At 40.1% G+C, this 144,179-nt stretch overlaps 3 protein-coding genes across 3 annotated transcripts; all 3 read right to left on the reverse strand.

The window, feature by feature from the left end:
- Positions 1 to 22,589: 22,589 nt before the first annotated feature.
- Positions 22,590 to 31,549, reverse strand: LOC103533788 (epidermal retinol dehydrogenase 2-like). Its single transcript, XM_008499688.2, has 6 exons — positions 31,229 to 31,549; positions 27,407 to 27,538; positions 25,954 to 26,053; positions 24,190 to 24,334; positions 23,158 to 23,277; positions 22,590 to 22,683 (listed from the first exon to the last, which is right to left on the reverse strand). The coding sequence occupies exons 1-6, from the start codon at positions 31,547 to 31,549 to the stop codon at positions 22,590 to 22,592; spliced, it is 912 nt and encodes a 303-aa protein (XP_008497910.2).
- Positions 31,550 to 50,046: 18,497 nt separating this feature from the next.
- PENK (proenkephalin) lies at positions 50,047 to 54,012 on the reverse strand. The gene is made up of 2 exons (XM_008499689.2): positions 53,871 to 54,012; positions 50,047 to 51,022 (listed from the first exon to the last, which is right to left on the reverse strand). Exons 1-2 carry the CDS (start codon positions 54,006 to 54,008, stop codon positions 50,357 to 50,359), a joined length of 804 nt encoding a protein of 267 aa, XP_008497911.2. The 5' UTR covers positions 54,009 to 54,012; the 3' UTR covers positions 50,047 to 50,356.
- Positions 54,013 to 54,589: 577 nt separating this feature from the next.
- Positions 54,590 to 115,321, reverse strand: LOC103527041 (membrane cofactor protein-like). The gene is given in 7 exon segments (XM_030444692.1): positions 54,590 to 54,907; positions 70,315 to 70,436; positions 74,608 to 74,760; positions 107,659 to 108,109; positions 108,111 to 108,361; positions 108,364 to 108,631; positions 115,313 to 115,321. Coding segments are annotated over 7 exon segments (1,572 nt in total).
- Positions 115,322 to 144,179: the final 28,858 nt, after the last annotated feature.

Consider the following 144,179-nt stretch of genomic DNA (forward strand, 5'->3'; position numbering starts at 1 on the left):
AGAACAAGAGTCAGCAATAGCTCTTTGAAAGATCTGGAGCAGAAGGCTACTGGGATCACACTTGTCAGCCCATGTGAGAATATCTGTCTGGACCTGGATAGTATGTCGTGTTCTCTAAAGAAAATGCTTCTCTGAGGTCTGAGGAATTTAAAATCAGAAATACAGGGAGGATCGAGAAATACGAGTGATATCTCTAACCCAAATCAGGACTGTATGGATTTTGGTTATTCTTGTTCCAAATAATTTGTTGCACTCTAGAAATCAAATGGATTTTTTTTTCACAGAGGAGTAATATTTGAAGGGATTAGTACTTAACAAATAGCTGATGCTAAAATGTTGAAAATAAGTGATCCACAGCAGGAAATTCAAACTAAAATAAATTGGTGCAATAAAGAAATCAAGGCAGAATGAATAATAAAAAAGTAGAGAAATCCATTATACACTGAGGCCACCTACTGGCTATTGTTGAATTAGCAGAGCAAATGATAGAAAAAACTGGCAATGTTTCAAAAGAAATATGGGAACTATCTTGCTCTTAACCCCCCCAAAAAAACCTAAGCAACAAGAACAACAAATACCCCAAGGAATAAAAAGGGTATAAAATTTGTGTTCTGTAACTCAGAATTTTTTTACCCTCTCAGAAGTTTCAGAAAAAGAAACTTGTTATGGGCCTTCATTTTTTGGGTGGCTATCAGTCCTCCAAAGGGATGGTAGAATTTTTTCCAATGCTAACACTGTCCTTGTGCTCTAAGAAAGGAGATGTGGCTGACCTGGTGCTCAGAGTAATGTGACTCCTTGGATCTGGATTCTGCTGTCCTAGCTGGAAAGTCTATCTTCAGCTTTCTCCTTTGTAAAATCAAAGTAAGTTGTCCTAAAGGAATCTCAAAGGCAACTGGAAAACAATTAATTCTGATGTTTTAAGTAGTTCCATTCAAAACAAATCGTGGAGTTCATCCATGATGGTATGATAGGAAAAGTGCAGTTTTATATCTTTAAGTGTGGCTAAGGTGTTAGAAGAACCAGGCAAGTGTGACTGAGTATAACATACTTTCAGCATTATTGTGAGGAGAACTCTGTATAACTGTACCCAGATTGTAAAACTGAGAGACTTGAAGACCTGAATATTCTTGATGACTGATCTTTTCTACCACTTGACTTGCAAAAACCTAAGAAATAGAACGTTTTGGAAAAATGGAATGCCGTCCACTGAAGGTACCTCTCTCCTAGGCACTTTTCCATTCTTTGTCCTCTCCCCAGCCCTTCCCTCTGTTAATATAGAAAAGTGTGAACCACTTAAGAATGTGTAGAAATTTGGTCTCTAATTTCAGTGCAGAATTCACAGTGAAACATAATCTTAACAGAAAAGTATTATTCTAATTAATTATTTTGCCACCTGTATCAATACAATCTGTAGTAGTGAATTATAATACATGTCTTACAGAAACACCTGATCAGGAGCAAAATATCAAGGGTCTGGCAGAGTAAGGTTCTCCTTCATTTCAGTGTGGAAGGCAGCATTTAGACCCTGGTGTATTGTGAGTAGCACTATGGGCTGCAGGTGGATGTGGGCTCCACATGAGACCCTGCTTCTGCCCTGCTCTGTGAACCCAAGGCCAAGCAGCTGGTTGGTAGGGTGAGGAGTTAGCATGCCATGGGAGGTCATGCCATAGGAAGGAGGTTGTAGGGCTCTGCTGTGAATATGGGAGAAATGGGCTTCGGTGTATCGGAAGATAAAGCAGGAACAGACAATGCTGTGTGGGATTTGGGAAATGTTTCTGAGTGGGATGAAAAGAAGATTAGTTCCCAGGTTGTCCTCCCTAGGGGCTGTAGAAAGAACTCTGGTTTTGTCATTGCTGGATGCATTGAAACAAAGTGGGCTATGAAAATTAGAAGAGAAATAGAACTGAACTGAGTGGAAAATAAGTAATTTCTTGACAGGGATGGCTGAGACCTACTGGTGTGATCGCCCCTGGTAATGTTGTTGGAGAGAGCACAAAGTGTCCCCTCTTTTCAGCCTCCATGCACAGCTCTGAAAACTCAATTCAGTGGAAGAGCTTTCCATCCAGCAGGACAGGGCAAGAAACTGTCTGCTTATCTAGCAAAAACCTGGACAGTTTTGAACTCGTTTGTCACTATTTCTGTTTCTGATTGTTTTGTAACTACATAGAAGTGAAGAATACAGAACTCAAGAACTTATTCCCCAATAAAAAAGGACAATGTGGTCATGATATAGACATGGCTACAGTGATGGAGACAAGTCTGAGTGAAATATACAGTGTCTGGAGAGATGATAGGAGAAGGGCTCCATGTTTCACCTGAGCACTGCCCTGTGCTTGCTGATGCTGGAACATCAGAAGGGGGGGAAAAGTACTATGCAGGCTGAAAGTTTTTTTCCAGGCGGTTCATTGCAGATTTAGAGTTGGTAAACTTGGCTTCTGAATTATAAGGGATGTATTCAATTTTTTTGCTGGCTTCAGTATGCTGCTGATCTTCTCTGTACAATTTTTCTTCAGAAAAGTTTCCAGTTCCAAGGGAATAGATTGTAGGTTTTAATTATGTTTTCTGAAACTAATATGCTGGTCTCTGACTGATTTGTAGGAGCACATCTATCTTTCAACATAGGCACAACTTGGTATTTACTGAAACCAACTATCAAAGTGATTACTTAGTCACAGCATTATACCATATAACTAGATATTCTTACAATAACAGTGAGAGGCTGTTGTCATACAGATTGGGTAAAGAACAGATTGTACTGGCAGTGAGCAACTATCCAGTATCTAGTCATGAGACTGGCAATTTGTACAGTGCTTTGGACAGGGCTTGAGCCCTGGAAAATACCCTGCTTCACTCATCTTATGTGATAAAGGAATTCTCTGTTTAAAAACATGGTAGTAGAGTGAGATGAATATATTCAACTTGTTGGAAACCTTCTTGTCAGAAAACCACATTTTTTTTTCCTCAAGACATACAAAGAGGACAGAACTATGCCTCTTATTCTGAGCCATTTTCCATGCAGTCTTCAGTTGAAAGCAGGGACAGATGAGGTCTACAATAAGTCACCACAGTTTAGGTTCTTGATCCATGTCCTATCTAAGTGAAATCACAATTGGTGAGTCACTGGTTAATTCACATTCCTTTCATTTGAACTTTGTCATTAACTGTGTCACAACAGCTGTGAATCCCATTCAGAATATGTGATGGAAAAGACAACCTATCCATATTTATGGACACCAAGACATGTTCCTCTGTCAGCAGAGGGATACTCACAGGCTGAGTAGCAGCACTGCTGGAAAAAGACCTGGGTGTTACAGGGGACAGATACAAGTCACATTTGAGCCAAGAGTGTTCTGGGAGACAGTAATGCAAACTGCATAGTGGGCTATACCAGGAGCAGCATGGCCAGCAGGTTACAGGAAGGTTTTTGTCCTCATCCAATAGTGTCATGCAATAATCACAGACTTTGGCCTGGGATACTTAGGATGGACATTAGAAAAAAGTGCTTCATTAGACTGATAGTGCTGCATTAGAGAGTGAGTCTAGGGAGATAAAGGGATCTCCTTCCAATTTTCAAGGCTTAGCTAGCCAAAGCCCTGGCTCACTGTTTTGTGTTGAGTGGGGAGCTGGGTTAGAAACCTCCAGAGAAACCTTCCAGTCAACATGTCTATGGCTCTGTGATAAGTCCTGTGAAAAAGAAAAAGATAATTCTCCCTGTCAGAAATGAAAGCTGGCAACATTCATCTGCCCTTACTAAAGCACATGAGTATTTTTCATGTGACTTAGGAATTATTCCAGCCATAGTGATATCATTGACACATCTCTGGACTGTACAATGGTTACTAAGAATCACTGCTATCATTTGTCGTCTGTTGGTAGAAGTCTATATGTCACTAATTTAGAACAGAAATATCTATAAAGTCTCTACAGTCCTCATTCCAGACTATTTGCAGACATGTGCTCCATAAAGAAGAATAGAAACCTCCTCTGCACTCTGAGTTTTTTTAAATGATTCTACAATAAATGGCCTATGAATCACAAGAAGAAAGTGATAATCACCACTGCCTTCCATGGCTCCCCTGGGACTGTGCAAAGATGCATCATATCCTTGGTTTTCTTCTTCATCTGTCAGTGTTTGCATCTGTACCAGTAAAGAAGACAGCATCAGAGCCTCAGCACTCTCCCATGGTCATCTATACTCTTGCATTATTAGTGGGTTTTTTCCTTACCACTCAGCACTCTCCTGAGCATTGTGTGGCCATGGTTTTGAGGACAGTAAAGGCCAGGGATGGTTGCCTGAGGCCACCTATTTTTTGAAGGGAAGAGAATTTAAGTGAATAAGTGACTTTACATCCTACATGCTATTTCCATGCTTGTAACATGAAGAAGTCTGAAATTATATATATCCACAAGGAGGCAAATAGGAGAATGTGGTTTCTCAGGTGTCTTGCTGGTCATAAAGAAGATTCAGCCAGTGGCAAACATTGAAGTATTGCTGGTAGATTCAAGTATCATAAAACCTGCTCATCTTGTGTCTAACACTATTTAGGAGCTTGCAGCTCTCCTTCTGATGAAAAAGAGGCTGTAATGACACATGCACTTGTATCCACAATGCATTTTATTGCTGGTATCATTTGATGTCTTCCAGATACTTTAGAACAAATTCCCAATTCAGCTTCATGCCACCCTCAGTTTCTATACCCCTTATCAGATTCCTAGCTGTCACCTCACCAGATTTATTAATCTTCATCTAATCTACCCCTTCTTTTTAGGAAAGCCACTCTGTGGTTCAAAATTATTCTTGCTAGGTTTCTCTCTGCCTTTTAATTTCTGCTATGCCAGTTCAGTCATACCCTTAGTATTCATGAGATACATAACTGGTTTTACCCAGTGGCCTAATGATGTTTTTTGTCTTTTTCGGTATCCTTTTCCTGGTAATTTATAGCATTTCCCTTAACTTTTATAAGAAACATTTGTCAGTACTATTATTTGATGCTTGTATTAATATTTTGTGTAACTACTTTTTATATCTTTCAAACTTTGCTTCCTAGTTGTTATAGCCAATTTGGGGCTATCATTAGGTTTGTATGCAAAGTTAGGATTGTCTTTTCATATATATTTTTACATTTGCTTACATAGGTGCAACATCCTCTGCTATTTTTGTACTTAGTCACACAATCTACTGAGGTTCCTTTGTGGTTCATTTTCAGCCCTCGTGATGTTCTATAACCACATCAGCAGCACACCATGTCTCTTTCTGAGTCACACCTTTTTGTGGTCATTTCAGATATGATGAACACTTTGGATATGAACACAGGTCCTAGAGATGTTCCATGTAGTGTGGCAATTGGCATTTACTTCTACAACTCCTATTTTTTTTTTTTAAAATGTAATGACACAAGGACTTTTTCTGCTAGTCCTTCTCAGTTTGTTTTTTAAAAACCTGTCAAACATCTTTAAAAAATCTGTATGGACTATGCTAACTTTTTTCCCCTCATTTGTAGGTTTCTTGGTTCCTTTGAAGAAGAACAATAGATCTTTGAAGCAATGTAGTAGCTTTTCTAAAGTACATAAAATTCTGTCTTTAATCTGTATTGCTACTGTCAGTCATCTTCAGGAAACAGATACTGCCTCTGCTTCATATAGGTATAGATAGATATACTGAATGATATGAATGGAAATAAACACCTGAAACCATGTGGAAAAATATTTCTGAAATATATAATTTGTTTGCTTTGTTTGCATTGCTTTAATAATAGTTTGACAGAATTGCAACAATATATACCTTGCACACGTACCATGCACAGTTTCCTTAGTCAATAGATATTGCTGATGCAAGTTATATTTTTCCATAAAATCCCTGAGTAGTTATGCAGAGGCAACTACCCACTAGTAAGCTGATGTTATTACTTTTTCCCATTCCATTGCAATGAAGATGTTGAAAACATGAAGCAATGCTATGGAATTTCTATTTTGACCTAACACTTGTACATTCTGTGCTGTGCATAGGAAAGTAAAGACTCTCATGGCTGAAAAAGTATTGAAAAAAAAATCCTGGCAGGCTCACTGTATTTAACTGTTCTAGTCACTAAATCCTCAGTCTTCATTACGATCAATTAACAGCAGAAAATGAAATGGCAGACATTGCAGAGCTCAGGTGTAGGTGACCTGCCAGCCCCCTGAGGGTTCCAACAAGCAGGCACTTACTGTACATAAGAAGTAGGATCACTTCACCTCAGGCCTGGCCACTGACCTACAGAGCCATTTAACTTGAGTGCCTAAATGCTACTAACATTAATAGAAATGACTGCTTATACAGAACCAGCACATTCACAGCTTCCCATATCCTCACAGCACTTGAGATGGCCAGCTGTGAAAATAAGTTGTTTTCTCTGAAAGGGAAGGATGCTGGAGAACCCTGAGTCCTTTCTGCAGGCTTGCAGTGATGAATAATTGCTGGATATTACCAGACTGCTCACATGTGAAGTTCAAGAACAAGATCTTGATTTTATCATCAAGCTAAACTGATCAGGTGGCATGAACTCAAGCATTAGAAAAGGGTAGGTGATACACTACTTTGTCTATTACTTACTCCATACAACCATGCTGCTGTTTCTCTCTTTTTGGCCTTGCACTTGGACAAAAGTTAGGCCAAGGATGAAAAACAGCTGTGTGAAACAGAACCCATACAAGAATCATGATGTGAGGAAAGCCTTTCTGAGGAGTGCAAAACGCAGTCTACTTTAGAGTTAGTTGATCCACATCTGTAATTGATCAAGTGAATCTATAATTTAGAAGTCCTTTTGCATTCCTTGATTGTGCTAAATTCGGACATAGCATTACCCATGAGTAATGCTTTCTATGAGCTTTGATTGGCTAGAAGACCCCATCCCATGCTGGCAGACAATGATATGTTACTCAGTTATTCACGCTTCACTTGCTTCCTGGCAGAACTACAGGAGTCTGATGTATTTGGTCACCAGGCTTTTCAGCACTTAGAACAATTCACCTAGAATAAAAAGCCCTCAGCCACGTTGTTTATTTTGAGTGTATCATCAGGCCTGTCCTCAGCTGTCTACCATCTCTTCCCACAAAGAAGTAAAAAGCCAGATTTGGTCCTTCTCATCACAGCAGGGTTTTCCATGATGGCCAAAAATGTGTCTAGAGCTTAGTGTTGACAGCTGCACTCATCTGTCCCTGCAGACCATTCCCTTTGCTCCCCATCTCCCCCTCGGTGCAGGTGAATGCTGTCAGAAAAGTTACCTGTTCAGGAGGCAGAATGTTCTTGGAGACCACTCTGAGATTGTGAAATGAAAATCCTGGGATAGAAGGACTGTTACAAACCTGACCTGTTCAGATTATGAGACATTCAATTGATCTTCTCTAGGAAAAAACCTGAGGCAACATAAATAGTTATAAACAAACCAACTCCATAAAAAGATGACACTTCAGTGCCCAAGCATCTTCCCTTGGGAAGAAGATGAGACACTAGACAAAAAGAACTCATGCTGCTTAATTTATCTTGGAATGACTCTCCAATGCCATGTTAGTGAGTGAGGTATAAAGAATTCTTGCAAAGCTGAGGTGAGCTCAGTTCCCATGCTGTAAACTGGTTCTGATGAGAACTTGATACCTGCTTCTTTGAACAACATATAAATAGTGTTGAGAAAGTAAACACAACCTTCCCTTCAAGCACATCTGGTTCTGCCATCTGAACATTTGCAATAATGTCACAAAGTATGACATGCAAATTGTGAACACTCAATATTTTCCTTTTGTTGAAGATTTTATGATTGAGACCCAAGCCCTGCAAAAACACCCCTAGTTCTCCTCTGTGCTCAGAATTTGCTCACTGAATTCCAGCCTCCACTCCCTTGACCAGATGCCAAATTTTTGTCAAGCTTAAATCTTCCTTATCCATGACAAGAGCTCTCAGACAGATTGAACAAACACATGAACACACAAATGAAAAAAATTATTATCATACTGATAGGAAAGTGCAAAACCAAACACTAATAAGGCAGTAAAAGTGAATTAAGATAGTGTCTGCATTTTTGTCTTCTGCCTTTGATAAGAATTCATCTTTCCTCATCTCCTACCTCTTGAGAATCATAGAATCATAGAATTGCATCAGAAACAAAAAAATATTGAACACTTTAGTTGTAAGACATTTCAGTGATAAATAGAATTGTGTACACTTAGAAGAAATACAGTGGGAAAAGCATCTTGTAAATCCTGTGACAGAGATTCCTGTCAAAGTTTCACAAAGGACCTGTGAGAGTAAATTAAGTTCCATATCTCCTCCAATCGTATATAAATAAATATGAACTCTTTCTCTGCACAGTGACACTTTTTTTTCACTGGTCACGTCATTTTGACCTACAGTGTCATGCAAACACTTGCAATAATTCTCTCAAAAAATACACCATTGTAGCACTCACCCCTCCTTCACCCCATCTGAAACATTTACAGTTTACCTGATAGCTTCACAGCTTAATTGGCAGGTACTTAATTCATGAAGATTTATTGAACAATAAAAACCAGGCTGAAGATCCCACTTCTGCAAGCTTAGACAATATAAAGGTATTGAATCCAGCCGCTGTTAATTGAGGTTTATTTTCTTTAGACCCTAAGTAACCAGAATCTTTCCTGGCCCTTTCCTTATTTTTTCTGTGTTCTTACCCTTTCCCAGGGGGTCTCAGTATGAAGCTTGCAGGAGTTACTGACCCATCCCATCCTGTTTGCATCCCATCTTGATTTTCCACCTTCCTCAGGTGTGGGACTGAGTTCGCAATGGTGAAACCTAGAGGTATGTTGGCAGAAGGCAGGAACAACTTTTGCAAGAAGCTTTTTCTCCAGGCATCCTCTGCTACAATTTCCAAAGATCAGTAAAAGAATGAGACACAGCAAATTCATTTCAGAATTTGGCCAAGATACTGGTTCCCTATTTTGAGGTGAAATGTGAATTGTATTTGGATTGTCTTTAGTTACTTCTATGTACCTAGGATCCTCTGGAACAGGAGCTGTGTTTAAATGGGAAATTAGTGAGTGTGTTATTTGACCCTGTGCATAACTGTGTGCATATCTGCACAAACTGATGTGGAATTTGCAGCTGAATGCCATAACCCAAGAAATTCTTCTTGTGATTTTTTTCTATCATGCTCTAGGTTGACAACTTACAAGAATCAGAAAAACCTAGAAATTACAAGTAACCAGATAAATGAAGAAATTTTTCGAATGATCATTAAAAACAAGAAATACGATTAAAGAGGAGAAATTTCAAGGCAATACTTTATTTTTGAGGATGTGTTTTTTTTAAATTTGCTTTACACTTAATTCCATTGAGAAAACTAGTTTCTAGAGAGAAAATAAATGATGCCTGTTCCATAACAGTATATTATTTGATCCTTATTATTTGATTCTTTATTTAATTCACATTCAACTATTTTCATTGTCTATTATTTGATTGCAGTTACCTAACACCCTTCAAAGCCCCATACAACACCAAAAAGAAGGCAAGAAATTACATACAGGAGAAATTCTTAAATATTTGCTGAGAAACAGAGTACACAGTTTGCAGAATTTAGAGATTAGTTCAAATTAACCTGATGTGAAACTGCTTCTTTCACTCTTTTACATGCAATATGTAAATATATACTAAAATAACTTACTTTCTTTCACCATTGTATAGGAGGCAAGAGTCCAGTTAGGTTTAGTGTGAGTCTCAATGTGTTATGCTGTTGTTTTTTTTTAATAATGACTATAACTGTATTTGTGAAAGAGTAAACAGCAATTTTCATAGTATAATGTTTTTAGCAGGCATAAAGAATAACATCCTGAAACAGCTTTAGTGTTACACAGAACACATTAGCTGAAAAGGGTCTCAGTCTAAATAACTCATTAATTCTGATAATGACTAAAGAAGAAGTGTAAGTGTTTAGTACCAATATTTTAAAGCTATCTAGTTGCATTCCTTTGTTTCCTGAACAAAAGTGTTATCTTGGTGGTTGAAAATCCCAAAGTAATTCATAATGAGCATTATTGTTTTCCTTGGTGCAAAAGTGGAGGGGCAAATAGAGAATGTCTGTCAGTCCTTCAAATTGGAGAAGTCATCTTCTCCTTCCTCATCTCCAGCAACCTTATCTAAAATCAGAGTGGTTAAGTCACACTACACAGTATTGTAGTATGTGTAGAAATACACAGTATTTCTTTGTCTTTATGTTTTATTTTCATTTTATGTTTGCAACACTGCACAGGAGGTAATAGTAGTAGGTGAATCCATACGATGGAGAACACAGGCTGGATGCAATAATAGAAATTGCCAGTTTCTTATTTCTTATTATGCAATAATAGAAGTTGCCAAATGTCTGGCATGTAAGATCTCCAGGCCATTAATTTATCTTTCATTGAGAGCACCTGATGAAAAGTGAGTAATTTCACTGGAAAGATTGCAAGGTAAATCTTGCCATCACTTTTGAAGGTACCAAATTGAGGATACATTTTTAGTTAGCCCTGAAAATATTGTATCTTCCTCTCACTAATGGTATCTGAAACCCCTATAACTGTGTCTAACCCCTCCTATAAATTCACAAAATCTATATAAGTATGTAGTTATTGCAATATGCTGTTTAGATGTACTTCAATGCTGTCTTCTGTATTGATAAATTTGACGATTCTGCATTTACATTTCCAACTCCATTCTTTATGATCTGTCTGAGCTTCTCAGGAGAAGATGGAGATGGAGATGCTTCTCTGCAGATGGAGAAGGACCCTCACTTCAGCTGAGCTCTGTAGCTGAGAGAATAGTCACTAACTGAGGCTTCAGAGACTTGGAATTGTTGGTTCCTCCCTCAGAGGGCATTTTGCCAGAGAATTCTGCTAGAGACTCATGGAAATTCTTGGGCTAAACGTATGCATGCATGGGAGTGGAAAAATATATATGAAGCATGTGTTTCTATAGGAATCCTATTCACCTAAAGCATAACAAGGTTTGAAAAAACGTCTTATTTGGGACTCAGATTGAAGATGCCCGTGAGCTTGACACTCTCTCTTACTGCACATTTTACCAGGTTTGTAGCGATCAATATTTGCTAATTGGTATTTGGCAAAGAGAAAAAAGGGACTGTAAAGGGGAAAGACACATTCCTAAGTGCTTAAGCAAGACTGTGCTTACATTTTTCCACTTGAATTTCAAATGTGATTTTTTCTGACAGCACACTGTATATCTGAAGCAGAAAATAAAATTGCGCACCTGATAAAATAAGAAATGGGGATTAAAAAAAAAAAGTGTAAAGTTTCACATTCAACTTTCCTTATTTTAATGCAGATTATATCAGTATTGATTCTCCAGTCTCACAGAGTTCCCTCTCAATAAAATCTGTAAGAACAGCTGCAGGCATTGTGAGATTTTAACAATGAATAAATAACACTTCTTCCAGAGCCTGGTGAAATTTATAGGAGTTTTTCCCACAGTAACTGGCTTGTTCAAATGTTTACTAACTCACACTATGTATAAATATTCAGTGTTCTACTTCTGTAAATGCATGCCTAATCGGGGCCAGCTGACAGTGTCTCTCCGTGTTCAGCTTCCTGCAGTAATACAGATACTTTTCTGGGAAGGCAGACTTAATTTGTGCACTCATATGCACAAAGAAGGATCAAAATCTCAGGGGTACTTCAACCTAGCAATCTGCCTTCAGTGTCCTTTTCCTTGACCTTTTCACTTGGCTGTGTGAGGAATACATGCCTGCAATTATGATTGACAGTTCTCAGAGAATTCATTAGATACAACGTGCTAAAAGCTGAAGCTCACAGCTGATGAGCAGTACCACTGGGACAGTCTGGTGACATCTAGACCATGTTAACATAACCTGGGATATCATCTACCTAGGTAACTAAAAAGGATGCCAAGAAAGCACTTTTTCTTTCTTGTGCTGTGTTACACAACAGGAGCTAAAGCATGCTGTGAAATACTTGTACCTTCCAACAGTAATTGAAGAAAAAGCATGAAGAATTGAAGTGTCACTTGATGTGGTGCTCAAGCTGAATCCAAATTTGATTGGGAGACAGCATATAGGGACTATACAAAGATTTTATTACAAATGTATGTAGGCATGCAATGGGTTATCTCTGCCCCAGAGAGTTCCACATTAGTTCCAGGTTATCTGCACAGTCACTCCAGTTTGGATATGCCTGTAAAGTATATCCACATGCTTTGCAGACTTTGCAGAGCCAGTGACAGAGCCTGTGGATGACTGCATCTGTCTCACAGTATCTGACACCCTTAGGGAGGTGCACAAAAGCCCTTATGTTTTCTTCACATGCAGGGCTGCCTAAGAATGTATTTTTACACTTCTTTCTGAGGATGTTTGTTGAGTAGGTGTTCTCCACAGGGAGCTTCAGCTGCTTCATGAGAAGAAAGAATTAAGCCTTCCTAAGCATTGGACCTGGACCACAGGAACACCAATATTTTTTGATGCTGCTGTACATCCTGTGTGTCCTCATGTTTACAGCAGGTGAAAACCTCCATTCATGACTTCTCAGCCAAAGGAAACCTGTGTAGACAAGTGATTTATTCAGTGTTTTATCATGCCCCAGTCATATCTCTATCTTCATTACTCTCAGAACAGCCAATGCCCAAGAAGCTGTAGCTCTCCATTCCCAACTCTTTTGCATTTTCTTGTGTCCAGCTTTCTCTTCCCCCAATGAACAGTGGACATCCTTACTGGCTTCTCTTATTTCATGTTACCAAGGGCTTCCAAATCTGGCTCAGTCTCACATCAAATCTTGGGGATTTAGCAGTCTTGTGGGCATCTCTTTTTAAACATCTTGCTGAGCTTTGAACAGGACTTTTATGACAACTTGCCCTCCAAATTCCACTTTTGTGCACAGTCTTATTCATGGGCTTGCAATTAATAAAGCTATTATCAAGTCTTTCTTAAAAGGAGTAAAAGGAATCCAAGGCCTATGAGTGACTTCAGGGCTTTAGAAGGTGTATGTTATTTTTCTGATACACTGGATAATTTCCTTAAAAAAAAGCCAAAAAGTATTTTCACCTCAAACCCATGAAAATATCATCCAAACTTAAAAATATTAACGAAAAGGTATTTTTCCTACATATAGACACTGTTATTCAGTAGAGGGCTCTCCCTTGTGTGCAGTGTTTATATATCACAGTACAGCCAGGCAAGATTGTAGGATCTTACAATTTTACAATAGTATTACATGAATTTGTTTCCTTTAATTTGCTCTGCAACTCTATCGTGTGTTAAGTGAACTCCTAATTTTGGGGGCTTGTGAAGGTGGAGGACAGAAGGGAATGAAGAGAGGGTGAACCTCTCAGTCTCTTCCAGTTTGAACGGGAAATGTAAACCACCGGCAATCGGGAAAAAAAACACAAAACAAACCACAAAAACCAAATCACAACAAAACAAAACAAACCAAATACCCCAATGAGGTCCCCTTTTGCCTTTTTAAATTTTGTCCAAGGATCAAGTGAGGAGGCGATGCAATTTCCTCTCACAATCGAAGGGAAAGGGCAACCCCTCCTGGCCGGGGCTTTCCCCTCCGGGGATGGGGACCGCTGCCCGGCCCCGCTCCCTCCCGCCCGGCTGTGATGGGCGCTGAGACCGCTCTCCCGGGAGAATCCCTCTTAACTCCTTCCAGGAATCAGCGATGCGGTCCAGGGCAAGTCAGCCGTGTAGGCAGCTTTCCCGGCAGCGGCGGGGGTGGAGGGAGTGCCCGTAGAGGCACAGGGACCGCCGACAGAGCGGGGAGGGGATCGAGCAGGAAAAGGGACCGAGCAGGGAGAGGGACCGAGCAGGGAGTGGGATTGAGCAGGGAGAGGGATTGAGAGTGGAGAGGGATGGAGAAGGGAGAGGGGCTGCCACCACCCGTGTCTGCCCCTAACCCCATCGCAGGAGGCGGCTGCTGGGCATTGAGGAGCCCCCTGTCCGGTGTGGGCTTGCAGGGCCCTGCTCGGGGGGAGGTCTGGCAGCGCGGAGCTGCGGGTGTATGGCTCCCTCCCCGTTAGGAACCCGGCGAGCGTGGAGCTCTCTGGGTGCCAGGGAGTTGGTTTAGGACAGGCTGAGGTCGAGGCTGACGTTGAGGGTAAGGCTGTGGCATCTGCTGCACTCGATGACTTTGGGAGCAGCGGGTGGGCTGAAGGAAGATGCAGCCAGTGCAGTTCTGTATGACAAATGGGACAGTGTTGTGTGGGAGAGAAACTGGGGTACCCAGGTTGCAGACAGGCGAGGGGACACCATTGGTGTATGAGTTAACTGCTGATGCCATTGTGCCAGAACACAGAACAGGAGTTTAGGATACAGGCACCTGCCTATAGGTGCATAGAGCTGGGGGAGTTATCTATGTCCAAGTGGTAGGGCTGCAGGAGCATGGTATGTTATGTTACCTCCTTGCCCAAATACCTCTCACCACAAGGAAACTGGGGATTACAGAATCATGGAGTGGTTTAGGATGAAAGGGACCTTAAAGGTCATCTAGTTCTGCATCCCCTGCATGGGCAGGAACACCTCCCACTGGACCAGGTTGCTCTGAGACCCATCCTGTCTGGCCTAGAACACTTCCAGGGAGAGGGCAGCCTCAACTTCCTTGGGCAGCCTGTGTTGCAGTCTCACCACCCTCACAATTAGGGAGAATTTCTTCCTAATGTTTAATTTAACTCTGTTCTTTTTCATCTTAAAACTGTCCCTCTTGTCCTCCCTTGTAAAAAGTCCCCCTCCAACTTTCCTGTAGACTCCTTTCATCAGCTGTTGATCCAGCAACCCTGGCTCACTGACAATAATCTGTGTATTTCTAGTTTAAATACCTTCTGCTTTTTCCTCTTCAGTGTGTAGCTGGGTAGATAGGGTGAATACAGACTGGGATCTTTGTGCCTAGGATCAGAAAATCATAGCAGGTACAGCTTGACCCATTCATTGTCCCAGTAATGAATTCTGAGCAACACAGGGATTGCAGTCAACCCACCACAAAATCTGAACCTTCTGTTCTTCAGGGCACTGGTAAATGGAATCACACCACAGCTAGGATTTCCCAAGCTTTCATCACCAGGTTAATCACCTTAAATTCTTTCCAAAGTTATAATGAGTCACTGAGTTGCTCTTTCCTCTTCCATTTTGGCCCTGGTGCTGTCTACTCCATCCCTAGGGAGTCACTCACTCAGTGAACTAACTTGAAAACTTCATCTAATTTTCATCTGGGAAACAAACCCAAGCCACAGAACAACCCATGGGGCTGGCCTTAATGTAGCTGCTAGGTAACCAGAACTTCTGCACTGTGGATGCCTGGGACATGAAGGTGCCAAGCAAAGGAGGGAATGAAATAAATTATCAAATTATCCTAAATATAATCAGATTGTTTTGTCACTGTACATGTTTGCCTTTCTGAAGTAATAAATAAGAAATGGGAAACAATCCGTTTAGCCAAGACAACACTCATTAAACTTGTTTTAGAAAGGGAAGTAGTCACTCCTCACCTCTATAGCATTCCTGAGGATAATATACTGTAAAGCATAAACATCTTTCAGTCAGTATCAGTCTCCACAGAGAATGAGTGATGTGTAGCAGAGTTTACCAGAGGAAGGCTCTTTACCTAAAATACTAATCTGAACACCTGTAGCTAATTCAATAGTCATAGGAAAGACATCTGGTGTCTTTACATTGCCTGCTGCATTCAAATCGGAAGCTGTTGTTTCCAGCTTGCCCAATTAGTACCAATTTATTAGCTATAAATAATTGCTAATCTATGAAGTGAAGAAAGAAGGAATAATTCAACTTATCATCAGAGCTGTGATGTTTTGGCATTAAATACAATAATTGTATATATGTAGTTTTAAATCACAGTTTAAATTTGTATATAAATTACATATATTCTTCCTGTCTTTTTTGTGATGAATATTGAAAATCCAAATATTTTGGCTCGTATTACTAAGAACATAGGGTGAAATTCCTTTACCCCAATTTAGGCAATGAAATGGACATCTCAGGACAGGAAATCCATCCAAACTTTCTCAACTGTTGGTAGAAATAAATTGCTGCTAAGTGATTCATGCTGTCAGAAACAAATCAGGCCATGAAACGAGTAGTTCGGGTCTGCCACCTTGCCCCCATGTAAATGAAGTTCTGTGGGGCCATTCATGTGAGCAAATGCAAGCAATCAGCTGTCATGAAATTGTATATATTGGAGGAACATCATCAGTTTTACAGGTGGTAAACACATGCGTATAAGGAGAGCATGGTCCTTTAATGTGGCTTTAATACTGAAAGGGAACATTTTTCTTCTTACTTCAGCTCCCACATGGGCCCACAATTTGGGGGCACTCACCTCCTGCATTCAAAGGCATGGATAGAGTCATGGTTCTTCTCTTAATTGACAGCTGTTAATTTCTGTGGGGATGCTTGGATTTACCAGTTTAGCAGTTAAGGCAATGCTACTCCTCCAGCTCCCAGAGGAATGTAAGATACAGATAACAAAGGACTTTAGATAACAAAGTAGACATTAGGTCTAGCCTGATTTCCTACTTTTTTTGCTGTCAGGCTCTATGTAAATTTCAAAGACCTTTTCAAGACATCACAAATTCTGGCTTCTTTCAAACTTTGTTCCTATTCTGGAGGAGGCTGTATCCAATTTCTTACTTCCTGTTACCTCCTAGCATATCACCCCAGCCAGACAGGCAACCCTGCTGACTTCTTAAGCCAGCTCTATTTAGCCCACTGTTGCAGAAAAGGAAATATATTTTTTTTTCTGCATGTGTAATAAAAAGAATATGTATGCTTGCACCTGCATGAAATTTGTACTCTTTTGAACTATGGGAACCCAAAAAATGTGAGAAAAGAAGCATTAATTAATTTTTTAAGATGATAATTTCGACATACTTCTTAAAATGTAGTTTGTGTGGCTCAGAAAAAAATGCTAAATCAAAGCTTTTGGGGAAAATCCTTTCTGAAACATGTTGTCTAGCAGCTACAATCATACCATTTATATTCATCCCTCTCTTTCATACTTTGCTTTAATTATATATGTGCTCTCCTTCAGCACTGCTCTAAAATCCCATGTATCATTCTTTATAAGACAATGGAATCTTATGTACATTCTGGAATGTCAAAAGCTCAAGAAACACATCAAAACATGATAGAGCTGAAAAAGGCACACTGAGACAACTTGGCTGACTACATGGTCAAAAATGGAGAGTAAAATAAAAACATACATTGTAGTATAGGGAGATGCCTATACTGACCCATGGGCAACGCTGATAGCATGTGAAGAGCTGCATAACTTTTAGTGTCTTAGAACATGGAAGTATTTCACAAAACCAGGAGTTCCTAATTACCAGGCAAGACAGTTTAGATAATGGAAGACTGGTGAATTTTATTCCTGCATGTTTTGTCTGTGTGTCAGAATCTCTGCTGTGTGTACTGGGCTCATCATTGCTGCTCCTTTACTGCTTTACATTGTTGTTCTTTTTCTTGAAAGAGCTGAGTTACATAAAAAGGAAATAATTTAACCATGTCAGCTATTTATTGAGTAATTTCTTCTATGGAACTGATGATTTGCCTGTACTTTATAAAATATGTCTGTAAGGCCATGAGTATGTAGCAGAAAGTGCTAATGATTTTAAAATGCTAACAGTGAAAATTTAACTTTCTATAATGAATTTTAAAGATTTGTGGGTCTTGCACTAAGGGACTGAGGAACAGAAGAAAGAAGTGAGGAGTAAAGCTACTGTTTCTGTCCTGACATCATCTTTTTGTCTCTCATAAGTGAAAAATAGAAAGGATATATTTGTACGTATGTTACGTCACTTATATTCTTTTCTTGTGCTTCCCAGTTTACAAATGTAGATATCCAAATGGCAAACTTGTTTTCTCTGTGTGTCTGAACTTCTAGTTGTGTAGAACAATTTCGTGAAGAAGTACCTTTAATCATTAGCTCTTGGGTTGGTGGGATGACAAGTAGTGATTGATAATTCACTACAGCAGTGGTGTAGTGAAAAAAAATCCAGTTGAGGTTTCTGAATCTTCTCTCCACTAGATCAGAGGGTTGCCCTGCTATCAGGGGACTTCAGCTGACCCAAGGTAGACATGTAACATCACACACCTTTAGACACAAGCTATATAGACCCTTCAGTGACAGTGACAGGCACATCCAAACCAGACAGCAATGAAATCAGGTGTATGGTGACTTAAACAGCACCCAAAACTCATATTGAAAATATTAATGGGTTCATCTGCTAACCACAGTTCTGAGAAAGAAGCAGTGGGGTAGGTGACAGCTGCTGGGATGCCACTTCAAAGGACACAATATCAGTAAACACAAAGCATTGGGCTTGATCAGAAGCACGGAGTCCATGAGCATTGAGCAGTGCCTCCTGACTACACTGCTGCTGCCTCAGGCAGTGCTGCCAGCTGAGGTTAGTTAATGAAATGGATGGCCCTCTGATCATTTATTTGCCTTCAGGAACAGATCTGTGCAATGGTAAGTGGCAATTAGAGCTGCAGTCATTATTTTAAAAATTTAATCAGTCATTCTTCATTAGCAGTCTGTGGCATCCTGATGTATCTGAAGGATTGAACAGAGGCACTTATGTTGGCTGAGGAAAGAAACTAGAAAAATCCGTAGCAGTTATCAAGGTAAAATTTTGATCTGTTAATAACTGAGCACTTAGGATTGGTTTAGGCCTTTCTACCTCATGAAATTATATGAAGCTCTGAGAATCACAGGAAGTAATAATGTTTTTTCTAGGTATTAAAGTAAAGAGATGAAGATTCTTTTTTTAATTGACTTGGAAATTGCATAAACATGAAGCCTCCTTGTCCACAACTTGTAACAGTAAAAAATAGGGACAGTACTTTTATACACACTTTATGCCACTTTCACTGTTTTTTAATGTTTCCTAGAATACAAATGAGGATATTAGAACATCAAGATTAAACTTTTTGGACAAATACAAAACTAGTGACAGAGGAACAGGGCATTTTATTACATCCCCTTGTCCTACTGCTGGACACTCCTGTGGAAAGTCTCTCTCCAGCCTCCCTGTGGGTTCCCTTCAGGAACTGGAAGGCAGCTCTAAGGTCCTCCTGGATTCTTTTCTTCAAGCTGAACAATCCCAGCTCCCTCAGCCTATCCTCACAGCAGAGGTATGAGATGATCCAATTCCTGGATCATCTTTGTGTCCCTCCTCTGCACTCATTCCAACAGATCTGTGTCCTTCTTATGGTGGGGAAAGCAGAACTGGATGCAGTATTTGAAGTGGGGTTTCACAAGAGCAGAATAGAGGGGATGAATTTCCTCTCTTGATCTGCTGGCCATTCTCCTCTTGATACATCCTATGTGAAGTTGGCCTTCTGGGCTGCCTGAGCACACTGCTGGCTCATGTTGAGCTTCTTGTCAATCAACATCCCCAGGTCCTTATCTCCAGGGTTACTCTCAACCCACCAAACCCAGCTTGTAATTGTGCCAGGGATTGCTCTGATTGAGATGCAGGACCTTGCACTTTGACTCGTTGAACCTCATGCAGTTTGCACTGGCCCATTTCTCAAGCCTGTCAATGTCCCTCTGGATGGCTAAGTAATGGCAATCTTCCCCACAGGGAATCACAGATTCAGATACTTCTGTGTGCTGCTCTGTGGTCTGTGTGCAAATGCCTCTGTCCCTTTGTGCAGGCTGAGAGCATCAGATGAAATCAAATAGTTTGTATCTGGTATCCCTAGAGCTTTTGCTGCATTTCCTGCAAGCACCAGTATCTTGATGGTTCTCAAGGGAGCTTTCACACACACAGACTGGTCTGTGTGTTACGTTGTCTTTTACCATCTGTTTCCTTTGGTCTTCTTGCTAACTGTACTGTTCATTTACTTTTTCAGATTGGTTTCACTCTTAAAAACTGTGATCCAAACAAAATTATTAGGTAGCTCAAAATAATGAGGGTTTTCTGCAGGCCAACATTTATGGAGGGGGGTGGGGTCTTTGGAAAGCCTGAAGTCGTTCTGGGAATGTTTTAGAATTTGATGGGATAATGGCAATTCAGATGATGAAATGAACTAAGCTATCACACTTTTTTGGAAAGTACGGTTGTTGGTATGATATGCTGCAAGTTACACCTTGGCATCTTTTAAGACATTAAATGCAAAAGTACACAAATGAAGACTTTGTAGCAAAGATGAGGTGCTGCAATGATTTTTTATGGGGAATATAAAATGAATTTCATTGAGTGGAAATTTTTCTCATGTAACAGATGAACTAAAAAAAACTAGGTAAAGTATCTCCATCTCCATGCAATGTCTGTCTTCAACAGAGATGTGTAATTGAGATGGTTATCCTGCTTTGTTTAGGACAGTGCATTTAATATGCTGAAAGAGGTGCAGACTTTTTGGGTCTGAGCCTAGAAAGATCCTGATGCCTATGGTAGAGTGTACTGGATAGCATTCTCTGGCTTCTACAGATGCTTTAAAATGTGTTTCCCCAGAAGAAGCTTTGAAGCAGGGCAGGAAGGAGGCCAACCAGGCTATGGACTCGATGGGACAAGGTGCTACAGTGACCCTCTCTCTCTTCTTCATGATTCAGGAATTAGGAATCACAGGGTGCTGTGTTCTTCCCAAACCACCTGAGCCTTTGCTTTAGAGCTCAGGAAGTGTCACAGTGAGGCACTGAAATACCCAAAAGGTTACAGGAACTGCTGAGAAATTGAAGTTACACATTGTTGCCACTAAGATTTTTTTTAAGATTCTTCTTAGATTACAATGTGACCCATCATACTTCAAATATTTCTTTCCTCGAAATGCTTATAATTTTAATATAATGTTACTGATAAGACACCTGATTCTACAACTTCTTCTATACACAAAATATGCTCTGAAATAGTATTTTGCACTGGTCAGTATAAAACAGGAGCAAGAAACTGTATTTTATATGACAACACACGTTATTTTTTTCTTCATGCAATAACACAGCTAGATTCAGCCCATGGCTAATCTGCCTAATCTGCTTCTCTCTCCATCAGTTTCAAAGAGAACGAGGAGTGCTCTCAAAGAAGAAAAATGAAGATAAACTGGCTTCAGTGCTATTTGCATCTTCAGTAGTTGCAGGATGTGGAGGGATTATGAATAAGATGAAAGCCTCCAAAGAAGGAGAGTGCACCTTTCTCAGGACTTGTCAATGGCTCTTAGATACTTATTAAGTGGCACATTGTATTTCAAAACACAGAAGTTAATCTTATATTAAAAAAAAACAAACAGGAACAGCATCCAATTACACCTTCTGAACTTTCTGAACTTGTAACTGAACAGGTCTTGGCTTACAGTTTTAGAGGTGAGTTACAGGATCTGTACAAATAAAAATGAAAATCTTTTCCTGGTATTTTCATAGGAAAGAATGAGTTCCTGATTTCTAAAGCCAATAAGAAGATCTCACAGATCACTGTGAGACTTAGAAAGTTTAAGCTTTATAAATTCCTTCTTAAGACAAGCAGATTAGCCAGAAAAAATGGAGCCTAAGAATGCCCTTGGGTGAGACTTCAGCAACACAGAACAAGGTTCTGGAGGGTGGATGGTGGACACACTGCAGAGTGGGTGAAATATGGTTTAGAAAATAAAGCACCATTTCCTTTATATGATTCTTAATCTTCTCATGTCCTGGGTACATAGATGGTAAGAAGAAATTCTTCACTGTGAGAGTGGTGAGACACTGACACAGGCTGCCCAGGGATGTTGTAGCTGTCCCTCCCTGTAAGTGTTCAAGCCCAGAGTCTTTGAGAAACCTGGTCAAGTGACAGGTGGCACTGACCAGGGTGTTGAAACCAGGTGATCTTTAAGGTCCCTTTCATCCTAAACCATTCTATGATTTTGTGTTCCCCAGTTTCCTTGTGCTGAGAGGTATTTGGGCAAGGAGGTAACATAACATACCATGCTCCTGCAGCCCTACCACTTGGACATAGATAACTCCCCCAGCTCTATGCACCTATAGGCAGGTGCCTGTATCCTAAACTCCTGTTCTGTGTTCTGGTACAATGGCATCAGCAGTTAACTCATACACCAATGGTGTCCCCTCACCTGTCTGCAACCTGGGTACCCTATTTTCTAGTGGGAGGTGACCCTGTCCATGGCAGAGGGTTGGAACTAGATGGTTTTTAAGGTCCCTTCCAACCCAAACCAGTCTGTGATGCTGTGTTGGCTCTTTGTGAGCTGCAGTGCTACTTTGGTCCTGAAAGGAAAATGTGTTAATTGCTTTGTGGGTTTTTTTATTATTTCTGAACAGGAAACTAATATATTTTTCTCATGATTTGTAACTTTGATCAGAAATTGAGAATTCAGAATATGAAATCAAGTCAAACATTCCTGCTTGTTCATAGTTTTATTGAGAGTTCAGAGAAAAGCAGCATGCTATCAAGAAATAAGAGTGGGCTACGGCTAAAAATCAGAGGTTAAAAGACAGTTATGAAGAGTTAAATTGTATGCTGATCAATGTCACATGTTACACAAGAAGCAAATTTTCTGTCAAAGAATAAATATGATTCAAAATTATTTTTGACTGAAAATTTTCAATTAGATGGCACTTGAGGTCTTCAGAATACTTTGTTTTCAATCCTTTTTCTTCGGACCATAGGCTTTTTCCAGGCTGTCGGGTATCTTTAACCAAGATTCGATGAACAGTAAGATTTTTCTAGGAGTGAAACTGATGAGAGAAATACCAGATTAACCTTATGGATTTTTTTAGACAAAGTCACTGTGTGATAAATTCGTTGAAATTGCTCAGTACTTCTAATGTCTATGAGTAAAACTCATCTGGCACTCTCATGGGGGAAAGGAATTGCAGACTGAGCCATTCTTTGAAAGCCCAGCCAGCAGTGGAGCCAGTTACTAGAAGCAGACACTTCCAGTCCAAGCATTGCTCCCTGTGTACCATCCCAAGAAAATTTTTGAAATTTCTATACCCAACTACAGATTAAAATGTATATTAGAGACAGAAGTGGACAGAAGAATGCCAGAAACAATTAAACCCATTGTTTTTTTCATAATTGGGTATCTATAACTAGGTTGACTGCAAGAATACTAACTAAAGCACTGTTTTTACTAAACTTTCCAGCTGATTTTTCAGGCATATGACAAAGGAAAGAAGGTAATGCTAGAAGATGAGTCACATTCTTACATTTTGAAAGCAAGCAAGTATTCAGTCAGAGGCATGATTAGATAAAACTTTTCCTTTCTAATTGCATCCACGATCTTGCTGGCTACATAGTCTGGTTCATAAACAGGAAGCAGGCAGGTTCTGGTGAAACAAGAAACAAAGCATTATGAAATTATAAAACTTTACTTTTGAGATGTACAGTAACACAGAAATAATTTAATTAAATAACTTAAGAATTTTTCCCCATCGTCTCAAATAGTCTTGGAAAGAAGACTCCAGTCCTCTTTGTTCCTTCTGTTATGGAAATAAGTTTAAAACACAGTGGTGATATTAAGCATTTTAATGAGTACCTGTTTGTGCAAGCCCTGTTCAGACTCTTATGAACTTAATGCCCAAAGAGACTGTGGCAATGAAAAACTCCCAGATAATCCACTGTATGTGCTCTTCTGTGCATAAGAGTTTGTCCTCTTCACTCCTCCTCCTTTTCTACAGTAGATCTTGAGGTGACAGCCAAATAAACCAGGACCAGGGCTATTTCCAGATAGGGGAAAGGCTCTATTTAACATATGCTACTATAGGATTATGAAGGATGGAACCAGGAGCAGAGCACTGGAAGCCCAAGGCCACTGGGACTTCACTTACTGCAATGGCTGATCTTGTGCCAGCAGCTTCTACCAGCATTACAACAACATAGGGACTCACCAGATACTAACACCATGGCTGTTGCCACTCAGAGAAGCACAACACCTGCTAACACTGTTAATAATAGGTCACGGGTATCCTGAGAGCTGTAACTGTAATGACGGTGTCCATGGGACAGAGAACCTCCACAGTGCTCATCCTACTGACAAATGAGGTGGTTTTAAATATTGCCATGCATTCCAAACCATTCCTTGATGCCTTGGATTCCCATACGTCAAGAGGCAGAGGGCAAAAACACTGAACTGAAAAGCAATTCAGCCTTATAATGGTTAGAAACTGAATATGGGTTATCTAGTGGGTAGTGATTATTTTTTCACATATGAAATAGTATATGATCTAACTTTTACTTACTGGGATTTAAAGCCTCTAGCTAATTTAGTATTGACAAAATAAGGGCAAATTAATGTGGTTTTAATGCCACGTATTCCCGTATGATACAGCTCTGAATCCAAGGATTCCATCATTTCAATGATTGCAGCCTTACTTGCAGAGTAATCTGAAAAGGGAAGAAAGAAGAAATATCCAAAGTATGTCAAAACCACAACAATAAGTATTATATACAGCATGTAATGTTTTGTTATGCTACTTAAGCCCTGACAGTACTCAGTTATGTAATAAGCAGTCTTGTAATGAATATTTAAGGATGCTGTGCATGTTGATGATGGTAACTCTTACGGTTAATGGCTCTTTCCATGCTGTAAAATTGTGTAAGGGTAAGATTAATCCTTTCCAGAAGACTTTTTTTTAGTGCACTACAGGGATATACAGGAAGAAGAGCTTATTTAGCATTTTATGTACATTTCCAGATACTCATATACAAGCCATGCATTCTTTCAGTTTAAAATGTCTTCACCCTTTAATACATTTCTTACACTTCAGTAAGAACTATTTCTACTGGTGAAATCTAAATATTGAACTTACAAATGCTCTACACCCTATTATTCCTTATTTTGGTTTGCCCTGAAACTACTATACCGTTTTATTTGCCTGAGAATCTTGTCTAATTTTTATTGTTTGATGAATGTACAGAACTTCATCTTTGGAGTTAATAAAAATTTGGCCTCACAAATCCCAGTGCAATCTGATCTAAGGTAGGCCAGCTTTAGGTCCATATCTGGGGGTATGGACCAAATGACCTCCAGGGATTCCTTCCAACCCACAATATTCTACAGTTTTGCAACTGTAATAACCTTATTTTAATACAGGAACTTAAAAGTGGTTTCCCAAGGCTTTTTCAAATCTATGTGGAAATAGTTGTTGAGATATAAAAAAATCCAATTGCTAAAGGAGTAACTTCAAAAACTGGCATCACAGACAGCTTGTTGTTCTTCAGGGATTCACCCATAGTGGATGATGGAACCATACAACCTAAAAACACATAGGTAAGGTGTGAAAAGTTATGATGCATGGATGGGCAGGTCCACTCCCTAAAGCTTTGCAATTAGATGTTGAAAGCTGGATGTGACCTATTATCAGAACTGAGTTTGATCCAACAATAGCAGGTGGCAAATAAGTATTACAGTAACAGCATCAATCAGCAGAATTACACCGAAGTTCACATTCTCAGAGGACCACTAAGAGATGTAATAAAAGTGTCAGAGAGGCTTGAGAAGAGATTGGGCAGCAAATTCAGGCTGATGAAAGTCAGAACCGTAGCAGACAGCTCTCCTGAGAGAAACAGCTGAGATTATAGAGCTTGGAATACAGTTAGTTCAAATTAGTTTTAATGAAAATTCTGCCAAAATGCCTTCTGGATAGGATAATCACCTTCCAACTAAATGTGTAACTCCAGGTATAATCCATGTACGTCTCCTGACTCTGAACATTCATCTGCAGAAAATCTGTACACAGGGCTCCCTCCCACTGCTGAGGTAGCAGCTGTATTGTCCTCCTGTGGTTGTAAGACAGGCTGCAGACACTAAAATTTGCACTAAAATCTCCCTGTGCCACTGAGGCAACCCGGCACCATCATCCATCCCCTTAGATACACCCCCACCAGTTGTACTTATGGGCTCTTCCTGAGTGTTCAGTATGTCAGGATGAGCTGCTTAAGCCAAGAGATCTCCAAGAAAAGTTACTAGCATGTAATTTGTAAGGGTGTTTGAAGACACTAACCTGTCACTCTGTAGGTTCCCCAGAGTCCTGCTGAGCTGGCTGTGTTAACCAGGTGCCCACGGTTAGCAGCAATCATGGCTGGAAGAAAGGCCTTCAAAGTCTAAAGGACACATATATAAAAAAAACCACACCAACCTTCTTTATCTTATAGACATGCCAAAAGTGTTGCATTCCAAATCAGGCTTTACAAACCAGTTTTCTTTCTGTGGCTTTCAATATAGGAGATTCTGACTGGAGTCCCTGTCTCTGTAAGGCTTTATAAATGAGTGACAGCATTTCCTTGACTGGCTGCCCTCCCTCTGAAGGTCTGTCAGCTTTAAAACACAGAAAGCAGCACAGTGTTTATTTTCTCTGCCTCCTGTTACTCGTGGTTTGAGTGCTGTGACTACTGCCAAAGATTCGGTACACAAGAGGGAGCTAGAAGGCAACGCATCAAGGGGAGCTCAGCTGACTGCAGGCCATGTTTTGTTACAAACCTGACTGCTTGACAACTCCAAGCCCCCCACCACCACTATGGGTGGTATTGACTATATAATAAAGATGATAGTGTTTTATGAGGGGGAAGAAAAGAAAAAAGGCAAGAGAAGTAACAAAATGTTTGAGATGTGCTTCAAAGTCTAGTCAGCTCCAGATGTGTGTGCCTGGTATATGTGTTTTTGGTTTAAGGCCCACAGTCACTCTCCTAGGTCTCTTAAGACCTGCTAGAAAAAACACCTCCCTCTGCCTCAAGTATTTGGAAGAATGATGAAGTACCTCTGTGGACTGGGAAATGATCAGAGGACTTCTATCTGCAATGATTTTCTGGTGAGAAATGCCATTTAGAGAGGCATTTGCAATAATGCTACATTTTTCCCTGATGCAGACTGGTCACTCAGGTGTATAATTGACAAACCTTAGGGTAATAGAAACACTTCCTCACACCAGAAACTCCTAAACATCAACTGAGATGCCAAATAATAGAAAATTCCCTCAGAGGTAAGAAACCAAAGCCAAGATAATACAAACTCTCTAGACTATTTTATTATGTATATTAAGCAGGTGGCGACAATGAATGAAAGCACAACCTGAAGACTGACACCAACACCTGCAGCATGGCTGTGCCTCTTCTAATGCTGCAAGTCAATGAGACAACATCCTCTGAAGCTATCAAGCATCAGGAGTGGCAAGATCTTGTGCCATCAGATCAGCACCAATTTCAGCCACAGCTGATGGAGCATGTGTCACGACACAGTTACACAAGCTTTTGATTTACCAAAGTGCCCAGGCAGGTTTGTGTTAACATTACTGGGACATAATGGGGAGACTGTCAATTTGGTGTGCCTCCAATTTAAGAAGATTAAAAATTCAAGGCCCTACACATCCTTATTGGCATTTGGGTTCCCCTGGTAGATGCCACCGTGGGGATTTTCACACTAAAAGTCTCAGTCACTCAGGAGGGAAAGGAATACATTACCCAGACTTGAGAGAAGAAGTTGACACTTAGAGTCTTCTCAAAATCTGCATCTGCAGTGTCCAAGAACTTTTTTCCACGCAGAATGCCAGCATTATTGATCAGAATAGTAACATCCCCAACTTCTTTTTTAACCTGAATTTAAAAGGAAAAAAAAAAAAAAAGGATTAACAGAAAGCCTTAGAAGTTATCCTTGCCTCTTGTGCTTCATTTATGAAAATGATTTGTGATATTTGCAATTATTTTGGAATGTAAGTACACAAGAACACAAGAGTACACAAGTACACAGGAACTGTTGAACTGCATCATATAAAAGGTCTATCTAACCCTGTAGCCTCTGTTTCATGGTGGAAAGCAGTGAAAAAATAACAAGGTCATTGTCTCCTCCAGTGTAATCCTCAGCTTTCCACACTTTGCAGCTTAGGATCTTCCTGGCAGAGATAAGGTACCCATACATTTGCATTTAATATAGTCTCATTATTTTTTTTTCCACCCAAGAATTTGTCTAATTACCTCTCAACTCCAGAATACTTTTGGTTCCCACAGGAACCTAAGGTAATGAGTTACAAAGTTTTAGTGTGCACTGTGAGCATGCTTCAATTGCAACCTGGACATTTCTTGTCACCTGTTACTGGTATTGTGAGAATCTGTATTCCTCAGATGACCTTGTTCAGCCCCTTTTCCAGATCATTTCTACCAAATGGGAAAGAATTCAATGCAGATTCCTAGGGGATGCTAATCTTTTGAGTACAGAAGCATATGCCATGAAATAGATTAAATAAAAAAAATTGCTTGGATAGAAGGCCAAAATCATCATTAACTTTATTTCAGTTTGTTATAAAAAGATTTTATTTCATGATTTGCATTTATATCAAAGCAGATGGCCAAGATTGACTTATAATATTAAGAATCAGGCTCACTGCAGAGATTTCTGTGCTAGAGGATTTACTGATGTCTCAAAAACCATAGAGTAATTACAAAAACATGAAAGCCACAGGTTTGCTGCTGTCTGGTAATTTGGAAATAGAATGCTTGGAGCTGATGCCCCAACACTTGACCTATCTCTGGGTCCCCCAGGGCACCCTAAGTGTTCAGCAAAGACTTTTTTCATACTCCTCGTAGACAAGCAGAGCTCACATTCTAGCACCCCTCCACCTGTACAAGTAAATGCAAATCTAGACACTGGTGACTATGGCAGGATTGTCCATCTCTTCTTCTATGAGATGTATGTACACTTTCTCCCTACTTGTACCTTTCAGTCACTGCATTGATCCATATGACACAATAGCAGCATTTTTCTTAAACTGGCTTAATTTGAACTTACTACCTAAAAAAAACCCATTGGAAACCTGATTTCCATTTACAAGATATCAATCTGATTATTCTCCATTATGTATTTTCCAGATGTCTATTAGTTCTTTTCTTTATTATCATTTCCAACAATTTTCTGTAGGGCAGGTATATAGTTTTTGTTGTCCTCTTAAATGCTCTTTAGGACTGGCATATTTGCTACTCCTCATTCCTCGGACACATGTACTCTACCCTCATATCTCTACCTTTTGAGATCCATATCTGATTTCCTTGGAATTCTCAGGTGAACACTCCCTGATCCTGGAAGTCAGTGGCTAATTACTTAACCAGTTTACTCTATACCTTCTCCTTTAGGAACTTTATTGATCTGATTTGCTTTCTAGAAAAGAAGTTTCCATTATGGCAAAGTACTTAAGTTTTTCTGCAGTTAATATACCAAATAAAAGCAATCAATTTAAATTTTCTGCTATTTCTCTATCTTCTGTGTCCAAGCTCAAAAATTTTCCTTTTACCAATCAAAAAGTTGCAGTTATTTCCAAGAGCAAAAGATACTCCTGGCTGAAAAACTCTAAACAAATCTAAAATCTAAATTTTGATCTAAAAAAAATTTGGGCTCCACCATTCGACTCATGCAAAAACTAACAGAAATATTGTATTGTTAACAGTAATTTAATAACTCACCAGAATTTCTGAATTTGAGTTTCTGCTTGTAGCTCAGTCTGTGCACTTCAGAATACTCTCTGCTAATATGGGCACAGTATATTTTTCAGGCTGGAGCCCTGTGGCTGGTTTGGTTATATGTGTTTTGTGATGGATTACAGTACACAGAACAAACATTTTGGGACTCTACTACACTGAGAACAAATAATTTCAAAATGTCCAGTATCAATAGGAAAGTCTAACAAGTTACAAATCATAAAATAATCATTTTGATGCACATCTTTGTGAGAAACATTCTTTATGGCAACAGGGATTAAAAAAATTTATTTTTTAAAGACAGCTGATGTTTGTAAATTCTACAGTGATTTTTTTCTTGCAAAAAGAGAATTCTGTAAGAATTGCAGCTTGATTTATGGTAGCATTGCAATTAAAGAACAAGTCTTACATCTGAAGTACTGATCACAAGTTGCTCAGACTGATTTTTCATCTTGCTGGGAAGTGGTAAGAGATATTAAGACTGTTGGAATCACTGTCATTCCTACTCCAAAACTGCTGAAGTTGTAAACAATGTCTCACAGTGAGGATCACATCACCTCTACTGCCCAAGTAATTGGCAAAAATCATCCTCCTTAAACACTGTGATGGGTTAATATGGAATACTCAACAATAACTTAATGTCCCAGATGGATTTTTTAACCGTGTGCTGTTAGCTGGCTGTGCCCCAGATGCTGATAATAAGTACAGGAAAATAATAACTTGCCAATTACAAGCATGAGAATTGAACTTCCAGGTAGTTACAGATCCTAAACCCAACTTACCTCCGAAGTGCTTTTCATCAGGAACATTTCTTGAGGAAAAAAAATTATGTCAAACTTTTATAGCTGTGTTAAGAAAGAATTAATCTATTTTGGTTAAAGTTAAGAATAAGAACAACAAAACAAAAAACCCCTCTGACAACTCCTAGAGAATTAATGTTACATTTCCAGGCTATTAAAAAAAAATCTTTCAACATTCGTATGACAGGAAATATTTTGGCTAATTTTTCTGATTTATGCCTGTGGATATAGAAGGTTAAGGGTGTGACTTCAGAGTCATGTACAGAAGTACATAGACTGAGAATTTAACAAAAGAAGAATTTATCCTTTGATAAAGGTAGAGTGGGTACCTGGACTGTTAGTGAGGTTATACTGGGAAATTCTTTCAGACAGTACATAGTTAAAGGACAGCTAAAAATTGATAATGTTAATTTAAAGTACATTTTCTGTATTCTAACAACAGAAAAAAAATTTAGAAAGCATAGGAAAACACAGCAGAAGAATCTCATTTAAAATGGAGTCTTTCTCTTCTTCATTTTCCAGCTGGATTGATCAAAAGAAACTGAAAATGTATCATAAATTGGACTGATGACCACCCATGTCCTGATGATATATCTGAAATCATTACACCCCACATCACCCTTACAGAACTACAGTTTTCTAAAGAAATGGACAATGGAACCTCCCCTTATAATTTCCACTATATGTGGTTTTTTTCCTTAATATCTTAAAGAATTTTTTTAAGCCTAAACAAGCCAATACATTGGCCTAACCTCTACCATGCTCAGTCCAAAAGAAGTTACCATCTCACAATGAAAACTGGAATGGATAAATCTTGACAGAACAAACACAGTAATTTTGTTGTAAACGTAGCCAAAGTTTCACTAAGAAGCTACTTGTCAAGGAAAGAAAATCATTGCCCTTCATGATTACTTCCCGTTAGTGATCAGCACTTTAAAAAACTTTTTCAGCAGGGTACACTATTAAAAAGAAGCAATGAAATTCGAAGCAACAAGCCAGATCAGAAGCTGTATCTTACCTTGTCTGCCTGTTCATAGACCTGCTCCCTGTTGCTGCAGTCACAATGGTAGGTAAAAACTCGTTTAGCTCCATATTTTTTGGCTAATGCACTTGTTTCTTCGTTGTTTTTATCATCAATGTCCCAAAGAACCAAGGTTGCTTCCAAAGGAGCAAACTTTAAGGCGATCTGCCTTCCAATCCCATTTCCGGAGCCAGTAATAAGTACTATTTCTCCAGCAAACTTTTTTTTGCATGGACAGATAAGTGAGAATAAATTCTTAAAAAATAAAGAAATTAATACTTTCAGGAACTTCAGCGTATTCAGGATGAAGTTGAACATATTTTTTCAGGCACAAATATGGCTTGTCTGTTGGACAACCCCCAAAATACAATGTTACTGGCCTAAGATCCCACGGAGATTTTGCCTAAAAAATAAAATAAAAGAATAATAATAACAATAATAAATATATGTATACTTTCAAGCAGCTATTTATTTCACATTGCTCTTTAGTGCAGGAAGAAAACCCGAGAGTCCCATGTCTTGGGTTTCATCTAGTTCCAACCCACTGTAATGAGCAGAGACACCTTCCACTTGACCAGGCTTTTAAAATGCATTACAACAGACCTTGTGAACGCTGCCAGCTTCTTACCAGTAGGATTAAAGTAGTACCTTCAATTAGATCCCACACACCCACTACTTCGCTCCATTTCTCAGCTTCCATCTAGGTTGCTACAAAGATTTAGCAATTAAACATTGATACTGTGGCCATGGCTATGAACTTTGTGTTCATCTCAAGGTGACATTACTTGAACGAAAAAGCACGGAAAACACCGAAGCCTTCCAAAATAAGGTGCCCTCCTTGGCATGGCATGTGTTGTTTCAGAGCAGCAGGCAGTAGGAGCCTACCAATTCTCCAATGTTAAATAGCTGAAGTCACACAACATTATTTTATGTGTGAGCAAAACACCAACTACACATGAAGACACGGCGTGGCGAGTTATGAACCCTGATTTTCATCCTGTATATCATTTCCTTAACAGTAATTCAGATGGCAACCACAAAGCTCAACAGCAGAATCCACCCATCGCCGTCCCGCCGGACCCGTCCCTCTGCGTCCTGCCCCCTCTGCCGGCCTCGGACAGCCGGGATGAGCCCCCGCTGGGATGAGCTCCGTCCCCTGCTGCCTTCGCCCTCCCCCCATCTCCCTCCGGCCCTGCCCCAGCAGGGATGACTGTCCCATCCCGGTGCCATCGCGTTGCGCGGCCACCTCCCAGCCATCCTCCGGAGGGTCCCCCTGTGCTCACCGCTGGCTGCCCCGCACCGCTCTGACTGCCCCGCACCGTCCAGGGGTGGTTTTACCCGGCCCGGTCCGGCCCTGCCCATCGTGGACCAGGGGGCGGTCCTGCCCGGCCCAGCCCTGTCCGTCGGGGCTCAGGATGTGGTCCGGCCCGGGCGTGACGTGCCCACCGCAGCCCCCGGTCCGGCACCGTCCTTCCCCGGCACTGTCTGCCCCCGGGGTTTTGGGTCGGTGCGGGGGCGCAGGCAGCCCGGGGGGGGGATCTGCACGGTGCTGACTTGGTGCTCCTGGGCCCCACCTGCCCCAAGCCAGCTGGGGGGGCATCTTTAGGCAGGTATCTTGCTCAGGACTTGAACGACCTGGAAAACAAATGCTCTTCCCTTCCTCTGCGGCTCCTTTTGTTGTACTTAAGAAATTAAATGCTTCTTACTTCATGTTGTAAATTACAGTTCTCCCAGCTTGCCCACTTGCTGGAATGGGAATAAACCAGGAGAAGGTGATCATAAATTCAAGTTGTGTGTCAGGGGAGATTTAGGTCGGGTATCAGGAGAAGCTTCTTCACAGAAAGGGTTGTCAAGCACTGGAACGGGCTCCCCAGGGAGGTGGTTGAGTCACCATCCTTGAATGTGTTTAAAATCTCCTGGATGATGTGCCTGGGGACATGGTTTAGTGGTGGGTGGTCAGGAACAGGGTAATAGGGTTAGAGTGAGGTTAGACTCGATGATCTCAAAGGTCTTTTCCATCCTGAGCAATTCTATGAAATCTGTAAATGTCTCCCTATAAAACACTAAACCTGATTACCATTGTTTCATCTTTTTAAAATAAGAACCGTGGTTCTTCTGTTCTCCATACATACATTATCCAGCTTTAGTACCACATTCCCTGACCCACTGTTGTGTCAGTATCTTCTGTTCAAGATTGAATAGAACCCTGCTTGGGCCTGTAAGGATGTGTTGGTCCTGCTGTATTCTCTCCTGGTCTTGATCACAGTGATATCTTCTACATACTGTTGATGTAAAAAGGCAAATGAAGCAAGCACTGTTTATTTGCTGTACTTAGAATTTTCACTAAGTGATATTAAAGGTCTTGTCATGCTTATTGGCAAGTTAGAGAAGGAAAGAATTTGAATAAAGTCATGGTGCACTCTGGTCCACACATTGTTAATGCAATTCAGATTACAGTTTATGGGGAATCACAGAGCTACAGAATGCTTTGGGTTGGAAGGGACTTTAAAGACCACCTAGTCCAAAACCCATTGTAATGGGCAGGAGCACCTCCCACTAGACAAGAGGACAACGGGAAATGGTTTAAAAACTTGAAGAGGGGAGATTTAGGTTAGATATTAGTAAGAAATTCTTTCCTGTGAGGGTGGTGAGACACTGGCACAAGTTACTCAGGGAAGTTGTGGCTGCCCCCTCCCTGGAAGTGTTCAAAGCCAGGCTGGATGGGCCTTTGAACAACCTGGTCAAGTGGGAGGTGTGGGCAAGGACACCTAGTTGAAACTAGGTGATCTCTAAGGTCACCCTAGGTTTAACCCTAGCTAGGGTCTAGACCCCTTCTAGTCCCTCCCCAGCTTTTCTGTAGGCCATCTTCAGGTACTAGGAAGCTGCTATCAGGTCTCCCTGGAGACTTCTCATTTCCTGGCTTTCGAAAAACCCCAACTCTCTCAGCCTGCCCTCATAGGAAAGGTGCTCCTACCCTCTCTTCATCTACATGTCCTCCTCTGGACTCACCTAAACAGCTCCATGTCCTTCTTGTGTTGCAGACTCCAGAACTGAACACAGTGCTCCAAGTAGGGTCTCACAAGAGTGGAGCAGACCTGCTGATCACACTTGTTTTCATAGAATCATTCAGACTTGAAAAGACCTGTAAGATCATCCAGTCCAACCTTTAACCTAACTCTACTAACATAGCTCTGCCAGCCCACTGCCAACCCATGTCCCTAAGCACTGTATCTATACAATTTTCAAACACATTCAGGGATGGTGATTCAACCATTTCCTTAGGCAGCCTGTTCCAGTGCTTAATAACCCTTTCAGTGAAGAATTTTTCCTATATCCAATCTAAACCTCCCCTGGTACAACTTGAGACCATTTTCTCTTGTCCTATCACTTTTTACTTGGGAGAAGAGACTAACACCACCTGGCTACAACCTCCTTTAGGTCGATGTAGAGAGTGATAAGCTGTCCTCTCAGCCGTCTATTCTTCGGACTGAACAACCTCATTTCCTTTGGACACTCCTCATAAGACCTGTGCTCTAGAGCCCTCAATAGCTTTGTTGCACTTCTTTGGACCTGCTCCAACACCTCCATGTCTTTCCTGTATTGAGTTGCCCCAAAACTGATCACAATACTCGAGGTGAGGCCTTAGCAGTGCCAAATAAAGGAAGAAAATCACTTCTCTAGTCCTGCTTGTCACACTGTTTCTGATAGAAGCCAGGATGTCTTTGGCCTTCTTGGCCACCTGGGCACACTGATGGCTCATATTCAGCTGACTGTTGATCAACCCCCCCAGGTCCTTTCTGCCTGGCAGCTTTCTGACTGTACCATACTCCTGTATGCTACATGTAGCACATGCCTGTAGCATTGCATGGGGTTGTTGGAGCCCAAATGCAGGACTCAACCCTTATTTTTGTTGAAGCTCATACAATTGGCATCAGCCCATTGATCCAGCCTGTCCAGGACCCTCTGTAGAAGCCTTCTACCCTCAGGCAGACCAATACTTCCACCCAACTTGGTGTTGTTTGCAGCCTTACTGAGAGTCCACTCAATCTGCTCTTCAAGATCACTGATAAAAATATTGGACAGGAGTGGTCCCAGTGCTGAGCCCTGAGGAACACTGCATGTGACTGGCTGCCAGCTGGACTGAACTCAGTTCATCACCATTCTTTGAGCCCAGCCATCCAGCCAGTATTTGACCTAGCAGGAGTGTATGCCCATACAAGACTTGGATGACCAGTTTTTCATGAGGATGTTGTGGGGAACAGTGTCAAAGGCTTTGCTGAAGTCCAGGAAAATCTGTCATCCACTGAATGTGTCACCTTGTTACAGAATAAGATCAGATTCATCAAGCAAGACCTTCCTTTCATGAACCCATGCTGACTGGGCCTGATTTGCTGGTTGTCCAATGGTGCATAATGGAACTCAGGATATTCTGTTCCATAATCTTTTTTGGCACAGTGGTCAGGCTGACAGGTCTGTAATTCCCTGGATCATCCCTCTGGTCCTCGAAGATGGGCATCACATTTGGCAGCCTCCAGTCCACTGATTATCCAGGATTGCTGACAAAGGATGGTCAGTGGTTTGATGAGCACATCCGGCAACTCACTCAGCACCCTGGGGTGTAACCCATCCAGCCCCACAGACACCTGTGTAAGTAGATGATGTAACAGGTCACTAACCATTTCCTCTTGGATTATGGAGGTCTTATGTTGTTTCCTGTCCCTGTCTTCCATGTCAGGGTGCTGGGTACCCAGGGCATTGGTCCCATTGTTAAAGACTGAGGCAAAGAAGTACATCTGCCTTTCCTTATCTTTGGTAACTACATTGTCCCCCTGCATCCAATAAATGATGAAGATTCTCCCTAGTCTTCTTTTTGCTGGGAATATATTTATAGAAATGTTTCTTGTTATCTTTCACTGCAGTGGCCAAAATGAATTCTAGTTGGACTTTGGCCACTCTAATATTCTTTGGGGTGTGTTTAGAGCACACTGGTGTGGCTTGAGCATTTGCTGGTGAAGAGTGAAGCAAAAAAGTCATCTAGTACCTCAGCCTTCTCCATATCCTGCATGAGCAAGTCTCTCATGTCTTTTCAGAGAGGGCCCAAATTTTCTCTAGTCTTCCTTTCATCACTGATATACCTGTAGAAGCTTTTCTTTTAACACTTTAATTCTGTAAGGGCTTTAACTTTCCTAACCTCATCCCTGACTTCTTGGACAACTTCTTTGGACTTCTTCTAGGATACCTGTCTTTGCTGCCACCTTCTGTAGACTTTCTTCATACATCTAAATGTGTCCAGGAGCTCCTTGTTCATCCATACAGGCTTCCTGGTTTTTTTGCCTGACTTCCTCTTCATTGCATCACTCCTGAGCTTAGAGAAGGTGATCCTTCTCATTACCAGCTTTCTTGGTCTCCTTTCCCCTCTGGGGCTTTATTCCATGGTGCTCTACCAAGCAGGTTCACTCTGCTGAAGCCCAGGGTATTGAGCTTGATGTGTGCCCTCCTCACTGCCCTAAGGATCTTGAACTCCACCCTCACATGGGCACTGCAGCCAAAGCTGCCCTCGAGCTTCACATACCCCACCTCCTTTTTAGTGAGAACAAGTTCAAGCATAGCAACTCTCCTTGTTGCCTTGTCTATCACTTGGAGAAGGAAATTGTCATCTATGCATTCCAGGACCCTCCTGGATTGTTTATGCCCTGCTCTGTTGTCCCTCCAACAGATGCTGAGGTAGTTGAAGTCTCATATGAGGACCAGGGTTTGTGAATGTGAGGATGCTCCTATCTATCTATAAAGTGCTTCATCCACTTGGTCTTCCTGGTCAGGTGGGCTGTAACAGACCCCCCCATTATAATGTCCCCTGTCCTTGCTTTCCCTTCAACCCTGACTCTTAAACTCTCAGTCTGGTCCTCATCCATCCCCAGGCAGAGCTCTGTATTCTCCAGTTTGTCACCGATACAGGGGGGGCAGCTCCTCCTCATTTGCACAGCTTGTCCTTCCCAAAGAACCTGTAACCTTCCGTTCCAACAGTCCAGTCATAGGAGTCATCCCACCATGTGTCCATGATGCCAGTAAGATCAGCGCTCTGCAGGCACATTTATGTCTCTAACTCCTCTTGTTTATTCCCCTCCTTGCCATAGAGGCATTTCAGCTGGGACTCTGCTGAAGCTGACTTACTGCCTGGAGTGGCTGGAATTCCTTTGAGGTATTTCACCCATGCTTCCCTGTTTGGTCCTATTACCTCAGGAGGCCCTAACTCATCTATGTAAGACTTCAGGTGTGCTGCTCTGTGTCCAGCACATCTCTGATTAAGAGGCTGAGGGCTCTTGCCCATCCTTCTAGCCTTGATGTATCATACCACAGCTTGTCACAGGGAAGCCTGTTATTATCACCCACTCTTTCAAATCTAGTTTAAAATTGTCAGTGAGCCCTGGAGGCTTCTGAGCAAAGATCCACTTCCCCCGCTGAGAAAGGTGAATTAAAAGCAAGGTGCAATCAATGGAAAATAGGTGGGTAAGATACCTGCAACCATCTTACGCTGTAATGAATAATTACATGGCAGAAGTGGCAGGACCACAAGACAGTTCAGGTGAAATGATTCAGTAGTGCTTTTCTGGTTATGAAACAAACCAGAGGAGACCAACAACATTTCAAGGTAAACCACAACAGTGAGGAATGATGCAAGTTGCAAAATAACAGGAGGAGCCTGTTTCCAAAACACGTGTCTATGCAAATATGTAAATACATAGCTTCCATGTTCCTACAATGAACTGAAGTAATCAGCAACTGGCTATCCTTCCAGAAGTAGTCAAGATGACAATGACAGTTCATGATTTAGATACCTCAAGTCAAGGTTTTGGTGTGGTAGTGGAGGGTTACAGCTCATTACTGGCTTTTGATAGAGGGGGGATGTGGTAAGTGACAGGAGACTTTGGGGATGCACAGGGATTTTAGGAGAGGTTGCATTCTGCTCACAAGATAGATTTGATAGTGCTTTTAAAGATTTGTTTAGCATTTGGAGATCATGTGTAGGTGTGTCTTTTTCCAATTTTATCCCTGTGTTTCAAAATGTTGAATTTTGTTGTCAAAGAGAAACTTACCTGGCTGCTGAATGCATAGTAAGTAGTCTCTAGACCTAAACTTATCTTCCTCTGCACTGAACTTCAGATGGCTTGAACCAAAAACTCCACAAGTGATAGTGAAAGAAGAGAAATAAAATTGTCTACAGTGTTTGACTTGCATTAAAAAATTAATTCTATAGCCAGAGAAGCCATTCACACACATGAGACACATGGGAGGTTACTATTGATCTTACAAACCTTCAGATGGCTGGTCTCAATTTTAATTATAACAAAGCTATTAAATATATGAAAAAGGAAAAATGGACATATCGATCAATTTAAAAGTTAAGGGTACCCCACTAAAGAGCAAAAATTACCTCATAGCTGAGAATACATAAAATTGACAGTACACCAGCATCTTTATGCATTTCTTGTATACTTGGTAGATATTCTACATTACAAGAAGTTATGGCAAGCCTATCAAATTAAGCCTATCCAGCCAGACTATTACATCACTCATCTGCTCTTCTGACTGCATAAGGAGTCATCAAACACACATGCTAAAATCTACCCATGTGGTGAAGGATTCAGCTGATGTTTTTCTCATGGCTTAAATCCTCTGGCACATTCACAGTTGCTAAGGTAATGAAGATGACATCATATTTCAGTAAGTCTGTGTTTGTTGTGATGCACCAAAGTGTCAAAACTGCTTTAGGCTGTGCAAAATGAATGTAATTGTAGCTCATTTTATCAGATTCTTGACTGGCAGCAAAGATGAAAGTTAAAGAAATACCTCTTATTCTCAAGCCAGCTGGACCTTTCAAATATTTCAGATTACTAGTAACTGATATATTCCACACCAATCTGTAAACCATTATTAAGTATGTAATAATACATTAATAAGGCATTAATGTATTATCTGTATGTTAAGCTTAAAACGCTATGGCCAAAAAGAAAAAAATTTGATTTAGTAGGATAAGATTACTTTGGTAAAGTGTTGAATGAATAATTGCATTACTGGGCTGCTGAATGACTTGTATTTGTTTTTTAAAACATAATATCAGCCACTCACATGATGCAAAGAGATCTGCCTAAAAATGTTTTGATGAATACAGAAAACTTAAGCAGTGTTTTAATATTTTCTGACAAAAAAAATTTCTGCAGACTCTAAGGGATTTTCAGACCTCTGCTGACTTTGTGGAAGAATTTCAGGCATTCAAAAGTAGTTTGATGTCATATCAGTGCTAGTAATTAATGTGGTCATGTAGATCATGTGGTTAAAAAAAATTGTATTCCTATATTTGGAGAGACAAAACCAATCCAAATATGCTCAATGCCTACCAAAGGTGAGCTATTGAGCATTGTTAAGGACCAGTGAGGAAAAGGAGCCCTCTGTAGGTCACTTCTATTCAGTGATGATAGTGAACTGATACCTCTAAAAGAAAAAAATAATGTCCAGGTTCATAATGACCTGGACAAGTTTATAGAGTCTGTCTGTGATACTGAATTTACTCACGTGAGAGATTTTTAGGAGTAATTCAATAGGGAACGTGAGATGAAATGTGGAAATCTCTTAGTACAGAGGATATACATCAGACTTAACTCTCCAATCCTTTTAAAATAACTTGAGCTTTTGGAAGGTAAATTTAAAAATAGCTAAATGTCTGTGTCAAAGCATAGTTTTGATCCAGAGCAGCCAAAGGTGTCAGTCTGAAATCTCACCAGATAACTAAGACTTGACCTAAACAAAATCAAAGTAGTGAGTTTTTTATTCCTCAAAAGGAAATTAAAGCCTCAGCAGAAACGTAACCTACCCCTTGGATCTGTGCTTATCGTTTCTATCAGCTTTAGCCAAACCTCAGGACCATGACAGGTATGGTTCCCAGGAGGGAACACACTCTGTGGTGAACTTGTCATTTTAACCTTAGGATGAAGCTGATCAGGGTTACACTTTAGCTGATCAGGCTGCACACTTTAAATTGAAGAGGAAAAGGAGTTCCTCTTAAAACTTGGATCTTATGCCCTGAATCAAAGCACGCGTTGCTTTATTTCCAAGGAACAGTAGGGAACAGACAGGAACTCCTTTCTGACATTCTTTCCTTTCTATTATGTGGTTCAATATACTTAATCACACAGTTAGCCAAATTAATTTACTTTCCAGTTCAATTGTGAAACAGATGCTGTATCAGATGGCTGTTGCAATACTTGTAGGGCATGATCCAGGAGATAGCATAACTATGCTACTGCAGGTATGGCAGGATTTGTTTCTCATAGGCACTCAAAACTTCTGATACTGTAAAGAAAATCCTCAGCTACTGAATTTAAGCCATCCAACAGTGAGCTCAGGCCTCTATAGGCTGTGTAGGATCCCCTTCAGCAGGCCTGTGCATGCCATGGACATTTATCTTCAAAGCTGTTGCTCATCTGCATCTAACCCTGCAGTGCCCAGACAGGACCATGTTTGTACTTTTTGTGATCTGGTGGTATCTGGATGTATCTATGGTGGTATCTACATGGTATCTATGATAGTACAATCTAAGCTGGAACCAGTGCTTGTCTGCTGCTTTGCTCCAAAGAAAATGCCTTTGAGTGTCCTCTGGAAAAAAGCTTCTGTTGACTGTGCTCTTTGCAAGGAAAAAGACAGGCATCAGGTAAACTGGTTTAAGCAAATGAGAAGAGGGCAAAATGATAAAGTTTTCTCTTGTATACAGGCAGGCCAAAAAGAAAACCATGCTTATTTCCCAGGGTGCTATGGCCATATTGTAGAGGAGGAGCTGGGAGGATGATATTTTTGTATGCCAGTCGGACATACAAAATCTTCTCTTATCTAGTCTGACCAGTTCTTCCTATCAAACAGTATCCCCTGACTCACAATTCATTGAAAAGACTGACATTATTTATGAATATAAAATTATATATTCTTTTATTTCTTTAACCCTTTTTAGCTTGAAGCAATTGTGCTATTTCACTAGGATTGGTTGTTCATTTACACGTGGGCATAATGGCACTGGAACATACTCTAAATTAATTTGTCTTTCTTTTTGTGTGCTAAGAATGAGGACAAGAGAGGTGGGTCCTCTAATGCTGAGCCTGACTGAGCAGTACCCAATGTCACTGTGCCACTGTAGAGCCTAATAATGATGGGTAGGGGGAAGGAATGGTGGAATTCCTGCTCAGGAAGGACATTAATCCTGAGATCAGGGGCTCTGACCTCAAACAATAGGGAGACAGTACACAGCAGAAGGCAGAAGGGGGGTGCTGATGGATGTCTGCCCCCTTCGGTAGACAAACTGTTGTTTTAAAGTAGTTGGAACTTTCTAAAGGTGTGATATGATGTATCTAATAAACTTTCACAACAAAATATTTGAGAATAACAAAACAGAATAATGATCCCATGAAGATCAGAAACACTGAAGTGTATGAACAGTGCCAGAAAAGAACCACAGCAGAACTCAAATCTGTGCAGGAGCTGGAGGGGCAGATATTATTCACAAATAATATCTCTAGGAGGGATATTATTCACAAAAAAAAATTCCTATAATAATGTCTCTTATTTTTAGCCTACTGCTATGGTGATTTATTTTGACTCAGGTTAAGTTACTGATTTAATTGCTCTTTTCCTTAAGATATCGAGAAAACTGAATCGTGGAGGTATTCACAGTGACACGAAGAAGGTAGAGAAGTAGATGTGCCAGCAAGCTGTCATCTGTTTTAGGCCAGGCCTCACCAGTGACTTCAGCCTTTTGAGGGCCCAGAGGACCCTCTGCTGAGGCAGTGAAGGTTGGTATGTTTAAAAGGGATTTTCAGTGATGTTGTGAAGAGATTAATTTTATGCAGTGCTGTCAAAACTCCTTGAGCCTGAAGAATCACTGGACAATTTAGAAAGAGAAGCTGTTGTTTCTGAACCTCTTCATCTAGGCTGTTTAGATAATCTTGGTCGCAGTTACTACAGAGAGCTTCAGTATGATGGATACCTGGGACTAAAACACCTCACATATCTGGAATCTGCTGATCCACAGCTCTGTAAGTGAAGTGTTAGCACGCATGGGCTTTCATGGAAATTCTTTGCTTTGATTGGTTTCTACTGCTCCTGTTCAGATGGAAGCTGACAGCTTTTTTCACGGCTGATAGGCAAAGAATGAGTTAATAACTTTCTAGGAATGACTTTGTCACATTCACTGTGTCATCAGCTGCCATCACATATGCTGTCTTAAAAAAATACCAAACAACATATTCTACAGAATATTTTTCTAAATGGAAATATGTGGTGGAGTTGAGATTTCAGCCCCATTTCCCACCTGTGCCAGCTAGTTATTTGCAGAGATGAAGACGGAAATGTAGAGAAATGTGAAAGTAATTGTGAATGTAAAAGTAATTTATACTGGAGGTCATGATTGAAAACTACTGGTATATGTTTTAAGAAAGGCTTGTGTGGCTTATCTGCTCAGCTGCTTTTATGAGATAAATCCACCTGTTATTTATACCACTGCTTCCATTGTCTTCTCATGAGAGAAAGAGGAAGCATTAATTCAGTAAATGAGTTAAGAATATTTTAAGAATATAAAATGAGATTAAGAATATTTTCCAGAGTCATTAAGTCTGCAGGTTTTTACAGGAGTGTAGGAACAGTTTTCATAACTCAGTGTCCTGTAATTTTGTATGGAATGGAATCAAAATGAGCTCTGATCAGAGGTCTGCACACAGATCTCACTGCAGACTTTGAGTGCAAGCCAATGCATACATTTAAATGGAGGAGGAAAATGCAGGGTTGGTAGGATCTTTGCAAACAGTCCCTGTTGGGCTGGAGAAAACCATGTTGAAAAAGGGAGTAATGGCAGAAGAGCAAGAGTAGAAGGTCATGTATGCCCCTGTATACTTGCAGACACGAATAGCTATGAAAAGCTTTAGTACTCACTATCTTTGTACAAGAATATGCCAGCCTTCTCCTTGAGGAAGCAGCACAGTGCTTTGAACAAATCCTTTGTCAGAGTGATGTGCTATTGTGATGACTGTGTAACCTTGGGAGATTTCATTCCATGGTTTCAGAAAGGATTACAGTAAATACTCAGTTTAGGTAAAGTCACAATCTAATTAAACAAATTCAGTCTAAAGCCCTCCTGGGACAGCAGTGATTTGTCTGTCAAATACCTCTAAGCATTTTTTTTTGTTCCTACAGCAACAGTTAATTGGATATGCAACTGTCAGATTAAATGCTTTAAATGAGGCCGATGGGATTAGTAATTGAAGGCTTGGATTAATGATTTACAGCTGGCTTTGCTACCCTGTTCCTTGCTTACAACTATGTTAATAATAGCTTCGTGTGCTTATCTGTTGGGTGGAACAGTGGCCTATAAAGGCAATAAAGGTATCTTTTTATGAAATAGTTATGATACAGATATGATGTGTTTATCAGTGCATACCTGTTGATGCGTATAATGAATTTAATATTGTAGGAAGCAAACTATTAAGATCAAGATATTAAAAGCAGAAAACTTGAAAATAGCCACCTAGCCTCCATAGTTAGGGCTAGAGGTATCAGTCATTCTCCAATTAGATGCATCCATTTATCTTTCACTGTTGGGGGTCAGAAATCAAACCTCAATGTTATGGGTGGAGAAATTACAGCTGAGTCTGTGAGTGGAGGCTGACAAGGGGGTTTCTAAGAGAGGTGGTAGGACTGCAAAGAAAGTGGAAGAGATGAAGTCTTGGCATTGCCACAGCAGCTGCTCTTGGAGTAGGAGACCAGACTGTAAAGCTTAGTCAAGCACCTTTTTGGTGATGCTTGAATCAGCCATCTTAGTAGTAACTAAAGAGAAGTGTGTATCCTGGTTTGAGCCAGGACAGACAAATTTTCTTTCTTGTAATTTTACTTTCAGCTAAGTCTTTCCTAAATAGCTGCCCTTGCTGAAATTAATGGCATATTTCTCAGTCATGAGTGTCTGCTCCTAGGACTGATAACACTCAGTATTTATAGTCATGTCTAGAGAATGGTATGCAGAAGCAAGGCCACTGTTTGGTTCTGAAAAATCTTGTATGCTTGGAAAAAGAAAGGCAGTAAGGGGGTCACACCTGCAACCCTGGTTTAAGGAGGAGCGGAGCACTCAAATGACCAAAATCAACCAAATGGAGTATTCCATCCCATACACATCTGTCACGGTTTAACACTGGCCCGGCAATTAAACCGAATAACAATATACTCAATATAAATCTGAGGGCTCACAAGGTTCAAGCTTGTCTGTGGCATGCATCATGGGAGGATTTGCACTTTGGCCACAACAACCCCATGCAGCGCTACAGGCTGGGGACAGAGTGGCTGGAGAGCAGCCAGGCAGAAAGGGACCTGGGAGTCTGGATTGACAGGAAGCTGAACATGAGCCAGCAGTGTGCCCAGGTGGCCAAGAAGGCCAATGGCATCCTGGCCTGTATCAAAAACAGCGTCACCAGCAGGTCCAGGGAGGTGATTCTTCCCCTGTACTCAGCGCTGGTTAGGCCACACCTCGAGTACTGTGTCCAGTTCTGGGCCCCTCAGTTTAAGAAGGATGTAGAGGTCCTGGAACAGGTCCAAAGGAGGGCAACCAGGCTGGTGAAGGGACTCGAGCACAGGCCCTATGAGGAGAGGCTGAGAGAGCTGGGGCTGTTCAGCCTGAAGAAGAGGAGGCTCAGGGGAGACCTCATTGCTGTCTACAACTACCTGAAAGGAGGGTGTAGCCAGGTGGGAACTGGACTCTTTTCACAGACGACCTTCAACAAGACAAGAGGACACAGTCTTAAGTTGTGCCAGGGGAAGTTTGGGTTGGATATTAGAAGGAATTTCTTCACGGAGAGGGTGATTAGGCTATGGAATGGACTGCCCGGAGAGGTGGTAGATTCTCCGTCCCTGGAGACATTTAAAAAAAGACTGGATGTGGCACTCAGTGCCATGGTCTAGCAACTGCTCCGGTGGGTCAAGGGTTGGACTAGATGATCTCTGAGGTCCCTTCCAACCCGGCTAATTCTATGATTCTATGATTCCATCCGTTTGTCTGGCTTTTATCCCTACCTGTGCCCTCCTGAATCCTTATGTTCCTGCCTCCAGCTCCCATCTGCTGCTGACTCCACCAGCCCAGCCTGGGACTTTTCCAGGGCTGCCCTGCAACCTCAGTGGTGAATATTATTGAAGGAAAGGATGGAGGAACATGATTTTACTTTTGTATATATTTGTGTATATTTAATAATTTTTTTTCTTCCATTGTTACTGTTGCATTAAAGCCATGTAGTTTTGTTTACAACCTGTCTCTCTCCCCTCTCTATCAGGGAGAGGGATTAATAGAAAGCATCTGTCATTCATTTAATTGCTGGCCCAGACTTAAACCGTGACAATACGGAAGTTTTAAGACTCTGGTAGGGAAATGGTTTCACTGTTCTCTGGGTGACTTATTAGATCTCACTTCAGTGTTTTAAAAGTCCAACAGTGTGGTGTGCTCCATGGGGATGTCCCAGAACATGGCTGTAAATACAATGTGTTTCAGGGCCAGCTAAACCATGCCAGGAATTTCTGAAAGCAATGTAGGGTCAGGGAACTTCACCATCTATTTGCTTTTTAAATTGCAAATCCTGGGATGCTCCTGTTGGCATTCTCCGTCCCTGGAGACATTTAAAAAAAGACTGGATGTGGCACTCAGTGCCATGGTCTAGCAACTGCTCCGGTGGGTCAAGGGTTGGACTAGATGATCTCTGAGGTCCCTTCCAACCCGGCTAATTCTATGATTCTATGATTCTAAGAAATCTTGCTGGTTGTATCCCACCTGCCTGAGGAAGAAGGCTCTAAAAATACTTTCTGTGGCACTGAGATGTATACATAAACTGTAGAGTTGTGTTATGAATTTGTCATTTTGCCGTGTATGTAGGTCTCCAAATCAGTCCTTAATGAGAGGTCCTTATGCATGCAAATTTGAAAAATGGTTCTTGTTCATTAGGTTACCTTCAGAATTAAAATGAGCCAATGCATGTTTAGAGTCTATATTGAATGCAATTTAAAAATACTGATTTTGGTATATTAAATTAGAATCTGTTTCTGCTCCTATAAAGATTCTATCTTGGGAAACATCTGAAACAGCTAAGAACATTGATGTTATAATTACTTGTATTTATGATAAAGTTATAAATAATTATAAAGTCGATTATTGTACAATATTGTTGTAGTTATGTTTATTGCATAACATATTACCTATTAATTTACTGGGGAAAGGAAATTCAAAGTTATGTTCTGCATTTTTCAACTCAGAGACCGGGGGAGATATGGGAACTCAGATATGGGAAGAGTTCTATGACCTTTCCTCATTATTCCAAAGTTTAAGTAATCACTGTATTCTCTTTTGCTCATGAGATCTGCTCCTGTATGTAACTCCATTTGGTTCAGGAATTTTTTTTTTCTTCCTTCCTCTAATTACTTCCTATTAAAAAGTTCAACCTTTCTTTCTTTCATAATGCAGAGGAAACTGTCAAGACCCTTCCAGCATTCATTGCTTCCCATGTAAAAATACCAAGATAATGATAAAAGCCAGGGAGAGGAAGTGCAGAATCTGGGTTTTGGTCTCAGGATGACATTTCTTCCTTCAGGATACTCTTGCAATTTTCTTTCCAGAAATCAGGCTTTCCTGCTTTCTGATTTACTTTATATAAAGCAATACAGTTGTTTCAATAATCTTTAGATGAAATGATAGTTCTAGGAATATATTGTAAAAGGAAAAGTATAGGACCCTTTCAGAACCTGGAGAAGAGTGAGATGTTTTTTTTCATCTCTCAGCCCTGCAGACTCTATCTTCAGCCTCAGTTATGAATTGTGATTTAGTAAAGCGGAATTCAGGAAATCTTGCTTGATTCACTTGTACATTTTAAACTGATTTCCTCTGAAAAGTTAATTATTGAGACTGTTAGAACATTTTAGTGTTAAGAGAGCTGCTGAGTGATGACATAACTGACAGTCATAAGATAAGGAATACCAGGTCAACAGAAGAAATTACATCTTAATCTAATTTTACATCTTTAAAATTGTTAATTATTAAAGCAAGAAAGTGTCTGACTGGAAAAAATGTGGAAGGAATGAGGGCTATTTAATTTTGTTGTTCCATTCAGAGAATCAAGGTTGCATTCCTTGTCCATGCACATTGCCACTTGCCTGTACAGCCTTGGAAGAGACTTAACTCCTCTTCTCTTGCCCTCACTCCTGTTTTGGGTTGCATGCATATCCCACTTAGGTGTTTGTATCAAGTACTTTCTTAACTATATAAATTTATATAAATAGGAAGGTCTAGTCGATCAAAACACTTAATTCTGCAAGATACATTGTGCTGGGCTGGGGTGGAGCAGAGACACCAAAGTCAGTGAGGAAAGAGAGGGAGAAAGTGCCTGAGCAGAGACTCCCCTGCATCCTGTGGTGAGACGGCAGGACCCCTGCAGCCCATGGAGGAGCATGGTGGAGCAGCCTGTGGAGGATCAAGGTGGAGCAGATGTGGATCTGCAGCCATGGAGGACCCCGTGCCAGGGAAGATATCTGTTCTCAAAGCATCCGTGACCCTGTGTGCAGCCCAGGCTGGAGCAGTCTGTGCCTGAGGGACTGCACCTGTGGGAGGGACTCATGTCTCAGGGGTTCCTGAAGGACTCTTTCCTGTGGGGGAGACCCCATATTGGAGCAGGGGAAGACTACGGAATCCCAAGGAACTAGGATTGAGGAATCCTTCTCCTTAGGAAGAATGACTGGCAGAGAAAATTGTGTGATGGGCTGACCATAAACCCCACTTCCTGCCCTGCTGTGCCACTAGAGGGGAAGGATGTAGAGATACCAGGAACAAAGTAGTTTGGATCTAGAAAGGAGGAGTGTTGTAAGGTATTTAAGCTGGTGTTTTTATTTCTCTTTGTTCTGTTTTGATTTGATTAATGATAAATTAGACTGACTTCTTTCCCAAGTTGAGTTTATTTTGCCCATGACCAAAATTGGTGAGTGAAACCCTCCTAGCCTTTGTCTCGACCCGAGTTTTTAGTCTTTCTCTTCACTATCCCAAAGAGGGGAGAGCAAGCAGCCATGTGGTTCTTTGTTTCTGTCTGGGCCTAAAACATGACAACATACTAGGTCTCTAGTGCTGTGGGAGTTTTATTTCTCATTAAGTTACCAGATTTTTTTGTTAATTTTGAAGGACGGGTGACACAAAGTAGTAAACCTTCTGCACTGTCAGGTACACCAATGCTTGCTTTAGTTAGAAGGCTGGCAAGGGCCTCTCTGATTAGAGGTAAGTTTTAGGGAAAAGAAGTGAATCAATGATGAAATGAAAGATTAAGGATGCAACTCCATTGTCATTTTAGTTCTTTCTGGAATGTATGTTTGAAGCAAACCTGCTGCTGACAACTGCATCCCATGCTTGGATTTGTGCTGCAGAGGGGACTTAGTGTGCTGAAGATCCTTGTGGATGAAAGCACCTGGGTGATTTGTTCCAGGAGTCCAACTGATGTTCTCCAGCCACAAGTGGGCAGGTGCTATAGAAGGAAAGAGAAGATGACTTTTCCTGGGGCTGCTGGTAGCTGATAGGGAACAAAACTAAATCTTGAAAATGCCATGAAGCTTCCACAGGCATCTGTATTTGCTGTCTTTCAAAATTTGGTATCATCAGTTCTGCAGAACAGAAAAAATAAGTGCCTCACTTTTTACTGAAAGAAAAAGAATTCCTTGCCATTTATCAGCTCTTCATCATAATTTTGGTTGATTCAGAATTATATAATTCTCTAAGGCCTAAGCCAGAAATCATAACAATTAATTATATGCATGCGATGAGGGTTTTAAGTGTGTAGTTTAACACAACTTAATTTTTAAAAGCCCTGAGTACCTAGAATATCCTATTGACTTGAAATTAAAGAAAAATCAGACCCTTAATTTGCCCTTTGTGTCAAGAGGTAGCCCTGCAAAACTGAAACACAGCTACTGAATGCAGACCTACAGATGGTTTTAGCCATTTAGCTCCCACAAAATATTTCAGCAATAATCAGGTATCTAAACAGTTTCCAAGATTTTTGACTGTTGAAACTTTATTGTCAGTGCTGGTGGTCAAAGGGATTTTTATCATGGTAATTTAACTGGAAAGTAAGCAGTAGCAGTAGGTGGTGGAAAAGTGCTCACAGACTAGGAGTCTAGGAGGAGAGTTGGAATTATGGAAGGAAGCAGACACTGGAGTGGGAACTGGGCTTTGATATAAGTGCCACCTAAGTAAATGCCAAAGGATCTACTGTGTTGAGTGTTGGGTTTTCTTGTTTTTTGGTGGGGTTTTTTAATGACTTTTTGGATCACATGTCTTTTGCACAAACTGAGTTACAGCTTTTTGACTTAGTATTTATAACTTTAAGGCCAACCGTACTGTATTGGATTGATATAAAATGGGTGGCATTGTCTTGTGGAGAAATGTTTTTAGTGCTTTAAGTCAAACACACACGATTTTTTTTTCATGTGAATTGGCTGAACACTATGAATTATAAATTTAGGCTTTAAGCATTTATTCTCTTAACCAGCTAAAATGAGAGGAGTTAAAGCAAATATGCGTTATATTTGCTTTAGAACATATTTATTATTATAGAGTTTAAAGAAACTGAGAAAAGACAATGTGTTTTGGCTGTGAAACATGTAATACAAATCTGTAATTATAGAAAAGTGGTTGGCATTACTCTGACTAATTAAAGAAAATTAAAATTATGTTTGATTCAATGACTGAGAAAAAATAAATAACATTGCAGAATTTATGCAGTTCGGATGAAGAATTTATTGTATATACAGTTAAGCAACTTTACTGAAGATGTTTTTCCTCTTTAAAGAAAATGAATACAATAATCAAAATAGTTCTAGCATGGAAACTACAATACAGTCTGAAACTGGACTAAACCAGAAATTAGTTATTTGACTTGAAAGAACACAGAACCTGAAACAACAAATCGCAAGTTGCATCATTAACCAAAGACAGTAAAAAACTGTACAGTACAAGCAACACGTTACAATAAATTATGACCAATAAGGCAGTCTCTCATTTAGGACAAAGGGATAAAGGGAAAGGTATTAAAATCTCATAAATCCACCATATCTCTTCTCCATCTCTGGGACCTCTTTGGAATAAGTTTCCCCATCTTCTTCTGAGGGGAGAATGGAGTCAGCGAAGCGCTTAAGAAACCCACCGTATCGTTTCTGGTAATCCAGCCACCATTCTGGCCTGCCCACTCTTCTCATGAAGCCACCATATCTCTTTTGCAGCTCTTTGGCTTCATTTTCCAACTCAGGGCTGCGCTTTATGCTTCTCATGAAGCCTCCGTACCTTTTGCTGACGTCCCCGTCGTTTTCATTTATGTCGCGGTAATGCCCTGCTTCAGGGTTATCTCCTGTTCCTAGAAGCTCCTTCATCAGATCAGAAGAATTAGCAAGGGCATCATCATCTGAGTCTTTCTTCATAAACCCTCCGTACCTCTTAGCCAGGATTTCTCCTCCGTTAGCTTCATCCTCTGGTTCTACCCGATAGAGCTCATCCATTTTCTTCATGAACCCTCCGTATCTTTTCATGAAGCCTCCATACTTCTTGGCAAGCAAATGGTTCTCATCCAGCTCTTTCTTGTCTCCTGGAGCAATGTTGCCATCCTCAGAAAGATCCAGTTTTGCCAGCTGCAAGAGCTCCTTGCAGGTCTCCCAGGCTTTGGCAGAAGGCAGCTTTCCTTCACATTCTAGTGTACATGCCTGAAAAACGGATGCGGTTTACTGAGAATGATTTGATAGCCAAAGAGCACCTTGTGGTGCACCTGCCACCTTGTCTTAGCTTTACTTGTTTTTAAAAGACCATAAGCAAGCCTCTCTGTGAGCAGCTTGGAAGGACAACTCTTCTTGAACAGCTGATTTAGTGCCTGTCTGTTCTGAAATTCTTCATATCCCTCTTTGAAGGACATGGTAGTCTCCTCTCTAAGAGACAGAATACTGGCCAAGATGGATTATGGGTCTTGTACGTCAAAGATTCTCCTATGTTTCTCTTTCAAAGGAAGCCACATGTACTCTTCCTGTACCTCCCTCACACTTGGGCATGTTGTTATGCTTTTTAAAATTTTACTCATTTTGTACTAGGAAGCTAAAAACCAACTGTGGTTTGCTTCATAAGGTAAGTGTAGAAGTGTGTTCAGCCTTCATAATGGAAAGTAACATTCAGAAACTTGAGCAGATGTTACACAGCAGAGTCACTGCAAAGCCATCCGGTTATACTGCACTGCTCAGCCTCTTCAACACACTGCATAGCTTTAAAAGCTGTGTTTCTGTCATTTCTATCATTAATTTATCTTTGTGGAAGAGATCTTTCAAATGTGTACCAATACAAAGGAAGAAATACAGGATCTCTTAGGCAGGATCAAAGTTCTACTTTTGCTATTTTGACATACAAATCATCAGAAAAAAATTTAAGCTGTGTTTCTTCAGACTGCAATGAAAAATATTCAGGCTAAGACAAAAAAGTTTTCAGTACCTGTATACATATTCCACAACCTGTCATGTAAAGATAATCATATACATATATCATACATATTAGCTACTACTATCTCGGCTGTACCAGATGAAATGACTTGTGAAACCACAGTCTTCAGCTGCAAAAAAAGTTGAATCTGATGTTCTTCCTTCTTGACTGTGGTTTTCAGACCACAATAATTAAGGAAGAAATCATCAGTATTTTAAATGAGAAAAATGCTTATTCTGCCTATGGATGATGTTTTCTAAGAATCTCAATATGCTTTAAAAGTGTGAAATTGAATGCCCAGTTCTCTCTACCAGCCTGACTGATCAGTTTTCTACCTCTGGCCTTACCTGTCTCTTGAGCTCCATTTTAGTCTGAGAAATGTATATATTATTTTTCTTTATATGATCACAAGAGTAAAGGAATTTATGTACTTGGTGACGCAATAATTTAACTGGCACTACATGCTTATTTCTATATATTATAGTATGCTGTAAAGAGAATAAGATCTCAGGTTCAGTCTGACTTTAAGATTACTCTAAATCAAAGCAAGGGTAGGTCTTACTCCTTTTCAACTTTCAAGCCTTACTAACCCCCTCTTGCCAAACGACCATACACTATCTTATAGGTGTGAATGACCAGGCAAAGTGTGATAAAGCTTGTATCTTACAGATATAATGTGATAAATTCAGTTATGATGTTACTAGATGCTAGTATCTAGAAACATTTGATTTTAGAAATTGTTTGTAAAACAAACATAAGGTATGGTACATTGCTTCTATTCCTATTTAGATATTAAGTGTAGTTATGAATAGGACTTTGTTTCTTTCTTGAATAATTACTGAAGGTGTACAGGACAGAATCAGTATAGATGTCTACAACATATACTCCAGAAAGCACATAACTCTCCCTCCAAAAGAACTAACACTTTTTTTTTTTTCCTAGTTGACACTAAAGCTAAAGTTTGATTTGAAAGCTGATGTAAGCAAAAAATATAGGGTACTGTTTTGCCATCCATCCCAAGAATATTGCCCTTATGAATCTGCAGTGGTTAAGAGCGAGTCCCTTATGCTTTTGGAGTAAGAAGTACTCAGTGGTTCCTAATTCTGTGTAACAATAGGCTCCAGTCCTTTCTTTTGTCTGCTCCCAAGTAAGCGATGAGATCATAAGAATAAAACTTTTCAGATCATTTAGGTATGACAAAGGACTCGGTAGCCTGAGGTTCCACCTTCTTTGGGAGGCACCTCAGACTTTCATTGACCCTGGTCATTAAATTTCAAGTTGAGTTGCTATAGTCGGCTATGGTTTAAAATAATTTCAATATAATTAAAATAACAGATAAAAATAATAGGAAAAACCAAACCAAAACAAAACATGCATTTTGGAGCTTATTTAGCACGATTTGTCTTAGGAGACCATGCCAGAGGAATCTCACAGGTGTATTCCAAACGCTGTGCACAAGAGCGGTAGGAGGTATTGCTCCTCAAACCAGGCTTGTACCCCACATTTTTTTGAGATATTTGGCAGATCCGTCGGTTTTCAGTTCGACGGCCATCCTGCCTGGAGAGATCCTGGCTCACCGTGGCCAAGGATTGGGACCCCCGTCCCGCCCGCCTTCCCTCTGCCCTGCCGAGGCTGAAGTGCCCGGCACCAGCACCCTCCCCGCAGAGCTGCCCTGTGCGGCCGCATTCCTCTTTCCTTTTACGTTTTCACTCGGCTTTTTACTTGCCCCTCGGTGCTGCCCGGCACGGAGCGTCCCCCGCCTCCGCGAGCCGCCTCTCGCAGCCTGAGGAACGGGAGGGCACCGAGGGGAGGATTCTCAGGGCACTGAGTTTGTTTATATCTGTGCCTCCCCCTCCCACCCCATTCCCCACCCTTTCCTCGCCCTCTCCCCATCGCCCGGGGGTCCGCTCCTCCGTCCTTCAAAGCCGGGGTTCTTCCAAGTGTCGCCGATCACCTCTCCCTCTATTTATTTTTTGTCATTTCACTCCTTTGCCTCCTTTTCTCCCTCCTGAAGTTAAGGTGGGGCGGGTGCCCGGCCGAGGGCTTTCCTTAGCGGCCAGGTTGACCCCCTCCGTCCCCGCTCCCGCTTACCAAGGGGTGGATGCCGGCGCGGGGTCCCAGGCGATACGCGCAGCCTGCGCAGTCGCGGCCGCAGTCCCCCCGCACCCTGGGGAGCAGGCAGGTGCTGAGGGCCAGCAGCGAGCAGCCGAGTCTCAGGAGCAAAGCCATGGGGCTACAAGAAGGAGAGATCAGCCGGCAGCCTCCCTACCCACCCTCACCTCCCCGCCCCAGTGCTCTCACCTCCTCACCCCCCGCCCCGCCCTCGGACACTGCATCCCCCCAACTTCGGGGCAGGGAAAGGCGGCGGGAAATTGTTGTTTACGAATTTTACCCCTCCCCGGGTTAAAAAAAACACAAGTCCTGGGGTCACTCACACGCTGTTTGGAGTCGGGGTGGTTGGGATGTAAGCAGGCGCTGAAGCGCAGCGAGCGCTTGACAGACACAAAGCAACAAGAACCAGCGTTCGGAGCAGAAGCGGACCCGAGGGATGAAGCGCTCAGAAGCTCCCGTCTGGATAAAGTGTTCGTCACCTAACACTTAATCCCGCCTTTCTCGCAAAGGCAGCGCCTCAGGGAGTGAAACCCAACGGAACCCCTCCCGGGAAGGGTTTCCCACTGGAGCACCCAGAGTAGCCGACCCGACGACGGTCACCAGCCCCAGCAGAGCCGCCCCCGGCCCTTCCCCCGCCTCCCTCCCACCCCCCGGCAGGCAGGCAGAGCACTTCACTCACATACAAACTCCCCTCGGGGCTACCGGGAGTTGCTCGGCGGTGAGCTGCGCCTTGCTGGAGCCTCGGCGTCGGAGCGGCTATTATTTATAGCGAGGCCGAGCAGCCTCTGGAGAGGCCGGAGAGGACGCGGGGGGGCGGAACTCACAGCCTTGAAACTGCTGAGAAGCTTCGACGAGGGCGGCTCTGAGGGGGGCTCCGAGCCGAGGGGCTGCTGGCGGGGCAGGGAGCGCCGCTGCGGAGTGGGAGCGGGTGCGGGCGGCGGCACTTTTATAATTAGTGATGGAGGGGAGAGCCGTGGCCTCCCCCAATCGCCGTCGGGCTCCCGCTGACGCAGCACCTACGACATCCCCCCCCAGCACCACCGTCAGTGACTCTCCGACGGGGTTTGGGATGGGGAGGGGGTGCCCTTGCCGTCGGAGTGGAGAGGGGGACCGGCACCGGGAGAGTTACGGGGGAAAGTTTTCAATGGGGGCGGACGGGGATGAGACATCGGCGTGAGTCACGGCGAGAGGTGTGTGTAGGGGGGTGAAGAGGCACCCCCCGGGGCTGGTGGCAGCCCCTCGGCGGCAGCCCCGCTCCCCCGCTCCCAGCGGCGGCGGGCGCAGTTTCCCTGCAGAGAGCTGCGAAGCGGGGTTGAGTGTTTCTTTTTTTTATTTTTAATATTTTTTATTATTTATTTTTTATTTTTATCGTCTTCTTTCTCTGCTACCCTGCCAAAACCCCAAGCTGAGGATCCCTGATGCCTACTTTCTACCTCCCTCCTCGGGCCTCAGGTGTAAAACACTGTGCTTGAGGGTCGCAGGTTTTACTAGAGCGAGCAATAAAACAAGGTTTTTAATTTGAAAATATTGGAATTTCACAAGTATGGACAGATTTGCTTTATTTTCACAATTTTGGTTACCAGGAAAACACAGTAAGAAGGAACCAGACAGAGACAAAACCCCAAGCATTTCTGCAAGTTTCTCAATGCCAGTATCTGAAGCAGCTCGCTGCTCTGCTTTGTTTGACATCCTAAGGAACCAGCCTAGAGTGGTAACTCTGATCCCTGATGTTTCTTGTTTGTGAATGGCTCTGCCCCAGCCGTGCCAAGCTGTGTTTCTTTGTCTGTTGGAACCACCTTCTTTTTCTAGCTCCAAATAATTTCTCCCTCCTTTATATTTGTTTGGTTTTCTTTCAGTGTCCTTCAGTTTAAATAACATTTTTTCTCCTTCCAGGTGTGTCTCAGGGGTGGGATTATTCTCCCTAGTCCTCATTTTGCTGAAGTGAACAAGCTGTGCTCTTCATCTTTCTGTCTTGAGATGGGTGCTTTTCAAATTAATGTTCAGCTCTGCATTTGCTATACTTAAAGTTGGTAATTTCTGGCCATGAGTGATGGGAACCATATCCAGTATGCTGGTTGAAATGTTATTAGGGCATTAACACGTAATTATCTGTCCTGGAAGAGGAAGATACCTCAATTTATAGCTTCTCAGATATTGTTTGCCTTTCCTAATGCTGCAGTACATCGGCGTCACACACCTATGTAGTAACTGAGATACAGCCAGGTCTTTATTCTTTAGAAGTAACAGAAAAATCTAGTACTATAATTGTATAGAAACTGTGCTTTCTGCTGCCTGTTAGTCTTTACATCAGCTATCACACTCAGGTTAAGAATGTTGAAATAAATATCTGAATTGCCAGAAATATTTCTATTCAAGCCAAAGATATATCTCTTGCGTATTATCAGTTTTGTGAAAAGAGAATCAGGCTCTCTGTTGACATAGTAATATCAGCCAGCTTTGTAAGAGAACCCTCAAGAGAAGAGGTAGAGATTTTAAAAATCACTCCACTGGGTGTATTTACGTTAGGATGTGAGGGATCTGCATTTGGAGAAATGAGCAAATTTCCATACCACTGAATGCAGAAATGCTATGAAGTTCGTTCCTGGTTAGGGCAACACTGACTAACTCCAGAGCTGACACATTCAATGCCTTTTTTGCTGTACAGATGCTCTCTACTAGCAGAGCATTTTCTGATGGGCATCATAGGATTATTCTGCTGGGTCATTTCCTGTCCCTCAGCTCTGCTGTCATTCATTGATTTACACTCTAGGAGTCAGCATGGTGTGATGGGACAGATAGCCCAGGAGCCTCCTAATCATTCCTCCCGCAGTGTACATGTACATCCTACTTCTCTGGCTGACTTACTCCTTTCCTCATTCTGTGTATGAGTGTCCATGCTTAGCCTGCCCACACAGCTGCTCAATCTCCTATGTCCTTTACTACTATGTTTAATATCCACCTACTGTATACAGAGATGTAGGTAATCCCTATAGATAAGATACAGACTATAATAGGAAAAGACAAAGGATGCAGTAAGAGTGAAGCTTATAAAAGCACCAACTAAAAGGGATGTCAATTCTGTGTAAAGTAGGAATAATGGTGGGGCAGGGGTGGTTATTTTACAGTGGATAAGTATTCTGGGGGCTGGTGGAGACCAGGGATGAGGAAAGATGGAAAAAGATTGGATGTGAACTGTTCAGATGTGAGGACCAGAGAAGTATCGTTATGCAGCCAGCTCTGGGCTGAAGAAATACAGCCACAGCTGCTGGAAGTGCTACAGATATCCCTGAATCTTTGGAATATCTGCTTCTCACATAGATAAGACAAGGGGCAATGGGATCAAGTTGCTCCAGGGGAGATTCCAATTGAACACAGGAGGAAAATTTTTCTCTATGAGAACAGTCAGACATTGGAATGGTCTCCCAGGGGAAGTGGTGGATTCCCCTAAGTTTTAAAACTTGGTGGATTCTTGCAGTGAAATGAGGCAACCAGGTGCCACTAATTGCCAGGTAGTGGGCGTGAGCTTGTGTCAAGCCCACTGTGCCTGATTAGGGTGGGCCCTAACTGTACATGAGCAGGACCAGGGGGCCAATAAAAGGTGAGGCCTGAGACACAGGCTCAGCTCAGTCCTGAGCAAGCCAGCAGAGAGGCCAGTCGCTCTTGGAGCAACAGCACTGATCTGGGCTAGTTAGCTCTGAGAGCCATAGGCTTAGAGCATTGCTCGTGAGTCTCTGCTGGAACACCTGGTTGGACCTTGAAGCGCCATTCCCTAAGAGAGGTTCGTCTTGCTACAGATTCCCCAAGTTTCAAGTTTCAGATCGACAAGGTGAATAAACAATAATACTAGAAGGGTTGGACCAGATGATCCTTGAGGTCACCTCCAACCTGAAATTTTATGATTCTCTATATCTTCTGTTGTTTGAGTCTTTGGTTGGTTCCTCTCCATCACTGGGCCATCTTGCATCCTTATGGAGGCTCTATGAGAGTCCCCAGGGCCTGGCAGGGTGGGGAGTGGGCAGAAAGTCCCAGATGGGCTCTTGTTTTACCCTTTTCCCACCAGCTGTAGCAATGCTTATAACACAGAGTCCTTTCCTGGACTTTCTTTCCCTTCCATCTCCTGGAAGATGCTAATATTCACAGAGAATGAGTATTAATACAAAGGAGGAGTAGTTAAGAAAATATTTCTTGAGGAGCTCACTTCTCCCAGCATCAGCAGATGAAAGCTCTGTAATTCCCAGTCTGAGTTCAGTTTTGTATTTGAAAAGGCAGAAAGAGGATGCAAATGAGAGAATGTGGAAAACTTTGATGAAATATTACAAAGCAAAATCTACTCCTACTCACTCTAAGAGTGTAGGGTAATATTTCCCCAGCAACAGAAGAATGAGAAACAAAGAAACAGAGAGGCATAAAAAGAAAGAGAACACTTTTCTCAGTAAAGATGGTAACTTGTTGCTCACTATTAACTTATGATAAAAATGGCTGGGTGTTGGTAAATACTTTGGTGTTTATATAATACAGATTTACCACAAACACCAACCACTTTTTATCTCTTGCCAAAATATACAAGCCAAAAGAAACCTGTTTGTACTGTAGCTGTGCTTGCACCCTCAAGGATCCAGTTGTCCTCTGGCTTACTAAGCTAGAAAAACGTGAAACCAAGATGAAATAATCTTCATTTTACTCATGAAGAACACACTTTTGAATGGCTTTGAAAAGTCTTGCCAAAAGTAGGCAGCCAAGATAGAAGCTAAATCTCTCTTTCTCTCTTGGATTTCATGTCAGTATCTTTACTGCAGGACCAGCTTTCCTTTCCAAATTATACTCATCATTCTAATTGAGCTGCTGCAAAATCATTAAATGAGAGTGGATTTATGAAAATATGAAGTAAACATGCTGTTAGCACCCCAAGCAACCCTTGTTCTTTTTGATAGAACTGAAATGAGGAACAGGGAATGTAAAACAGCATGTTGATTATTTTCTTCAGCTCAGTGCAAAAAGTCACAGCATTTCTTAAGAGAAAGTAATCAGGTTCCATTTAGCTCACTATAAATGGGCCTAATTTTTAATAGAAATGTATATAACTGGTATAAGAGCCAAGAAAGGCATTTCCAGTCTTCCAGTCTTCTATACAAAACTTATAATCAGAGTAATTTAGAGACATGAGATTAATATATAGACACAAGGTAGGCATTGCTATTTAAAAAATATTTTTATTATGTCTAATGTAAGCAGAGATGAACTGTAATGTAGATAAATGCTCAGTGAATGGTCAGTATGACATTGCCCAAAATGTACCTTAACAGGACAGAAATGTTCCAGTGCTTCCCATGTCTCTGTATATCCCTGAGCACACATACATCTAGGTGCATCATGTAAGGTGTGGAGAAATAAGGAAGGTATCAGTGATGCAAATCTTTCTGCTCACAGCTGCTGAAGACAATCTTGTGTCAAGAACTGGAATGCTGAACTTTTCATCTCAGACAAAGCTGGGTCTTCCTCATAGTATTTATGCCCTTGAGCTAAGTACAACTTTTTAGAAGGCAAAACCACATGTTAATCTAGTGGCCTTAGGGAGTTGTATTCACTGAAAGCACCGACAGCTACTGGCCCTGCCTCATGGCTGATGCTGTGCAGCTTTCTGTGGGGGGAGACACTTCCACAGCACTTTCTCCCACTGAAGTGCAGCGTGATATGCATTCAGTATAAGCATATCACAAATATGATTTTTAGTGCATTTGTTTAGCCCTGATTGTATCAGACAAGGTAAGAATAAAAGGGAGAAGTTCACACTGCTCTGCAGAGATACACGGAGGTTCACTTGATTCCTTGCTTCTTCTTTCCTCACAGGTGGAAAAGATTCTCACTCAAAAGATTTCTGAGATTGGGCCTGAACTGCAGCAAATAGAATGTGCTGCAGGGTAAGAAGAACAGGCTGTACAAACTCTGTATTCATTATAAAAGCATTATGTTGCTCATTTCCACAGGGGCTATGGGGGGGAGTATTTCTGACAAAATAAGAAGAAAATAGGGTGCTCAGTAGCAAAATTCATTGTGTTGGAACCCAGGCACAGTGATTATTATTTAAGACAATAGCTACTCCACATGAGTGGAGTGATTTATCTTCATTTTTTTAATTAAGAAAACTCATCCATGAATTGCAAAGGAAGTATTAGTTTCTCCATGAAAGGATTGCAGTGTCTAACGCATACGTGGAAGGATTAGCTGAAAATTGTAAATAAGAGATTTTGATCACTTCAATCATATTAAGGAAAACAAACAAGAAGAGTCCAAATCATGTGTCTGGAGTGCAAGCTTAAACTATTTCCCCTTTATTCCTATTAATACAGCAGAATTTTGGAGCTTTTTCTCCACTTCCAGCCTCATATTTTCATTGTTACTGTTTTGGTTTTGCAGACTGAAGCTGTAAGGAGAGCCTGATGCATTACATACAGACAAGGTAAAGGCTGGTAAAGATCATTTGAAACTTCTGTGTTTTGGACAGTTCAGAAACATAACTTAAAGCTGTGTTGCTGGTTGCTGTGATCTCCAGCAGCCCAACAGTGAGAGTGGCAGGGCCCAGCACTGAGCTCTTTCCACTGCCACCACAGCCTGGGCACAGCTTCTCTCTCACCATGAAGGGAGCAGAGAAGGACCATCTGTGCTCTCCCTCTTCTGCATTTGTGGTGGAGGGATGTCTCAGAGGTGACCCAGATAGCAGTGAGGCTCTTAATTCATTTTTTTATACCTCTGCTGAAAATCCCCTGATCCACACTGTGAACCTGCCAGCCCTTCAGCCAGCTGTGTGCAAGCAGAATGGAGCCTCCTGTGCTATTACAACATAGGTTGAACTAATGGTAGGATGAACTCTTCAGATACCAAAGCAACTTTATGCTCATTTACGGTAGAGATCACTCTAGATTAGCTACAGCCACAGCTGTTATCCTTGTGGAATTGCAGATCCTAAACAGATGTCATTCGTGGAAAAAAATGTGCATCAAGCACAGGGTTCTCACAACCACTGTGTGGAAGATCAAGCCTTTTTCTTTCAATGTAAAAAATTTTCAAGAGTTTAGTGATTCAGTTATGTTCATAGAGTCATAGAATTGTTCAGGTTTGAAGGGTCCTTTTTAAAGCCCACCCCCTTTGCAGTGAGCAAGGACATCTTTAGCTAGATCAGGCTGCTCAATGTCCCTTCCAACCTCACCTTCAATATTTCTAGGGATGGGGATTCTAGCACTTCTCCAGACAACCTGTCCAGTGTTTCACCAATCTCATTGTAAACAATTTATTCCCAGTATCCAGTCTAAATCTACCCTCTTTCAGTTTAAATCTGTATCCCATTGTCCTATCACTACAGGCACTACTAAAACGTTTGTTCCCATTTTGCTCCATCAAATGTCCCCACCATATTCCAGAAAGTGTTTTCAATAGGAGTGAAAGATGGATGTTTGATTAGTCAAGTCATCTAGCTAGGACAGAGAAAAAGATACAGACATGAGAAAACATCCTAGGTATCCTAACACTATCATCATAATGTTCCTTCATTTTATGAATATTTGACCTATTTCATTGGCCATTATTTGTATCTCTTTGCACTTTGTGCTCCTACTCAGAAACACGGAAACTGAACTCTGACTTTCCGCTTTGAGTTTACCACTCTCCATTTCTTTTCTTTCTAAAGAAAGCTGCTTTCTTTAGACTTCAAAGTAATTTCATTTCTCCTTCTGCATAATTGAACACTCCAGAAACCAAGAAGAGACTTCTGTCAGCTGAGCTCTTATTGCTTTTTCTCTAAAGAGCTGGGGAAAATATTAAGGAACGTTGAAGCTGTGAACGTGACTGGGGCCCAGGTTTAACCTGAAGATTGAATTTAGGCAGAAGCTGGGAAGATCCAGATTGATTTTGGAAGCAGAAGAGTTACCACACTGAGTGAAAATCTAGGTGCAGTGACAGTGCATTGAAAAAAGAAAATGACAGGTATGGTAAAATGTTTTGATTTATTTGGGGTGAAATACATGTATTGGAGGAGACTGCCTTGTGGTTGGTCCCCTTCCCACCTTCCAAAGGTATATTTCACATTTTGGTTGTTATCTGGCCCTGCTATCATGATACCTAAGTTTTCCTTTGTCAGCTTGAAAGCTTACAAAATCATGTTGTCGACCACTGCTAAAGTGGAGGCATAGTGTAAGGTTTGTTTTTCATATGAAAGTGGTCAGAATGACTTTCTCACATGGCTAACCAACACTCTCATGTCTTTTTTAGTTCTACCAAAAGCTTTCTGTGTCATCTCAAAGTGGTGCATTCACCACTTCCCTCTAATGTAATGTAAAAGCTACCAGTTATGTCCTGATAATACTTGACTTGGCTGCATTTTGCTAATCAAAGCAACTGATGCTATCTCAAAGCTTTTGACTGCATTCATTCAAAGTGTCAGGTATGGTATATGTACCTCCAAGACAAGACTGAAATATCAGATACCCTAGGATTTATTCAGCTGATGTGATTAGATGCATCTAATGTAACCAGACAGGTGTATGCCAAGATTTCAGAGAAAAAAATATTTAGAATAGAAAATAACATGAATCTCGCAATACTAAAATACTAATCTATTTTAAATAGGAATAAGTTGTACTTTAATTTATTCAAATGCATCAACACTTTGAGTATAGACAATGAGTACTGTAAGCAGATCATTCACAGAGAAGAAACAATGAGTCTAGGGTGAGGTAGAATGGGTAAAGTCACTGTTGTGAAGTTTTTATAAGTTAGGCTAGTTTATGTCATAAAACATTCCTCAAGCTGATTATCTCCTTCTGACTGTCCTGATTTGGCCCAGTATTGAGATAATTTTCTGTCTTGTAATTTTGCTTTCAGTACTCACTGAAATTAGCAAGTTTCTCTGTCAGTCTCTGCTTCTAGGACTGATAACGCTCGATGCTTATAGTCACAGCTAGAGAATGGTCTGCAGAACCAAGGCCACTGAGGAACATCTTATGCTCCAGAAAGAGCATAAGAACAACTTGAGGAACAAGTTCTGAGGAACATCTTATGCTCCAGAAAGAGCATAAGAAAGAGGGAGTAGAGAAGTCATGTGCAACCCTCCTTTAGGGAGGAGCGGACAAGACAAATGGCCAAAATTGACCGGAGTATTCCATCCCATGCATCATCCTCAGTATAAATTTGAGGGATTGCAAGGGTCAAACCTCTTCCTTTTCCTTCGCCTTCACCCTTCACTCTTCCCTTTGTCCCTTCTTCTCCTGCTCCTGTTTCCTTCAGCATCCTGGGAGGATTCCATCCATTCCTCTGCCTGTGGTCCTGATCCGTGCCAGCCCATATCTGTGTGTTCCTGCTTCCAGCTCCTGACTGCTGCTGACCCCAGGAGTCCAGCCTGGACTTTCCCAGGGCTGCCCTGCAGCCTTGGTGGTGACGTGAGAGTTATTGGGGGAAAGGGTAGAGGAACATGATATTGTTTTTTCTGTATATTTGTATATATTTAATAATTTTCTTTTTTTTTTTTTTTCATTACTTTTTCATTAAAGCTGTGTGGTTTAGTTTCCAACCTGTGGGTCTCTCTCTTTTCTTTATCAGGGAGGGGTATTAATAGAGAGAATCTGTCATTCATTCAATTGCTGGCCCAATGTTAAACCCTGACACTGACTTTTCTGCTGTTGCCTGGTGAGTATTCCCTGCTTTCCTGCAGGCAGCAGTGCTGAGCCCTGGCTGAGACACACTCTCCACCTGCTTCTGAGAGCATCCTAATAACTGCCTTCCCACCTCACTCACATCTTCAGGATGAGGTGGAGTTTTATCATGACTAGAGATGACTCGAGGTAACACGTTTACTGAATGATGACTCTCCAAAAATGCAGCAGCAAAGTTTCTGTGCTGCAAAGTTGACTAAAGTGCTCTGCTATTATCTTGTGGCAATAAATAAAATGACTCACATTTTTTTATTAAACTAGGCTGTAATTTCCAGAAATTTCAGACTGGTCTGGTGTATACTTTGTGCTAAAATTGAATGTAACGTGTGTGCCAACAGAGAGATGCCAGAATTTGGAGATTTCTTTATTGGTGTTTCCTGCTGGTTCTTTTAATGCCAGTTTAGATTTGAAAAGCAGTAAGCTTGTTATTCAAAAGACTGAGAAAAAGAAAAAAAAGGAAAAAAGAAACTAATGAATGTCATTAAAATTGCAGCACACTAAATGATGTGGCACAAATAATTGGCATGTCTATTGCCTGGTCAACTGGAAGCCAATAGATGGAAGTGGGAGGCATTCAAGGAGGTCAGGGTGCTCCTAGGCAAGGGTGACCACTAGCAGCAGCCTGGTTGTTCAGCTCTTGGCTTTGGCACTTGAGGATAGAGTTGGGGATAGAGATGTTGGTGAACAGCTGCTTTGCTTTCCTTTGGAGATGGGATGTATAAAGTAATTCCCAAATGTAAGAGCCAAAAGTAATTTTGAGCCTTATTCCATTGTTTTTAACCTTGCTTAGGCAGTGTAGAAATATACAAGATTACCTGGAAATGGTGGAGGGGCCCCAGGGGGATCCCTGTCAGGTTTCAACCCTGACAGAATATGCAGGCTGGCTGCCTTCTAAATATGTCTGAAATGCCAAGTTTTTACTGTGTGATAGTAAGCTATTTTTGTTAGGACAGTGATGAAACCTCTGACACTGCTCAGCAGTCAAAATTCTGGTTCATCTCAGACTATGTCTGGACTCAGGAACAAAGCCATAGATGGGATGCCCAGCATGACTTTTATGCATGTAAAGCAACTGAATGTGTGCAGTAAACTAACTATAAATCTGAAAACTGTAACTATAAGTCAGTAATTTGTTATTACAGATGTAAAGGTCAAAATTAATGCTCAGGAGGAAAAATGTCAAACAAAATACTTAATTAATGCAATTTCCAGGCTTTGAAGTGCTTGTGGAGGTCTGCTGGATAGACAGATTTCCAGTGATTTCTGATTTATCTTTATCTTGATTTATCTTGTCTGCAGATTTGTTTTCTGTTTGATGGCCTCCAGGTTTTCTACATCCAAGCTGGAGCTCCCTATCTTTGTGTGTGGTGGGCCATGGCCAAATAAAAATCTGCTCTCAATAGCTGTCATAAAGAAAGGAGCTGCAGCAACAGAAAACAGAAATGGGGAAAAGTATAAGGCACATAATGTTTTTCAATCTTTCTGGTTGTTTAATATTATGCTGAAAGTCTTCTACACATCATCAGCTTTAGCCTGAGACCAATGTCTCTGTTATCCTGTCATGGGCCATTGAAAAGTGATTTGGAGGAGAAGTGGCCGTCTTTTTTTGCTTAGTATGAATGTACATTTGAGTTCAGGAAAAAAATTAATGATCCAATTTTAATACAAATGTACTCTGCATGAAGATAGCTCAATGTCTGAAATCCAGGGTGGGTGCTTTGGGCCTGGGTTGTCTCCTTAACTGTGACCAACCCTACTTGTTGCTTTTGAATCTCAGTGTTTTGAGTCCAAATCACATCTTCCTTTCTCCCATAAGCTACTTGCCTCTCTGCTAATGCCCTCAGGAGTGTATATTTTCTATTTTACACCTCCAGAGTTTTCCATCAGAAAGTTAGAGAACAGACCACTAATAAAAAACTAATGGCTGGGAGACCCTTTATGAATTATTGTAGTCTGTAAGCTAATAATGGGGGAAAACCCTCAAAAATCAGGTCAGTTCTGTGTTAATTGATTTGACATCTGTGCTGTTAGTTATTATTTCTAAGAATATTTTGCAGGATAATGCAGTAATTGTGTTATTGCACAGCCATTCCAAAGAGGGAACTGTAATGTGAGAAACAGCAAATACTCAGCAAAATAGGTTGAGAATAATGGAGAGAGATGTAATTTTTAAAGGGTGATTACAGCTTTAATTTGGCAGATATGGATTAATTGGTATTATCAAATATGAGAAAAAAAAAGCTAAATTAAATATAAGTAGTGTGGAGCAATATGAGATTCCAAGAAAGCTGATGACTTTACCTCTTAATAATGTCTTCAGTTATAAGTTATAAGTTTAATTAAGTTATGACTAGGAGTCTCTCATGAGGTTACCACTATGAACGTGCAGAATCCAGTCATGTCCAATAATCCATACAGAGAAATGGGTAGTGCAAGGATATTTACAGAGTGAGAACCTTTCTGTAAGCCTTTCACTCCAAAAGAAAACTATCATCAAACTGAATATGATATTTTCCAATGTATTTTTTACTAACACACAATTAATGCAATTCTGTAAAACTCTTCATTTTTTTCATGATGTACTCTGTCCTTGATCTTGTGAAAAGGAACTCTTCACTTTGGCTGAGCTGTGATTGGTATCTATTGTGCAGTTAACTGAGTTATAAATTAGAACACATGAAAGTTACAGGGCAAGAGTATCTGAAGTGCAGTGATCTAAGTGTAAAATAATTGCTTCTTTTGTGGATCATTTCTTCTTGAACATCAACTAAGAAAGCACTTACTATATGCTACTGAAAAGAAACTCATGGCATTAGTACCCAGGCTAATATAAACTCTCCATGTTGCCCTTTCTCTTTGTTCCAGTTTTTCTGGATGGGAAGAAGGGGTTACAGGTAATTTACTGTGGGCTTCTTGAGTGGCTCCCAAATACCTGCATTTAAGTCTCTCTTTAATAAAATAACCCATGAAAGCATGAGAGGTTTTCAGTGTTCCACCTTTCCCTGCATGTTAAGACCATCCCCCTTGCCTAATGTACCTTAACCTCTACTTAAGATTTTCTGTCTTGGTCCCCTGAGGGGTCATTTCGTGCCCAAGAAATATAAAATGTTACCCTTTAGAAGTTTAGTGCCAATATCTTGGCTGCTTCAAATTCATGTAGCTACAGTGATACCATATTTTGTATTCTAGATGAAGTTCAAAACTACTTTTCCTTGTCTGTGTGCCATGTACTCATGTTAATATTTTTTCAGTCTGCCAGTTTTTATGGCACTGATCTTTTTAGTTCCTATGCATCATTTGATTTAATTCCAGTACAGACAATGATTTATAACTTATTTATTTTAAAGAAAAACAGTCTGAAGATAGATGCATGACTGTGAGCACTGGCATTAAACTGAGCTAGTATCTGATCTACTTTTCAGGAAAACCTTTTAACATAATGAAGAGCTTAGACTGTTCCCCAAAATTGAGCTGCATATGAGGTAAGTGGTGGCACCCCTGTTGCTTGATTTAGTTTCAACCTGTTGATTTAATTATGCAGTGGGAATCAGTATATCAGTGCACTAAATATGTTTAGGAAAGGTCATTCCACTTCTTGTTTTGGTGATTTGATGCATAGCGTATTTTAATGAGAATGTACCTATAAGACCATAAATATCTAACCAATATCTTACCAAACTTATCGTAAAAAATTAAAAAAAAACTTGATTTATTTTAAAGTTCAGTACAAATTTGTTCAGGTTTTTTGTAACCATCCACTTCCCATCCAAGCATCTCAGAGTGCTCATATTGAACAAGCTTGTCTGTCTCATTTGTGCAAGGTAAATACTCTCTATATGGTTTAAGAATGGATGCATTTATCTATGCAATTTCCTACCATGTTATCTGAATTTCCCTCCTTCTCAATCAACTTATTTAGATTTTTTCCAAATGCAATTAATTTCTTCTGTGTGTTCCTATACACTTTGAACTTTTCTGATTTTGTCAATCTTCTCTGGTCTCTAAAAATCTGGGGGAGGTGATCCTCACCTGAAGATCTGCTTCAGCTTACTAAACCTTTCAAGGGTGACCTTTGCAAAAACTTGACATTTCTTTGTTATCTCAGGTTCGTACCATAGCCTCATATCATAAGGATTATCCATTGCTCTAAGCCAAGCTTGTGCATGAGTAGTGAGAACCTTGTGATTCCCATTGCTTTGTCTTCTTGAGTGACATTTTCCATTTAACATTTGCATTGCTGCATCTGAGGCAGTGTTATAGAATAGATGACTGCTTCTTTTCCTGTCAAAACTCTTTATTTGACCACATTTTGAAGTGTTGGTGTATATAGATTTCAAGGACTTCTCTTATCTTGTACACAAAATTAATGCACTACAGTTTTTCCTGTAATTTTAATTCAACTGAATTGCAGTTGCATATTTATCATATAAATATATATATATAAACAGGTGAAACAATTCTTGACATTTAAGTTGGTATTTACATTTCTTTTAAAACCAGACACAGCCTTTGGTTTGTTGAGTTTTAGTTTGTCGTGCAGCAGCTTTACTGGTTAAATTACAGATGACTTCTCATGCTTCATCTTCACAGGGAAAAAACTTGGTTCAATTTCTTGAAGTTTCCAAATCAATTCTGTAAACAAGTTTTAAAAATATAGGTAAGGGCACATAATGAGAAAATGTTAACTGCCTGTCACAGGAATTGTTTATGAAAACAAGAGAGCTATGGCTAAGCAGCTCTCTTTCATGGATATGAAATTTTATTTCCATTGATTAGACAATGATGTCTTTTATTATTCAAGGACAGGAGACAGAAAATATCAGCTTTTCATAACACAATTTTTTAACTTTTTCCTTTTAGCAGAAGCAGCAGAGAGGCAGCAGGGTGCAAAACAGACAAAGCAAAGAATAAATCTGTGTGATTATAGATTTCAGTTAGACAATCAGATCCTTGCCTGTCTGCATCTGTCAAATCCAAGACAAACTCTGTAAATCCTGATACATAATTTTGAACTGCAGTTTGCAAGACTCACTCAGGCTAAGGTTATCTTGGCAGTAAATTATTTCTCAACCATCACTCCCTCCATCTTGGTTTATTGCAGGGCAGATTTGATGTGACAGCATTATTTGCACAAAGGATATCTTTCCTCCATTTCAGATTGCACATTGTACTCTGTTATATGCACCTCTGAAACTGAAAAACAATTTTCTTCAATGTAAATCTGTCCATATGGAACCAACCCTCAGAAAGTAAGCTAGATTTTGAATGCCAACCTGGTAGCAGGCGAGGCAGCACGTTATCTTGGTAAGTCTTGCCTAAAAATACAAATCTCAGTGGCAGAAAAATGTTTCTTGTTGTTATTTTCAAGGTGATTTTCAAGGGATAAAAATCTATGTTTATTTATGACACATGTCTTTAAACAAAAGGCAGTCCTGGAAGTCTTCTTCCTAACCCTGTCTGCCTCATCTGAGGCCACAGGGAAGAAAGGCAGCAGCTCTTCATCCCTGCTGGCACACTCACTCAGGCTGCTGAGTGAAACAAAACAACAATGAGTCAACACCAAAGAACCTTCTGGCTAAAGCAGAGTGCTGAAAAGGCAGAGGATACCCTAAAAAACTTAGCTGGAAGCTCAAAATGAAACAGGGGCTAGGTGATGTTGATTTCTGCAGAGCAAATTGCAGGCACAAATGCAGTACCGACTCACAGATAAATGCATTTTGAATTGTCATTGTTATTCTTTTGAGGGGTTCATTGGTTCAGGAAGATCTCTGACACCTCTAATTCATGAAGAGTTTAGGTTTCACTCAACCTGTGTTCAGTTTTCATAGATTTTAATTGTTTATGCCACATATGCCAGAAATTCCAATGTGATTTCATGTTGTCTAATGTCACAGACATTACAATTACTTTCTCCTGCTGAAATACAATACATGGGCAAGGTGGTGTGGCTGTGTGTGGATTTAATCTGTTGCTGCTGTTGTATACTGCTCCCTGAAGAAGTAGTGCATATGTCCCCATGTTCAGCTAATGCTTTTAACCATCATTATCTTTATTCAATATACATAAAGATATTTAACATTACTTTTATAATGAGAGAGGAAATGAAGCAACTAATAAGTTCTTACATTTTTATCTGAATTCCATGTACCCATGAATGAGTTCACACAGGCTGTGCTTTAAAGAGACAGAGCCTTTGTAGATGATAAATAAGAGGGGCTAAATCATTGGAAAACACCAAATGAAATACTATTTTTTCTTTCAAGTCCATCTCTCTGTGGCTCCAAAAGGCAAAGGTATCCTTCATCTGCTGTCAGATGATGAAGAATGAAAAGAAGATTTCTTTACTGAGGAATAATATCAATAAATATATAAGAATAACCCCTACTATTCTTTCACCACTGATATTGGGAAGAATTCATTTCAGTAGTAATAAAAAGGTCACATTTTTGACATTTCAAGCTCTTACCAGCTAAGAAAATTTTATTTTCAGATCATCAAATAAATAATTTTAAGGTCTAATTAGTAACTTATCGAGCCACTTCCCTTTAGTAAATTCCAGGAAAGCAGTGCATACATAATGTGTTGGTAAAATGAAGTTGGACACAACTTCATTAAATTCTGCATAAGGAGAGGAATCTTGTTAAACTTCAGCTGCCTTTCTAGCTCTCTTTCCACTTTACCATAATGAACAACATTAGAACCCTGAAAAAGCATCACGTTACTGTTGAAAAGGCAGCCAGGTTACTCTTCTGCTGAGTTGTGAGTTTCAGACTGGACTCCATTGCTTTCTGAAGCTCTTCTGAGAAACTCCAGTTGCAGCTGGATCCAGCCTTAGCCTCCAACTCTGAAGAGTAGTTCAGATTGTAGGTTTGGACACAAATTCAGTTTATGTACAGCTTGAGCTGGGTACCTCCAAAGAGGGACCCTGCAAATATCTTACCTGTGTCTTTTAAGGCTTCACAGTCTGTCCACACAACATGGATCCAAATCCATTATCCAGTAAGTCTGTTTGAGGTACATCTTTTCCCAAGGTAATTACTTTCTTATCTTTTCTGCATGCTCCTTTGATTTCAACTTTTGTTCCACCTGCTACTGAAGTTCATCAGTCCTCTGCTGTCTCCAAGTGGAATGGGACCAGATGGGATCCACCCAAGGGTAATGAAGGAGCTGGCAGAAGAGCTCGCCAAGCCTCTCGCTATCATCTACCAACAGTCCTGGCTCACTGGGGACATCCCAGATGATTGGAAGTTGGCGAATGTCACGCCAATCCACAAAAAGGGCCGGAAAGAGGACCCAGGAAACTACAGGCCCGTCAGCCTGACCTCAGTGCCTGGCAGGGTCATGGAACAGATCATCCTCAGTGCAATCACACAGCACCTGCAGGATGGGCAAGGGATCAGACCCAGCCAGCACGGTTTTAGGAAGGGCAGGTCATGCCTGACCAACCTGATCTCCTTTTATGATCAGGTGACCCGACTGGTGGATGAGGGGAGGGCTGTGGATGTGGTCTACCTAGACTTCAGCAAAGCCTTTGACACCGTCTCCCACAGCATCCTCCTGAAAAAACTGTCAGCCCGCAGCTTGGACAGGAGCACCCTGTGCTGGGTTAGGAACTGGCTGGAGGGCCGGGCCCAGAGAGTGGTGCTGAACGGGGCTGCATCCAGTTGGCGGCCGGTCACTAGTGGTGTCCCCCAGGGATCAGTGTTGGGCCCAGTTCTGTTCAACATCTTCATTGATGATTTAGATGAGGGGATTGAGTCCATCATCAGCAAATTCGCAGACGACACTAAGCTGGGGGGGAGTGTTGATCAACTAGAAGGCAGGAGGGCTCTGCAGAGGGACCTGGACAGACTGGAGAGTTGGGCTGATTCCAATGGGATGAGGTTTAACACGGCCAAGTGCCGGGTCCTGCACTTTGGTCACAACAACCCCATGCAGAGATACAGGCTGGGGACAGAGTGGCTGGAGAGCAGCCAGGCAGAAAAGGACCTGGGAGTCTGGATCGACAAGAAGCTGAACATGAGCCAGCAGTGTGCCCAGGTGGCCAAGAAAGCCAATGGCATCCTGGCCTGTATCCGGAACAGCATTGCCAGCAGGTCCAAGGAAGTGATTCTGCCCCTGTACTCAGCCCTTGTGAGGCCACACCTTGAGTACTGTGTCCAGTTCTGGGCCCCCCAGTTCAGGAAGGATATCGAGGTTCTGGAGCAGGTCCAAAGGAGGGCAACCAGGCTGGTGAAGGGACTCGAGCATAGACCCTACGAGGAGAGGCTGAGAGAACTGGGGTTGTTCAGCCTAAAGAAGAGGCGGCTCAGGGGAGACCTCATCGCTCTCTACAACTACCTGAAAGGAGGGTGTAGCCAGGTGGGGGTTGGGCTCTTTTACCAAACAACTTTCAACAAGACAAGAGGGCATGGACTTAAGTTGTGCCAGGGGAAGTTTAGGTTAGATATTAGAAAGAATTTCTTTACGGAAAGAGTGATCCGTCATTGGAATGGGCTGCCCAGGGAAGTGGTAGATTCTCCGTCCCTGGAGATATTTAAAAAAAGACTGGATGTGGTACTCAGTGCCATGGTCTAGCAACCGCAACAGTGGTTCAAGGGTTGGACTTGATGATCTCTGAGGTCCCTTCCAACCCAGCCAATTCTATGATTCTATGATTCTATGATTACTTGAATGATAGTTCCTCAAATTCTGTTTTCAGTGTGCCCTCATCTTGTGGTACTGTCTTACTGCCATGAGGGGTTTGCTTCAGTGCTTTTTCATTGCATTTTTCAGCGTTTTTCATTGTATTCTTAATACTTTTCCAGGTATCAGCTTAACTAGAGTTCAACAGTAGCTCAGTGCTGCCCAAGGTTCCAATATCTCAGCAAAAAGCAAACCCTGACCTGGCCAGGCTGAACTCTGAATGTCTAGCTACAAGCAAATCCAATATTAATTTTAATCCTCAACAGCTATTTAAGGTTAAAAATGAAAACATTTAAATTGTAGGACTTTTGTTGCCACATGTATAAAGATGAAAACTGGTCAAGTTTGGTTGAATTGATTACTTTATGGTTGATGCTTCAGCAGCAAAGCTGCTAAGAACTGATCATTGAAATTGAAGGTTTGTTTCTATATTTCAGAATTTAAGATAGTGGAATTTAAATGAGCAAAGCAGAATGCAATTGAGAATATCTGTCATTAATTTTCAAGTGATATCAACACCAACCTACATTTCCAGTATTTCATTTGCCATTTCCCACAACTTTTTATTTCTCATTAAAGACCTCAAATGTTAAATCTAGGGTTTGTGAAATTCCTTTTCATGATGTGTCTTATCACACATGGGCAAAATCATCAAATGAAATTTGCTCTTTCAATCCCTGGGTACTTAGAAATACTCAGATTCCATTTACATTTCTTTATCATTCCTGTGTGCATCATTCCATCAAGATCCATCAGCCCAGCTGCATCAATCTGTTGAAAGAACTTTAAGATTCAAAGTTACTCATTTTTTTCATTTGCTATTCTGAAGGTGAGCACTACAAAATAACTGCAATCTTGTTGACATTTTCTTCAAGCACCAAGATAACCAAAACATTTTTTTCTCACTTTTTTTCTGAGTTGTATTAGTACAGCTATGGTTTTGCTCCTAAATTCTGTGGTATTTCAATTGCAGCACTTGTATTAAATGTGAGTAGATTCCATCAGATCTGCAGAGTAATTCTTTACCACGTAAAGAATTTTCTAAATTTTGATTCATGTATTTGTGCATTCTAATCAGATCTCAACTCAATGTATGTTTTCAAATGAGCTATTAAGGTCTCTCTCATCTGGTCTCTCACAGTAAAGGATTCTCTCTAACTCTCAGATTGTTTTTGCAGTCCCTGAATCTTCCTAATGCCTTTAAGGAACATTGATCCCAGACGTGGACACATCATTCCAGCACAGCTGTCTACAGATGTTGTTATCTTAAAGAAGAAAATCAGACCTTTTTGAAATCACTATTTTTGCAATGCTGATAACACCATTTTCTACTTGTGAATGCTATGATTTCTTATTGAATCAGTACCTACCTCAGCTGAAAAATAGTTTCCATCTCCAGCATAAACAACAGCTCCATCAAACCTTTATGCTAAACCAAATAAATAGGTTTTTTTTTCTCCTCCATCAGTCTTAGGAGTGCTAGATCATTCACGATCTACACTTTTGAAGTTTTTCTTGAAATATTTCCCTCTTATTTTTTTCCTGAGCCTTTATTACTTTACCAGAGACAGTTTCTGAGCAGGATTGGATGTGTCCTGTAGCAGAAGACTTCTCTCACACGAGCAGCACCCCTGGAAACCTTGACAATTTTCAGCATTCACAGGGTCATCTCTTGAAAAGCTCTGCAGATCCACTGCTTCATACTTTTGGGACCACCAGCTTCCCCCTAATCCTTTCCTAAGCTGACTCATAGTAGCTTCATTTGTAGTTCTGGTATGAGAAGAGGCAGTGAACTGCTGAATCCCATCCACCCGTTCCTCATCACTAATAATTTTGCAGCTCTATGTTGAATTCTCCATGTATCTTCCCCAAACTGAAACACAGTTCCTCACATAGAGACTGGTCTATGACTTGATTCCTCTTCCTGTCCTTCCCTGAAAATGTTACAGTTCTATTCTGTATGTTTCATAAAGATGAGGGGTCAGAACTGTATGTTGTTTGATGATGTGTATGAACCGTGGATTTATACATTGAATTTTTCCTCTTATTACATTCATAAAGGCATTTTCAGTAGTTTTGGCTTTTCTGCTTGCCTTTAGAAAACATAGGGGTGAATACTGGTCAGAAATACAGTAACTGGTTTATGAGTTCAGGGGAAAAGGCTGTACATGTACTGTGCTTTCTAAACAAATTCATCCACTTTCTGAAATACTTGCAGTGTATATGCTTAGGAGCTGAAGAGACCATTTCTTTGTTTTGGGCTGAGATATTTTTAAGGACTACTGAATGCATTTTATGTGTTCAAGGAAACACCATTCAGTCTCACAAACCTTCCTTCTGCTCCATGCTATCATCACCATCACCATCACCATCACCATCACCATCACCATCACCATTACCATCATCCCTGTCACTCCCAGCCATGTTGAGATGCCTGAGCAGTGCTTCTGCTCCACACCTCGGCTCTATTCTTTGCAATGTAGCTATCAAGTTATATGATATAATAGATTATATAATAGATTATATATATAATAGATATATAATATCTATATATAATAGATTATATATCTATAATAGAAATATATATATAGATATATATAGATATTATAGATATATAATCTATATTATATAGAAATATATATATATAGATATATATAGATATTATAGATATATAATCTATATATAATAGATTATATAATAGATATATATAATAGATTATTGCCAACTTGCTTTTCATATCAGCTCAGGCATATGCTTGTTTTACAAAGATATTTTAGATAGAAGAAAAAAGCATAGCAAATTCTGCAGATTATTCTTTTTGCCATGTTAATTAGCTATAGAGAGTAGCTGGGTTAGTTTTTGTTGCATTACTATAGCTGTATTTGATAGAAACACCGTAGCACAAATAATAGCATAGTGCACATTATGTAGTTATGTGATCTAGTTTTACACTAGGTATTAGTTCTGCACAGCCTTTATACTGAAGGTTCACTGGCAGCAAGAACAGTGCTTGTTTCTCAAGAGGATAATAAACAGTAGGCTGTTCACATCATCTTTTTAATTATTATTATTATTATTATGATTTGCAGCATTCTTTGCAGCAGAATTTCGTGGTGTTTTTTTTTTTTTTTTTTTTTTTTAATCTTGTTCCTACTGAAGCAGCTGCTGTGCTTTACTTTGATGCCTTATTTCACTTGAAGAGTTCTGAAATACATGGCAGTAGTGCATTCATTTTCCTCACTATGGAAAGTAAAAGGAGGGGCAATGATTTTAAATTAGAGAAGAGTAGATTTAGAATGGATGTTAAAAAAAGTTCTTTACCATGAGGGTACTGGAAAAATGGAACTGGTTGCCTTGGGAAGTAGCTGAGGTCTCATCTTTGGAAATATTCAAGGTGAGGCTTGATGAGGCACTGAGCAACCTGATCCAGTTGAGGATGTCCCTGCTTACTGCAGGGGTGTTGAATTAGATGATCTTTAGAGGTCCTTTCTGATCCATATTATTCTATGATTCTATGAAAGACACAAGCTCAAATCCAGATTCAATTCTATTCTACAACTATCTTTCTCATGCCCTGATTTCCAAAGAATTTCGTGTCAATAAGAAAGGTCCCCCAAAAACCAAAACTACACTTTCTAGAAGGAAAATGGATTTATGTTTGCCCTGCTTTGTATTTTCCATGAACTAACTCTGTGAAGCTGTTCCAGTGAAATAAATGCCAGGGGATATTCTTACACGCGTTACTCCCCAGAGATGTTGGCATGAAGGAATTTATGATTAGAAAGAGTCTGTATTTTCTGCTATCTGCAGAGCTGGGTATTTCTTTCAGTATATTCTTTCAGTATGTAAATTCATGGAGTTAAACACACAAGATACATGTATTTCCCCTGAGTTGCACAGTGTTCCCAAAAGAACCTCTCTCTACTTTTATCCATGTTGTTCAGTATTACAACAGGAGCTATTTGTCTACAGCCATGTAGAATTTATCTGAATTTGAGAACAGTTACACAGCTCAAAAAATCAAGTAAGATTTAGCAAAATATCTCTGCTGAATGCATAAAGCCCAGAAGCAGCCCCCCCCCCCAAAAAAAGAAGATATGGATTTTTTAGGTTAATTTTAATAAACTGCCCTGAAGTTCTTTATAACTTGATTCATTGAGCCTCTTAAGGGATACTGGATTTTCTACAAAGGAAAAGTTGGTTTTTGTGGCACTGGTCAATGGCTTTTACCACTTTCTACCCAACATTTCTTACTAGTTAAAGTCTGATCAGAAAAGTTATAAAATGTTTCTTGTTGGACCTCAACTAAATGTAGTGAAAAATAGTTTGCAGCATTTCTTTGATGTTTTGCCTAAAACCAATGAAGAAATATTAGCTAGAATGCTGATGTCATTCCATACTGAATTATTTAGAGATACTCTACTGCAGGAGCTGTTGGCCTTAATTTAGTGTAACACGAGGATACTTTCATTCTAGTAAGGATTAAAAAAGAAATCAAACAATTCATTGACCCTTCTTGGCTCAAGAATGATATATTCATGCATAAACCAATATCAATCCATAGTTTTGCTGGTTTCTAAGGGTAAACTTATATTACTCTCAGGTATTATTTGAAAGAATGCTGTCCACAGTAGCCTTTGTAGCTGTGAAACTGTCAAGTGAATGAAAATTGTTGATTCAAAGAGGATATAAGGTACTCATCTCTGAATAGCTAAACATTATAGAAAAAGGTGAGGACAGAGCAGAAGGTGAGAGGATGAGAATTTCTTTTTGCTTAAGGTGGTAAGATTTAGAGCAAAGGGTGAAATATCTGTACTTTTGGATGGAAGCTTCCAGATGGGTTTTGGGGCTCCAAACAAAGAGGAAGGGTAACCAAGGGCATTTTGGTGAGAGTTTGATGTCAGCTCTGATGGGTTTGGTGTATAACAGAGCTGTTGATTTGCAGGTCAGCAGTGTAAAAATAGACAATTTCCGTAAGAAATGGAGCATTGCTGCTCCTTCCACAAGATGATCTTGGTGCACAACCAGCCCTTTCCCTCCATCTCCTTGGGTGCCATAGAAACTGGCAAAACACTTCCAAAGAGCATCCAGTGCTTCCTGTGTACTTGAATAAAAGAGGATATCACTCCTCAGGCCCATGAAGCCAAGACTATCTCAACTAATCAAATTTCCTATTTATTCTGAGGGAAATAAGCAACGAAAGGAACTGGCAGGCCTCACAAGTTTCACCTTATTAATAAAAAAAAATCAAAGCAAAACTTTTCACTTTTACATTTTTGTTTTTAAACAGAAGTTTCTGAAGCAATTCCTGCATGACTGGAGTAGCAAGACACATGCCCACACTCTGGTGCAGCAGGGAACAGAAGCAATTCACGTCTCAGCCATAGGCAGACAGGGCAGGGCTTACCAACTGCACTAAACCATCCCTGTATCAGCCAGCGTGGGCTGAGGGGCAAGAGAGCAGAGGCAGAAAGCTACATGAAAACCCTGGCATGTGAACATGTGTAGCAAAATACTAAGTTTTTGGTGAGCTGTTTAATTTTTGCTTTAGATGATGACAATTCTATCTTTTGAATGTACCCCCCTCTTCTTATTTTTATTTAATTTTTTATTTCTACAGAAAGTGAATATGAACAAAAGAGAAAAGAAAAATTATAAGAGCGTAAGTAAAAGAAATGCTAAATTTGAAATTAAATGAAGTTCAGATAATAATCTGCCACTCAGTTTCCCAGTATTATCCCTTAATAACCTTATTGTCTCTCTGCCTATTTGCTTCTTATCTATTTAAAGCAGTTGTTTATCATTCACAGCCTGATTGGTTCACCATCTATGTATTTCCAAAAGAAAAGGAAGAAAAATATCCCTAGGACCCAGACAGTTTTTCCTTCTTTTTGTTCCATTAGTTGAAGAGAAAGTGGGGATTTAGCATTAAAAAAACAAACCCCAACCCCCCAAAATCCCAAACAAATAACAAAACCCACCAAAAAAACCCCCAACCCTTTGCTAGGAGTAGATTAAACATGACCTTGAAATACAGGGCTTGGAGCCAGAACCATCCTTCCCTAAATTTGGATGAGATGAGATTTGGGCTTTAGGGGTTGGCAAAATGCTAATTCCAGGCTAGCAAAGCATTAAGTCCAGGAAAAGACCAGTCTTTTGTTACAGATGAATAACTGAGAAACACTGAGGGCTTTCACTGTCAATCGCTTCACAATTTTAGTGTGTGGAGTATTCTGGGCTTAAGGGAGCCCAGAATTAAGCACTATAAAGTCCTTCAACACATGCTGAACTTGAAGAGACAGAAGAACCCTGAGCCTGGGACAACTGATCCTAGGAAGCTACTGCTGTTGACACCTACAGACATGTTCATCTTCATTCACAGAGATGTTTAAACGTAGCCACAAGGTCTGGTTTTACTCGGTTGTAAGGACGTGCCTGTATACTCCACAAAGTAGGAGTTAAGGATCAAAATAAAATTTCTGGAGATAGTTGAGTAAGTGACAATTTTCTACTTTGTGTTGGAGAATTCCCACATCAGCCTGTTTTTTTTCTCAGGAATGGCAGCAGTGCTGCAGGGCCGTCTCAGGATTAATCCACACATATAGGCCAAAGCTCTGTCCCAGCTGTAGGTAAGGATGCTCCCACCAGACCCAGCAAGAAATTGATGCTGGGCTGTTTGAACTCATGATGGATTTCAACCTTACTGGTCTCTGGGGTGTTGTTGGTCACAGAAATAATTTGCTTTATCATATTGATCCAGGTGGCTAAAGAGATATAGAGTGGTAACCCATGTGTATCAGCTTGTCCTGTGCAGATGAAAATAAACATTATGTCACATCTCCATGAACACCTAAACTTTGCCTTTGCCATGAGACTTCTACCTGTGCTTCTATGTCATGATGTACAGGAACACTTTAAAGGATTTGTCACACATTAAAATGGCAAATGGTACTGAGTTAAATACCAGTAAAACCTGGTAACAGAGCCACAGCCATGCCTACCCTCCCTTCAAATACTCTTATATGAAATAAATATTGATTTGTTATGCTGTTCCTGCATCCCCATTTTTCAGTCTGATCTGTAACAGCAACATTGTGTGCAATGTCTGGAGGGAGCTGGCTGAAGAATGTTTATGGTTGGTTGGTTGGTTTTTATTTTTGTGGTTGGAAAAGACCTTTAAGATCACAGAATCCAGCTTTCAAGCCAAAAATATCTATACATCATCATCCCACCAGAGCATGTCCTGAAGTGTCTCATTTATACAGTTCTTAAATACCTCCAGGGATGATGACTCCACCATTTCCCTGGCCCCGACTACTCTTCCAGTGAAGAAATTCTTTGAACATCCAGTCTAATCCTCCCTGGTGCTACTTCAGGCCATTTCCTCTAGTCCTATCATCATTTACTTAAGAGAAGAGGCCAGCACCCACCTCCTTACAACCGCCTCTCAGGTAGCAGTAGGGTCTCCTATCACCCTCCTCTTCTCCAAACTAAACATTCCCAATTCCCTCAGCCTCTTCTCACAGGACTTGTTCTCCAAACCCTTCACCATCTTGGTCACCCTTCTCTGAACAATCTCCAGCACCTCAATATCTTTCATGTAGTAAGGGGCCCAGAAGTGAACACCTGAGGTGCAGCCTCTTTGATGAGTTCAAATATCTGTGAGACAGTTTGGAACTGAATCAGAGTTTTTAAGATCTCAGTCAGATTCTGACATGATAGTTGAAGCATTTACCCCAGAAGGTCATCTGGCAGGGCTTGGGGAGGCAAAGGCCTGAAATAGTTTAAAATAAATGAGAACTGATGGCACTTTGGTTCACCTGCTGAGCTGTGAGTGAGGTGATTGGGCAGCATGTTCAGCTGTGGCACTGGTGGGGTCAGTAGCTTTGGGCAGGTGGAATGGGAGGATGGAGCGGGATGAAATGGTCTCAATTTGTGCCAGGGGAGGTTTAGGTTGGATATTAGAAAGAATTTCTTTATGGAGAGGGTGATCAGACATTGGAATGGGCTGCCCAGGGAAGTAGTGGATTCTCCGTCCCTGAAGATATTTAAAAAGAGACTGGATGTGGCACTCAGTGCCATGGTCTGGTAACTGCAGCAGTAGTGGATCAAGGGTTGGACTTGATGATCTCTGAGGTCCCTTCCAACCCACCTGATTCTATGATTCTTTGATTCTATGAAATCACTGCTGCTGCAGCCCCACCAAGGGTTGTCAGACGTAACAAGAAGGTACCAGGCAGCATCTCCTTGTGCACAGAGACAGAGTGGGATGACTTAAATGCCCCTCTCATTCCTCAACTCCAGGAGTGGATCGGTAGCAGTTGCTGAACTATGACAGCTTATAAAACTGGAGTAAACAAAAATAGTGTTTCCTACCCCAGGCTGTAAACTGTGGCGATGGGAGAGCTGTCACAAGACTGCTCAGCCATGGTCTGAGCTGGTGCTTCTGGTGCAGGACCAGCTGAACAGCTGCTGGGGAGGGGAGACACAACTGCTCCAGCCAAATCCAGGGAAAACTTTCTTCCCTAAAGAGATAGATGTTTCTGCTGAAACAATCAACACTCAACCAGTTAACAATGATGACATTTGAATGAGGGCCCAGGTTTTCTGGAGGAGCACCCCATAGCCCATCCCACTCGGAGCCCTTTCCGAAGCTGCTGGCAGGAACCCAGTGTTTGCCAAGCTGCTGCTGAGAAAGGCACAGGGCTCTGAGGTTCTTCCTTGTGCATTCACAGTTGTGTAACACCCCTCTTGCAGCTAAATCAATTGTTTACGTGGCAAATTAATGTCATTCACTTTTTTTCTTTTTTTTGTTTTTTTTTGTTACCCATCTTTTAATGTGATTTAACAGCTGGAGATGAGGCGAGGGGACAGCACCAGGAGAGCAGCCAACTCTCCGCAGACAAGCAGAGTCCTCCAGGGGCTACCGCTGGTCCATGAATGACAGATGGGAACTTATGGTCTATAACTTAACAGATGGATCACATCTCTGTTTTTTTCCTTTGTGGAGAGAATCAAATGATTATGGGGTGCCTAAATAAAAACAGATAATCAGAAAGATCTGTTATTCCATACAGTGATTTGGGAGGTTGTAGTTTAAAGGGATGAAAGCATTGTGGCAGTAAATACTGTAAAAGCAATGGAAGATAGATGAGTTATCACCCTCATTCCCATGCTGTAAAACTGTCTTCCCCTAGAACTTTCATCAGATAAGCATTTTTTTTGTCTGTCATATACAAACTGTTTTTTAATGCAAAAGACATGATTTTGCTTCAGAAAGTGAAAACTTAATTTACTGTGGAGGCTAAAATAGAATTGTAATGTTACATTTTGATGTGACACGCAACACAGACATTTATATATATGTATATATATTATATTATAAATATATTATATATATTGAGTCCACAATTAGCAAATTTCACAGACGACACTAAGTTGGGGGTGGGGGTGGATCAGATGGAGAGCAGGAGGGCTCTGCAGAGGGACCTGGACAGACTGGAAAGTTGGGCTGATTCCAATGGGATGAGGTTTAACACGGCCAAGTGCCGGGTCCTGCACTTTGGCCACAACAACCCCATGGGGAGCTACAGGCTGGGCACAGAGTGGTTGGAGAGCAGCCAGACAGAGAGGGACCTGAGAGTCTGGCTTGACAGGAAGCTGAACATGAGCCAGCAGTGTGCCCAGGTGGCCAAGAAGGCCAATGGCATCCTGGCCTGTATCAGGAACAGCGTGGCCAGCAGGTCCAAGGAGGTGATTCTTCCCCTGTACCCAGCGCTGGTGAGGCCACACCTCGAGTTCTGTGTCCAGTTCTGGGCCCCTCAGTTCAGGAAGGATATTGAGGTGCAGAGGTCCAGAACAGGTCCAGAGAAGAGCAAGGAGGCTGTGAAGGGATCCAGCACAAGTCCTGTGAGGAAGGGCTGAGGGAGCTGGGGGTGTTAAGTCTGGAGAAGAGGAGGCTCAGGGGAGACCTCATCACTCTCTCCAACTCCCTGAAAGGAGCCTGGAGCCAGGGGGGGATTGGGATCTTCTCCCATGCAGCTCCCAGTAAGGTGAGAGGGCATGGACTTAAGCTCTGCCAGGGGAGGTTTAGGTTGGATATTAGGAAGAAATTCTTTACAGAGAGGGTGATCAGGCATTGAAATGGGCTGCCCAGGGAGGTGGTGGATTCTCCATCCCTGGACATTTTTATAAAGAGACTGAACGTGGCACTCAGTGCCATGATCTGGTAGTGGATTAAGGAGTGGACTTGGTGATCTCAGAAGTCCTTTCCAACTCAGTTGATTCTGTGATATTCATGACCCCATCCAAAATAATTTTCTGCCTTTCCTTGACTAGATACAACTAAACAATACCAACAAGAATTTCTGTGACCCCTGTCAGTCCCTGACCCTTTTGCACCATAGTGGGACATGGCACATCTGTATATCTGTCATTGTGTGCTGGCTTTTTTTTTTGCATTCCACAAATGCCTGTAACTGTAAGGGATAACTTTTGCTGTCATTATCTTTATTACTATGAAACATAAAGCAACAGCAAATGTGAAAGGCATGAAATACATCTGGCTAATTCCTTATTCACTGAATGGGCCATCCACCAAGTCCATATTTCTCCAATTTAAAGCCAAGATTTCATGCAGAACACTGTCAAATATTTTGCAGAAGTCTGGGCAGAAGGCATGAGCTGCTCTTCTCTTATCCACCAATGCTGTAGCCTCACCATAGAATGCCTCTGAATTTTTCAGGCACAATTAACCTTTAGTGAAAGCCATGCTGTGTCACCAGTCATCTCCTTATGTGCCTCAGCATAGTTTTCAGAAGGATCTGCTCCATGATAATCTTCTGCTGATTTGTGTGAATTGAACAATGCATATTTTTATTCAGTGTAGAAAAGCTACTTGTTTAGTTAAAAGATGGTAACACTTGCAAGAAGAAGGAATAATACCTGACATTATGTTGTCATGGCAGTAGACTTAACACTGTCCTCTAGGCATAAAAAAAGGAAAACCATAAATATGAAATAGCTGCCTCTCCCTTGAACTTAAGAGACCATTAATACCTTCTGTATTGAAAATTTTGGTCCCTTCTTAACAGTTCAGAAAACAAGTTGGGCATTGCTGGTTCTGTGATGCGAGAGAAGTTAGAAATATTCCATTTCAAAGCACCTCTCTTAGATTTTTAGCAAATTGCAAAAGTTCTTATATTCAGACACTTGAAAGTTTTCTTCTTCCCCAAACCATGGTAACCTATATTGTATTTGGGACTGGAATCAGGAATCTCTTTGGAATCCAAGTATCTTCTCAGAATAATCTCTACTTGTATATGCCTCAGACAGTGAAGTTCTTTAATGACTGGCACTACACTTTACCATGGCATATTTACTCCCAGAGAAGTGGTCTTCATTCAAGACACAAGGATGCACATCAGGATGAAGAATCACAGCAAAAAGTAGGCTGGAAGGGATCTCTAGAGGTCATCTAGTTCAGACTTTTGCTCAAAGTTGTTTAAGGTTCCCCAGCACCTTGTTCAGTCAAGACTTGGAGCTCTGTGGCCATGCCACAACCTTTCTGGGCCACATGCTCCAGTTGTACTCACTCTTGGAATGAAGGCTTTTTGCTCATATTGATTCTGTGATCTGTTCTTCCTTTCTGGTCTGTGACCAATTTTGCACTGGGAGATTGTGCAGGAGTTTGAGCAAAAGCCCTCTAAAAGAATGCAAACAGTTGCTTGGGCTACAGTTGCTGCTTAGAAGTTGCAGCTTGGCTAAATAGCATCATTTGGGGACTGGGCACAGTCAGACAAATAATCATTCTTGTAGTATTTCTGTGACTCAAGGTCCTGAAGAAGCTTTCTTTTATCACAATTTCCAGACACTCTAGCTGTATTAGCTAGAAGTACAGGAGCTTACACTGAAGCATTTTGTACAGGAATGCACAGATGGGACTTTGGAGCAGTTTTGACTGAGCCTCAAAAATTTGTCAGTCTTTTGACCTGCATAGCCAAGAGAGGATGGAACTGAGCAATTCATGGTGGTGAACCATCATGGAGCACTCTGTTTAGGAGGGAAGGGGAATGATCTTCCAGCCATGAATCCTGGTTAACTGTAGGGAAAAAGGATATTGGGCTGTAGTTGTGCTTCATTAAATTTAACCTGAAAAGATTAGGAGTGAAAAGATGGGGATGGTAAAGCTTACAGCAGGGGTTTTATGAAGAAGATGTGCCCTTGTGGCCAAGAAGGCCAATGGCATCCTGGGGTGCATTAGAAAGGGTGTGGTTAGTAGGTCAAGAGAGGTTCTCCTCCCCCTCTATTCTGCATTGGTGAGGCCGCACCTGGAGTATTGTGTCCAGTTCTGGGCCCCTCAGTTCAAGAAGGACAGGGAAGTGCTTGAAAGAGTCCAGCGCAGAGATACTAAGATGATTAAGGGAGTGGAATCTCCCTTATGAGGAAAGGCTGAGGGAGCTGGTTCTCTTTAGTTTGGAGAAAAGGAGACTGAGGGGTGACCTCATCAATGTTTTCAAATATGTAAGGGGTGAGTGTCAGGGAGATAGAGTTAGGCTTTTCTCAGTGGTGACCAGTGATAGGACAAGGGGTAATGGATGTAAATTGGAGCATAGGAGGTTCAAGTTGAATATTCGAAAAAATTTTTTTACTGTAAGGGTGACAGAGCCCTGGAACAGGCTGCCCAGGGGGGTCGTGGAGTCTCCTTCACTGGAGACATTCAAAACCCGCCTGGACACGTTCCTATGCGAAGTGCTCTAGGTGGCCCTGCTCTGGCAGGGGGGGTTGGACTAGATGATCTTTCGAGGTCCCTTCCAACCCCAAGGATTCTATGATTCTATGATTCTATGAGATTCTATGATTCTATGATTTTACGAAAGACAGGGACCAGCTTCACAAAGGGGAGGAAGTACAGTGAGTATGCCCTGAGGAAGCAGAAATAAATAGGGAAAAACTGCATGAAAAACAAGTCTGTGGTTAGGCATAAAATGTCCATAGGAAGAAGCAGCTGATCCATGAGAGCAGAAGTCCTGTGTGCATGTTAGTATTGATAGGAAGATTCCTGTATTTGAGCTGCTATGGAGGAGGTTTGGCTGTGGCAGTGTGGGCAGAGAGGAAATCTGGCAGTTAGTCTGGAGTGGGAACAAAAGGAAGGGATGGATGGAAAGTGTGGATGACCAAGGTTAGTTTTCCACCTAGTTCTGCCCTTTTGGGGCACTTAGGTATATTGGCCTCCTATTAATATGGAAATTATATCATGGTTCTCACTCTGGGTTGCATAACATCTCTGTGGAATGAGTGCTGTTTTTTCCTGACAACTATTATTCAGAATGTCTCTTGTGTATGTTTTTTAATTCGTTAATGCTGTTTGGCAGCTGGAGACAAAGAAGGTCAGCCAGCTCCCCACAGACTGTGTGCAAATGCTTCTTAGGCTGTAGTGGGAAGACAATTGCTTGTTTAATACAAATCTGTGTAATTGAAAAGTCAACTGTGTTTGGGGATGTAGGCACTGGCAGTCATAATCAGTGGTTTCCTGAGGCTTTGTGGTTAAATAGCATTGTCTAAAACTTGATTGTACTCTTTAATGCGATGTGGGAAAATCTTCTGAATGGCCTGTAAAACTCAAAAGCCAGGCCCACAGTACGACTGTTTCCATTTTCATGTTGGGTTCATCAATTTCTCTTTCTAATCACTTTTTGGAAAGGTCACATGCAAATTGTATTCATACTTAAATTAAACTGTTCCATTTTTACATCATGAATTTTTGCTTTGATCTGTATTAAATCTTCTGTAAAATAGATTACTAATAATTCATTTTTCAAGACTTATGTTGCCATCTTTTCCCAAGATGCATTCAGATTTTACAGTATCTCAGCACTTTAAGGGCTAGCAAAGCTCAATATAAATCTCCTTTTCTCCAGCTGCCCAAATGCCTTAGTACATGCTTTTTATGCTGAAGAATGGAAGAAGTAAACTACCCATTAATTGAAGCAATTTTACTCTATAGATTATCTTCCATAGGTAGAGTAAATAGGTTACAGCCAGAAAGACAGTTCTGAGTCATAGTTTGCCTATTTTAAAATGACTTAGAGGTGGTTTCAGGTCATACATGTGCCCCCAAATCTGCTGGGCATATTTTGATTTTGAGAATGCCAAATAATTGTTTTCTCCTGATGACTGTTGCCTAGAACTTGTATTTCTATTCAGGTAGAGAGCAAGGGAAGAAGGAACATGGGATAAATTTACCTGTATATTTGTATATATTTAGTAATTTTTCCTATTTATCATTACTGTTTCATTAAAGCTGTGTAGTTTAGTTTCCAACCCATAAGACTCCCTTATTCTCTCTCCTTTCTTTATGAGGGAGGAGAGAGGGATTAATGAGAGAAGTACTTTTAGCATGAGAGCTATAGGGCTGCAGCACAGCAGCATTGCCAGCCTGCGCCATTGTAACACCAGCCTCACCAGGTTCCTTGCAAAAGCTCTGGCTTGTGACAGACATGCAAATTTGAGTCTTTATATAAAAAAAAAAAGTGTATGGTTTTAGTTGTCTTAGTGACAAACAGAAGAACCTGAAAAGTAAATGCTAGAATGTCCTCAGTGAGAAGATGCTAAACAATTTCACTTCTCCTGGTCTTAACATGGTTTCTTAAGTAGAGGAAGTGATCATTTATTCCTTTTCTGAGTTTTCAAACCATGTGTTCACCATACGATCCTTCACCAGTTCTGTGCAGGCTGCTGAATGTTTAAAGAACAGAGTAACAGAGACTGAGACTGAAGAGAAGAAAAAAAAGGGAAAAAAAATAGGGGCAGCTGCTAAATCTCTGGTTATTATCAGTCAGCTGGCATTCACCCCTGGCCTCTCAGCATGAGCCTGCGTGTGGAGGTGAAGTCCTGGAGCATATGTGGCTTGTGAGAGGAGTTTTGTGGTGGTGTTTAGGGGACCAAGAGCAGCCAGCCAGAGGAAGCAAAGATCATTAGTTAGTGAATATGCTGCCTTTGGAATAATGTTTTATGATGTCTGGGCTGACAAAGCCTGAGTTATTATTCTGAAGACCTTCATGTTGGCAGTAGAGGGGCTGGTGGACCCACGTGTACAATCTCTAGTTAACAACCTGTGGGTTTAAAATCTTCTGTAGCCTTTTTATCTCTTTCTTATCTGTTCGTGGGGAGGAAGCATCAGCTACAGCCTGAAGCCCCTGAAGCATGCTGTGACCGTATGTCACCATGTCCATGTCAGTTTTGACACTATGTAAAACCCCCTGAAAACAGCTTTCTTACCAATTTTCATTCCTTTGTCAGCCCATAAAAATAGATTAAGGCAGAGACAGTAGACAGACTGAACAGATACAAGGATATCACAGTAATTTCAATCCCTGGATTTCGGGAGCAGTGATTTTAATGATGGATGTTGATATTAGAAATGAGAGGAGGTGTTTCAAAGCTGCCAGGAGGCTAGTAATTTGCTCTTTTTCACCTTGAAGTTCTCTTTGATAAACCATAAAAATTGCCTTACATTTGCTATCTCATTAAGATTGATTTTACTCTGTATTTTTCAAGCTATCCTTTATTGCACGATTAAGATTAAAATAGGAGAATAAAATTTAATGCCCCAATGATTCTTTTTCATCTTTCTCTGGCATACTTTCTCTGTCTCTCTTGAAATCCCTTGCTCTTAATTTCACCTACATATTATACCTTTTATATGTAAATTTACTTGCTCTTTTACACTTGCCTGAGAGCAAATATGAACTGGGCCCACAGATTTGCATTTTTGTTGTTACCAGCCTCTAAATGTCTTAGTTAAGGAAAGCCCACCCAGTCTCCTGTTTACCTTGAGATTTTTTAGAAAGTATTGTTTATTGTTATGATAACTATTAGTTGGTAGATTCCAGTAAGCTTCTCTAAACAACTGAAGACAGTCCCTATATCCAGTGATAACTGCTGTCTTACAGATATTTGGTTACTCTTTCATTTCTGGATAATATCAGTGGACATAATATTAATGTAAATTCTCTAGTGTAATGTCTGAATTTCATAACCCATTGCAATTTAATGTATAATTTCACAAGGTAAGAGTGCCACAGAGTCAGGTCTCCTGAGTTTTACAAAAAACTAACTTGCTGTGTCCTAATCTAAACATATTGCAGCCTTCTTTTCTCCAGGCAAACCAATCCCATTTTCCTCAGCTGGTCCTCAGGACTTGTGCTCTAGACTCTTCACCAGCTTTGTTGCCCTTCTCTCAACCTGCTCCAGCACCTCAATGTCCCTCTTGTAATGAGGGCCCCAAAACTCAACACAGTACTCAAGATGCAGCCTCACCAGTGCCCAGCACAGGAGGACAAGCAAATATTTAATTTTGCTGAGGCTGTATTATTGCCTCCCCTGCAGTAAAATCTCCCATTTTATAATGCTCTTTTGCATTTGTTTATAGACATCAAGTGTGATACCAGCCGAGGTGGATGGCAGGGGAGAGAGTTGCAGTCACAAGGCCATGACCTTACCATACCTCTGAGACAGATGCCAGCTGGAGCCCTCCTAGCTCCCATCTCTGAGGGGATCTACCTATAGTTTGATGCTAATTATGAGACATTTCTGGTGGCTCAGAGTTTGGTTTTACAGTGCCCATGTAATTGCATGGAAATGAGTCCCCAGCCCATGGAGACCGTGGTGCACAGGAGGATGGGAGGTGTCCCTCTCCCTCCACATTCTGTGGCTCCATGTGCCACCTATCACACGAATCCCTTACCTCTCTGCATTGAAGAAGAGATGAGTAATGAAGACGAGGATTCTTTAGAATAGAGCTTGAGAATTTCTAATGTTTTTTCTTCCCATAAATGCCCAGTTAGGCAGCAAATCTTGCAGCCTGTTTGCCAAGAGGGAGCAACCAGTGCTTGGCACTGCGGGGGCTGCAGCAGCCTGTTGCTAGGGTGACTTTCCCATTTCTTTGTTTTTAGAAAGTATCTTCTTCTGTTTTCGTGATTTCCCAAACACTTGCTTCATGTTTGGTTAGCAGTTTTAGGAAAATGCCTTATAAAGGCTCGCTTTGGTTTTCACTGCAGATTTCTAAAAATTGAGACCATCTAATATTATTTTTTCCCCCAAGGAATTTAAAAGCAAATATTAGGTAATTGTCCATTTTGCTTCTGGATTTCTCTATAATAATAGCAGGCATCATGTAGTAAGGGAAAAGAGACAGGCAGAATACTATTTAGTGAAACCACATTATTTTCATCTTCAAGTGCCCAATGCAGCCAGCAGCTGATGAGAAAGACTGAATACAGTCATGCCATGCCTGGTAACAAAATGATGGCAATATATGGCTGTTTTGAAACACAAGGGCTAAAGTTCTGAACTCAGACAATAAATGCCACTGTTGCTCTACTTGTGACTTGTGACAAGTAGACTTTTTGCGTCTACTTGTGACGTATCCCACACAGGATGGAAAAAGCAGAGAAGAAGCTGAAAACCAGGCCACCCCAGGGGCAAAACTAAGTTTTGTTACAGGCCTGGCTGAGGGTTTTGGCTTCAAACAGGGCATGCTTTACACCTAGGGAAAGGCAAGGAGTAACAGTAATCAAAACAGAGAATTACTGAACCTATATTCAAGAAGATGTGATTGTAGAGGATACTGACTATGGCTCCACTATCTGTTTTGGTACACAACAGGACCTAAGTGTAACCTCATGTTGCTGCTGCTCTGCAGGTATTATAATTTCTAAGCAAGAAGGGAATGAGGAAAATATTTTATGTTTCTACCAAATTGACCTTTAGGGTGAAGGGTAGATAATGGTGGATATGTGCATGCTGAAAAACATTATTTTATTACAATAATAGTTATTTAGATAGCTGCAAAATGTTATGGCTTATAAAAAAGGCCTTCTACAGGATATTTTAAATTAGAGATGGCTGCAGATGAAAAGGTTTTCTACATAAGAGATTATAGTTAGAAATTAAAAACATCTCAGAAGCCTCTTTTCTAACAATGAATGGAGCTCTTGAAAAGATTCTTTTTCATTTTTGTTGAAGCTTTATTTCCAAGAAAAACTTGTGGAAAATTTCTGAGAATGTTACCATTTCGAAGTAATAATTTTTGAAACAAAGCATTTCGATTTTTCTCATTTTAAATGATTGTTTGAATTAATTTAAATATATTGCAGACAAAATTAAGGAGTAAGAATAAAAAGAAAATGAGATAAAATGCTTCCATTGATCAGAATTTAACCTTTGTCTCTAAAATTTTCCTTTGAGAAGGTTTAAGCCTTTGCATTTAGCTGCTGCTCAGAAATCCCAAAATTCTCAGTGAAGGGGAGTTCCTACAAAGCATTGCAGATTTTTTTTCTGTAGTATAAACCTAAGAGGTTACAAAATATTTATCAGATGGTATAGAACAAAGAAGTTCAGCTTTATGCACACTTACAAAACCAAAATGGACTTAGTGTGGTTATTCAAGTATCAGTCAATCATAAAATTAATTTTAATATAATACTGTATGTGATACTATTCTTAAAAATTGTGGTTGACCAGCAAAGTTCTCGCTTTGCAATATTATTGAATTTAAATTGACTTTAAAAATAGAGCCTGGGTATATACTTAATGTGGAATTAGAAGTTTTGTATTAATAAAGACATTCACCTATGATTTCCATTTACAATTTTTTTTTTAATTTGACTGTTTTAAATTATATATTGGACATGGTTTCTAGGAGAAATTATCTATTTGTAGGAAATAAAAATAGAGTACACATCTGAGCACTATGGAACGTAGGATCATCACATACTACACTGAGTGGCAGGAAGAATTATGTATTTGTACCATACACTCAAAATTGAATGCTTTTCTACTGTAATGATTTTTTATTGGGGGTGGGTAAAACATCCACACATTTTAAATGTCTTCTTAGTCAATTTATACAGTGTCAAGCAAGCAATTATGCCATTAATGAATGAGTCAGGACTAGAGTACACATTTTTATAATTTTTGTGTTTGACGTAATCAATCCATTATCTTTAAGCATACCACAAATATAGCAAATATCTATATTGATTTGTGTGAATGCAATCAGTATTTCTGTGTTATTTTAGTCACATCATGATTTAAAAAATGTATTAATGATACTGACTTCATCTCTGTGCTTTATAATGTATTCATGTTTAAAATTTTTATTGGATTGTATTTACAGCACATTTTACACATTTCTTTTTCTTTTGATTGAGTGTAACTTACAAGAAAGTTCTAATAAGGATCTTGAGCATTGTGAGCTTGCGCTATCTTCAAGTATCAGGCAGGTATTTGCTGTCTCAGAAAATGAATTTCATGAATGGGCTTACTAGTCTTTTTTTAGAATACTCAATATTACTATAACATGCAGTTATTAATGATCATAATAGGCTATATTTTTAAAGTGTAAATGGTATGCTTATTGGTGCCTGATGAAGAATTTCACACATTGTTATGAAATGCTTGCAGTCTAGATTGATTTTGAAAACATATTTTTGTCTGCAAATAAATACATCTGAAAATCCAAAGCAATGCTCCACAATGGGATCTACAGTATAATTTCCAAGAGATTTTCTGTTGTGGTTGAGAGGTGTAGTGAAATGAGGCAACCAGGTGCCACTAATTGCCAGGGAGTAAGCATGAGCTTGTGTCAAGCCCACCTGTGCCTACTTAGGGCAGGCCCCCACTGCGCATGAGCAGGACCAGGGTGCCAATAAAGGGTGAGGCCTAAGACACAGGTGGGGCTCACTCCTGGGCTAGACAGCAGAGTTGTCAGTTGCTCTTGGAGCAACAGCACTGATCCAGGCAAGTCAACTCTGAGATCATAGAATCGGCTGGGTTGGAAGGGACCTCAGAGATCGAGTCCAACCCTTGAACCACCGCTGCAGTTACCAGACCATGGCACTGAGTGCCACATCCAGTCTCTTTTTAAATATCCCCAGGGATGGAGAATCCACTACTTCCCTGGGCAGCCCATTCCAATGTCTGATCACCCTCTCCATAAAGAAATTCTTTCTAATATCCAACCTAAACTTCCCCTGGCACAACTTAAGACCCTGCCCTCTTGTCTTGTTGAAAGTTGTTTGGCAAAAGAGCCCAACCCCCACCTGGCTACACCCTCCTTTCAGGGAGTTGTAGGCTTAGAGCATTGCTCGCGAGTCTCTGCTGGAACACCTGGTTGGACCTTGAAGCGCCGTTCCCTAAGAGAGGTTCATCTTGCTACAGAGAGGAGACAGATTTTTTCCCCATTTTCAAATTTACCATTAACTTAGTATTAGAAGACACATTAACATGTAGAAACTTCCTTAGGTGTTTGCTTCACTTGCTGGATAGTGAGGACATGTTAAAGACTTCAACAACCCTTTTTCTTCCAGAACACACTGATACAATTTTATTTTTTAGTAAAGCTCTGAGATCACGTACAGATGGATGACTTTAATACCCATCTAGCACTGACATTTACAAAAGTGCCATATTTGAGACAAATAATTGGACAACAGGATTTGCACTGTTAGCCTTAACTCCCCAAAAGACAAAACACTGAAGCAATATGTACACTCTTCTTTTGAGGACAAAGAGGTCTGAAATTCTGTTAATGAGTTGCATAAGAAAAGGGATTTTGAAGTCTTTTGCCTGTAATAGTGTCCTCCCTGCTGAGAAGTTAATAATATGTTGGCTCTCTTTTCCTCTTTTAAACATTAGTTTGAAGAGCTTCCATTATTGTTTTTGTTCCTAGCTGGAGAGAAAGCAATTTTTTGACCCTCGTATTATGGGGTTAAAAAAAAAAGTTTTTCCTTTGCAGTCATGAAAAAAATAGACAAACATTTTTAAAGCCAGCCTTCTACCCTACGTCCAGCTGAGTGACCAAAGGGAATGTTATGTCCATGCTCTGTATGGGAGCCACTGGGCTGTACTCCAGGGCCTTTTTTCTTCACCTGAAAAAGTAGGATCTTAAATAAGAACAAGTGCTGCAATCTTGTACTAAAGCATGGGCCATTGTTTCTTCACTACCAGTTTATTTATAAAAGCTATATTGAAGTTACTCTGAGTGTACTTGCCTCAGTTTTTATTGTAATTTAATATATACAATTTAGTTTATATATAACACTTTTCTTTTTATTTTTGCAATAACATTGGTGTGTGCAGATCTTGGAAGCCTATAATGCAGATAATAAGGAAAGCACCAGTCAACCAATAGTGCTTTTTTTATCCATATAAAAACAATGAAAACCCTAGGATATAGTGTATGGAAATGTAATTTTTGTCTTTCAGTTTATGCCTACTATTTTAATTGGGTACTAACAAATTTTATTGCACATTTTCTTTCTAAACTAAATCATGGTAATATGATTATAGCTCTTGCCTAAGGATCACAGACAGAGGTTTGGAGCAACCTGGTCTAGTGGAAGGTGTCCCTGCTCATGCAGGGGGATTGGAACTAGATGATCTTTGAGGTCCTTTCCAACCCAAAACATCCTATGAGTCTGGGAGACTATCCATATGATTGTCATCTGGCACAGATAAAAAAAATACTGGCCTGCTTAATGAGATCTCAAGATACAACAGTTGCATCATTACTGATAGCTGACCTGATTCACGAAACCTGACCCTACTTGGGGGTCCTATGTTTATATAGATGATGTCTTTTTGGGGTTTTTTAATATTGTATTTATTGCAGGATTTTTAGATTTTTCAGGTTTCATTTAAAACACTAATGATTCTATTAAAAAAAGGCCATACTTTACCTTTTCACATCATCAAAGTATCTGGAATGGGAAAAAGGTAACAAAGGTTTTGCAGACTAATTTAGGACAATCTTAATTAATCCATGAGAAACCTGAAGACTACTAACTCTGGGAACTGAATACTATGCTGTCCTCTTTCTTGGGGCAATTTTTGAGTTGCCTTCTTATGGGAGCTAAGGAAATGACACAATCAGCATTTTTTAATCGAGGATATTCAGCCAAAAGATAAAACATTCTAACTTAGGGAATTTTTATAATTTGTTTCCAAATGTTGATTTGCTAAGTCTGGAAATACCTACAGTTTTTCCATATATCTTTTGTTTTGAGTTGTAAGAAAATGGAAATACCTGCTTAGATTTTGTTGCCCTAATAAAGGTTCTCTGAGCTAAATAGCAAAGATAGTTTTCAAAATAAGAACTAGAACAATTGGTACATTCCTAGCCTGTGGGCTCAAGTAACTATTTTATGAAAAATCATCACTATGTTTTAAGTCCTACACAAAACTCAGGGCAAAACTCAGTTCCTCCATATCTGGGCATGCAAAATGGTGAAATATCATCAATTCTGAATGATTTTTTTCTGTAGATGTTCAGCACTGATTATACATAGGAGTAAGTCATGTAAGGAGTAAGATCTTGTAAGCCATGAAGACTAAAACCAGTTAAATCTGAGCCTAATTAATATGAGAGAGGGGGTGCAGCAATCACTGCTGCAGCCTGGGCACTGTGATAGAGCATCCTGCCTTGTAACTCCGTCTTGTACTTATGGATGGCTTTTCCTCAGCAAAATAAATTCTCCCCTTTATTTTGGTTAAATAAGATTTTAAATCATATGCCATAAACAGAGTTTGAGTAACACCACTTCTCATGCATCCTTTTTTTTTGAGTCAGACTCTGAGCAGATGTCTATGAGAAGATATTATGCATTTTCTGTGGACTCAGTGACGACAAAGGAGTATAACAGTGCATTGAAGATTTGGAAACTAGTAAGCTAGATGTATGCCTTGTCACACAGTGAAAGACACTTGTCACAGCAAAGCTTTTTGCATCCAGCAGAGAGTTTATGGATAGTCTAATATCTTATTAATCAGGAAAGTGCCTGTTACATTATTGAGTGAAGTGGGGATCCAGAAATTAGCACTGTTTAATTGCCCAGCTGGAATGGTAAACACTTATCAAATCTGGCTGCTAATGTCACAGATCCATCTCAAACATAGATTATCATTCTTCATCTCAGGCAGGGTAAAAATAAAAGCTGTGTTTTTCTGCAGAAGATAAACAATCTGTCGAATGGCTCTGATCTCACTGTTGTTCAGCTGATCTTGAAATAAATAGGGAAAATATTAAATTAAGAGGCAGTGAAAAGCTGAAGGAACTTGTTCTACAATTTTCTTGTTAGACCAGTGGCAAACCTACTGGTCTTGTTCTCCTGATGCATTTGGAAATGATATTTTCCTTCCTGTGGTTCATAAACAGAAAATTTGGCATTTATGTTTGCTTGTGAGGGCCATTCCCACACACACAGGCATGACCCTGGGTTTGGATCTGTTTCTGAGCTGGGCAGTGAGAGATGTGAGTGGGTCTGCCCTTGTGTCTGGGGTCAGCCCAGAGGGTGCCCTCTGCCAGCTGTAAGCAGGGGAGCAAATTTTGGCAACCACCTTAATGGGCATCTTGTTTTGGATCTGGCACCCAGTCTGTGGGCAGAGCTCTCCCAGCAGCCACTCTTGTGACTGCCCTTGTGGCAAATCTTCCTCACCAAGGATGGCAGAGAGTGTGGCACAGAGCAGGGAGGGCAGAGAGGTAGGAAAGCTCCCTCTGAGCTCCCTGGGGTCAGTGGATACTCCATGGGTGGTGCAGAGGACAGGGGAGATTGTTCTGAGGGTTCTGCACGTGCCCTCAGTGAGGTGAGGCTCACCCTGGCAGTGACAGAGTAAGGAGTTTTGGGCTCTTGAGCTTTCTGCCTCTTGCCTTCCAGACACTTGGGTCACCCAGTGCCATTGCCTGAGTTGCAACCTTGCTGCTCTGATTTCTGCATCCTCCCCTTCAGTCGGTGGGAGCAAGCTCAGAAGGTGCTTACAGTCCAACCAGACATTTGTCAATAGGGTCTCAAAACCACTTACTTGCAGATACCTTTGACTGGGGAAGCCTGAGCACCAGACATTGCCTTACATATAAAAGGAGACCTGTGACTCAGAAGCATATTAAAACAAGGGTCAATTTCTTATCTGATTAGAAGGCAATGTAGAATATAGATGGTGGTTCTATCATGGACATGGATCAAAAGTATAATTATGGTCACTGCTGAATAGCTCTAAGGGAACTTTAATACAGATCCAGAATAAAGCTTTCTGTCAAAGTGAATTTTTTTGCCCCCTGACTTCCTCTCCTAGCCTTATATCACTTCACTTCCATCTGCCCTCTATAGTTCTCTGAAGCAATGTTTCATTTATTTTAAAACTTCATTTTCTTTAATTCATAATGCTTCATAAGGAAACACTAAGGGTTTTTTTATTTCCCACTTGTGAACTTTTTTTCAAAATAACTGGATTATTCTCCTCAGATATTTTCAAAATGAGAAGTTTCATGTTTTGTTCAAACTATATTTTTGACTTCACAATTTAGTTATTGGTAAGAAAAATCTTTAAAGGTTCATCATACTCAAACTATTTTCAAATTATTTAAACCAGATAATTTTATCAGATCTCATATGAAACTTGGGAAAATCATATTTATAAGCTTTTTTTTTTAATTCAAGATGGAATTTGACATTTAATTTCTTTACCCGTAATGCAAAACCCCTTTGTATTTTAATACTTCTAAGACCAGGAACTTCAAATTAGGTTTTACTTACTGTTCTTGATGAAGCCATACACTCTTGTGAAGCTCATAATATTCTCATATTTACAAAACAATAAAACATTCTCAGATGGCTAGCAACAGTGTGAAGCTGAAACTAATATTTTCTACTATGAACAAAACTGATGCTTTTCAGCGGTAAACAAATAATTGGTGATGATTTGATTCAAGCTTTCTGGTAACGCACTTTAATTTTCTCCTTTCTGTCTGTGTTAGATAACTTGTACATTACATAGCATTTCTGATATTTATTCTTTATTTAGTGGGCACACAAACATGGCCTGAATATTAATAAAGGGCACAGCTGTCTCTGTGGTGAATTATTCTATTAACACAGACTCTCTTAACCTCCTGTTACTAAAAATTAGCACAGACACAAGAAAATAAACTCCCTTCAGTCTTACAGCTACTGCTACAACTCTGGTATTTTCTCTTGACAAAAAACAACACTGGGCATGTGGACCACAGCTTATTTGAGGCTGTTTCACAGAGCACCTCTCCTGATATCCCTTCTTTTGCAATCCTAGTATATGTTTTCTATAAACCTTCACATTAGCAAGTCTGTATGTCCCTTTGCTTCCTGGATCACATACATGTTCTGATTTTTCCAGAAAGAGCCATGGTCATCTGATGTTGCCCCTCATCAACAGATTTAAATTGCAAGGTAATTTATTTCTGTCCTGTTTTAAATAGAAAGAAGCTACAGAAATAAGTTCCCAGAGTGAAGAAAATGAACGTGATGCATTTTCTTAGTAGTTCCCATATTTCAGTGTCAGTTGAAAATTATAATTTTCCCCTCTACAAAAATATATTTTGAAGATCTACAGGGACACCTTATGTTATCTTTTGAGCCATCAGTCAGTGATTATAATTTCAAATCAGTACTAAGAGTCTATTGGTACCCCTTTCATAAGTTTGACCACAGGGTTTTGGCTTGGGATGTATAATGCTTAATCACGGAGTATCACTGCAGTTGGTAATTTTATGTTAAACTTCATCTTAGCAAGAAGAGATTTGATGCTGTGACTGTGCCTTGGCAATGAAAAGGGAACCTTTGATGAGTATTTTATTTTTCTCTACCTTCAGAAGGAATATCAGTGAAAGGAACATTTGAAGTATGATATTATTGAGACAAAAGTAGTCGTGTCAGTGGGCTGCTGCAGAGAACCTTAATGATTCCTGTTGGTTATGAATAGCAATTCAGTTATGCAATATGAGAATGTCTTAACAGTTTGCCAGTGATACCATCCTGTTGAGGTTGTTTATTGTTGTTTAAAGGAACACTGGATATCTTAAAATTTGGGCTGTATTTTTCTCCTATTTTTATTGTGATTTTACATGTGGATGAACTCTGGAACACAGTTACCATTTGTGGTACTCCTGAGCTCCGCTCTTTCTCCATTTCCCAGTACACACCCTGCACTGGCCTTGCTACTCATGGTCATCATTAATCCCTGTTTCGTGTTAGGATATTAGAAAAGCAAAGAATCTCAGAGATGGCAGTGCAGGCTGCCAGGCTCCATTTGCGTCCCTGTGAGAGAGCTCCAGGGTAAGTCTTTCCCCCATACCCTGTGATTGCCTCAGCCCTGGACTCTACTGTAATGTTCTATATGAAGAGAACTTGTTGGGTTTTGCAAACTTCTGCCAACAGATGAGTGGAAGACAGTGGGGACAAGTGAGGGAAGATCCTCTAGGTTATCACTTGTGCCTGGCACACCAGTGGTACCTATCTGAGACTATACTGGGCTGCTTGTATAGCACTGCATTGTCCCACCAGCTCCCAGTACCTTGGAGATGGTGCAGGGTATACTTCCCATGAAGGCTGCAGAGCTGAAGTGTGTAATGATGGCCTACAGTGTCCTTTTGGCATGTGACCAAGGGATGGTGGCCCCATAAATGAAAGCGTTGAGATTGTGGCCTTGGCACTGACAGAGAGCATCAGCAGAGACACAGTTTTTGCCTAAGGACAGGCAAAAATGGACAGTGTCCTGGGTTTCTGTGTGCTCATGGAGACATGAGTAACATTATCCCCTAACACATACTTTGCTCCTGAACAAGAACTGAAAAGCTTGCTATTGTTCAGTGGGTGACACTTTTGCCCTGCTCAGTGACCCCAGCCTTTACATCCAGCACCTCACACATCATGCCAGGATGGCACTGATCCACAGGGTCTTTTAGAAGTGACTCCAAGAGCCAGGAAAAGGAGCCTGTATCCCTGCACCTCCTCTGTGTGGCTCTGAGCACGAACATCCCCTAGGGCAGGGAATCAGACTTGGGCTCCCCAAGCCAGTTGGCTAAGGTAGTGTCAAGAAATGCTTTGCAAGCCATGGCCACCAGATATGTCCCTTCTACCCTGAATTAATTATGCTTTTTGGGAGCATCATTCAGATTTAAACTGAGTAGAGGTCCACTAAATTAAAAAAGGTGTCACTGATGATTGGAAGCTGCCTTCAAAAATGTTTAGACAGCAGGCTTAGACATAACAGCAATAAACCTTTTCCAAAGGGAAAGTTTTTAATGAAAACCCATCTAAAGACAGGCATGGGTGAGGGTATGTCCTTGTTCTTCCTTCTTGGGCCACTAGAAAATGCAGACTTTCAAATTTCTGGATGTTTGGGCATCTTAAATTTTGCTACAGCTCATAGAGATACTCTTGCAGGATAGCAAAGCCTTATCTTCATCAAAGAGATCAGCTCCCATTATGCTCACCTGCTGCACTGACAGGAGCTAGGTTAGGCCATTTGATAAAATTGTTATATATAACAGGACTGTATAATATCAGTATTGATTTGCATAAATAACTGGAAATTAAGAAACTTGTGCACTGGTGTTTTTGAAAGTTTTCCTCATAATGAGCAGAACCTGGATGCAATGGCATAATTTAAATGGTAAAAATAGAAACTGTCCAGAAAGCAAACAGTTTATTCTAATTTAATGTTTTCACTTGTATTGCAGGATCTCTGTAGTCTTTACAGCCTGATTTGTCAAACAGTTTTCAGATCTTCATCATCTGCCTTCAAGAGTATGTTCTTTGTCATCACAAAGCAAAAAAGTTTCTGTTTTCTTAACTGGTTTTCTTAAATCTCCATGTGTAATTGCCAAACATTGAGGAAGAATTATAATATCTCTAAGGTATTTTAATCTCCTCATAATTTAATTAAAAATATTTGCTGTGGATGTGCTCAGTGATAATGAAATATAGGGCTCTGCATTCATTTCATGACTTAATTGAAATCGAGTTCTGTCAAAACAAGAAATGATGTTGCCTAATAGATTCTGGGCACAGATTAGCTGATCTGAGTGGGCCTGTTTCCCCAGTGATTTCTCTGTTTTATCAAGAACTTTCAAATCCCACTAGAAATTCTTGGGGTTTTCCCTCAAAAATATTCCTGCTTTTCATATGAGCAGATTGTGTGCCACTTCACAGTTTTATTTCTTGAAGCAAAGACGTTTGATCTACATCCAGACAGCAACTGTCTCCATGTTCTTTTAGTAAGCAGCTGAGAATCCAGAGTAATTTGTAATGTAGTCACAGCCTGACCATTACAGGTCTTTTAAACTCTTAATGTTCTTCAAGTCTAGCTCAGTCAGTACACAGCACTTCTTCAAAAAGATGAGGTGAAGGTAGCATCTTCCCTTGTTAAAATATATCATGAGTGGGCTGGGTTATATTTAAGGTCACTGAAGTTATCTCTACAGTCTGTGGAATAAGGGAAACACTTATGTTAGATGGCTGAACTCCCATTTGCAGGTCCTAAGTTACCTATCCCTTCCTCCACTAGCAGGAAAAAAAAATTAAGCAGCTCCAACTCTCTCCCCTTAAGTCTCTCTGATGCTTTCAGGGAGAGATTTAACTCAGTGTGATTAGCAACCAGGGAAACTAAGGAAAAAAACTATGCAGTGGACAAGAGAACACATCTGAGGTTTTAAATGTATCTCTAATTGAATTTCAAAATTTTCTTCGACTATCAGCTGAGGATGCATCCTTATTTTCCCCCCAAGCAAGATTCCTCTTATCTGCTTGAAGGCCCTAGTGGTGTCATCCAGTATGGTAGAAAAACTCAAATCATCAAACCCAAGGTAGTAATTGAAAATCCTTGATAAAGCTCTTAATCTGGCAAACCTTTCTTCCGTGGAGTCCCCTGGCTCTGTTGAATGAAATTGCTTTTCTACATGTGACACCAGGTAGTTGTGTGGCACAATTAGCTCAGTCACGTGGAAAGCCTTCATATAGGAGGGAAAGCACACAGTTTATGAGAAGGTCTGTTAGATGAACTGACTTCTGCTGAAATAGCCATTGAACTACAAATGCCTATTACATACTCTCCCACATGTGAAGATGAATCTTTTATTCTGTGTCACAAATGGTAGGAAGGAGTGTGAAGCCATTCACTGTGTAGCCAGTGGTACTTTATTAAGCTTTCCCAGGGAAAAAAAGTGCAAAACAACCTACAGAAATAACCCTGAGCTGATCTAGGAACTCCAGATGCTAAATCAGAAAACTGTTTATGGCTGTGTGAAAAACCTGATCCCCTGACGAGTTTTATCTCCTACAGCTTAGGTGTAAGAATCAATAGGAACATTTTCCCAATGTTGCCTGGTGTGTTGGTACAAATCAGTCTGAGCAGGTCTTTGGCTTTGGTAAATGCAGGCAGCTGTCAGCCTTCAGTGGGGGAGTTGTGCTTCACAACAATACCTGAATGTGGGAAGTAGATCTGTCACCTGTCAGTCTGTCTGAAATGTGCATGAGGTTCCTCACTTAGCCAAAAATTGTTAATTGTACCCAGTGACAACGTGTGGTATTTAAAAGAAATGTTAAGCAGGTATTTGTGGGAAAGTTAAGCAGCGAGTGTGTTCTGCCCCTTGAAGAAGGAGAGATGGTGATGGAACTGGTCTATGGAATAAAACACACTTGATTGTTTTCTTGACAAGCAAAATTACCCAGATCTTGGTGGAAAGCATTTCAACATTGCAGGGCAGCAAGAATTTTCTTTGGCAGCTCAGTGTGATATGCATCACAAAAGAATATTAGCAATAATTATCAGTTTTATGTTATGTTAAGCAAAACTCCACTTTTTTTTTATTCTTCTCATTTCCTTTCCACATTCACACATACTCATTTTACATAATGATAGATTTTTCATGAAAAATATTGGATGTGAGGATGAAAGTCAAAAGAATTATCTAACATTTCTGTGAAAAAAATAAAATTTTTAAAATATTCAATATCCAGTGATGAGATGAACAGATAGATGGTCAGAATCACCCTATTGCTGAATTTCCTCCAAATCACCTGGATTCTGACCTTGTTTGACTTTTAGCTGGGTTCCAGGCAGAAAGAGTGCATGGTACATATCGTGATCCTGGTAGAGTTTATTCTACTTTGTCCCCTTTCTGTCTGATTTTTGAGCAGCTAAAATCCCTGGAGGGAACCACATTTTTTTGCTCTGGAGGATTCTGCCCTGCCTGGTGTTCTGGTTTGCAACTGACACCTCTGCAGGCAGCCTGGGTCCTCTTTTTTTTATTATTTTTCCAGCATTTCCACTCTATTGCCTTGCCTGTTCTTCTTCCAGAACTGACCATTTGCATTAATTTGTACCCAATTATACTGATTTATTAGTCATGTGCATTATCCTGCCGTATCCTGTTACATCAATTAAATCTTTTTTCCAGATAAATCCTCACTTCCCACCCCACTTTTTTTTGTGGACTGACACACTTCTTTCTTTGTCATCCTTCAACCCTCTTCCAAGCAACTCTGTGTCCTAGTCTCATGTTCCTTGTCCAGTTTAAGCTGTGCCTGCACATACCCATTGGCTTTTTGTCCTTTCCCCATGACTCTTGTTTGAAGCTCTCTTTGCTCTCTGAGCAAGGCAATGTTCATCCTTAACTGGTTTCTATTTTTCTATCAAAGGTCAGAGGCTAAATCTTCCTTGAGGAATAACCAGCACACCTTTTTTTTTTTTTTTTTTTTTTTGTACTACTCCATGACCTGGTAGAAGGGAAACTTATTTGGTTTTCTTTGATATAGAAAAAGATAGTAGATCTGTTTCTGGGTGAGCACTTCCAATATGATATATTTTACTGTAGACAGTTTCTTAAAGCCTGTAGGATATTGCAGTCATTCAAAAGATAAATATATGGGAATAAGAAGATTGATACCAAAATTACAAAACCAATCATGTACCTTCTTCCAGAGAGTACACTGATTTGTTGCTGAGGAAAAATGCAAGAAATGGCTTAAAAGATAATTTTAGAATTTTTCAATCAATTTAAGCTTGGGTATTGTTTAACTTCATTTACAGATAGAATATCTATAATGATCTGAACACATATTTTTCACCTCCTTGCCAAAATTTATTGATTAGTGTATCTGATTCTCTGCTTCTGGCTAAATCGACTGTATCCAACCCCCAAAAATGGTTCTGTCATTTTGTCATTCAGACTGTTCAGAGAGGTGAAACTATTGGGAGAACTCATGATATAGTTTTTTTCCTAGAGACTGAAACTGGAGAGCTTAAATCATTGCATCCAAATAGTTATTTGCTTTCATGAACATCAGACTTTTCTCCACTAACTGCTGCATGAAATACATTACAATGAAGTCAGTATGTCTCTTCATTAAGGATTATCTCTGTATCATTTCCATACAGTTCAAAGAATTGCAATATGAACACAGGCTTCATAGGAAAGTTTTAATTCAGGTAGAAATTCAGTCTTCAGTTATACTTTTTGGCTCATTTAGAGCTTGGCCTAGCACTCGGGGAGGCAAAACTTGGCTGTGCAGTCCCAGGAATGGCTCAGGACACCCAGGGATGGAGAGGAGCTATTTTCCTGCTCCTCTCCCAGCTGCAAGAGTTTATGGGGGAGGGATATGTTGCTGTTTTCCACACATCTTCCATAATCCTGGAGTGTCTAAGAGGCTTCTACAGCTCACATTGTCATTTGCATGTTCCCTAGGGGGATGAAAACACTCAAATTATTATATTTGCGGCCGTTTTTGTTGGGTTTTTTTCTCTTTTCCTACTATAACTTTAGAACTTAGATACCTTATGATGAAAAAAGGGTCCTCAGCAGGACTTGGGCATGTGATTAAAATGTTACAGAATAAGAGAATGGAGCTGGAGTAAAGGTGTTGAAATGGCAGCTGTCAGCTTTAATAATTGTCAATAGAAGAAATGTTTTCCATGCATTTGCGTTTCTCTCGTTTCAATGCTTTATTCAGTTTATTAAGTATTAATATATTTTTTTCAGTATGAAAGCTAATCTGATTCATGAAGAGTTTGCCTTAGCAACTGTGCTGATTGATTGCAAACCGGTGTGGGTCTCTCCTGCATTTTCAGCTGCACAGGTATCTAATGCTGATGGAAATTTGGTCCAGTCAAGCATTGCCACAGGAATTTGGTCTTAATTCTTCAAGTAGATGGTCTGCCAAGCATTTCCAATATCTGCAGTTAAAATTTGCTGTTTACATGAAGAGTGCAAAAGCCTTATGGCACTTTTATTATCACCTGCCATAGATGATACAGGCTTATGTGCATCAAATGTGGAGCCAGTGGCTTTCAATTGATTTTCCTGGAAAGATGCTGGATACATCCCTTTATCTCCTGCTTCTCAGGCTCATGACCAGAGATGACAGTGATTGTGTTTCCATCCTTTATAAACTGTTCTGAGGCCAAATAGTGAAAACTCAAATAATGAATTACATGTCAGTACATAGCAAGCACTTTGTAACTGTCAAAGTTTAAGGATTTATACATTATTCTCCGAAACAGAATGGACAAGTGTGTTTGTTTCCCTGTATTATTTATATTATATTTATATGCAATGTGATTTTACAACTTGACATGCAAAAGCAGGAACAGAGAACACTGTGTTGTTTGCAAATGACATTTAATGACTGACACAAAAACACTGTTTGGCTGCAGTTCATTGCTTGTATTCAAGTACTTGAAACCCCTGAATGCTGCTGACTGGGGTTCAAGGCATTTGTCAAGCTAGAAAGGGAACTTCAAAGAATTTGTAGGACGCAAGACTATTTGTTCTCTAGTTTTGATGGGTTTTGGATGATGTCAGTATGCAAGCATATGGGAACAGCTCCTCCCACACCACAGCATCTCTGGTAGATCCTATAAAACTCTCTCACTAGGGTGGGAACCATTACTGACAACACCACAAGAAATTCCATCTTGCTAAGTCTCACTGAGGGCATTGATATGCTGGATTTTCAACTTGCCACCTGATGTCCTGAGGCACTTCAGGTCAGTACATTGCACAACACACAGGAGGCAAAAATAGGCTTCTGTTTCTGTATGGATTTTGTTTTCAGAAGTCAGCAAAATACCAGATGATGGGATATGTGCTGAGTATAGGCTCTCTTTGTATACACAAACTAATCGGAGTCTGGGGTTCTGGTCTGTGTTATATTGTTAACACTGAAGTTTTTTTACTCATGTACCCTAATGTTTTTCCAAGCAATGAGCAGGCAATGCATGGAGCCAGCTTGCAGCAGCAGCCATTTAAAATAATCCTTAGGCAGCAGCGGGAGGTGTAGCTGTAAGTACTTGACCTGTGCTGTAATACTTGAATTTTGGGCTAAAAAACAATCCCCAGACTATGCTAGAAAGCTGTGGCTAGAGAGCCATTACCATTATGACTTTACTAAAAAAGTGTTTGCATCTTGAAAATGCTCCTTAGTGGGACCTACCAACACTTAGAAAACAATTTAAAACCTATTGCATAATACCTATGCTATTAAATACAATTTGTGTTCCTATGACATTGCCTGTAGGCCTCAGAATGAGACCAGTGCTGGCAACCTACTCTTCCACTGCTGAGTGCCTTAACAGCTCACAGACTGAGTAGAGGAATTTTTTCTCCCATCTGAGATGACAACAAAAGAGATCATGTAACAATTGCACAGCTTGACAAAATCATGTTCTTCCAAGTATGTTTTTAAAACGAAAGCTCTTTAAACAAGAATGAATGATGTAATCTAGTTTTATTTTGTCTTTCATATTTCAAGGAGCAAAATAGTTCTATAAAATTCCAGCAGAGTCCTCTTTATTAACTTAAAGCACATTAGTATTTTACTTGTGCATATTTAGGACAGTTTAATTACTAATTTTTTTTTTAATTAAGCTATTCTATAGTTTTAAAGAACACTTCATTCTTTGATATAAAATTAACTGAATTTTCAAGAAAATCTGGGATTCGGTAGAAAGCTCAAAACAGTGTTGCTAGAAGGTTTCATTTCATATGACTTCCTTCATTGAACACATTGTTCTTCCCTCATTTTGCAACATAAATATTGTTATGAATTCTGGGTCTATTCGGTCTTTAATCAGCTTTGCAGGTAATTTGCCAGATTTATTAGATATTATAAGTAACCTTAAATCAGGAAAGGAAGAATAAAAGGTAATTAAATTTTAGTATCTATAACTAACTGATGAAGGCTCAGATTAAAATTTCCAGTTCTACAATGAGAGAAGGACTACAGCCTTCATAAAGAAATAATATGAGCAATCTTTCATTTTATTATTCCCTGTCCTCTTTTCACACAGAGCTAAAACATCAGTTCCCTTCCAAATTTTTGCATGGCTAGGATTCCTCCTTTCTAGATATTCATGTTGTGCCTGTAAGTGTAAACCAAAAATTCCATCTGTGGGTAATACTAAGTTTAAATATGTCTGAGGACTTGGTTATGAAAAGAGGTTATTAAAACCATCATGGAGCGTAGAGTGGCTACAGTGGAAGTTACTTTGATCCCTTGTCACGGTTTAACACTGGCCCGGCAATTAAACCGAATAACAGACGCTCTCTTTTAATCTCTTTCTCCTTGATAGAGAAAGGAGAGAGAATAAGGGAGAGAGACTTATGGGTTGGAAACTAAACTACACAACTTTAATGAAACAGTAATGATAAATAGGTAAAATTACTAAATATATACAAATATACAGGAAAATGGAAACCACATTCCTCCCCCCTCTCCCCCAATAACTCTCACGTCACCTCCGAGGCTGTAGGGCAGCCCTGGGAAAGTCCAGGCTGGACTCCTGGAGTCGGCAGCAGTCGGGAACCGGAGGCAGGAACACACAGATATGGGCTGGCACGGATCAGGACCACAGGCAGACGAACGGACAGGATCCTTCCAGGATGCCGGGTGAAGGAAGGGAGGAAGGGAAAAGATCTGGAAAAGATCTGGAAAAGATCTGGCTCGGCCCTCGTGATGCCTCAAATTTATACTGAGTGTGACGTATATGGGATGGAATACTCTGTTTGGTCAATTCTGGTATCTATCTTGTCTGTTCCTCCCCAAAGGAGGGTTCAGATGGGACCTCTTTACTCCTTCTGGACGGTAAAATGTTTTCCTCAGAGCTAAGCAGTGTCCTTGGCTCTGCATACCAGTCTCTAGCAGTAACTATAAACATCAAGTGTTATCAATCCTAGAAGTACACACTATCTGAGAAACTTAGCTAAAAGCACAAGTACAAGACAGAAAATCACCTTTATCCTGGCCCAAACCAGGACATCCCTCTAAATAGTTTCTTGCTTTTGACAATGATTATTTAGACTGTATCTCTGCAACATATTTGCAAAGGATAAGGCTTACATATAGTTTTCCTACTGGCATTCAATTTCTTTTTGTTCCTTTTAAATGTTCAAAGTTCCCCGTTGGGTTTGGTATTCTAGCAGGAACAGCAGGAAATGGGCGTCCTCTCTCCCTGTTACAGAAGTGTGATTTAAAGAGAATTAACAAACTCTGGAATACTATTATATATACCATTATATATAACAGTATAGGTATAGCCTAGGTATAGCCTAAGGTATAGCCAGCACTGCAGCTGAACAGATTCTCCTTCTCCATACACAGACTTCTCTGGAATCACCACTCCATGGGTGATCTCTGGGGCACTACACTGACCACCAGGAATTTTTTCACAAGTTGGTTTAGGAGGATACCAGGTGTTATTTTCTCTACAGGTAATTACATCTGCTCCAGTCATGGAATAGCCTGGATCACACTCAAACATGACTGCATCCTTATAGCTATAGGAAGGTCTAAATCCAGATATTTTTCTTCCATTTTCAACCCTTGGGTTATCACATCTGACCACTTTACATTCTGGAGGTGGTTCACTCCAAACTCCATTTGAGTTTTCATCAAATGTGCAGAAAATTGTAGCTGAGCCAATTAGGGAGAAGGGATCCGTGCCTCTTGGGACCTCATCACACCTCATCAGTGTAGGTCACTGATGTCTGATAAACATAGTGGTCTGCTTCAGTGAAGTGCCCATTGGCTGTGCTTGGAGGTGGTTTACAAGGAATTCTCTCACAGAAAGGAAGATCTTTATCCCAGTCAACACCTTTATTCTGAATTACACAGGTAATTTCATCAGCTCCAAGTAACCTGAATCCTCTTTCACAGGAAAAAGTAGCTTTGGAACCAAATGTAAGATCTGTTACATTAATAAAACCATGTTCTATTCTCCTGGATGTCTACATTTTCTCTCTGTGCAGAACTTTTCCAGGGGAGACCACTCCAAGTCTTCACCACAGGTCCAAGTTGATGGTTTTCCAGGGATTGCCACATATCCCAGCCGGCAGACGTAGGACATGGAGCTCCCAACGGGAAAACTCTGCTCCGAGCTGAAATCCTCCTGGAGCTCAGCATCCTGCAGCCTCTCCGGAGCCCTACACCTATCCTGAGCCCACGTTCCGCTGAACCACGACAGTGGTTCTGTAGTGTGGTAGTGCTGTAGTGTTAAATGGAAAATTAATATCTTTTTTCTGGTATTGAGTTGAAAAGCTGGTAACCACTCACAGCACTTCAATCAGATTGAAATTCAGTGAGGTATTTCTTCAACTTTCCTTATTGTCAGGGTTACCTACAGCTTAGGCTAAATGCAAGCAGACTCCACAGCCACATGAAGGAAAGTCTCAGCTCAGTCTTATGCTTCAAAATACAGCAATGTCAGAACTTTCCCAGTGTCAAACCATCCTTGCCTTTCTGAACAGAAGATACTCCATTTTCTCTAGTGTAATTTCAATACAAACCACTAGTTTCGAGATCTAAGTCCAATCATGTAGCAAATGTGTAAACAACCATCCTGGACTCATCTCCAGACAATTTACTTCCAAATATATTTTGGAAGAGGAGCCTCTAAATTATCTCCTTCAGTTGCCTAAATTCTGTATTAAGTTTGGTATCCCACATCCACTCCTTTTTTACAGGAAAGGGCCCCAGGTTCTTAGTTAAGTCAGCAAAAGTAAGCACTGTTTTACTTGTGCTGCTCACTTTTACAGAAGGCTTTCTTTGTCCATTTAGAAAGGTGTGGTGGTAGCCTAAACATTACACTTTCTTCAAGTTTTCTGAGTTTCAGCTGTGCTAGGCCTTTCAAGTACTCTGCATTTCAACAGCTTTATTTTCTTAGTTCATTTTCCCTTCATGCAATGTGTTTTCCACCACTTGATGCTGGGGAGCCTGGCAGAGGTCTCTCTCTCTTTTGAGATCTAAGCCCTGATGACCAGAGTGCTGCATTGTGTGAGCCATGGCACATCACAGGGCTGCCATGGCACATCACAGGGCTGCCAGATGGCTCCAGAAGTCATGAAGCCACCTGTAAAAACTCAAACACCTACATAAGGAGAGAAAGTACAGGAAAAAAGGGTAGAGAAATCAAATGCTGGAAGGAAAATTAAATTACCCTTTTGCTTAGCTGAGGTGAAAAGGAGGTCAGAATGGATGCATAGCAGACAGATCTGTGAGTGTCAGGGAAGGGCTCTCTGAAGTCCATGTCAAGATGTCATAAGATAGATGATGAAATAGACATTGCTGGAGAAACAGATTTTTACTTCAGTAAGCTCTTTGTCTCATGCTGAAACAAGATACTCCATGCTGATACTGATAAAAAAACTCCACTGAGAACTACTTGATGATATTGGGAGCAACTGCAATGGGGACCTTTGATGCTGGTCCAAGGGAATCCCTCTCCATGGCATTACAGCAGCAGGGGCTGAGCTCAGAGCCAGTGAGCAACAGCAGGTGTGGGATCTGAGCAATTCACAGCTGAGGAGAACTGTCTGCTCTCTTTGCTTGAAGAGCCTACTTTTAAAGAATTTCCTGTGTATAGATTCTAATCCCATTGTGTTTTGCAGTCAATTTCCATTATTAAGGAATACAGGTGGAAACCATGACTGTATGCTCTTTTAGACTATCACGAAGAAAAGTAGATTGGGTATCAGTCCTCTTTCTCAGCTTGTCTTTGTCATAGGAAATGATAACTGCAGGACCTTTTGTTTGTGTTCATTTCAAGATAAGGTGGATAAACACCCTGTTTTCATCTCTGTACAAAGTAAAAGTGTTTCTCACAAGAATAACTTACTGCAATAAATTGCTGTGTTTCTTTCATTCATGCTTCAGTTCTCAGGCACAAATGACATAAAAAATTGAGAGCACATTAATCAGTTCTGAGATAAAAATATGGGGAAAAAAGATACAATGTTTATCAGTTTTTCTGACAAGGTCATGTTTCTAATCTCATGGATACTTGGGATGACATGTATGTAAGTTAAGGCTTTTGCATTCAGATCTGCTAAATGGGTCACTCTAGTACTGCTTCCTCAGGGAAAGGAAATATGCCTCTTTTACACAGCTTCTTGTATAAGTTACTGTGAGTGGATGGAAGGGGAGAAGAATTAATACAGCAGATTAAGCTGTAGGCATAATATGTGTGAGGGAGAAAGACAACTCTGTACCATTTTTCTTCCCTGATTCAACAAATTATTAGTTGAAGCCTAGAAAGAACAAGCAAAAATACCTGAGGACTCTGAAAGTTGGACAGGTAAGAAAATTGTTATAGTCTCTAAAAGATGAGAGATGGAGACAGTGCAAGAAAATAACAAGTTTTTAGAAACAGGCAGTTGCAAGGATGAAAGGGAATATTACTTACTGAGTTTTCAGTAAGTCGATCTAGAAATGTTTGTGGTGCTGTAAGCATCTCTTACCCTACTGCCTTTATCCTAAGGAGTCTACTGATTTAAATTCATCAGTCATCTATGGAATTATGAAGCTAATGGGCAGTTAGGAGATACAAGTGACAAAAAGATTTTCATGCTGAGTGTTGCTCTTCCATGTTAGAGAAGGTGGAAATCACAGCTCAAGGTCACATGAAAGTCTGTTGTCAATATTAATAAACAGTTCTTGTTTCTCAGTCATCCAACTCAAGTGCCTCTTTAGTCACCTGGTTGCATATAGTGCAGCATGTGCAATAGATGCACATTAACTAAGCTGTTTTTTTAAAAGGTATTGGTATTAAGTAATCTATTTGAAGTAGAAGAATTGAAAAAAGTTGTTGCTAAAAGAGCCATTTCAATGCTTTAGAGCCAGGAGGCATCTATTTTATTTTTTTTTTTAGTGACATCTTCATTTCAAAATGTTAGCTATGGTTCATTGCAGGAAAGGTATAAATAGTGAGCTGAGGCAAAATTTTTCCATTTTGCTGACAGTGGACAAAAGCTTTGAAATTGTTTTTCCTTCTGAAATGAGCTGAGTAAACCCATCAAAAGCTCAAAAGCTCCCATGGGACTATGAAGCCATCATCTGTCCACACCTGTTTACTCATGACATAGCACAACTCTAAGCACAGCATGAAGGGTGCACACAGTCTCATACACCATCACCCTGTGTCATAATGGATAATGCTGACATTTTAATGGAAAAATGTGTAGCTTCATGGCTGGCTCTTGGGATCAGCCTGTGTGGAAGTCTGCTCTTGACCTGTACCATTGTTTGTACAAATCATGCCTGAGAGGTCTGGGACTTGGGCAGCCATGAAGGCACCCTCTTTGTTCACATCAGGTTATGCCAAGACTTTCAACATTTTCCCTTTTCATGTTGTGAGTGAAATAGAGTCTTGCTTATCATGCTCTTTTCTGTGGATGTCAGAGGTCTGCAGTTTTTAGCTACATCAGCCTGGATCAGTAACTTTGGTTTACTGTACTAAATTTTTATTTTGATTTCTGAAAAAGGGGCACATCATACTTAGGAGGGGTGTTTGTTTCTGTCATAAGCATTTGAAAACAGTGCTGCAGGTGCAAATCAGACAACTTCACTAGCAGGTCTGAAAATATCTTGCCTCCCCTTTTGATTTTAGACTGTGCTGATGAAAGCCTGGTGAACATCAACACAGCAATCAGAAACCTCCTCTTCATCAGTCACCTGGGCAGAGCTCCAACACTTCACAGGTTGTGAAGAAAGCTTCTACCAGCTAAACGCAAAACTCCATAGGCTGTGCTGTCCCAGTTTCCCACCAGAGATTCCTTCAGGTTTGGTGTGGGCTGCCCACCCCATTCAGAACTGTTCCCACCTCCTGGGGGACAGAAGGTCTCCTTTTCTCTCCCTGCTGACTGTCCTGGTTTTGAACTTTGTCTGGACTTTTGGGCCCTGTTGTAGCTGTAGGTCTTCTTTTTTAAGGAAATCTTCCTACGTCACCTCAGAAACACTAATGGGTATGTCACCAAATTTCTGGATGTTGCTAGCACTTTGTGGCTGAGGGCTCCTGCCCCTTCCAGGGTTTGCAGATTTGTGCAGCCCTGGTCTCTGCCTCCTGCTCACTCTTTCCCTGATTTGCAGCGTGACATAAGACAATGAATTAAAACTTTATTGCTTGCAAAGTTACATCTTCCAAGTAATTTTATTGTTCTAATCTGTTCCTTCTCTCCCTGAACATGCAGTCTGTCCCAAGCAAACAATGCAATAATTTCTATTTTATCTGCTGAGCTACTCCAAATTAGACTGACCATTACATTAAGCTCCTCATACTATTTCATTCAGTGTTTCTGAGAAGAGCTGTGTGAAAAAATGACACAACAATAGATGTATAAAAGCCAATTTAACAAAGTCCAGCTGTTCCCTGAATTTAGCACAGTGGACTCCACCATTTTGTATGAAGCACTGCTTTTTAGAGCTACCTCAAAATAGCAGCATAAAAATATACACAATTAGTCCATTACACAATCAGGAGAAAGACCCTGTAGTCCTGATTTTCAGAGAGGCTGAATATGGCTTGCCCAAAATAGAAATTCAGCTTTTAAAAGGGTAGGTATTAAACTTTAGAAATAATTTTTATTTCAGGAGTCTAGTGGTGGTGGGTGCAGAAAGGGGTTTTGCACAGAGGCTGTGAAGGCCAGTTTTGTGACTCAGTACCTTGCAAGTCAAGACAAGCTAAAGCAGGTGTTTGCAGTGACTTTACTGGTTCCCCTGCCCTTCCAGATCTGTGCTGAGGATGTGCTCTCTGTCTCTTTTTTCACAAAGACTGTGGCTGCACAAATGTCCCTTCTCGCCACACCCTCATCCCTAAATTTTCTCCCCACTGTCAGACCCATTTGTTCCTCACCACTGGTGGTGGCAGCAGCTGGGAGTGCTTGAGGGGAGAAGACCTCATGAAAAAGCAGCAGCTGTGGGCTTCATGCTGTTTAATCTTTTCCAGAGCCAGTCTCTGGTCTCCATTTTAATGCTGCTACTGTCACTCAAGGAGCCAAGTCAGTGGTCATACTAAATATCAGAGGGAAAAAAAATCTTAGCAGACGCAAAGACAAACAAATAAATGAGAAAACAAAGCCCAAAAGAGAAAAAAAAATGAGATGCTCTTTTTAAAACTGCTAATTAAGTCTCAGCTGGCCTGCTTCATGCGGCAGAACCTATCTAAACTTTGGATGTACTGAAGGTAGCAGTATGGATGCTCAGCATGAGATGTTTGGCATAGGGAGACACTGAGGTGGTTATTACTCTGGGTTGAAGTGCTCCATGTCACTTTCAAGGAGCAGCTGCTCAATGTTACTTTCATGTCCCCTACACTCTCTGTGGGATTGCATCCATCCGTGGGGATGTGGAATTAAATGTGGAGCATGTGAGAGAAACAAAACCCCACAATTTTAGGAATTTTCTAGCTGGTGTTTAGAGACCAAGAAATTTCTCCCAGCAGCTGCACAGTCCTGGATCCATTTCCAGATGCAGATAGAGTCTGATGTTTCACTGTAAAGGGGCAAGGTGCTTCACAACAAGCAGAGAGTGTTACTGGGGAGATTGCTTCTCCTCCATTTTGCTGTTTGGGATGTGTCTTTGTGTATTCATGTGTGTAGCTCACTATGTTGAGAGGCTTAAAGATCTGGGTAATATTTTCTTGTTTCTAAGGTTCAGGGCAACCTTTCTGGTCATTTCTGGAGAGAAGACAAATGACAGAGAAGAATTTTAATTTAAAAAAAGAAAGCTTTTGGGATTATAATCATAGAATAGCTTAGGTTGGAAGGGGCCTTAGAGATCATTTACTCAAATCTCCCTGCTGTGGGCAGGGACCCCACTCATCTAGACAAGGCTGCTCAAAGCCTCATCCAACCTAGCCTTGAACACCTCCAAGGATGGGGTATCCACAGGTTCTCTGGGCAATCTGTTCCGGAGTCTCACCACCCTTGTACTGAATAACTTCTTCCTAATAGCCAGTCTAAACCTATTCTCCAGTTTAAAACCATTTCTCCTTGTCCTGTCACTGGACACTCCTGTGGAAAGTCTCTCCAGCCTCCCTGTAGGTTCCCTTCAGGTATTGGGAGGCAGCTATAGGGTCCTCCTGGAGTCTTCTCCAGGCTGAACAATCCCAGCTCCCTCAGCCTGTCCTCATAGCAGAGGTATGAGATGATCCAACCCCTGGATCATCTTTGTGTCCCTCCTCTGAACTCATTCCAACAGATCTGTGTCCTTCTTATGGTGGACAGCAGAACTGGTTGCAATATTTGAAGTGGGGTTTCACAAGAGCAGAGTAAAAGGGGAGAACCAGCTCTCTCGATCTGCAGGCCAATCTCCTCTTGATACATCATCCTATGTTGAGGTTGTTCTTCTGGGCTACCTGAGCACACTGCTGGCTCATTTTGAGCTTCTTGTCAGTCAACACCCCCAAGTCCTTATCTCCAGGGCTATTCTCAACTCACTCTGTAGCCATGTTGTGGTTGTACCTAGAATTGCTCTGATCGAGATGCAGGACCTTGCACTTTGACTTGTTGAACCTCATGCAGTTTGCACTGGCCCATTTCTCAAGCCTGCCAAGGTCCCTCTGGATGGCATCCCTTCCCTCAAGTGAATCCACAGCATCACACAGCTTGGTGTCATTGGCAGATTTACTGAAGGTGCACCCAATGCCAAAACTCTTCTTCATGAAGATTTGAAAATACAGACGAGGCTTCATTTTCTTTCCAGTAAAGGATGAAAATGAATTTCAAAATATCCCAAGTTGTCATGAAACAGAATTGCTGTGGCTGGCTCCTGGCATTGTGTTATAAGGGGAGTTTTTCTTCAGTTCCTGGAAACTGGCTTTTATCTAGAAACACAGAACGCTATATACTTTACAAGCTTGCAGCCTATCCCTGTAGCTGAGTTTATCACAAACCTCATTCATTTTGCGTCTTTCTAAGCTCTTTGGCTGAGTGGTATTCTATGGCTTGGTTATTAAAAGACCACATTCAGGAGACAAGAAAAGAAATTAATTTGTTTTTTCGAAGCTGAAATCAGGGATAGGCAAATCTTCACTGTGGCAAAAAAGATAAAACAAAATGATGCATTTGAAATCAGCTGCAGCTCCATCTTAAAGATTAACATGAGGTTTGTGTTGGGTTTTTTTTGTATAAAATATATTCCACTTGTTTTGGGGCCACGGAGCCAGGAAGACCTTTTGCATTTTGATGGGTCTGAAGCAGATAGTATCAGAAAACAAAAAATCCACTGGAAGTTCTGCTTTATTTGGAGCAGAACCACAGGAAAATAAAAGAGGCAAAAGATCAAGAAGGAGCATTGAACAGTAGTGTTGTCCTCTGTGTGTCTAAATCCTCTGACTGAATAGGTGAAACTAGTTACTGGAAGGGCTTGAAAGAAAAAACCCCAATACACCAGCAGTTTGCTGACTGTGCATTTGAATTTTTACAAAGGAATAAAAAGAAATATCTGTTTTGTTGATGCCACATAATCACTGTATCAGTCACTGGCTGGAATGTTGATGTAAGAAGCAGAGAACTGAGGCAGAAAAAGGGGTTGTCAGTGACATCCTGAACACTGACAACACGGAGAATTTCCCCTCAAGCAAGAACTGTGACAACTGAAAGCAAATGAAAATATTTGGTACCCAGGAAAACTCTTCTCCCACCCTATTGTACTGCTGAGGCAATGGCTGCAACTGGATGCCTGAAGAAGATTGATCCCTGCATCAAGCCCAGCTTCACATCAGGATTTTAAGCTTCTGTCCTGAAGTGGTAGGCTCAATATCTTGGTCTCTTCTGGTCACCTCTTTTATCATTTTGTCCCTTTCTTTGCTCAGCAAACAGCAAAAATGAAACTTAGTTTTGCCTGCAAATGAAATAGTCTTGCTGGCTGGGTCACAACTCAGAGAGTGTTTTTGAGAGAGGAAGCAACCAAACAAAACCCCAAGCTGGACCCAGTCAGCTGTGAGCAAAATGCCAGGTAACAACCACCCCTCATCCCAGGCCTGTTCAAGAGAGAAACACAGTGTAATGGTCTTCCGAAATAATACCTATTTTCTATCTTCACTAGATACTCTGGGGAAAAAGAACCATATGTATATATATATATATATATATATATAAAGCCCTACCTTCTGAGAGATCTAGTGGAATGCCTCTGGGATGGCAAAGCAGTCTGGAGAATGAGGCAGATCTTGGAAGTGCACTTTCTGTCCTTTCCCAGAACCCTATGTTGCAACACTGCTGAGCTGCAAGATTGAGCCAGAATTTCATCCCCATTTCAAGTAAAATTTTAAGGGCAAAAACTAGATTTAAGCAGAACCTGGCTGGGTTATTTAACCAGGGCTAGAACAAGGGATGACTGGCCCAGTGCATCTGGTAACCAGTCTATGGGCTGAGCTAATTTTTTTTTTTTGTATGTGTATGAACAATTTCAGAGCTAAGTAACTTCAAGCAGACAAGGGTTTTACAGAGATGGAAAACACACAGTGAGCAAATAAGCTCTAAAAATGTGTACATAAATTGCCCAGGAAATTAATGAACACTGCTGTGCATCTGTAAACTCTATTGCCTTCTTCCTAGCCTTCTGCAAGATAATGTTGTAAACCATGACATACAGCTAGAAAACAATCAGTCCCATCTGTACAGGTTACAGAATAATTTTCCTGCAATTTACTGAATTTATCTTTTAGCCAGCAGTTATTCTGTGCTGCTTAGGGATAGATGTCCTCCATGTATAGCAAGGAAGTTTAATATATCACTGTCTCTCATTAAAAAATTGTCCTTCATAGAAGGCCAGTTCTGAATGTGGACCATCTAAAAGAGTCTTAAAGCTCCCATGCAAATGCAAAAGCAGTTTTTCTGAACTTGCTGATAAAATAATTAATGTCTGTCTTTATCCACAGCAATTCTTATCCTATTAGACATTGGGGACTCTAATTTTCCATAGCTAAGCTGAGTATTTCCTACCTAAAACAACTCCTGTGAAACGACATGTGACATCAAGAATTGCATTTGCAGCTTTTCTTTAGCTCTTTGATGTCTATAAAGTTGGTGAACCCAAGAAAGTGTCACATCTGCAATATTCCTCCAAGTGCGGGTAACAATAAGGTCAAGTAAATGCACTTAATTTCCATCCTACAGCACTTGACTTTGTCCCAAATAGAATTTTTAAAGACTAAGCTAATTTCTTAATTTGTTCCATTTTAAGTAAATGAATTTAACTCTCGTGAGCTGGAGGGAAAAGCAGCAATGGTGGTTTAAGTTTGAGGGAAAAGCAGCAATGGTGGTTTAAGTTTGAGGAAAAAACATCTGGGAAAACCTGGAAATTGAATTACTCAAAATGCAGCTCCATGAAGACATATTTGGGAAAGAGCACACCTTGCTGATGCCCTTGCAGTGAGCATGCATTCAGAAAGCACCCCAGAGTTTTAAAAAAGCAGAAGACATCAAAATCATGGGAGTGGATCCCAAGCAGAGCACCACCTGGGTTTTGCCAGCATGGATTTTAGAGTGCCCCTGCCACCCTTCAAGGAAGCAGTGAGCTTGGAGTTTTGTCCCCAGAAAGTGGAGACCCATCTGTGAGGATTTCCCCCTGCTAGTGAGGAGGTGTAGAAGAAAATGCAGAGAAGCAGTGAGGAGGAAATTGTTCCCTGAAGAGAGAAGGCAGAATCTATGAAATCCTTCAAAAGGAATGATAAATCCCTCCAAGATCCTCCCAAATTGCTCTTTCAGCTTCTAACAGGAAAGGTTTATTATGCCCAGGTGGACCTTGCCTTAGCATCTGTGCCTTGAAAGGAAGAAGCATCCCCACAGCTTCAGTTGCACTGGATTTCATTTCCAGAGTACTTTGGGCAGCCTGGGACAGGATTTATGATTTATGTTCTTTCATTACTGAAAGAACAAAAGAAATTAAAAACCTGATTGTTAAAAAGCCTTTGTCATCGATGGTTTACATTTTCACACTTCAGGCACTCGCAACTGTTGTGCCATGTGGATTTATGATTTTCTTCAGCCTTATTTTTTGAATTTTCTTTAGGAAAGATGCAATTTAAAGGTTAGTGTTGCTGTAGGCATATAATCATACAGTAACTGAGAAAACAAATGGAAAACACACTTCTATTTCAGACTGGCAATCTGATGAAATTAGGGGAAAACTAGTTAAAAATACTGAATGATTTTAAAGTTTATCATCAGAAGACAACAAGGAAAAGCTGAGTGGGGGTATCTACATGATTCCTTTCTTTCATTTAGGTAAAAACAAAATTAATCCATTTGCTAGAATAATCCTTGAACTAAAAAAGACAATATTTAATTTTGCAAAGAAGTAAAATGATACAAGGAAATAATGATTGTGCCATTTAATGTACTTATCTGAAAAGCAATTTAACTTCTCAAATAATTTTTAAATTTCAGCTTGAATTTCTAATAAGTTCTAATATCTATTCATGTAATAGTGGAAAAATTATTCTTCATTAATTAAGCCATGTAATATTTATTTTCTATATTGCATTAGATAGGAAAAGAAGAGAAAAACTTTTTTTTTTTTTTGTTGCCTGTGTTGGCCAAACAGAAGGACTTCTTAAAAAACCCTTTTCTTGAATAATAATACCTGCTGATGAGCACTATTAATAATTTTCTTTTCAAATGTAGGTAATTTAGGAGCTACCATTAAGCTGGAGTCACTTTGTCAGGAAAGTGAATCCTTAGGTCATCACTAAGGATGTACAAATGAGGTTAACTCCTTTGTCCTCCCTGTCTGCAGAGCTTTGCCATTCAGCTTAGAGAGAGGAGCAGCATCAGCATGACACTGAGGCTTTTCTGAAGATAGGTAAGAAGAACAGGGACCAGAGGTGTTCTTCAGTTGTTCCTGAGGAATGAAAAAAAAAAAAGCAAAAACCAACCCAAAGAGTTGCCTTTTAGAAAACTCATTTTTTAAAGAAATTGTAAATGAATAGGCAAATTGTAAGGAAACAGGAGTGGGATAGAAGAGTGTGTAGCTTTGGAAGGGAAGATGAGAAGGAAAAAATTAAAGATTTGAACTATCTGTTGGTCTTAAATAACTGTTTGCTATTTTAGAGGCTGTCTTGCCTGCAGAAGACAAAAACTGTAACGTTTTCTTCTATCTCATCTTGAAAGTAAAAAATGGCTGTCTGGCTGCTGAGCTACAAATAGATGCTGAGAAACAGAAGGAGGAGTGAAAAAAAAAATAGAAATGATCTGCTAAATATTCCAGGAAGCCTTAAACAAATAAAAGTTGTGAATAAGCATTGTGTACACATATATATATGTTTTTTTTTCTCTTCAAACATCAGAAAACTATATTATTCTTTACTTACTCTTCTTTTGTAATCTCATCTGTTGCTTATAATTAAGAATTTATTCATTGCATTAGCAAAAAATAATTTAAAGCAGGTATGTTGAAAAGTACAGCAAGAAAAATGCATAGTTCATTCTTGGAAATCAAGTATTATTAAGATTATTTACTGGCACATTAAAGCGTAGCTGTAGGCACTTCTTTCTGTTCTGTGTTACAATATTTGTTTGAAGGTTGTTATATAACATTTTTGTGGGGTTCTTTGTGTTTTTTAAATTGTTTTGGTGGGCGTTTTTTGTTTTGTTTTGTTTTTTTTGTGGGGTTTTTTTTTTTGATAATACAAAACCCCTCCAGTGTGTTGGATTACTGTATTCATGGATATAGCAGAAAGTAGAAATGTACTTTTGTCACCCAACTAAACACAAAATATCATTCATATACAACAAACATTTCTTGAGAAAGTGTATTTAAAAAAAGTTGCTGTACCTGTTCATGGCAGGCATAATGTTTAAGTCAATTTTATCCCTAGAGACAAGTGCTCAAGTCTGCAGAATCCTTTAATCCATGCAAGCTTAATTTTGCTTTTAAAGGAGGCCTCTGAGGGTTAATAAAGGAGCCAAGATTCCCACTCAGTCGAGACAAAAACCATGGAGAGTATTGGTAGGCTGAGCTTTCCCAGCTATTCTGAGACTACAGTTCAAACATATCTATTCCTATTTTTAGTTTTTCTTTCCTTCTTTCTTTCTTTTTTTTTTTTTCCCTCTACAATTTGTTCTGGGAATTCTTTTATCTGTCCTCATTATTTCAACACCTTTGTGGGCTGCTAAGGGAAAGGGAATGGTTGGTTTCCATTATCAGCAAGGAAATAGATATTTTAGTGAATTTTGGTGCATTTGATTTAGAACACGGTGGAAGCATTATGAGTATGTTTTGTATGAAGACTGAGAGCATTTTCAGAAAAAGGGTGAGTACTTTGAAAAGTTCTGTATATTGTAGGTCTTCTATTCAGTCACTGAAGTGAAGATATTAAGTGGGAGAAAAACCTAGAATATGCAATTTGCCATGTTGTTGGAGTTTGGCTTTGGGGAGTTTAAAAGGATACTCTACTTTCTCCTAGCTAAATAAAGCAAAAATAATAATAGTCCTTCCACTGGCATCTTCTCAAACCACATAACCTTTGTTCTGGCTGAGTATTCAGGTTAGTGGTGTCCCAAAGAATAAGTAATTCAGCATACCAGACTGGAAGAAGCTTGATGGAATAGTAATGTTACTGTAAGTCCTACTGGAGAACATCTCCTGTGTATAAATTTCAGACATATTTACGTTGTGCAATATTTTGCATTAAAAAATTGCCTCCTTCAAAACAATAAAACTGGTTCACTGCAAATCATTCTTATCTCTGCAGCACTATGAGGAAGGTTTCTGTATGGAAAGACTGAGCTATATGGAAAAGCAAAGAATATATTTCAAGTCCTAGGTTAAGAAATTAATTTAGGGGAAAAGAAAAAAATATTTTTCTATTCTGGTGACAACAGTGGAAACTGAGTTGATTTAAACTAGTTATAATGTCCACCTATGTGTAAATCTACAAGTAAAAGATATGTATGTGGTTCTAAAGCTTACAATAAATAGGATATAATTAATACAGAAAAGTATGAGATGTGACACCACAGATGTTTGATGGCTTTTTTGACAGCTGATTTGATAAAAAGATTTTGCTGAAGAAGAAATTACTTGCTAGTCCCATTTGAGATTTCTTTGCAAGTCAAAATCAATAAAATCATCATCATTACTGTCTGTTTTCTGGTAGCTGTCTTCTGCACTGAATATTAAAACGATTTCAAACTGACTGACAAAAAAAAGACATTAAAATGAAGAGAAAAATCTTTTATATTACATGATGTCTCTATTGATTTGTCAGGAAGAGCACCTAGAAGGCTTATTGTTAGTTAGAGGATTATGTCAAATGATAAAAGACACTTCAAACTGAAGGAACTAAGACAAAAGATTAGAATAACCTTTATTGCCTGCCTTTTCAATGCTTTATGTTATATCTTCCATGGTTTTTTTTTTAAAGAGACATTAAACATAAAGCAGAGTCTGCTCTGCTTCTTCCACACATAAAGCCTTTACTTTACAAGGATTGCAGAGTATTATCCCATTTAAAAGCAGCTGCTGAAAGACACTTCAACCATGTTGACACCTTATTTCCGTTCTCAAGTTCAGCAGCTGAACACTGTATTTTGGGCAATCTTGTGTATTCTTGCTCCATGTTGGCCATTGTTATTTTTGCTCTGTTTTAAGGAGAGTCATGCCTATAAAAATGGAACATTCTGATGTTTTGCCAGTCACCATGAAGTAATGTTTAATTCAAGACAGACAGAGATTAAAAATAAAGGAAGAATTTACTTTCTGTTGTCTACATGTTAGAAGTACAGTAAAAATTTAGGAAGAAGTACAAAGGAATATAGGAATATAGAAGTTATAGTTGTCTGTTTGGCAGTCTCCAGCTCTGTTTTGCCCACCTAGTGACGCTTGAGAATACTTGTATAGAGCAGTGGTAGGAATTCAGTCTTTAATAAAAGCCTTTACCATACCTTGAGCAGTGGTTTTACAAAAGAAAGTCCTGATTAGAGATGATTCATAACTTTATAACTTCACTTCCTACAAAATTTGAAATTTTCCAAGCTTTTGCTATGAGCTGTATTTTAAAAAAGAATGTAAATTAAGGCCTTTAATAATTAATGAATCATAATTAACCTTAAGTTTGAGGGTTACAAAGGCAAGAGGTTTGTACTGTAGATCTGAGCTTAAATAAAACTGTTAATAGGGAAAATATAAATGTTTTGCAACAAAAGCATCACCTTTGTTTTTTTATTTTGGGTGCAAGAAGAAGACATGATTGAATCACCCCACGTCATATCTTCAGGATATTGACACCAACCATACACTCCATCTCTTTTTCATTTTTCTGAAATGGAGGCAATACTGTGAAGATATGAAGAGGAGGAACAATCTCTGCTGTGTTTGTTGCTGTCTTGAAACCTAACATAATACTCAAACCCCAGAAATGCTTAAGTTGAACTTCAGCCTGCCATCAGTGTTAAATGTTGATTGCTTCTAATCAGGATGAGCAAAGCTGTATTTTTGATGAAATTCTCAGCAGTGAAGTTGATGGCATTTTCTTAGTTTCCTTGGACAAGAAGAAATGAAGGGGGACTCTCAGGGACTTTGATTAGCTGATCAACAGGAAAAGACAAATCTAAAAAAAATTACCCCAACCTTACTCTTGATGACACAAAGAACAAATGGAAACAATGTGAGATTAACAAAGGAGCACTTTTCAATGGCTTAGTTGCCTCTTTGCCTGGTGTCTAAGCAACCTGGGGCTCAAGGGGTATGGACAGCAAGATTTTTGGTTTTTAATGCATACTGATTTTGCAACTGGAGAATAGATTCTTTTGACCTGAGAGGACTGATGGAGGAAAGGTATTTTTAAGATTTTCACTGAAGGGTTTTGCAACACTGTAAATCAATTAATATGAAGGTGTCTTTAGAGATTCCTGGTTTTGTCTTCTCACCTCTTAAATCTATGTCTAGTATAAAGAAGAAGCAAATCCTATTAGCATCAAGGATGAACACTGAGTGAAGATAAAAGATAATTTTAAACTTGTTCTGCCTCTTTGAAGTGACTCAGGCTTGCTATGGGCATGCTTTGAATCTATGAGGCAGAGCAGAAGCATTGAGGTCTGTCCTCCTCTTCAGTACATTGGAAGGCAGCATCCTCCACCAGTAGGGGAATTTTCTAAGTTCGCTAGTACAGTTATTTAGGTAACATGTTTTGGAGGATTCTAGGGTCAGGTGATATGGCATGACAAGCTCTTTTTGTTCTTTCATTTGCAGTAAAATCATTCTTTTCAATATACATGAAGTAATTTTCAATCATCTTCACAGTCATATCTTACACATATACATGTATATATGTACACACATATACATACAGAGTCCTGCATTACCTACCACAGGGACAGGCCCACTTTTGGGGCATACTGCTTCTGATCTGCTTAGTTGTGACCATTAAAAGCATGGACACTATGACATTTAACAGTGGATGAAATGTTCCTTACGCTAACACTGCAAAGATACTGGGTGATGATTTGCTTCTGACATATGCACACATTTGGTGTAACCAACAGAGATTTGAATTGGTTTGGGCTTGTGGATGCATTTGACCTCCTAGAGTGAGTTAGAAGTTAAAATGCTGTAAGATAGTGAGTGAATGTTGCTTTGCATTTCTCTGACAAGTTAATCACAGCCCCTCTCGCTCCCGCACTGCCTGATATGAGGAAATGGACATGCCTAATGACTATCTGGTAATTAGAATTTGAACTCCTCTGCTAGATTAATTAATTAGTTAATATCATGTGAAATTTGATGCTAATATGTCCTAAAGGGTAATCTATGCAGATTGCAGTACATAGGTTTTTATAATCTAGTGTGCTTTGGTAATCAAAAGGAATTAAGTGATTATAGCTTGTGATTTGAGCAGCTACAAAAGATTAGTTTTGAGTGCTCTATTCAAGGTTTTTGGGGCATTTATGGAACATTTTGTCTGTGGATTAAGTGTAATGTGGACCTGTGATAAATCACTGACATGTTTCAAGTAAACTACCACATGTTCCACACACTTTAGGATGGGAGAGCTGCTTGGTCCCAAATTGTCATCAGTGTAACATCTATGTCAGAGCTATAATTGACAGGGGTGCTCATCCTTGAGATTTTTTTTTTAAAGTTGTTGCTTCTTTATCCAGCCAAAGTGTAAGGGTCAGAGCTCAGAGAAAACTGAGACAGGAGAAACTAAAGAGGAGATATGGGATGTGTTTAGGTAGTATTAAGGTTACTGCTAGGCTTCTTAACATAAGTCAGGGATCATATATTAAATTGCTAATCCACTATCACCCTGAAGTCCCTGGTTTCCAAACTGTTCTCACTCTATAGTAATGCCCTTCATACATTGCTTCTAGACGTCATTTTTGCCTTAAATAATACAAAACCATACTTTGAAACAACATAACTTTACAATCTAGATTACTGTGTGCTCTCTTCTAATGTGGATTCAGGGAATTTTTAGCCCTTCCAGAATTTTGCATTCTGTATATTGTAAGTGTATTCTATCCGGATCAAAATGAATAATTTTGGGTAACCTCAGGATTATTATCAGTTTGAGAAGAACCCTGCTGTAATAGTGTCCATGAAATGATTGATGATTACATAAAAGATTTTTATGTTAGGTGGCTCCTAATATATGTGAAATACACTTCACTTGTCCCACTCTAATTTGCTGTTATCAAAATATCTGTGGCACCAAGGCAAATAATAGCATACAACGTTTACCACATTTACAGTTACCTCTATTGACCAAACTTGTAGTCTCCTGAAAGAACTAAATCAGTCATGTTTGACAAAAACCTGTTTTCTGTAAGACCATGCTGATTGGCAGCAATTGTATTTCTTTCCTTTAAAGGTTTTTTGTTGAGCAAGGGCAACAAAGAGCTTTCAGCTACTTTGCAGGAAGATCATTTTCCTCCAGGCAAAAATCTCCATACAAGCTGGGCTCTTTCTTTTTGTGAAGTACACAGGCTGCTGCAGTTGTGGCCAGTGTGCAAAATATCCCATCTGATTGGTAGTTTAAGCAGAAAATGTTCAATTTTTAATCATCTTTAAATAAATGGGATAGTATGGAGATCAGACCCAAGTGCTGAGAGTCCTATTGATGTGATGATGCTGCAGGAGTGACAGAGACTTCTGGTGGGCCTATTCAAAACAAGACTGATCAGTTTCCACTTGTTTAGCATAAAAGATTAGTCTCACACAGAAGAATAACACTGTTTTAAAAAATACAGCTAGATCCAGGAAGACATACTAACTACTTTCATAACAAAACATAGTTTTATATCCCATGAGTACAATGATAAAATGACTGCCAAGCTGCTTCAAGCTTCAAAGCACAAGCAAAGCTGCTACATGAACACAACATATGAAAAAAAAATCAGGTTAAATAATAGATACAGTCAAGGATGCTAAAGAAAACATTTATGGTTTTCCATTATTTTGTGTTTCTATTTTCCACTTCTCTGGGAAGAACATACAAAGAAAATAGGGTGGTAAGCGAACTGTTGCTCTGTAGACCAGTGTGTTTAGCTCAGTCAAATACACTAACACTTAATATTGCATTTGGTACTTAAGGAGGTAAGCTTCTCCTGGTTAGAGATTCTTATCTTCCAAGGATAAGAATTCTTCTGAAGTACATTTTCCCCTAGCACTTCATTTTAATCTGCTCTCTTCAAAAAGACAAAAGGGTACAGTCCTGAAAATGGATGACTTTTGTGTATTCTGACTTAGTTTCATCCCTGTCTATAGCCTCCTTAACATCAGGCACTTATCCTCATGTATTTTGCTAAGACTCTATCACACATTCACTACCCTTTCTCTTTTCAAAGATCTGCTCTTTCAGTACTTCTCCCTTTAATCTGTTGAGATTTCATTCTAATTCCCAGTGATATACTGTACAGTTTGACTTACCTTTAGCTTCTTGTACATAGCAAATGCCCCCAAACCTGCGTAAACCATGCTTTGAATGGATACTAAAGACAAGAGAGAAAAGGAGAAATTATTATTTTAAATCTGATAAAATTTGTATATCACACTGTCATATTTACTTACAAGCTTTGCAGAAAGGAATGTGTATCAATCAGTTCAGTAACACATTACTTCAAGTAATTGTTATTTCAACCAACCACATCACCTCCTCCTATTTGTAGTTTGTCTAAATAATAATTGTGAATTATTTATAAAACTGGAAAATCATAATCTAATTTGTCCTTGCATATGTAGTTGTTTGCATTAATTAAACTCAAAATGAAACACCAAGAGAAGTATTTAAAAGCATACAAATGCTCTTGTTATGGAAGATAATTATACCTTAATGATTTGTAAAACCTCTATATCTTGAGTGAAATCCTTGCCCTTCCAAAATCAAAGGTAACACCTCCATTTCCATAGTAATTGGCTAGAATCTCAATCAATTTATCCAGATAGCAGTTGTTTAAGCTACGAAAACATTAAATCTTCATGCAAATGTAGCAGTAACTACAAGGATACTTTTAGTTGTCCGGTTAGATGTCTTAAAAATGCTTAAGTGATTTAGAATATTCAGTCCTACCTGAAAAAGACTCTTAGAACTGTGTTCACTGTGTTCACATTTTTGTTTGACTTAGCAGTCACATCAAATCAACCAAAGCGGTCTCTTTTAGACCTCATAATCTGAAAAAATTGAAGCACTGAAGTTTTCTCTTTGCTGAAACAAAACCAAACAAATCCACACATCAGACTGAAACAATAAAAGGAACTGTGACAAAAGGGTAGATTGCATCCCTGGTTTCACAAAGCTAGGTCTTGAGCTGCATTGTGTTAACTGCTGCTGAGACCAAGGGGAATAGAACAGCTTGAGCCTGATTCTCCTCACAAAGTACCCTGACCACTGTGCCACAGTAAAATCTGTTTTTTTTTTGTTTGCACTTAAATGCTTCTGCATTAATGGCTGATGGAGTGGATCAGTAGATAGAAGCAGTTGCTGCTAATGCTCCTCTGTCAAAGGCAGTCTGGAGTGTTTATGTTGTCCTGGACTGGGTCTTCTGTTTTGGACCAGAAGCTTTCAGGAGGTAAATATGTCATGAAAATCTTTCTCATCTATGGATCCTAATGGGAAGTGCTGCTCTGTTCTTGTGTCTTGCAGACCACTGACACCCTCCACACAGATTCATCAAATTAGTTGGAAAAGACCTTTAAGATCACCAAGTCCAGCTGTTAACCTGCTGAGTCCATCACTAAACCATGTTCCAGAGTACCATATCTGCATGGCTTTTAAAGATGTCCAAGGATGGTGACTCATCCACTTCCCTGTACAGCTTGTTCCAGTGCTTGATAACCCTTTCAGTGTTTTTTTTCCCTAATATTCAATCTAAACTTCCCCCTGGCACAACTTGAGGCCATTTCCTCTTGTCCTACCTCTTGTTACTTGGGAGAAGAGACTAATCCTGGCTACAACCTCCATTCAGGTAGTTGTAGGGAGCAATAAGGTCTTCCCTCAGCCTCTTTCTCCAGGCTAAACAACCACAGTTCTCTCAGATCCCTCATAAGATGCTTCACCATAAGAAGCTTTGTTGCCCTTCTATGAATTTGCTGCAGCACCTCAATGTCCTTATAGTGAGGAGCCCCAAACTGAACACAGCTACTCAAGCTGCAACCTCATCACTGCTGAATACAGAAGCTCTATCACTTCCCTGGTCCTGGTGTTTTCCAGGATGTCCAAACCCATCTCTACAAGAGAGAATGCCCCAGAGCATCTCTGGAGGAAAGTGTTCACATGCCTCTTCTCCTGACCAAAGAAAATGAGAGAATGTTTTTGGGAGTGGAATAGCCTCAGTAAGAGGATCTGCCAGGAAGCTTTCCCCCAAGATCATAGCACCTTTTGCATAAGTAGATTCAGCCTCCTGCCACCTGGGTACCTGAGCCTTTCCACTCCTGCTGAGTGCTCTAGCAACTCTATCCCTAAGTGAAAGATAGAAACATAACCACCCTTCCTTTAGTGTTTTACAAATCCAGTTCATTTATGTTTAAAACCAAAACTGTGAAAGGTTCATTGCAAAATAATGAGAAGTTCCACAATGATCTTAGCTGTATTATTTTGCCCATAGCTAGTGAGCAAAAAAATCACCGTGAGCAATAAATCACCAAGTCCTAATCATTTGATTTAGACCTCTGGAAAAGTTGATGAGGGTTCTTTTTTGATGAAGGTTCTTTTTTGAGTCTCAGAGACAGGCTTTCAAAGGCACAGATACACCCATATTTTTCATGCTTTTCACACAGCAGAGTGATTCTAATCAAGACCAGTCTGGACTAGGATACTGTAATTTCTGTTTTCTGCTTCATTTGCGTCTCAGGCTCTGCCTTTTTCTTTATCTGATTTCACAATCTATTCCAAAAGGGAGACTCTTACCTTGCAGCCTTCATATTGGTGATGGTAATGTCACAGTGGGTCACCATTTCAGCTGAGACATACCTGGAGTTTCCAGCAAGTACTTTATAAACAAAAAGCCCCATAGAAACCTGAAATGGGCAAAATGATTGTGGTCATCCCAAATATCCCATTTTAACACAAAGAATTTTTTCTAGAGGACATTAAGATACTTCAGCAGACTTGATCCACAGTTGGGGCTTCAGCTGGACACAGCCCTGAAGGATGTACCTAGACAAAGAATTGGGCTGGATGTGCTTCCTCTCTGCTTCCTCCCTGCTGTATGCACTGAAGAAGTCCAGAGCAGAAAGCTCCTACTGCCTACAGCACTTTTTTTTCATTATCTTTCTGGCAATATATTTATTTACTTACTTACACGATCACCAATAATCAGCCATAGCTGCTGGCAGCAGTGGTGCCAGTTCAGCCTGACCGGTCACATATCCAATACATTTGCCTCAGGTAGCCTTCTATCACTTTAAAGTCCATCTCTGATTTTTTTTTTCTGCTGTGGGTAGAGCTGACAAGGTAACTGTCTAAAAATGAAGTGATCTCAATTTGATTTATACTGTGTATAGAACTTCTACTTGAAAACTTTACATGCCTGCCCTCCACACAGGTGGCATCACAGTCCTTTTTGATTCCAGCAAGCCTGTGCTAAATTTCTGCAATCTCTGAGCACATGAATTGTCTCACAGTAATGGATATTCATTAAAAAGCTAGTCAAGTAAGGAAGGAGTTAGAGGCATTGGTTTGTCAGAAAATGATAAAAAAAACCCTGGCATAGTTTGAGTAGATGGTAACTACCTTGGCCAAAGAATTCTACTAGTTGCTCTTAACTGTGAAATATCTGTGTATTTGCAAAAACATACATAAAGAGTTGCTAATAGAAAGCAGATCATAAAATTAAGGAAAGGAAGACACAGGTTAAATATATGTCTTCTAGAAAGATGAATTGAAATTATGATCCAATCTTGCAAAGATAAGAAGTGAAAAACATTTAAATTTTGGGAGCAGATTCAACAGAATCTCATTGGAGAACGTGAACTGCACTGCTAATTGAGCTATTTAGCACACATCTTAAAGAATTATATAGGCTTTGCTTGGTCATTGATAAAATTGAGTTGGGTGAGGATATAATTGCAGATATAATTGCTGGTATGTGGCATCCAAACTTCATGGTAAGATAAATGCAAACATAAATATTTGCAGGAATGGGTTTGCAAAGTAATGTGCAGCTGTGCAGCACCAAGCCTGCCTGACTTCAAGAAGCATTTGGATGATGCTCTCAGGCACATAGTGTGATATTTGGGGTGCACAGGGATAGGAGTTGGACTTGGTGGTCTTGATGGGTCCCTTCTAATTCAGCAGATTCTATGATTCTATGAACAGCTGAGAACAAGGAGATTTTAGGAAGCGGGGACTCCCACATAGAGCAATTACAGCTTTAGGGGAGTTAAATCCAGTATGTCCAGTTCTGGAGCCCCTACTACAGGAGGGACATGGACATGCTGGAATGTGTCCAGAGATGTGCCACGAGGATGATGAGAGGGCTGGAGCACCTCTCCTATGAAGACAGACTGAGAGAGTTGGGGTTATTCAGTCTGGAGAGGAGAAGGCTCTGAGGAGACCTTATTGTAGCCTTCCAGTATCTGAGGAGGGCTACAAGAAAGCTGGTGAGGGACGTTTTAGGATGTTAGGACTAGGGGAAATGGACTCAAACTATAGGAGGGTTGATTTAGATTGGATATTAAGAAGAAGTCCTTCACCACGAGGGTGATGAGATCCTGGAACAGGTTGGCCAGGGAGGTGGTAGAAGCCCCATCCCTGGAAGTTTTTAAGGCCAGGCTGGACAGGGATCTGAGCAACCTGATCTGGTAGGAGGTGTCCCTGCCTATGGCATGGGAGTTGGAACTTGATGATCTGAAAGGTCTCTTTCAATCCAGAAAATTCTATTATTCTGTGTCATTCATGCATAATATATTTATTTATTATAAATATGGCAACTGTTGTCAGTGTCATAATTTATAATAGGAATCAAAAACCTCAGCTGAACAGCAGGAAAGTCAAACCAGATATGCAACAAATTGAAATAACGGTACAGAAAAAAAGATAATTTAGGAAGCTTCTGCAAGAAGTGAATAAAAGAAGTGAAAATATTCTGCATCTTGTTAAATTGCAATGTTGATTTTGGAGCTTGATGTAGACCTTTGTCATACAGCACAAAAAAGGACAGGAAAAAGGCATTAAAATCCACTTGGGAAAGGTAGTACACCAGCACAGGAAAGATTGGAGCAAAAGGGGAATGTCATACCCATGCCATTGCTTGTCTTATCAACTTCTTGCATAAGTAAATAATGTTTTTCCCAGGGAAGCTGGAAAAGGCAACACACTTGAAAACAAGGTAAGGGGACAAGTGAACATTCTCCTGCTCCCACACAAGAATTTGAAGAGAATATCCTAGGTCAACATTACTGTGCTCATGCTCTTTCCTCACTCTTCTTAAAGACTCTACCATTTTCACCAACATCACATGAAAATAAACAAAATTTTTTCAGCCATGAGATCAGAGGTCAGGTTCACCCTGGAAAAACTCAGGTAAAACTGAGTTGCAAGTTTTTGATGGCAGCCTTACACTAACTAATATTAGATTTAAATTTGCTTCAATTACTGGAAAAAATGATTCACAAGATTAAATTTCAGCCACAATGATTCAGTAGAGCAAATAGTACGTCCTTTTAGATGCCTCTTTTGAAGCTCTCTGAAAAAGTCAGCCATGGGCAGTTCTTTCCTTTATGCCATATCACTCAAAAAAAGTTAGGTAGAAAAAAACCAGCACCTGCTCATACTGGTGAGTGTAACAAATTCAAGAGAAGTTACTCGATGCAATTTGAATAAAGCTTTTTCCCTCTGGTATTCACTAGAGTGCCTTTAAACTATGAAAAATATTATATATACACAATAACCTTTAAGCCCATAATTTCTCGTTAAAGTCATCAGCTAATTATTAATTAACTTTCTTCAGGACTAGAACAATATTTATCATACAGAAGAACAGTCTAGCTTCTCAAACTCATGATGTTTAGGAATTAAAAGGTTCAGTGAAATGAGTAGCCAGATCACTTGCTATTCAAATCAGTAATGAGAGGCTTGATCTAAAATTGCGTAAGCATGTATGTAACATGCTGAACACAGTTAATGTACAGGAAACAGGAAAATTAATCAACAGTTAATGAAAAGGAAACAAAATAGGGAGACCCTCTGTTTTAAAGACAGTAAAAGGTATCCCTAAAGTTAATAAAGAAGATAATGACTCTGATTTATAAAAAATCAGCTGTGTAAGAGTAAAGAATGGTGCAAAACACCATCAGGATTTAATTTCAATTTTTTTTTCCTGTTTCATAAAGCCAGAATTGTTTATCAGACAGTAATTTTATTGAAATTATTACAGGATAATTTTTTTTAACATTTCTGAAAATTGCAAGTACGTTTTCTATTTTTTTTTAATTCTTATTATTTTTTTTTCATGGGAATATTTGTTCTCAAACATAGACTAATGCTAGAGATTTTACCTTCATATATAATAGCTTTTAGGACTTTGACATTATGTGTCTATTTTGAATGTGAAAATAGTTCAAAGTACGGGTAGTAATTCCAGAACAGAGATAAATCTGGTTCTAGATGTGATTGTGAATGCCCTTTATTTTCTATCACATGGCAGGTTACACTTCCTGGCAAGTATAAGTGTTCAATATTATTAATAGTTTCCTATATGTCAAGTTAATAATTTACAGAAATCTGTTCGTAAAAAAATAAGTACTTTAGAGGTAGCTGAACTAATTATTGTAATGAAATTCTAATTTATTTCTGTGTGTGTGGTTTTATATCTGTGTTGCTTTAGACTCTTCCAAAGTACATAGCTGAAGGCATGCAGACACCTGTGTTTCTTACAAAAAACCATCAGAAAAGAGTGTTTATTTTTGGTACAAACCACTACAGTGTCATCTTAAAAGTGTTTTATGGAGGAGATGCTGCTGCCAGGAACTGGGTATGTTTTTAGCCACATGAACTTCATAAACCAAATAATACCTCCTAGTAAAGGTCAAGTCTTCTCCCTGTGACTCTCTGCCTCACATATTGCAATGTGCTCCTGACTCTTTATCCTTGCTTCACTCTGATTTAGCACATTTCATAACTCTATGCTGTGAAACTGTGACTTGGATTAATAGGGAGAACCTAAGATTATGAAGCTGCTTATTTGTCTGGAGTTTCTTGATGTCTACTGAAAAAAGCCTTTCTTTGTTGGTCAGTGCCTTGACAATTTAGTAAGCTAAAATATGACCCACAGCAGGAGAATTTATCTCGGTTTGTGGTGTTGAGAGAGTGGTCTTTTGAGCAACCACCACAGTCCACTACAGAAATGGTTCTTTAGAGCAAAGTATCAACTTTTGCAGGGTGTTAATGGTGTCTTATTTTCTGTTTCACCCTGTGAGTTTTATCCCCAAAGCCAGATATCTTATGTATATGCCAAATGAAGAAATTTACATGTTTTTTACACATCAGTTTAGACACTTATGCAACATTAAGTGTGGACAACACTGAAGCTCTTGCATGCCAGAACTTTCCTCCTTTAGCCATATGAGGAGCCTTGCTGCCTTGTAGCATCACCCCAAATTGAATGCAAATCCTTTCCTACACAACCCAGTTTGAGGTATGTCAGCAGAAATGCTCTTAAATTGGTGATTGTTTTGCTCTTTTTCCCCACAGCATTTGAGTGTTGTTTACATGAATGATTGTTCTTCAGTGTGATATTTTTTTTTTTGTTCCCCCTTAATCTGCTGTCATCCTGCTGAGCAGTAGCAAGTTTTTAGTTACATCTCTTTCTGGTCTTTAGAACTAATCAGCAATGCTTGTTCTGACATTTTCTGAGTGTATTTTGTTCAGGGAGCTGGGAAATTGCTTCCTGTACCCCTCCTCTGACTGCTTTAACCACCTGAAGAGAAATCAAAGGCTGAGGATTTGCCATTGGAAATGTAAGCACAGAAAGGCTGTCAAAGGAAGCATACTCAGAGGCTTACCCAGATAGACTGCTGGAGTTTGTAGGACACTGTTCCTGAAAGGCAGATGAAAATAGGTAAGCTGTAGCTTGGAGTTATCCATGGGGAATCATATTTTACAACTGAGATCTGATTAATCTAAATCCAATTAAGTTATAACTTCATTAGAGATACTGTTCACTTAATCTATACCTTAACATCATGCTCCTCCTCACTTTCAATTTCCTTTGTTGTGTCCCTTTCAATATCTTTCTTAACGTCTTGAATGCTAAGATATTAACAATAATGGCTTGCAAGATATGTCTGATTCTAGTTACCTTATTTGTGCTGGTTGAGCAGAGTCCTTTGAGACTCCTTGGGATGGTTACTGGTCTCTGAAACAATTCTGTGGAATTTGGACCAACAGTAACAAGTCTATTGGTGAACAGGGACAAATATGTCTCCTAAAACTAGACATTGGCTTTGGCTTGTGTGGAGTGAAAGAAAAGGTATGAAGGAACGTGCCCTTGGATTTCCCCCTGAAGCAAAGCAAGCCCACAGCAACCAGCAAAGGGTAAAGATAATGTTTAATGAAGATTTCTTCTCTTTCCAGATATCCTGGTTTCAGATGTCTGCAGGGTAGGAAGTTTTTCATATCCATTTGCCATCACACACAGGGGTGTGAGTATGGACACAGTTCAAGTAGGACAGCTCAAATTTTCCCTCCAGGTGGTGCCTGAGGGAGGTGAAATGAGGGCAAAAAGCAGGAAGCAGGATGTGATTGTAGATGGTGCTGCAGCAGAGAACTCTGTTCTCAGGGATGCTATCATCCCCAGATCTTCATCATGGAACAGACTGCTGAGAGTTGTGGTTCAAATACTACCCCTGGAGATGTTTAAAAATGTTTGGGTGTGGTGCTTAGGAATATAGATTAACACTGGACTTGGTAGAGTCAGTGTTTGGACTCAATGAACTTGAAGGTCTATTCCAACCAGAACTATTCTGTGATTCTGTGATTGTGTCCAGTCTGTCCTGCTGACCAGGACAGCTGCTTTCCAGACCACCTCATCTCTTAACTCTTCATTTTTCTTGCCTTGGTTGCTGTCCTTTATTTCCTACCTCAGTTATAATCCCATCCTTCAAAACTGCCTATGCTTTGCTTTAGTTCTTTCAGTCAGCTTGAATTTTTGTCAGAAAAATCTTTCCTCAGCAAATTCATCTGAGAACAATATGCAGAAAGCCATTTATGGTGGAATTTACATGCCCATTGTTTTTATCAATCATTGTTTTTTCCTCTCTATTTCCCAGGCTAGCTCTTTAAAACAAGGACTGTCCTTGCCCCATGTCTGTACAGTGTCTTACACAATACATTTCCACCATCCTTTATAGGCCCATTCTGCAGCTGCCATTATGGAAAAAGCACAGAATTAGAGATCTATTTCCTTAAGAGTCCTTATGGTCTCACTGCTGCCATGCAGGTCTTACCTGCTTACTGCTTTCTTCTCAAGTGTTGACCTCTGTACAGAGGAAAGATGTAGACCTATCACTAGAGAAGGAACATTTTGCTGTCCTTTATAAGATCATGGTACAAACTTTTGAGAAATGAATTAGAGTGAGCACGAGAGCTCATAAAGCCCCACTCAAGCACTAATTCATTCAGCATAAGGTAAGATGCAAAATCAGGGAATAAGCATGTAAACACTGAGAAAAAACATTACTTCTATTACTGAAACTTGATTTTCTATTTTTCTTCCATTTTATATCTTTGATCTTAATGTTTCTCCAGGACGTTATTAATGTTGATACATTTAGGAATCATAGAATCATAGAATCATAGAATCCTAGGGGTTAGAAGGGACCTCGAAAGATCATCTAGTCCAACCCCCCCTGCCAGAGCAGGGCCGCCTAGAGTACATCGTGCAGGAACGTGTCCAAGCGGGTTTTGAATGTCTCCAGTGAAGGAGACTCCACGACCCCCCTGGGCAGCCTGTTCCAGGGCTCTGTCACCCTTACAGTAAAAAAATTTTTTCGAATATTCAACTTGAACCTCCTGTGCTCCAATTTACACCCATTACCCCTTGTCCTATCACTGGTCATCACTGAGAAAAGCCTAACTCCATCTCCCTGACACTCACTCCTTACATATTTGAAAACATTGATGAGGTCACCCCTCAGTCTCCTTTTCTCCAAACTAAAGAGACCCAGCTCCCTCAGCCTTTCCTCATAAGGGAGATGTTCCACTCCCTTAATCATCTTAGTAGCTCTGCGCTGGACTCTTTCAAGCACTTCCCTGTCCTTCTTGAACTGAGGGGCCCAGAACTGGACACAATACTCCAGGTGCGGCCTCACCAATGCAGAATAGAGGGGGAGGAGAACCTCTCTTGACCTACTAACCACACCCTTTCTAATGCACCCCAGGATGCCATTGGCCTTCTTGGCCACAAGGGCACATTGCTGGCTCATGGTCATCCTCTTGTCTACCAGGACCCCCAGGTCTCTTTCACCTACACTGCTCTCCAGCAGGTCAGCCCCCAACCTATACTGGGACATTGTGTTGTTCTTCCCCAAATGCAAAACTCTACACTTCCCCTTGTTGAACTTCATCATGTTTCTCTCTGCCCGACTCTCCAGCCTGTCTAAGTCTCTCTGAATGGCAGCACGGCCTTCCGGTGTGTCAGCCATTAGGAAATGTTAATTTAAATTCTAAGTTTTTATAAACATTTTTTTCCTATATTTAACCCACTGTACATTGGACAACCTGTGTTTGGAAAGAGACTACAGATACCAGGTTCTGAAACCTGCAGAAAACAACCAGTGTGAAATGTGAACAGTCACATTGCAAGTAAGACTAAAGCTGGCAAAGGCTTCACAACTGCAAGGTTGCAAACTACCTAGCTATAGGAAAGTCACTTCTGAGTTTCAATCTATCTGTAAGAACTTCATAGTGATTTTTCCCTCCTCTGAATAATTAGTCTAGACAATTGTGATACAATAATTTTTTTATAAACTAAGTGAATTCCAGAGATTTCAGCCTACATTCACTGTATCTAAGCTCTCCCAAAGTACCTGGTAAGTGCAGTCTAAGGAGCCATGCAGACTCACTCACTAAAAAAAAATAATAAATTAATAGAACTTGATGGACTTCTTCATGGTTCCAGCATCCCACTTGTGTTGCTATAAACCTGAGAACTATGTCATGCTGAGAAACAAAGAAGTTGACACTTGAATGAAGAACAAAATGTTATCTTCTTACATATTGTTTCTGTAAACTCCAAAGAAAACTGACTCTTGGTTTTTTCTTTTTTATTGAGTAGGTCGGTGTTGCTGAGTGAAAAATCATACTGTGTTCCTTCAGTGATCACTCTATAGCCCACAGAATAGGATTGCTCTTCTTGCCATAGTTGCTCTTAGAAAAGCCTCTCTTAATAGACAAGAAACATATGTAATCCCAATGACATATCTTAGCTGCTTTTGTAATAGCTTGGTGTAATATCAGGCAAGATTTTATCAGCACATCCACTAAACTCACAAATAAAACTGGCTGCCTGTTTACATTAGACTACAGGCAAATTGAGTAGTTTATTTACCTTCTGTATTTATGGTAATCACTGCATCTTGAAAACATCTGTACCCATTCCATAATGAAATTCTTTGCCTCTGGGTCTTTGAGGTCTTATTTGGTTCTTCAAGTTTTTTGCAAAAAATAATGGACTGGCAAGATGCTTTGCTGCTGTGTGCCAGGATTTGAATTGTTTTGAGTCCTTAAATCTCACATCTCTGCAAATGCCCTTTACAAAATTCGACATTCAGAGATTTGTTGTTGCTGTTATAATACCCCGGGGACAGTGTTTACTTAGAACAAAACACCCTTGAGAAAAGAAATGTGCTTTTATCTAGCACAGAGCAAAAAACTGGATTGTGTTTTGCATGCTCTTTGTTCAGGGGAGCTGGCAGCCAGGGCTGGCCCCTGCAAGCAGGGACGCTGTGGTGGCATCAGAAGTTATGGCCCGATCTAAAGCACATCAGGGCCTCTGCAGATCACTGACTTGCTCACTTCAGGGGTAAATGTGTGCAAGATCATTTGCAAGGTAGGAAGAGGAATAAGTTTACTTCCTGTGTCTGTTGCTGCTCTGATTTTGGTAAAATATTTGGAGTCCAAGTACCAAAGTGTTCATGAGGTCCTGCCAATGGGCAATCATCAGTTAATTTTAGTAATAAACCTCAAATTACTTTGGTCTGCCACAACAGTCACCACTGAACTTAGTTTAAGTTTCATTTTTTGTATTAAATAGACAGAAAACCAAGAAAAATAGTGCTGAAAATGACAATATAATAACATTGAATTAGCCTGTTAGCTGTGTTGTTGTTATAAAAGAAACTCCCAAGTTTAACAAACCTACGTGTGAGGCAAGCACTTTGGGGCAGGGTGAAATTTATTTATTGAAATGAACTCTTGTTGTTGCAGTAGCTGTGGGTGAGGTCTGGTCCCTGGTCTGAAAGCTCATTCAATGGAGGGATCAGAAAAAGGTGTCAGAGACTGAAATGCATCTTTTGCTTCTGCTGCTGATTTTCATTTGGGGGAAGGCTCAGCACAGGGTCACATCCTTTTCAGGCAAGCTGTAGGAAAGGGCCAAATGTTACTGTCCCTTCTCCATGGATGCTCTTGATGTGAAGGCACCAGGACAGGTGATGACCACAAATACAGTGCAAGCAGATTTTACATAGTTCCTGGTGGAAAGTTACTGATTTTTATAATTTTTATCTCCTTTATTCCCTCTTTTCTGTATCTCTCTCCCTTGGTTTGAATATGTTTGTTTGAAACTAATTTGGCCCACAATTTTCAAATTTTCAGGCTGTTCTTTCATTCTAATGCTACATTTCATTGAAATATATATTTCTACTATACATTTCCTTCCTTCCTTCCTTCCTTCCTTCCTTCCTTCCTTCCTTCCTTCCTTCCTTCCTTCCTTCCTTCCTTCCTTCCTTCCTTCCTTCCTTCCTTCCTTCCTTCCTTCCTTCCTTCCTTCCTTCCTTCCTTCCTTCCTTCCTTCCTTCCTTCCTTCCTTCCTTCCTTCCTTCCTTCCTTCCTTCCTTCCTTCCTTCCTTCTTGAGTTTCTCTTGCTTAATTTCTGCTTTCTTGACTTCAGCTTTCCTCTTTTTGCTCTCACAGCTTTTTCCCCCCCTTATTCTCCTCTCACTGCACAAAGAAAGACTGACATGAAGGTGAAAGTTTTTACTTTCTCAAGGATTTTTTTCTCTTAGCATCAGTCACAGAATCAAAAATTGTCCTCCCCAGGGAGATGAAGACCTGAAGATCCTTTCCCCTGATAAAAGAGCCCACAGACTGTGCTACCCACTGAGGACTGAATTTTTCTTATTTTTCTCATTCTCCTTATCGATATGTCTGTCCAAGTTCTTGTCTTTTATTTCAGGAATCAGAGAAACTGTCATCGATGTCACCTTTGCAGCTGTATCCCTGGTGAATGGTAACATCTGTTTTATTATAACAGCATGGGAACCCCCATAGGAGCCCCTCACGGATTTCATCTGACTGAAAATGAGGTCCCTCCTGAGGAAGAGACAAATGTTAAACAATATGTTGGCACATTTTCTTTTCCTCAAACCTTTGTCACTCATTCAAGACTCGAGTGACAGCCTGTGATTATTCCTCAAACCAGCAAAGCTCCACACAGCTATGTGAATGTGTTTGGAGTTCAACCACTCCACAGAACTTAATTATTCTCCATTAGTGCCTCTTTTCATCAAATCTTTCTTTGTTGAATGAACAGTCTCTGTGTTACAAAATCAGGAGGAAGAGACTGTCTCTAGCTTTGATTCTATTTGCCATGGAAGTCAATAACAAAGTAATGAAGAGCAGACAAGGGAATCTGTTAGTTTGAGTGAGTACTGAGTAGTGGCTAACTCTAAGTGAACGTCTGGGCTTCTGTCTACATATGGATGTCTTGGTTCCAACCAACATTTCACACTAAATACTGTCATGTGTAATCTACTTTGGAGGGAAAAAAGTAAATAAACTTGACATATCATATTCAATTTTTGAATGTATTTTTATTCCTATACCTATAGTGACATATAGTTTGTGTCAGGACACTTTGTTATAGGAACTGAAAAGTGAGCTAGAAGCATAAAATATTAAAGAAGCTATCTGAAAAAAATTGAGGGCTTTTTCCCCAAAAGAATACAAATGATATGTTCAATCACTGTGTACTAAACTCCCACCCTGCAGAGGTAGTAAGGGATTGCATATCACTAACCATAAATGTTGACAGGACCTGTAAGTAACACGAATGAGAGTGAGATATCACAACTATACAGGTTACATTAGGAACACCTCAGTTTTCCTAGAGGAGTTGCTTCAAAACATTTAAACATACCGCAAAGTTCAGGAGAAATGTGGTTTTAATGCAAATATCTTCTCAAAGCAAGGGAGAAACACTCTGGAGAAGTTACTACAGAATGACTTGGGGACTTGCTGAGGATGGCACTGTTAGTAGTAGCTGGCTGCCTTCTGCACCTCTATGGCACAGATGGCAGTCCTGACTCCTAAATGGAAACCTAATGGGACTAGAAATGTATCACGCAGTGAGATATTAGAGCTGTTTCAGACAGATGACATGGCTTGACTAACATTTTGAGGGCTGGAGCACCATGTTCTGTTCAAAACGAGAAATATTTCAAAGGTGAACAAAAAAAAAAAAACCACCCAACCCAGTGAAGTGTCTTACTTTGAATGATAGTTTTCTTTTTCTTTAAAAAACAGAGGGGAGGTCTGTTTTCATCAAATCTCACCTCCTTCCCAGTACATCATGTTATAACCAGACAAAGACTTCAAAGCTGTCTAATGGTTAGGAAGAGTCCCTCTGTAACAAGGTCAAGCAAAACGAAGTGTGAAAGGAATAGGAAGTGAGCCTGAGGGATTAAGAAGAAATCCATGGCCTGGGGGAGGCAAAACCTGTGTAAAGCAATGCTTGAAGCTGTTTGAGGGGTTGCCATTAATTTATGGTCATCCAATGGAGAAGAAAGCCATCTTTCAATCTTACAAACACTGATATTCAGATTTCTGCTTTTCTCTCCTCTTTAAAGACTCGTCTTGAGACCCTGATTTGGGACAGGTTAAACTCCCTGGACAAGAGTTTCAGAACTGAGGCAATTTTCACAGATTGTTGCTTGATACACCTTAGCAGGGCTATATTTAAGAGACAATTAACACTTTCTACAATCATAGTTCACTTATATATCTGACTTGGAATTCTAGATTTATGTACCTCCAAGGACTAATCTATTCTGAAAAACATTGAAAAAACAGATATCAAAAAAATCCCCCACCCAAGACCCACACAAATCCTCAGAAATAAAGGCACCTGCTGGACTGAAATCTCAAAATTATGTTTACATGGAGTTATGTGGTAATGCAACAGTCTGCATTTACTCATTAGAAAACCCTTTAGAAAGCATTTGAATTGGTTTATGATATTTTATGATTTTAATGGGTTAGAAGTTTCTCAAAGTGCATGGTACTGGCAGGGTGTTTTAAATGAACTTACACTATTTTATGTAGAGCTTGTTTCCCAGTACATGACAGGGATACATTTATATCTCATATTTTGAGAGTATGGCTTGTTCCAAACCTTAAGTTGTTGCTCTCAAATCCTGACTCTTGAATCTTGTTCCTCTGCTCTCCATGTTTTAATGCCTTCATTTACTCATGTGAGGCCTTTACTCAGGTGTCACGATCCATGTCTGGCCTCTCCACTTCATCATTTCATTTCCCACCTGCATACCTACTCTGTTTAATCTCAGCTTGGAATGATAAAAGTGATTCTTGAACCCACAGAGAAACTACAGTCCAGGAAACCTGGACCTTCTACTGGACCTTCTCATCAACATTTACTGAGAGTTTATTGCCCTCTCCCCACCGTGCTGCTTTTTCTTTCCTATTGAACAACTGGCATCTCTCTGATGTCTCCTCCCCTGCACATGCCCTCAGATACCACCTTCTGTTTCATCACTCAACTGTTATATTTAGACTTGTGCTTATCTTGAAGGAGTCATGGAAGTGTAGTGCCAGACACAGTGTGTTTCCATCTTTTTGCAGTGTTCTGGGTACTCTCCAAGGCCACATCTTGCCTACTTCCCCCACAGACAACTTTTTATCTCCTACTGGGCTCCTGGAAACATCTTTCCATATGCAAGATGAAAGTTTATTTTTTTTCCTTTATTACCTATTTTTAATTTTTTTTTTTGAGGGGGGTCTTGTCACTCAGCTTACTGCAAAGGCTTTTGCAGCTTTATATATTTAAAAGCCACGGATCATGACTTTGCAGCTGAAATGAGGCATATGTAACAGCATACACAGCACAGGCATGCGTGCTGGTAAGAATAATTCCTTGTCATCCCCTATAATGTTAAATCTAATTTGAACTTCAGCCCTGGGGAAATGCAATTGCATTTGTCCATCTGTCAATAAGCTGACATTCTGGGTTGCACTGCAGTTAATTGTAGTTAATATAGAAAGCTTTTCCTTCATTTTTCATCCATCCCCTCAAATCACCTCCTTTTTAATTTTCAAGACATAATTAGAGCCACTGAAGAGGAGCAGCACTGACCTAGCAAGGTATTTATTTAAGAAAAAGCTGAAGGATAAAGATAGATATTAACTGCTTGAGTCTATGTAAAAACCAAACCTTTATTTACAGATATATAAAGGAATAAATATAAATGAAAACAAAGTATAGGAGACTAATGGAATAGACTGTATGAGAGACAACATTTTCCTAGTACATATTCTATTTCTAATGCCTTCATATGGGTGCATAAAAATGTTCATTCTAAATGTTCAAGTTTGAATCCCTTGCTCCCTGTTAGCATCTGAGACTATCTCTGACCCAGATAATGAATTACAGGCAACCCCAGTGTCCATTTCAGTTCTACCTATATGGATGGTGTGAGCTTCACCTTTTCTTGCCTTAGTCATGTCATATCTATGGTGGTACTGGCCCTATAATTTAAAGAGCCTTGACAAATATCTTAATTCATAGAATCATATGAGTCATAGCATAGTTTGGCTTGGTAGGAACCTTAAAGATCATTTAAGTCCATTCTCTATGGAGGATTGAGAGAAATTTGAGCTTTTATTTTTGAGTCCACTTGCTGCCTTCAAATTCTCATTGACTGCATGCAAGATAGAGTCAGAAATCTTCCTCTGCAGACTGCACTATGGGCACTGAATAGATGGAGTGCTTTAGTCGAGACATTTTTTCACAGAGACATGGCTTCTGAAGGGGTATTCTGCAGCCCTTGTATATAAAAAAAAGGTTACTTAAAGCTATGCATACTGACTGTTGCTGTCTACTGAATAAAAAAGCAGAGAAATTTCCTCCTGTGTGAATCAACTTTTAAAAAACTGGTAGTGTTAAAGTAGATGCAACTTTATTCAATTACACCTATCTGTTTAAACTGATGGCTGCTATCATCATGGGAAGAGTGGCTTATATACCAGAAAGTCACACTACTTTCCAAGGGGACTTCTACAACCTGGAGAAATGGACCAACAGGATGTATATCCAGAGTTATATTCCAAGTACAAGATGGACCTGGACATACTGGAGGGAGCCCACTTAATGGCAACAAAGATGATCATATGAGGAAAGGCTTTTACTTGAATTATGCTCAAACACCAGAACAGGTTGTCAGAAGGGCCATGACCATCCTTGGAGATGCTCAAAACCTGACTGTACATAGTCTAGGGCAAATGCTCCAGAGCACAGAGTTTAACTAGGTGGTTTTGGGAAGTGATGTTTAACCACCCTGACAGCCTTTTATGAGGCCATAACCTGGTGATGAGAACATAGTGATGAGAAAAGGACACTTTGTCTCAGATGTCTGCAACAGTGAAACTTTTTTTTCACCACTCACTATCAGCTGGAAGAGTTGTTAGTCATAGAAAAGACAGTATTAAGGAACATATGTGAAAGACCTGAGATATTTTGTGCTAAAATTTTATATTTTATTTGGTCTTGCTCACCCTTCCCTCCATCTGCATCTTTTCCACATCGTTCTGTTACATTTTATAGCTCCTGAGGCTTAGTTCTCCCATAAATATACTTTAATATTGTACTTAATAACAAGTAAAATAAGTTCTTTTTCAAGAAATCATACTGATAACAGTAAAATTAGTCTAAAATATAAAAATATGACCTACCTATAAGAGCCTAAGTATCAAGTATTTGTACTCACCAAAACTCGCTTCAATTCATTTTGTGCTGAAAGGGAGAATATTTGAGCCAATTACTGACTTTACATGTATACATTTCTGTGTACAGACACTGGAAAAA

Source organism: Calypte anna, chromosome 2, assembly GCF_003957555.1.
Source record: "Calypte anna isolate BGI_N300 chromosome 2, bCalAnn1_v1.p, whole genome shotgun sequence".
NCBI lineage: Eukaryota > Metazoa > Chordata > Aves > Apodiformes > Trochilidae > Calypte > Calypte anna.

What these genes read in the sequence shown, in the direction of transcription:
- LOC103533788 (XM_008499688.2), bottom strand. Translation starts at nt 31,549, where the DNA reads ATGTTCAACTTCATCCTGAATACGCTGAAGTTCCTGAAAGTATTAATT. An exon ending in ACTTCTTCTCTCAAGTCTGG is followed by an intron (nt 26,054 to 27,406) that starts GTAATGTATTCC and finishes TGTGTCCTTTAG; the next exon opens with ACTTTGAAGGCCTTTCTTCC. An exon ending in GGGAACCTACAGAGTGACAG is followed by an intron (nt 24,335 to 25,953) that starts GTTAGTGTCTTC and finishes TTCCCTTTTCAG; the next exon opens with ATTACTCTGCAAGTAAGGCT.
- PENK (XM_008499689.2), bottom strand. Translation starts at nt 54,008, where the DNA reads ATGGCTTTGCTCCTGAGACTCGGCTGCTCGCTGCTGGCCCTCAGCACC. An exon ending in GCGCCGGCATCCACCCCTTG is followed by an intron (nt 51,023 to 53,870) that starts GTAAGCGGGAGC and finishes TCCGTTTTTCAG; the next exon opens with GCATGTACACTAGAATGTGA.